Source organism: Lontra canadensis, unplaced genomic scaffold (genome assembly GCF_010015895.1).
Source record: "Lontra canadensis isolate GAN:19392208 unplaced genomic scaffold, GSC_riverotter_1.0 scaffold16, whole genome shotgun sequence".
Taxonomy (NCBI): Eukaryota; Metazoa; Chordata; class Mammalia; order Carnivora; family Mustelidae; genus Lontra; species Lontra canadensis.
The window spans coordinates 8661446-8805249 of record NW_022631010.1 but is presented as its reverse complement, the minus strand read 5'-3'; the positions used below and the strand labels follow the sequence as shown (position 1 = coordinate 8805249).

At 43.2% G+C, this 143804-nt stretch overlaps 1 protein-coding gene across 3 annotated transcripts; it reads right to left on the bottom strand.

The window, feature by feature from the left end:
* Positions 1-22341: 22341 nt before the first annotated feature.
* Positions 22342-97590, bottom strand: SHLD1 (shieldin complex subunit 1). Of its 3 annotated transcripts, XM_032859143.1 has the most exons (3): positions 97576-97590; positions 95925-96106; positions 22342-22830 (listed from the first exon to the last, which is right to left on the bottom strand). In XM_032859143.1, exons 2-3 carry the CDS (start codon positions 96100-96102, stop codon positions 22388-22390), a joined length of 621 nt encoding a protein of 206 aa, XP_032715034.1. In that variant the 5' UTR covers positions 96103-96106; positions 97576-97590; the 3' UTR covers positions 22342-22387. The 3 variants fall into 3 exon arrangements, with proteins under 3 accessions (XP_032715034.1, XP_032715036.1, XP_032715035.1); XM_032859145.1 differs by lacking the exons at positions 95925-96106; positions 97576-97590 and adding an exon at positions 56074-56213; XM_032859144.1 differs by lacking the exons at positions 95925-96106; positions 97576-97590 and adding an exon at positions 34469-34547.
* Positions 97591-143804: the final 46214 nt, after the last annotated feature.

The following is a 143804-nucleotide window of genomic DNA, read 5'->3' as shown; positions in this document are numbered from 1 at the left end:
CTCTTCTCTACAAAAATGTATTCTGTGGATGTAAACTCTGGGAAAACTCCATGTAGGCTAATTTCAGTTTTACACCTATGAATATTTTATTTCCCAATCATTCATAACGGTCCTTGAGGAGCCATTCCTATTAAGTAAATATATGCAGTCCCAAAACTCCCAAGATGTAATCGCCCATATTTTTGTTCTGGGTAACAAAGATATATATGTATGGTGGGCCACTTCTCATAAGTATTACTGAAGGATTGCTCTCCCTCTCTTTCCCACTCTCCCCTAGCTGCCTTTTCTCTCTTTTGTACTCACTCACAAGGCTGAGGTAAGAGCACCACATAATATACTGCCATATAAATATGGTACTCCCTGAAACTAGAAGTAACCAGTGAATGAGCCACTCTCAACTCAATCTTTTTGTCTTTCAGAAGGCATGTGACCCTATCAGGTAGGAAAATAAACATTGGCACACTTACTGGATTTGGTCCTTTCCCCCTAGAAGTATAGTGGAGGCAGACTTCATAGCTAACTTAGGAAGAAAGAACCTTTGCTGGAATATGACCAATAGGGAAAAGTGGTTCCCTAGATCCTGCAGACTAAAGGCAGAAGGCTTGGGGTTCATTGGAACCTCCTGAACCTCCTGGAACATGGGGCAGTTTCCAGCCCACAGATGGAAGAGGAAGCAAAAGGGCATCCAGAAGACCTCACTGAATTTATATAGCCCAAGGAAATGGGGAAGATACATCAGAGCAGCATAGGAATTGTCTCAAAGGAGATGGTTTAGTCACTGAAAAGTGAATCTGAATCCCTCAGTTCCTGAATTCACCCAAGGACTCTATGAAATGGATAGACAACAGTCTTCAAAATCAAGAGCAATGGCTTGTTTGCATAATAATTCACCATTTTATTATACTACTCAGGACACTGTTTTGACAGTGAGGATGTGGAGGGAGAAAAAAACCAGGAAGAGTGTATAAGAGGCAGAGTATCATACACATACATTCCTACTCTCTGCTCTCTAGGTCAGTCCGCAAGATGGTTTCTTGGATGCTGCTACTTCTTAATTTGGGAGAAAAGGGCACATGGGAGGTAATAACACAAGCCTCAGGACAGGCATCAAAGTGCCGAGTCAGTCAATGGCCCCCAGTCCCTTCCTTCCCATGTCCTTTTCCATTTCTCCTTGTCCCTCCAGATGAAAGAGAGAATCCAAAAGAACTTTGGGAGGTAAGACCCCATGATCTGCCTTCTTGTCATTCCACTCTAGAGTAAGCATCTAGATGGCCTAGTTTCTATCATCTGCCTGTGTTTCCAGGATGATTAACATCCCAGCATACCAGATCTAAAAGTGAAGAGTGTAATTTGTACAAAATATGCTATTATAAAGTGGTAATGAATGCTGGGAGACTCCAAACCAATATTACTCCTGGAACGATTTCAGAACAATTTGTCCCTGAAGATATCTGAGGAGAGGGAGTCCATGAGTGGAATTTCAGCACAGTGCAGAGATTTCCCCAGAAACCCTCTTCAGTTACTAATCTTCTTAGGGTCCCTCAGCTCATACATTATCTGTGAGCCAGGGCCCACTCAGTGGCCAACTATGCTCTTGGTGTACATAAAAACAGTAACTCCCATGATAACCTTCTTGGGATTGGGGGTTGCTGCTGAAGTGGACATTTATGTGAACACTGCAGAGTGGGTGGTGGTTTGGAAGACCTTCCAGGACTCCTGGAAAGGGAGTGCAGGTCTTTTTTTTTTAAATCTCTGTACCCTGACAGCATCTGGCCTAACCTCTAGTGGGGGTGAGGAGGTGTTGATCTTGAAGTATCTTTTGACTGCCACTGTTGTTCTCCTCTGTCTACAACTCACATGCTTTACCCTGTGTTCAACTTTGAGGATCACTCACATGCTTTACTCTGTGTCCATGGACTCAGCCTTACTGAGGCTTTGGATCTCCCTTAGCTTCTGTTAAGAGAGATACAGAGAGTTCAGCGTCAGGCCACATTTCTTCCTGGTTGGGCCCAATCTCCAATCTGACTTCTTGTGACTGTTCTTATTTCTGATTCATCTCTGACCTTCCTGAGCCACCTCTACTCTAGCCCAAGGTTGTATAATGTGTGGTAGGAGTTTGGGACCTCATACCAGTCAAGGATGTCTCCATACTCAGCCACAAACCTTAGAGTCACCCTTCACTCCTCTATTCTCTCATATCCAATAGTTGGTCTTTTGGCAAATCCTGAAGACTCAAAAATATATCCAAAATCTAACTGCTAATTTCCATCTCTAACTCCTACCGCCACTGCCGCAAGTCACCATCTTCCCTCAGCTAGGTAAATGAACAGCCTCCTCACTGGTCTCCCTCCTTCTCCCGTTGTCTCTTGATAGTACATCCTCCATACTGCAGCCAGACAGAGCACACTAAAATGTCTATTCAACTCATGCCACTGCTCAGTTCAAAATGCTCCAATGTCTCCCAACTCATACACAAAACCAGAATCATTACACTGATCACCAGCCCTTTATGATTTGGCTCCCTTTACTTCTCTCACTTCTCGTGCCATGCTCCCCTGTGCACAGTGCTTCAGCCATGCAAGTTCCTGTGCTGCTCCCAAACCATGCCAAGCATCCTTCTGCCTCAGGTCCTTTGCATTTACTATTTCCTCATGCAGAGCCAGAGACCCATATGTTCTCTCCCTCCTTGAGAGCTTTGCTTCAATGCCACCTTTTCAGTGAGGGCTTCCCAAACCTTCTCCCTCACCTGTTGCAGGCATTCCCTACCCTTCCTCCTGCTTTATTGTTCTCCAAAGCACTTATCACCACTAGTAAAACAACATACGTGTTTTTCCTTATTTGTATGCTGCCTACCTCTTCTACTAGAGTGCAAGCTCCATGAGGGCAGGGCTTCTCTGCCTGTTTCATTCTGTACTCTGTTCCTAGTGCCTACAACAGTGCCAGCACATAGTGACTGCTCACGGCATATTGTTGAATGAATGAGTGATACATAACCAGATGTGGGAACCATTGTTGGGGAAGATGTTTAACCAACAGGAAGGTAGGTGGTCTGCTTTGAGGGGTATTAAAACTACAACATTGTCTGATTCTAGGAAGGATATACTGAATGCTTGTTGTGAACATGGCACCAAGAAAGACAAGACAAGACAGAGGCTCTGACCCCTTTCCTCAGTTTGACAATAAAGTCCCTGCTGGGTCTGGCATTATGTGAGTTGTTGGGACTCAAGGACAGTTAGGACACATCATAACTGCCCTCAACGAGCCTATCAGGAGTTCAGAGGTACAAATAAATAATTATAATCCAAGGTACTGAGTGCTTCCTTAGAGGAAATATAAAGTAGGACCAGTACAAAGGTTGGCAGGGATGTCCCAAGGCTTCCATTGGAGCTGATTTTTGAGCTGGCTTTTAAGTAAACATATGCCAGAGAAGCTTATTATTTCCTAGGATGATGAATAACATTAAAGACAAAATAGCAGTTACAAGGCAGTGTGCCACTCATGCTGGAGCTGGCTTGTACTAGTTCATGAGAGTTGACTGTTACATTTTCAGGAATTTCAAGAGAGTTGGCTGACATCACATTGGCAGCTTGAACTCAGCCATCGTGGGAATATTACACACAGAAACCATATGTATATGTGATATATGATATATATAGATACATATATATGTGTGTGTGTGTGTGTGTGTGTGTGTGTGTGTATAGTCTCTCTCTCCCTCTCTTTATATATCAGGTCTTTCCCTCCCCAAAGAACTGGTTGCTAAAGACTCATGAACATACTACCAGCTACAGAACAGACATGATCCCATGGTTCACATGACTGGATGGTCAGAGTAGCTGTCGCAGTCAAGGACAATACACTTCAGTGATGGTAAAGAGCTAGGTCTTCCCAGTGGGTGAGATTTGGATGCGCCAAAGTGAATGTACTGGGTGAAATAATGTCCCCCCACCAATTCTTTTTCATGTGGAACCTCAGAATGTAATCTTATTTTGGAAATAGGGGTTTTGCAGATGCCATTAGTTAAGTGAGGTCATGCTAGATTAAGATGGGCCCTAAATCCAGTGACTGGTTTCTTTATAAGAGGAAGGAGATTTGGATACAGAGACAGAAGAGACCTGGGACAAGAGACTCAGAAATTGAAGTGGTGCAAAGAGAAGCCAAGGAATGTCAAGGATTGCTGTCAACCACCAGAAAGTAGCAAGAAGCAAAGAAAGAGTCTTTTCTGTAGGATTCAGAGGGAGTATGGCCCTACTGACCTCTTGATTTTGGACTTCTGGTTCCAGAACTGAAAGACAATGGATGTCTGCTGTTTTAGGCCATCCAAGTTATGGCAATTTGACACCATATTAGGAACCAGCTACCATATTGGGAAACTAATGCAGAACTTCATAAACAAAGAAAATGAGGGGGGATATGTATGAGACGACTGAAGGAAAGGAAAAATAAGAACTGTTGTCATTCATTTATTGAGGGCCTCCTTCATTCCTGTGATGTGCTGACTGTGTGGTCACTATCATTTCTGTCCTTCTCCCTCTGTTTCAGGCATTCCCTATCCTTCCTCAGGCTTTATTGTTCTCCAAAGCACTTATCTTTTGGTTCATCATCCTCATTTTGAAGCGAAGAACACCAAAGTTCAGAGAAGTTAAGTGACTTGCTCAAGGACACACAACTAGTAATGACTTAAAAAACAAGCTTGTCTGACTTTTAACACTCACCGTCCTTCCCCTGTGACACACACTCTCTCTCATGTTCTCTTCCAGATGGGCAAGAACCATCCCAGTGTCTCAGGACTCCTGGGTGGCTCAGTCAGTTAAGCGTCTGCTTTGGGCTTAGGCCATGATCCCAGGATCCTGGGATCAAGTCCCACACGGGGCTCCTTGCTCAGCAGGGAGCCTGCTTCTCCCCCTGCCTGCCCCTCCCCCTGCTTGTGCTCATTCTCTCTCTCTCTCTCTCTGACAAATAAATAAATAAAATCTTAAAAAAAAAAGAATCATCTCAACATCTCAAGTGAAAGAGACAGTAGTGATATTAAAATCCTTAATAGTTACATTAAGGAAGCAGGGCAAGGAGATTTTTAGGATACAAGTAGAGTTCAACACTTTTTTGCCCTGCAAAGATCACCTCAATCTGATAGAAAGATTCAGATGTCATTAAAAAATAAAATTTTAAATACCTACAGGATGAAAAATGCTATGAGAACTGAGATCTTTATATGGAAGGAAACCATCATCACAGTCAGAAGAGATCTAAGCAACTGACATTTATGTTGGTTGGAATTTCTTTTTTTCCCCCAAATCTAGTCTTTTATTTGGCATCCTGGTCTGAAGTTGAAAGAATAAAGATCTGGCTGTCAGAATAGCAAGCAGTAGTCACATACCATTCTACACGTTTGTATACTTTAGACAAGCTTTCACTTAAAAATGAAAATAATCCAAAAAAATTAAAAAATAAAATAAATGAAAATAAAAATAAATCCACCAGAGCTATAAGGGAAGATCACATTGAACAATTGTGGTTATATTGCCAATGAGTCCCCTTACCCCTACTTCCAGTAGATTCATGTAAAACTGTTCTGAGTTATATAATTTTAGGATTGTGTTTGAATTTGCTTATTGATAAGGATAATCAACCAATTATCTAATAAAAGGAAACATTCCTGACATAAGTGCAATAATTGAATGGTGGATAATAAGACGAGTCGTATATATGTTCCTTGCTTACAAAAGCACAGCACTCACATGAGATAGAATTTTCTTTCTCATATGATTACTCAATTTATAAAAGTCTAACATTAGAAATACTGTCATTTTGCCTACTTGGTTTTTATTTTTTAGAAAGAGAGACAGAGCACACGTGGAGGGGGTTGGGGAGGACAGAGGGAAAGAGAGAATCTTAAGCAGGCCCCACTCTCAGCACAGAGTTGGACGTGGGGCTCAGTCTCACAACCTTGAGATCACGACCTGAGCCGAAATCAAGAGTCAGACTCTTAACTGACTAAGCCACCCAAGGGCCCCTTGCCTACTTGGTTTTTAAAAATTATTATTATTTCTTCTGAACTGTGATTGGTTAGAATCTTTTAATCTGTGATTTTAACTGTTGGGGTCTGAAGTTGGCCTAGCAATTGGAATTGGTTTCTGTTGGGCCCATACCTAGTAAAAGGCTATGCCTGTATTTCACTCATTGTACTCCAGCCTTTGGGAAAACACTTTCCTCAATCTTCTTTTAAGGTTTGACTGCAAATGCAGGGTGCACCTACCCCAAGCCATCTAGATTGTCTAAACCACAGGCAGCATTCAATGCAGAGATCCCAACCTGGTAGAGCCTGGCCTTCAGTGGTTTGTATTGGTTTGTAGTGGTTTGTATTGGTTGATAGTTTTAAATACTTGAATTTGAATGCTTTTCATTGAGGCTTGCACTCTCCTGTCTGGCCACACTAATCTCCACCACTTTTGCGGTCTTAACATTTAGCTGAGTTCCCACAGTTTATCACTTATGTGGCCCTTGGAAGCATTTGCTTCTACGACCCAGGGAAGGAATGCCTTGGACTCTTTTCCACACTTGCAGACATGCTTTCATTGTCTTGATTATGCTTCTACTCCCCACGGGAGTCGCCGTAGTTCTTCTACTCAGTCACATTGCTTCCCTCCTGAAGCCTAAAGTCAATGCAGAGAGAACCAGAGTCTTGCTGGAGGGGAGTGTGTATCTTTGAAGCTTGAAAGGGCAGTTTTAGTGCGACCGAGTAGCAAGGGGCTTTGGGCAGAGAGCACGCGAGGTGGTACCAGATGAGGAGCTGCTGAGGAGTGTTTCCATGAGGGAATTCCTTCCCAGTGTTTCTTCGACAATTTATATACTTTGCAGATACCAAATTCTGAGACAAATTGAGAAATCGGGAAAACAGGAGAAGGTATTACAATTCTCCGGTGAGAATCAAAGCTGAACCATGAGCAGAGAGATACCACTGGTCTGAAGGGATCTGTTGAGGGGATCCACTGAAGGAGCAAGAAGCGCTAGCCCTGGAGTTGAAGGTTCAGGTAGACATTTCCCAAGCGTGTCGTGGAGATATGCCGGTATGATTTGCCTTCGTGCCTATAGTTATTACCATATTGTAAGTATGTGTTCCTGGTCCTATCTGCTGCTAAGGGAGAGACATTCTTTTTTTTTTTTTTTAAGATTTTATTTATTTATCAGAGAGAAAAAGAGAGAGCGCGTACAAGCAGGCAGAGTGGCAGGCAGAGGCGGAGGGAGAAGCAAGCTTCCTGTCGAGCAAGGAGCCCGATACGGGACTCGATCCCAGGACCCCCAGCTCATGACCAGAGCTGAAGGCAGCAGCTTAACCGACTGAGCCACCCAGGCATCCTAGGGAGAGACACTCTTGCAAACAAAATAAATATGAATACCTATATATTTTTATAATGTTTGGATATTTGCTATAGTCTACAATTTTTTTGTATACATAAGCTGCATATTTCTCATCTATTAAAAATATTTTAAGAAGTAAGAGTATCTGCCTGGCTTAGCCAGTAGAATGTATGACTCTTGATCTCAAGGTCATGAGTTCAAGCCTCATGTTGGGCATAGAACTTAACTTTAAAAAAATATTTTCTAAGAAATCCATAGGGGCACCTGGCTGGCTCAGTTGGTTAAATGTCCAGCTCTTGGTTTTGGCTCAGGTCATGACCTCAGGGTCCTGGGATGGAGCCACCCCCACCCTGCTCCCAGTCAGGCTCCATGCTCAGGATTCTCTGTCCCTCTCCCTCTGCCCCTCCCCCACTTGTGCAGCTGCACACACGCTCTCTTTCTCTCTCTAAAATAAATAAATAAATCTTTAAAAAAAGAAATCCACAATAATAAGTAAAGATTCTCTGATTTTTTTTACTTCCAAGTCCCAAAGATTAATATGTTTTTGAGAATTTAGAAACCGTACAATGAATGAGGATTTAAATGGGTGGTGAGAGACTGTTTTGAAATTTTGCCTAGGGCCAATCTTATTCCTGGAGGAAAACTACTGGTCTCCAGGAGGCACAGGCTTCTGCAGGGAAGCAAAGCTATTTGGCAAAGGTCACGGGGTATGGAAGACTCAGGGATTTGCTATTGTTTGTCTTATCTCCCAAGTTCTCAATTTCTTCTGGAAACATCATTTCACTTTTGTCTTGACTGACAAATCAGCTTATACGGCTAAGGAGGCTTACATGAATGTTGTAGCTGAGGTGCTGTTTTCGTCCAGAATCCAAGGTCTTTTAACTACTCCATGGCCCAAAGCACTTGGCCAAATAGTGGGATCTGTGGCTTCCCTTGTGCCAGACCAGTTCAGGTAGAACCAGATGTGATCAAACCATGCCACGGTCTCAGCAGTGATTGCTCTTTTGAGAAGAAATTATTCTCTATCACCCTATGAGAGACAATGCTGTCTGTATAGATTCCCTCTGGTTCTGGGAGATTGTCAAGCAAAGAGAGGGCATGAATGAAATCCAACAGGCCCATGCTTCACTTCTTATTTCAGTCCAGCTCAAAATGGAAGCCTCTTTGGCTTCCATTAGCAGGAACGAAAATTGCCCTTGGAGACCGGGACAAAGCCCGCAAAGAACTCTTTGCCTCTTATACTTTAAGGAGTGTGATCGACAATGGTTTACCTCTGTTCCACTCACATTTTTATATGTGGCCAGAGGAGGGGAGAATTAAAATTCTCATTCTGATATAACAACGAGGCTCTGAGCTGCTAATTAGGTATACAGGTAGATGCAGAAATAAAAGACGTACATCATAGAGATGTAGATGTTGTCTGTGGTAAAGTAGGTGACGTTGATGTAGATATTGTAAATGTTGTGATGGAGCTGTCCGTGACATTGAAGTAAGTGCAGATGTAGTGATACAGATATAAATATAGAGTAGCTGCCAACAGAGATGTAGATGAGACTGGCATAGCCATAAACGTGGATGTAGTTGATGTGGATGACAGATTAGAGTTTCTCAAATGTCAGCACTATTGACATTTTGGGCTGAATTATTCTTTATTTTCGGAGCTGTCCTGTGCATTGTAGGATAGTTAGTAGCATCTCTGGGCTCTACTCACTAGATTCCAGGGGCACACTTTTCCTGCGGGGAACTGTGACAATCAGAAACATTTCTGGATGTTGCCAGATGTCTCCTGGGTACGAAGTTGTCGTGGTTGAGAACCACTGCTTTAGACAATGTGGATGTAATGTCAGGTAGATGTTGATGAGGATGTGAGCATAGATGTAGACAATGCAGATGATGGACAAGAAAGTGTAGCTGTAGGTAATATAGATACATCGATGTTAGAAAAGAATATGAAAAGACAGACGAGAAGATGTAAGAGGAGATGTAAATGCTCTCACTTTGAACATGGATGTAGATGACATACATGACATGGCTAATGTTGATGGTATAAATGTAAGTTGTATGATCTGGGCAGAAAAATGCTGGTGTTGGTGATGCAAATGAGAGATTAGGTAAAACCAGACTTCAGGTATATGAGATAGATATCTGGATAGATCAATATAAAAAGAATTTTCCCAATGTGAACTTAAGTTTTTTGAAGATGAGGATCATATCCATATATACTGATACCTCCCAGAGCAATTTGGAGGTACTTATGAATGATCTATTGATTGTTTAATTAGTTCTACCTGTTAAGAGCCAATAAAGTTATCTCTTATATTCAAGTATATTTTCAATTAAGTAAACAGATTGTCTTCAGGAAAGTTTGTGGTTATTTAAAACTCCAAGTTATAAATAAAAGTATGTGGGTAGACATTTAAATACTCAAAACATATCCTGCATATATTTTTCCAACATTTTGTTATGAAAATTTTCAAACATACAGAAGACTTGATAAAAATCTACAAATAAGACCTATATACCCACCACTTAGATTTTACCATTAACATTTACTTTACTATATATATAATTTATTGTACATTACTATGCTATACTATACTATATACTTATAAAACTCATGTCTATCCATCTGTCCATCCATCTTATTTGTTGATGCATTTCAAAGCAAATCCTACATGTGTTTTTCACTGATTCCCTGGACAACTAAATTCCCCCAAATACTACTTTTGACTTCCTATAATTACATATTGTCACCTTGCCTAGGATGGTCATAGATCACCCAGGATGCTTTTCAGAATAAACCTTTGTAGGACTTAGGAGATCATCAAGACATTAGTTAAAAATTTGAAACTGAAATTCAAGCCAGGATAAACCCAGAGTTTATTAAGGAGAGACACTGAGAACAGGCAGGCTGTGGCATTTCTCCCACTTCTTTGGGAGAGTTTCCAGACCTCGGGTAAGCAGCATCCTGTCAGGAATGTTTTTTTAAGTGTGGTGTTGCCTGAAGCAGAGAAACTGTCCTGTGATCTATTAAGATCCTTTTCAATAGAGTCATCTGATTCTGAGGTCTCTCATTCTCCACTAAAGACTGATACTGACATTGAAAAAAGACAAAAAATGATGAAAACCAGAAAGACATTAGACTTCAAGAAATAGATAGCTTCATTAGTACAAGATCACCTGACAAGTCTCAGATGGTCTCTCAACTCATTCAGTAAACCCTTTTTTTATTTTAAGATATATGTATTTATTTATTTGAGAGGGAAAGAGAGAAAGAGCATAAGCAAGGGTAGGAGCAGAGGGAGAGGGAGAAAATCTCTCAAGCAGAACCCCAGGCTGACCCCACAGCTTGATGCGGGGCTCCACACTGGGCTCGATCCCATGACCCTGGGATCATGACATGAGCTGAAACCAAGAGGCAGATGCTTAACCGACTGAGCTACCCAGGCGCCCCTTCAGTGAACTTTGGTAGTATGCTCATACACCAGACAGCAACTGCGTCAATGGTTCTGCTTTTACAGAGGTCCTAGCCTTTCTCGCAGACATTGCCAAGTGGTCAGCTCGCAGCTGGCTGACCCACAGTTTAAGCAAATGCTATTCAGAGTCCTGACGAATCTGACTTCTTCCCCTAGAAATGACCAACATGAGACTCTTCAGAATCACAGTTCTCTATATCCCCCAAACTCATTATGCTTAACCAAATTTGGAAATCTCTCCAAAACATCAAAGCTGACAAGAACCTGCTGAAAGTCCATTGGCTGTGGACTATCGCATTTCCAAATATCCAGTAAGACATTTACTGAATGGAAGGAGTGTCCATCTGTCAAGTTTATTGAATTGTTACAGGGCTGTGGTCAGTCTGAGCTGCCAACATGTTACCAGGCTGGGCTAAAGAGGGCTAGATACGGGACCCTGTGACATGGGCGGAGAGCTACTGAATAGTGAATAGTAAAATAAACCATCTGCACCAATTAGAAGGAGGTGTACCTCCTACTTGATTCTGGGAAGGTTTTTCCCTGGGCTTTGAGGGTGGGGAACAGAAAGTTTGTCCACGAGTCTGGAGGATGGGAGAACACAGAGTAGCAGATGCTGTAGATGCCCAGCCTGTATCTCCTTGGGCCTTGACAATCCACAGATACCAACATGACTTCGAACAGCCAGCATCTGCCTCTTTATCTGGGGGCTCTGTGTGGTGGCCAGGGTCTGCTCTGCCCATGCACACAGCAAGCCAGACATGCTGGAGCATCAGTGCCATCCCAGGTGCAGCCTTTGACAAAAGAGTGATGGGAGCTGATGCTCACATGCCCTCACCTCTTGCTCCTCATGCAGGATAACTCTGAGGCTCACGTTCTGCCCTGGTGCCCCAAGTTGTGCAGTGGGATTGAGTTCTGGTTGTCCACAGCAGCAACTTGCTTGATGATGCACCTCCTATTGGCCTCCTTTTCTCCTATCTCAGATCCCCACTCCCCCACTCAAGTAAGCTACTTGCACTTGAATTTGTGCAGAGTCTGTTTCTGAGGGATCCTAAACTAAGCCACACAGGCAGCAAACAAAAGCTCTGAAGGTCCCTCTGGCTCCTTATTTTCCATCCTGTAATCTGTGAAGGCCATCAGAAAGCAGAGAAGACAGGGCCTGCCAAACTCTCTTACCTCAGCCCAGAAAACTCAAGGGCATCTTTTCCTAGTAACAGAGAAATTCTGTGCCTTTGGGAACAGCTGTCACAGTGTCAGCTCTGGCTTCATATTACTTAACCACGCACCACCACCTCCCAGGATGCAATCTGAGAGCCATCAGAAATACACTGAAGGAACAGCGGAACAATCCTGGCCATGGCAGCAAATCTCCCACGTCCCCGTTCATCTCTGCCCCAGCCTGATACATAGCAGCATGGAATACTTTCAAGTACAAGTCCCATCACTAATGGAACCCTTGGAGAAGAGGTTTTAATGGCCCTGGAAGCCACTGTGCTTACACTGAGCATCTGAGTGAAAGTCAAGGGGACAGATCGATCTTCGGTTTTCCCCTAGGGATTAGGCCAGAAGACAATCACTGAAACACCAAGACACAAAAGAAACTGTTACCTCTTCAATGAGGTTGAAGGCTTTGCAAACTCGGTGCTTAAAGAGGTGCTGAGCCTTGGTTAAGTGGCGAACCCTTGATTTCAGCTCAGGTCATGACCTCAGGTCATGATCACAGGGTCCTGAGACTGAGCCCTGGATGGGGCCCCACACTCAGTGAGGAGTCTGCTTGGGGATTCTCTCTCTCCCTCTCCCTCTGCCCTTCCCCCTTCTTGCACTTTGCAACCCCCCCCCCCAATAAATAAATCTTTACCAAAAAAGAGTGTTATTCTGTTGATATAATCCAATTTGCAGGTTGGGAAATACCTCCATATGTTGTTGAAATAAAATAATTACTGTTGCCTATGTCTATACACTAACAGAAGTTCAAATGGGGAGATGGGCAGGTCATTTATTGTTATGAGGAATGCTGAGCATCCTAATTCCCTTTTCTCTATGATGTGGGAAATGGTGAGAAGCAGGATTCCCCCCTGACTATAGAAGCCAAATCAGATGGCCCTTTCCCTGACCCCCAGCTACTAGAGGACAGCCACATGATCTAGTCTCAGCAAATCAGACGTTCCCATGCAGGACTTAATTTAGACTTGGGAACAATTTAGAATCTAGTGCAGCAGTGGCACCTAGGCTCCTGGCCATAGCTGCAGTGGTATTCAACAGCCAGAGTGCAGCAAGGCCAGAGTCAGGAACATTCCAACCAGACCATCCCTGCAGCATGACCTCAGCTGCATTCCCGCCACCCAGCCTCCTTCAGATCCTGCCTGTTTTCAAAACCTGATTATCCAGATTTCTGGATCAGTTCTGTTTGCTACCCATTTGGCTTCTACTAAAGTCAGCTGAAGTCCACTTCTGTTGTGTACAATGCAGAGCTTTGACTGGCACAGAAAGTGACATCCCCTAGTATACAGAGTCACCCTGGAGGTCGGAGATGTGGGTTCTTGTTCGGGTGGGGGTAGGCATCTAGATAACTAGACAAAGGGGTCTTTATCTCCTTTCTTGCAGAGTGCTTGACTGCATAATTGCTAAATTACCCTTACTCTTCAAACTCTATGATTCTACATGAAGTGTTGGCCAGTGAAGACCCAAAGATACTTGAGTTTCTCCCTCCTTAGTGATAGGGGAACAGTGTCTGGAAAAAGATGTCACTGTGTGAAGCCCACAGATAGATCTGGTCCAAATCAAATAATCAAAGAGTATCTCAAGCCACTCTATGTGTGCATAGGTCCCCCAAAGGGGTGAATGTACATGGTAAACACTGCTTTGGACATCTCAAGGCCAAGAATATCCATAGTTCATTTAATGGTGTCCATAAATATCTGCTATATGAATGGTACCATTGGAGACAAAGAAAGTCAGAGATCAGACCGCAAGACTGACTGGCACTTTTATGTATGCAGTAATCTAAATAATCTTGTGGCCATGAAAACAAGTGTGGAGAGTGGGAAATGTGGTCATTACATGCATAGATCATGGATTTTTAGGGGGAGAGTAAATGTTGCTTGCTTTGAAACACTTCTCATGGTCACACTATAACAGATGCAGGAAAACCCCATTGGAAACATGGTACATCAGGAAAACTTTTGCAGTTTAATGACATACGAATTTATTTGTAGAGTAGTTCCAGTTTTTATAGGAGAGCAGCTAGTGCAGATTGAAAGAGGATGCAATGGTAGACCCTTGCTTAAATCTTGATTCAAACAAAACAACTGTAAGAAGACATTTTTTCAGACAATTGGGAAAAACTGAACATGGACTGAGTATCAGATAACATTAAGGAATTATGGATGATTACCATCAGTTATTCAGATGGCCTTTTCAGATGGTGCTTTTTTTTGTTTTGTTCTGTCCAGTCCTTTTCCATTACCGACAGATGCTCTGTTCACAGGGGAAATAAAAGAATGCCTCAGATTTGCTTTAAAATACTCTAGCACTGGGACATCTGGGTGGCCCAGACAGTTAAGGGTCTATCTTTGGCTCTGGTCATGATCCCAGGGTATTGGGAACGAGTCCTGCATCGGACTCCTTGTTCATCAGGGAGCCTGCTTCTCCCTCTGCCTGCTGCGCCCCCTACTTGGGCTTGTGTGCTCTCTCTCTCTGACAAATCAATCAGTCAAATCTTTTAAAAAATAATAAAATAAAATACTCTAGCATCGTACTCCTCAGAATATGGCCTGTGGATCAATGCAAATTGCTTGCTGCTGGTGTAAGTGTTTAGAAACCGTTATGACACTTGGTGTTGTCGTAGCACCCAAGCAGGGGTTAGTGGCTCACTGGCCAGGGAAGAGCCTGGTCTGAGTGCTGTTGAACTTGGACGGTGAGCTGCATGTGCTCTGAGCATGAGCTGCGTGCTGGAGGGGGCCAGGACGGGACGGACACTAGACAAAAAGGCCCTTCACTGTTGATAGCTGAAGAAGCAACACTTTAGCACACACACAGAAAGGCTTGGGGGTGGGGTGGATCAATGAAAAAGAGCTGCAGAAAGCTGACGGCTGTTGAAGCTAGGTGATGGGCACGTAGCATGGAGCTCTCCACGTTTGTGAAAGCCTGAAAATCTCCATCATTTGGTTTACTAAAAAGTTAAAAAGAAATCTAGTCTGTCCAGGGCGATTTTTTAAATAAGTACATGTTCAATACATTTCACAGATTTATATCGACACATAGAGCGTATGTGTAATAGGTGTGTGTTTCACATAAACTACTGTAGAAATGACACGCAGGGTAATACATTGTTCACATAGGGATTATATGTCATGGTTCAGGTAAAACTTTATTTTACAGAAGTCGTGGGTAAACAAGCAAAGCAATTTTGCTGCATCATGAGCTTGGTGAGCTTTTATTATATAATAAATTGTGATTATATAATAAATTCCTTGAGGCCAAGTTTCCTGGAAGATACCCTCTGTGTCTCCATAGGACTCAACACAGGGGACCGCAGAGTAAATGGTGCTTAATAAACACTGGCTGATAGGCTAAACTCAGGAAATGAATTGCTCTGAACAGTAGTTTAATTCTCCATGCAGTAACGCCACACTGCTCAATCAATTTGAAAATCAGTTTCCCGAATCCACCCTCGTGGGGATTTGTCACAGAATGTTTGAGCCTGAGGGAAACTTGGAGCTTTGCTAATGTCCTCATTCTGCAGATGGAAATGAGGCCTGGAGGAGTTAGATGAGCCTCACTGGACATCCTGCTTGTTAATGGCGGCACTGTGGCCTCAGCTGCCTCCAGTCTGCCATGATGTTTTCCAGAAGGGACAAAGCCACCTCCTCCTTTCCCCCATCCCTTACTCCTGCTTTAAAATTACATGGTCTCATTTGCAGGAACGAGAAAGAGTTGTCAAGCTGGCTCTACCAGGAGGCTGAACAGAAGATGGGACCCCATCTTCTGGGGGATGAAACGGGACATAAGATGGGATGGGAAGAAGATGGGACATAGGAATGAGCTCATGTCATAATGGGTATTTACCCAGGACTGGTCTGTCCCTAGCCTGGCTATCCCTAGCCTTTAGGAAGTTTCCATCTCTTTGGGGAAAGAAGATATATACACGTTAATAGCTATAGGAAGGTCCTACTATGTAAGATTAGAGCATAAATGAGAGGTTGGGTAGACTCATGGGGGCTAGAGAAGGCATGGGATGTTTGGAGGCTGTGGAGCTTGGGCATAAGGTCTGAGGACTGAGAAGAGGGAAGAACACTTAGGTTAGAATAGCATGGCGCTAGGTTAGTGCTTCACCCTGCTGGTGTTAAGGAGCTTGGGAAGTTTCTGGGGAGTGAAGGGGGAGGTAGGATGGGATTCAGTACTGACTAGATTTAGAAAGACCCCACTGGTAGCAACAGTGTATGGGAATAGCTGGAAGCAGGAACCTTAAGGAGGGCCTCAAGGAGATAAAAGCTTGAAGCAGGTAATGGCAGTAGGAAGAGAAAGAAGAAGCAGATGGAAGAATTTCAATTTTTGAGCAACCTCTCCCCACTAAAAAACTCCAAAAAAAACAAACACTACTGCCAGGTGCTATTCTAAACACCATAAATCAGAACTCATTCGAGCACTCTGAACTAGGTATGATTGGGTATTTCTGTTTTATAGACGAGGAAACTGAGGCACAGTATTCTCAAGTAACAGGCCCAAGGACACATGCTAATAAATGATAGAGTCAAGATTCATACCCAGGCAGGGGCCTGCCAGGTCTCAGCTCTTAAAAACCACTGCGTGCTATAGTGGAATGTTTAAAAGCATCTCATCCCCCAGAATGTGAACCCAAATTTTTCAAGCCTGAGTGTTTAGCAAATGTGAATGCCATTGATGGATTACATATATCAAATGGGAGAAGCATTAGCCTGCAGGAAAGTGGAGGATATCCTTGACTTTTTATACATCTTGTTTAAGGTGACAAGGACACATCTGAGTAGAATGGGCCATGGGAAATTGGAACTACAGGACAAGCTTGGGAAAGACATGGTTGCAAGGTTGTTGTTGTTGTTTTTTCCCAACCTTTGGAAAATGTTGTGCCACTTTCTCCATGATTTCTAATGAGAAATCTCCCGTCATTCCAATTGGTTTTTACCTATAACTAAGACATTCATCATTTCTCTCTGGTTGCTCTTAAGATTTTTTTCTTTAGTTTTCAGAAGTTTAATTACGCTGCTTTTGATGAGGATTTCTTTATTTTTATCCTAGTTCAGGTTCACACTACCTCTTGAATTTGTAGGTTTTGTCTTTCACCAAATGGAAGTTTTCAGCCACTATTTCTTTGAATATTTGTTTAGCCCCACAATCTTTCTCGTCTCCTTCTGGGAATCTGATGATATCAGTGTCAGTATCTTTTGTTACTGTGCCACAGATTTCTTCCCCCAGTACCTTTCCTCTTGTCTATCAGATTGAGTAAATTTGATAGAACTGTTCCCAATTCAGCGATTCCATCTTTTATCCTCTCCACTCTACCAATGAACCCATCCAATGAGGGTTTTTTTTTTTTTCCTTTTTTAATTTTGGTGGCTGTGCTTTTCAGTTCTATAATTTCCACTTGGTTCTTTTTTGTAACTTCTGTTTCTTAGATGAGGTTTTATATTTCTTCATATGTTTCAAGGGATTTCATAATTACTTGCTGAAGCCATTTTATGGTAACTGCTTTAAAAATCTCTGCCAAATAGTTCCAACATCTGATTCATCTCACTACTGGTGTCAGCTGACTATCTTTTCTCACTCACATTGTGATTTTCTTGGTTCTTGGTATGACAAGAGATTTTTTTTTTCTTACTGTATAGTGGACATTTTGCAAATTATGTTAGGAGACTCTAAATCTTATATACATCTCCTATTTTAGTAGGTAGCCACCCTGTTTGGGCTTTGGATTTTTTTTTTTTTTAGGATTTACTTTTGTAGGCTATAGTTTCAGTGACAGTTTTCGGAGCCTTTGCAATGCTGCTTTGGTCTACTTTGTTCTGGCTTTGCTTAAGCTCCCACTGGATCCCTGCATGTGATGCTTACATGATATCACTGGGCAGATATAGGGGGATGCCCTAGATTACCATCTGCCGTTGCATGGAGGCCTGGGAGACCCTGGGCCTGCTGGAGCTACTAGCGCACATGAATGTATCTACATTGTCCATTTTTAAAAGATTTTTATTTATTTATTTGAAAGACAGAGATCACAAGTAGGCAGAGAGGCAGGCAGAGAGGGCGGAGGAAGCAGGCTCCCCGCTGAGCAGAGAGCCCGTTGCGGGGCTCAATCCCAGGACCCTGGGATCATGACCTGAGCCGAAGGCAGAGGCTTTAACCCACTGAGCCACCCAGGCGCCCCTACATCATCCATTTTTTATTCTAGCAGTCTTATGATTTTATCTTTTTACTTTTTATTTTTAATCCATCTAAAATTCATTTTGATATCAAGAGTGGGGTGAAGAATTTAACCTTTTTTTACTCTCCTCCCCCAGCTGGGGAACCAATTAAACCATCCGCTAAAAATTCCACCTTCTTACGAATTTGAAAGGCTACCTTCATCAAATTCTCAATTTACATATGCATTTATATCTGTGGGCTGAACTCTTTTTTTTTCTTTGATTTGTCTGCTTTTGTTGCTCCTTGAGTTACTGTAGAATTAAAAATGTTTTCATATTAGACAAGGCTAGTCCCCTCTCTTTAATTTGCTAGCTATTTATTTATGTTTTGCTTTTAAAGGGATTTGTGACAGGGTTGCAGGGTAAAGAGCAGTAAAGGAAGATGTGGCTTGACCTGATAGAAGTTTCTTGCAGTGTTCCAGGAGAGAGATGGTGGGATACTATAAGGACATATGGCTACCACGTCTAATTTTTGACATATCTATATATTGTCTATACATTTATTAACTTTATTGCTAATTCAATTCACTAAAAAAAAAAAAAAAGATTTATTTATTTATTTAGAGAGAGAAGGTGTGAGGGGCCAAGGAGGGGAAGAGGGAGAGGGAGGGAGAATCTCAAGCGGGCTCTGCTGAGAGCGGAGGGCCCAACACAGGGCTCAATCTCACAACCCTGAGATCAAGACCTGAGCCAAAATCAAGAGTCAGATGCTTAACTGACCGAGCTACCCAGATGTCCCTAATTCAATTCACTTTCAAATTGTAAATATTTATTTTATTTTTTTTTAATTTTTTATAAACATATAATGTATTATTAGCCCCAGGGGTACAGATCTGTGAATCGCCAGGTTTACACACTTCACAGCACTCACCACAGCACACATATACCCCCAATGCCCATAACCCCACCACCCTCTCCCGACCTCCCTCCCCCCAGCAACCCTCAGTTTGTTCTTCGAGATTAAGAGTCTCTCAGGGTTTGTCTCCATATTTATATTAGGCTTATCCTTTGTGCTATCTGCAAAAGCACAAATTAGATGCAATAGTTATATATTTTCTAACATATTAAACTGAATAGATAACAATGAAAATAAACATTGTTTGTTTACGTAGTGCCTACAGTATACTACCAGCAGTTTGAGAAACAAAGGGTCTGAGCAAACTATTCTCACATCTGTTCTCCAGATCAAAAGCTTCACTCAGAAGGGAGCCACCTGGGTTGGCTAGTGATCTCTGTCGCTTGAGCCAGATTCTGGGTGCACAGGTGGGTTTGGGTTGTGAAAATCATCAGGAGGTTCATTTCTAAACTCTTCTCTGTGTGATTAGCACAATTCAGTAAAAAGTTTTCAAAGTATCTCCGTATTGTTTTGTGCTAATGACTGGTACTAAGATCTGGCATGTACTCACACAGGTCTTGCAAAGCAATGACTAATGAAGTGAGTAGTCGCCATACAAACATAAAACGTAACAATTTCTCTTCCGAGTTCTGATGTTCCTGCAAGCAAATCTACCCTCTTGGAGACTGCTGGAAAGGGCCATAGAGGATATCACAGGCCAGTCAGAACGTTCACGGGATGGTAGGATCTTGGTGAAGTGATCTGTAGGACAGAAATAGATGATAATGCCAAAGGCTAGAGCCTTAATATCCTTATCTCTTGGTCTTTATTAAAGGTAAACAGAGATAAGTGGAAAATGCCATTTGAACCTCATGAAGATCAAATTAGAGAGCGAGATTGCAGGGAATCAAATATCTTGTACTGACCTGTCACAAGCACTTACTCAGATACAAGCAAACACACAGCATGCTCTTTTTTTTTCTTCTTCATCTTTTTTTTTTTTTTTAACCCTAAGGTGATTCTGGCTTTTACATTTCTAAATTCTCTGGTTTCAGAGCCTACCTCCTGCTGAGCTGCCCTTAGCACGCAGAATAAAAAAGGTTCTAAAATCACTGATACTAAAATCTCTCTGCCAAACAGAAGTAGCTTCCATTTTCTGTCCTTTAAGAACAGTAGAAAATAATCCAGTCTCCTGTTAGTGGGCATGGAAACTAATTTCCAATATTTTTTTCGGTGACTGAATAATACTAAAACCCACAGCATTCTTCGGAGGCCTCCATTAACAGGTCCCACACAAAAAAGCAATAAAGTTACGGACCTTAAAATTCAACCTGCACATGTTCAATGGTTAAGTCCCACTGGTTTCCCGATTATCTGTGGGTTAGTTGAATAGAAGCCTGGGTGGGAGAGATTCACATGATTGCTTGTCTTTTTCCCTCAAGTATCTCTCAAAGACCTACTCCTTTCCTATTTCCTCCCAGTTGGGTCTCCCTCCGGTGGTGTTTCTGCACTTCTCTGTGAAATGCTGTTTCTTACCTCTGATCATCTCAGAACTGGAAGCCTCAGTATGTAACTCCTGACCTTTAAAAGTCTCCTCTCCCCATCGGAACGTCCCCAAGAGACCTGCCTGAGAGGGCTCCCTCACTCTTCATGGACACTTGGAAGACGATCTATTTGCCAAATCCACTTTCTGGCAAGCTTCTAGAATCTTCGGCCAACCAAATTTCACCTCAGGTACCTCAAAATCTTAACTGCACAGGGTTGCCAGCTTCTCTTGTTCTCCCCCAAACGAACGACAGACCTCCTTGCGTCAATGTCATGTTTGGGAAGGGCTGTCAAGGCAGGGATTGGCATGAGGCCTCCAATGGCAGCTTCAGAGAGCTTGGTGCCAGGTGATGTCATTGTACCCCCCAAGTCTCGAATGGGGGGGTTCAGGACATGGCCACGGAGCAGAGCATCTGCCAGCACAAGCCGGCACTAGCTATTTAAAGCCTCTCCCTGGCACAGCAAGGAGAGGGCAGGGGTGAGGGGCCAACTGTTCTGAGGGTGACAGAGGGTGCCTGGAGTGGGCAGGCACAAGTCCACAATGACAGGGAGGAATCCACTTGGGCAAAGGATCCCTTTTCCTCTTCCTCCACGAACGGCCAAGGCCACATCTCACCTGCGTGGCACGGCCTGCTGGAGCTTCCACAGACGTCGGTACGTGGTGCCCATTTGTTTTCTTCACACCTTCCACATTGGCAATCTGGTAAAGACAAGAGCCTTTCTTTTTTTTTTTCTTTAAAGATTTTATTTATTTATTTGACAGAGACCACAAGTAGGCAGAGAGGCAGGCAGAGAGAGGCAGGGAAGCAGGCTCCCTGCTGAGCAGAGAGCCCGATGGGGGGCTCAATCCCAGGACCCTGAGATCATGACCTGAGCCGAAAGCAGAGGCTTAACCCACTGAGCCACCCAGGTGCCCCCGCCCCCGGCTTTTTCTTTTTTTTTCTTCAATTTGTAGGTATTAGCTCTTATTTTAGAGGGTCCAAATGTTCCTTCCACACCCTGTTCGTATTATAAAACTGGGAACTCTGGCTTTGGAGAGACAACATTATGATTAACATGTGATCCATCTTAAACTGTATTTAAATCTTTATATTATTTTGGGAAATACAATCTCAATCACATGGCCTCTGTTTTACAGCTTGGTCTGATTCCTGTATTTAATTCCATGCAAAGCTTTAAAGCCTTCAAAAAAACCCACATCTAATAAAAAACCCTGTTCTCTCGGGTTGGGTTCTCCCAGAAGTAGACTCTGAGTCAAGGATTCAGGTGCAAGAGCTTTATTAAGGAAAGGCTCCCAGGAGACACCAGTAGGTGAACAAGAGAAGGAGGACAGGGAGACAGAAGAGGCTGAGCAAGGCATGATTTTCCGGGAAGCCCAAGTCTTGGTTTGATCCAGAAGGGAGCTCTGGAGAGTATGTTATGCCGCAGATCATGTCCTTCCTTCCTTGAAGCAAGGAAGCTGTGCTTTTGGGCTCCCCAGCCAGCCAGTCTGGGCCTTAAGTCAAAGGGAATGGTAGGGTGGGGTGAGAGGTGGTGTGAACAGAGAGGCTCTCCAACCCACAAACACTGCTGGCTCTCCATGCGGGCTAAAGTGGCTCTGGTATCATCGACTCATGGGGGGGCGGGGGGCTGGAGCCACAGGATTGGCCAGATAGGCTGGAGGGGCTATGGGGGAGGCACTCATAGCGCAGGCCATGGGGCCATCCTGCACGCTGCCTGCCCTTACCACTGGGGGCGTCTTAGTGAGCTTTCATCACGTTCTGCCGCAAGAGGAAACGAATGACATCTTTTGAAAGTCCCGGGGTTGGCTTTTCATCATCCAGAGACATACTTCCTTCTCCCTGTGGGTAGAAGTGGGCATCCTTGGAATGCCTCCGTAAGACCGCGCAGCCATCCCGGTTGAAGATGACACGGGCCATCTGGAAACTGCGAAGGGCATACTTTTGGTTCTCCTGGCCCTTCAGTTCATTGATTTTCTGAGTCAGGCACTGGCAGACTGATGCGGAGAGTGGATTTCTAGCGGCTGGCTGGGGATGGCCAAACATTTCATAGAACCTATCCAGGGATTTCCGAAGCCCATCGTCCTCTGCCATGGTCTCCGTCTGACCCTTCACACAAGGGTCAAGCCAGAAGTTCTCAGAGGTCCAGGAATCATTTTGTTCAGTATTTAGGTTACCGGTGTCTGCAAGACAAAACACATTCCAATACTCGAACACATATCTAAAAAAGCCAAAAACAGACGATGTCTCTTCAATTCACCACACCTACTACTCTCTTGGGTGACTGGTAATGGGCACAATTAGCTGATTTCAGAATTGATTCCCACTATCCTGGGGTTATGCCACTTGTTTGCTCAGAACAAGAACATCTTATTTGTATGTTCCAGGAGTTCTTCATCTATGGTCTTTGCATAGAAGTTCAGGGTAGGTGTGAATTTGGATGGGGATCAAAATCATATCTTTATTTTCACTAACCTCACTAAGTTAAGCATGTCCTCCCATAATGTTGGCAACAAACCTATTAACAGCAGTACCTATGACTTTGTTACCAACAGCTCACAGCTATTTTCATATCACCTATAGTCTGCAGAAGATGTTTTTAAATATCATTTATGCCTGTCACTATGCTATGGCCTGAACTGTGGTTCTCCAAAATTCATATGTTAAGCTCTGCTGCCTAATGTGACTATATTTGGAGATGGGGCTTTTAGGAGGTTATTAGGGTTAAATGAAGTTGTAAGGGTGGAAGCCAAATCTGATAGCAGCAGTGGCTTTATAAAAAGAGGAAGAGATCTCGCTCTTTCTCTCTCTCTCTGTCCATATGCAGGAACTGGGGGAGGGCCAGGAGAGCCCACAAGGAGAAGGTGGCCTTCTTGAGGCCCGGAAGCCCTTCCCGGAACCCAGCCATACCAGCACTGTGGTCTCAGACTTCTGGTCTCTAGAACTCTGAGAAAATAAACTTCTGTTGTTTAGGCCACCCAGTCTATGGTATTTTGTTATGGCGATCCAAGGAGACTAAGATACGGTGCTTTGAAATTACAGCAGTTATTAGTCCTGATACTAGATCTTATTATTTAAGCATTCATTTACAAAGCATATATTAAAGACTCTTAACTATAGGGACCAAGTGGAGGGTTGCTGGAGGGGAGAGGGGGGGAGATGCAGTAATTGGGTGACGGGCATTAAGTGGGTGACGGATACGTGATGGAATGAGCACTGGGTGTTCAAGGCAAGTGATGAATCACTAGATTCTACCCCTGAAACTAGTAATACAACATATGTTAACTAACTGGAATTTAAATAAAATCTTAAACCAGATGCCAGCGGGATCCAGGGCACAAATGCAGTAAACGTAGTTTACTAATGTAGACAGTGCTGGGTATTTACACAGTTCAGACATTGTCTTTCTCTATTCCCTACAGTAATCCTATAGACTCTTTATCTCTCAATTAAAATCACCACCCTTGTGATTTGTAAAAGAGTCACAAACTAAGTGACTTAATAATAGACAATATGAAGGGGCGCCTGGGTGGCTCAGTGGGTTAAAGCCTCTGCCTTCGGCTCAGGTCATGATCCCAGGGTCCTGGGATTGAGCCCCACATCGGGCTTTCTGCTCAGCGGGGAGCCTGCTTCTCCCTCTCTCTCTCTGCCTGCCTCTCTGCCTACTTGTGATCTCTCTCTCTCTCTGTCAAATAAATAAATAAAATCTTTAAAAAAAAATAATAGACAATATGAAGCCAGAATTGGAGTCAAACCCTAGTCCCTGATCTCACTTTCTGTACTTCTCTGGGAACCATAATTTTTTTTAAGCTTTTACTTATTTATTTGAGAGAGAGAGAGAGAGAGCACAAGTAGGCAGAGAGGCAGGCAGAGAGAGAGGGGGAAGCAGGCTCTCCACCGAGCAGAGAGCCCAATGTGGGGCTCGATCCCAGGACCCTGAGACCACGACCTGAGACGAAGGCAGAGACTTAACCCACTGAGCCACCCAAGTGCCCCGGAAACCCTAATTCTTAACACAGGAATCTCTGAGCTCTTCTGAAACAAAGGACTTTCCTCTCAATGTGTTCTAGAAAAGATTCCACACAAATAATTTGCAGAATTCCTTATACGCCAACCAGTTTTATTCTTTAACATTTTATACTTTAAATCAAAATATTATATTTTCCTTTTCTGCTCTGATATAAGCTTTAATAAATTACTACCTTTAATTCCACACACACCCCTCTCACCCCCACCAACTCAATCAGTAGCTATCATAAAAATATTTGTACTTGCTAATGATGAAAAGTTGTGTGCTACAGCCGGTGGTTTTACTAAAGGAGAAGGGATTTGGGGTTTTGCCTCTAGTCTTGTTACCAGCTAGACAGCATACTACCTTGCTGAGCTTTTGCTTTCTCATCTACAATAGTGTCAGTAAATGGTCTCTCTTCGAGAACTTCTGTGGTTAGACAAGGAACAGAGAAGTAGATAATCCAAAGCATCCAAGGATATGGACACACGTGGTATGAGACACATGTAGGCCCACACATGGACAGACATTCACGGGCCCACCGTACAGGTAGCCCAACAACAATGCACTTAGCCACCTTGAAGAATGGCTGAGTCCAGGGTGGTTATAGGAAAGTACATGATGGGTACTTTGTTCTAGAATGCTCAAATACCAATGGGGGCTTGTCAAGGGGAGAGCAGAGGTCAGCTCGAAAGGGGTCAGCTGGCCGCATCTGGAACAACTCGAGCATCAAAATCAATAATGAGAATAACGGATGATAGACCATTCACTAAAACAGAAGACCATGAATCCATAAAATAATTGAAAGTTTGCTGAGGAACAGGGTATTCACAGTCTCAGAGTACTTCCCCCTAAAATACTTATCAGTTACAAATGGAAAAAGAATAACTTCATCGTGGAGAAACCTGGCACATATCACCTCAATCAAGTGACTTAAGTGATGCGACCAACCGAAATTCTGTTGCCACTTGACCAGACACAACATGAAGACCCCAGCCACTTCTCTGATAGTCACACCAACGCTGCGTCACCTGAACCCAATTATGAGGAAGTGGCAGACAAAACCAAATTGAGGGACATTCTGTAAAATGACTGGCCTGTACTCTTCAGGTGTGCCAAGGTCATGAGAACCAAGAGAAGAGTGAGCAAGGCTATGCCACACTGAAGGGCACCGAAGAGACATGACAGCTTAACACAACACATGATTTTCACCTGGATCTCTTTGCTATAGAGAACATTTCTGGGATCGCCTGAATGGGGGCTGAGGATTAGATGGTAAGAACGTACCCGGTTAAACGTCCCGATTTTGCAAGTTTCACTCGGTTATGGTTATCTCCTCATTCATAGGAAAATCAGGGTGGTGGGCATCATGCTGGCAACTTACTCTTAAACAATTCGTGGGGGGATAAAAGTTCTTTGTGTTGTACTTGCAAGTTTTCTGTAAGTTTGGGATTCTTGCAAGAAAAATAATGAAAACAAACCTCTGGAGGAATAATCATTAAGATTTCCTTTGGCGGCCTACTTTAATATTAATACAAACGAAAAAAGAGCCTTAGTCCAGGGCTTGGCAAACAGTCCTTGTCTAACAAATGGTAGTGGCTATTACAGAGCCAAGGGGAGAAGGGGCCGGGCCAGGGGTCCCATGATGGCAGGATGAGCTGTCCCTTCCCACCTTCTTCCCCAAAGATGATCTGGTCCTGGGGACATAAGGGAAGGGAAGAGAAGGGAAGGGACAGGACGACAGGGGCTGAGAAGTGTCAATGGGAAGAGTGGAAGGGAGAAAGAAGGTCCTCGGCAGTGACACTGAGAAAGCTGGGGAGCTCCTGAAACTGTCACCCAAGGCAACCACTGACACAGAGCCCTCCCAATAGCACAACAGTACCTGTTAAGGAACTGGTCAATAACTTTGATTTGAACCCAATGAGCCTAAAAAACAGGCTTGTCTCCTCGGTTTTTCATGTAAACATCAAGCAGATAGCAACTCATCTTCAAAGAAACCCTCCTTCCCTTTTCCAGAAGAAAAGAACAACATGGGTTGAGTTATTTACTACATCAGTTCTTTTGAACACTGTCCCCATCTCATTACAGTCTTTGATTTCCTTTTAAAACTTGCTTTACTACCAAGAACAAAGCTATCTCTCTAATCATGTGGCTGTTGCGGCCTTTATGACATCTGGGATTTCTTTGCCAGCAAATAGAGTTAATCGCTTCTCTTTTCCTGATGCACCTACATGCAGACCGACAGCATGGTGATCTTGGATAACTCAGTCAGTTCCTGAGTCCTCACAGCCAAGTTCAAACTGTACCTTATTTTTACATTAACATAGCCCTGACTTGTAGGGCTCTCAACTTGGGACAGTAATGTCTACTCTAGGGAGAGTCTGGGGATGTTTTTGTGTCAGTGATTGGAAAGTGCTGCTTGTATTTGGTGAGTGGGGTCAAGGAGGTAAATGGCCTAGAAGGCAAAGGACGATCCCATACAACAAAGAATCATCCTCCCCAAAATGCCCGTAATGCCTCTTACCCCTTGAGAGGAACAGTGGCTCAAAGGATGATTTCTGGGAAGAGCTGGAAGTGAATGCTGAATCCCGCTGCTTTGTTAATATATTGCTTTGTTTTGGGCTCCCAAGGCACCTTTTCCTAGCACCCCTTTGTACCATGCATTCCTCCCCTCTCAGACCTTGAGAACACTTTATTTTTCTCAGCAAGGGCCCCGGTCCCAATGATTGTGGCATTATCTAAATTGAGTAGAATTTCCCTTTTGATTGCAATTTGCTTTCATAACGAATAGAATTTCTTTAGGAATTGACAAGAAGAAAGGCAGGAGGATGGCGCTGGGTATGGCCATGCTTTTGCAGGCATTGTTTCAAGGTCACCTATCTACCAGAGCACCTGTTGGTTAAATTACCTTTCGACCGGAGAGAAAACAGCTCACATACAGATGTTTGGGATTCTTACAAACCTAGAAGTATTTTTATATCTTTAGGAGTTATGGATGGTAGTTTGTTCAGTAATCCCAGGCAATCAATGAGCACGGAGGATTTGAGATTAACGGTTGCATTCTGTGAGACGCCATTAGCCTTTAGAAACCCAGATGTTTAATGGGGGTTTCTTGTAGAGAATCTTCCATGGCTACGTCCGTGGTTGATAAACGCGCAGCAGGATTTTATCGCTGTGAAACATTTTAGCTTTCAACTTTAACAAGTTTTTCCTAAATGGATTTGATATTTAGCATTCTGTCTCCGCAACCTCAATGCCCGCCCACTCCGTCTTATTTGTTCAGACTTTCTTTTACTCGCGATTGCTAATTGGGAGGATCTGGGGTTTCAAGGCTGCACTGAGCGGAAAGAAATCAAAGATTTAATAAAAGAAGAGAACGATCAGGATTTAAGGAAAGAAGGAATTGTGGCTCATACAGTCTCCTTTTACGTTGCCTCAAAGTGAACGCTGTCCCTTTTCTCAGGGCGGTGCGCGGTACACGTCGACGTGTAGCCCCGCTGCCTTGGTTTGTCTGTTGGAGGCTCCTCCGGTTCTGTGTGGCTCTGAGAAAGTCATGCGTGTAGGAAGAACAAGGTGAGTGGGGGAGGTGGCATGTCCTGGTCATTAATGGTCACAGATTAGCACAGTCTCCTCTCCTTTATGACAGCAGTCAGGCTTCTGAGGCCCCACAGGCTTGCTCCGTGGGTGACAGCATCGTTCTTCATACAGTAAGGGCTCTTGCCTATGGATCTGGAGCCCTGCTCTGTAGGCTGCATCTCCCTGCCCAGATCTTTTTTTCCTTCCTACACTCTTCTGCTCCTCTTACTTCTGCCACTCCACTCCATATCCTGTGGAAGAAAAAAGGAGTGAACAGGCTCACGGGATGAACAAGATTCAGTCCTCTACCTCCGGCCCCACAGGCTGCACAGAAGTGGGGCTGCGGCAACACCTCTGCATCATGGCCTGGAGAACTTGCTTCTCTTCTGATCCTTGCAAGCCCCCTCTTCAGAACCTCAGCACCTGCTGTTCCTCTGCGTGGAACATGCTTTCTCCACTTTATCTGCATGACTGGTTGGTTCCCTCACCTCCTCAGGTCTCGGTTCAGATGTTATCTTCTCTGTGAGGGCTCCTGTATCCGTCAGGATTGGCTAGGTTATGCTACGTAACAAGCACGGGCCAAATCTCAGGGGCTTAAAATAATAAAGGATTGTTTCTCACTACTTACAGCTCTGTGTCATACTAGTAGATCTGTGTCATGCTTGCCCTTTACCCTGGAACCCAGGCCTGTGGGCCAGCCACCACCTCAACATTGCTTAGTGCCTGCGGCAGAGGGAAAAGAACCCGGGGGAGCAGGCAGTGACTGGGAAAGCCCCATCACGTCTGTTCACATATCACTGGCCAATGTTAATTCATATGGCCAAGCCTAATTTCAAAAAAATAAACATGGAGGCACCTGGGTGGCTCATTCGGTTAAGCGTCTGCCTTGGATTCAGGTCATGATCCCACGGTCCTGCGATCGAGTCCCTTGTCCGGCTCCCTGCTCAGAGGGGAGTCTGCTTCTCCCTCTGCCTGCTGCTCCCCCTGCTTGTGCGTACTCTCTCTGATAAACAAATAAAATATTTAAACAAAGAATGAGGATGAAAAATTCTCCTGCTGTGGGAGGAAGAAAGTATCATTCAGTTTTCCGATCGTTCAGTCTTCCATAGCTTCCCCGAGCACACAACTTAAAATTGCATTTCCCTCACTCATCTAGGCCCTGACTGTCCTTGTATCCCTTCTCTGCCTTACATTTCTAAGTAAACATAGCAGCATCTACTAATGCATGATTTGTTTGTTTATTGTCTATCTTCTCCTGCTTATGGCATTTGTTTGTCTGGATGCCAGCTCCCCCCCCCACCACCACCCAGGGCCTAAGGCAGTGCTGGCCTGAGATAGATACATTGAAAACTTTTTGATGTTTTATTTTACTTGATGAGTTTCATTTTCAAATAAAGATGTAAAGGTGCATGATTACTAGGGTTACCAGTGCTCCCTAAGGTGACTGGGAAGTTTGCCCAGGACAACCCAGGTTTATGGCTGTTGTCTCAATTAATGATTAATAGCACACTCTTTCACTCCCAAAAGGGCCCTGGATACCACGATTCGTTTTATATATACATGCATCATGCTATAGCCATCACATAGAAGTTCCTGCCATACATCCCTATGTCCCAAGGGCTGAGTTTTGATGCCAGAGATAATCCCAGTCTGTAGGTTAAATAAGATGTCCACACACTTTTGTTTTTTTCCTAAACTTTCTGTTCTGCTGTCCTCCGGGACAATTCTCCTTCCCTTCCCTTTGTTTTCACAGCAGTCCTGTCTCCTACCCCCTGACTGTCCAAGAACTGTTCGGTTTCTGCCCTGCAAGTAAAGGGGCTCAATTCACTATATCCCATCAGTAACTCACTGTGATTCTGCTTTCTGGTCTCGTATGACTTTCCACCACGGTGCAGTTAACACCAGCACTGGAGTTCCAAGATACCTTACTTTCTGTCTCTTTAATAGCATAAAATTAATGACCAAAAAAATCAGTAAGCTTACACTTCCTTTTGCCCCATAGCAACCCTGCCATCGGTGGCTTGTACAATTTGGAATTTGCAACTGTTCCTTTAAAGGACAAACCCCACAGACTCATAAAGGGGTGGGGGCAGGGCGCAGATATCAAGCTATTTAATCCAAATCAACACTTCAAAGGATGGGTGGGCTGGTCCGGTGCTTTTGAAACTGCAGTCTGAGTACTTGTTTACAACGGAGAGGTAAGCCTGATGAATCACCCAGAAGGGAGGTGGCATATGCTGTCACCCTTCCTCCTAATGGTGAACAGATGCACCGGGCAGAAGCTAGGGTCCTCTACAAGGCAACTGCTGAGAATGAAAATGAACGCTGGAAAAAAACCAAAAATATGTGCGATCGGTGAACAGCCCTAAAATTAAGTGCCCGTGGCAATTAATAAGGCTGATTGATCTCTGCCGTCTGATTGGTAAGCTATCTTACTCGTACCTGAGCATTTTATATTTTCTTAGGAAACTAAAATGTTCTGAATACAAAGAAATAGAATATCCAAGTTCACACCACTCTAAATGGACAGTTACCATATTGTCATATTTGCTTCAAGTCTTTTTTCTTATTAAAGAAGTAAACACTGGGGATTCTGGGTGGCTCAGTCAGTTAAGAGTCTGCCTTTGGCTCAGGTCATGATCTCAGGGTCGTGGGATCGAGTCCTGCATCCAGCTCCCTGCTCAGTGGGGAGCCTGCTTTTCCTTCTGCCTGCTGTCTCTCTCTCTCTCTCTGACAAATAAATAAATCTTTAAAAAAAAAAAAAAGTAAACATTTTAGGGATGAGTGAAACAGGTGATGGGGATTAAGCAATGTGCTGCTTGTGATGAGAACCAGATGTGTTGAATCACTCTATTGTTCACCTAAAACTAATATAACACTATGTTCACTACACTGGCATTAAAATAAAAACAAAACAACAAAAAAAGAAGTAAATATTTTAATTAAAATTGACCACTTCCACACAGAAATTCATTCATTCCAGGCCATTTATGTCTTTGTTTTTAAAGATTTTATTTTTGAATAATCTCTACACCCAATGTGGGCCTCGAAGTTACAACCCCAATATCAAGAGTCACGCACTCTCCCTACGGAGCTCGCCAGGCGCCCTTTCCAGCCCATTTTTATACCTGACATATCTTATGTATCCCTAAGCAACACCATGTTGCTTTGGGTGATGGTCATTTTCATTTTATTTTCCATATACAAAGTTTTGCTTTTTCTCACTCCACTTAATGATTTTTTCCTTCCTGCCATTGTTGATATAGGAGTCTGCTTTAGAGTATTATAAGAACATACCTCACTGTTTTTCATCCATTTCATTCTCTTGGGATGGCCATGTGGGTTGTGTCTAACTTTTCCCTGTCACAAATGAGGCTTCAGTGACCCCTCCCCCCATACCTACTTCCTGGTGTACTTGCTCTAGAATTATATCCAGTCGTGGAACTGCTGAGTCGAAAGGAATGTGCGTTTTCAGTTTCACTAGAACCTGCCAAATCACTTTCCAAAGTGGCTGGGGCACTCCCACCAGCAGGATCTGGGTTACCCTGTTTCTTCACAGCTTTTCCGAACTCTCTGACACTGTTGGGCGTATCCAATATGCCTCCTTACTTGGGGTCACATTTCCCTCCTCACTCAAAGTGGCCGAGCTGCTCTCCAGACACTTGGTGGAGACTTAGGCTTCCTATACTATGAAAAATTCATCTTCTTTACCCTTTCTCTACTGGACTTTGTCTTTTCTTCTAACTTCTTTTTAATGGCATACAAGATAAAGTACAGAGAAAACAGGGTCTTTGACTTTTCTGTACCTGAGGTCATGACCAGATTATCCCAGTCTAAGGCTGGATAAAAGACCTCGATCGAGGTTTGTTTTCGTTTTAATGGCAAACCTTCTCAAGTAAGACAACCTTCGCAGTATCAGTTTATCACCTCCAAAAAGTGATACTGTGTCTCTACTCCATTCAGTGAAAAAGTCACACGCCAAGGCGGACCCGGGGGCCAGGCCAACAGCCAGCTCACCGAGTCACATTTTGCAGACAAGAAAATTGAGACAAAGACCAAGTCTCCAGAATCACTTCATGAGGGGGCTGGTGATGAGACCACGGACAAGGCTAACCTGCTTATTAATTGTCTTCCACTCTTCATGTGGCTCACATTTGCCATAATGAGGACCACGTTGGCTGTGATGAGCCAGGCAGGGGTGTTCTCCCTAGATGATTCTGGTAAAAGCAGAGGAATCACAGGCCTGGATCCTAAAAATGTTTAACACCATTCTCCTCTTTAGAAGGAGATTAAGGTTTCGCTGAGGCTTGATTTAAAACAGCTTCGTTTTGCAGGTTGTTAAGTAGTAACCAAATTCAAGGATCAGAACCTGACCCCTTTACAGCTGGAAGAGCCATGGGGGATTTGCTGGTTTAGCTCTTGCACTTTCAGGACCAGAATCTGAGGGCTGGAGCTGGAGCTGGAACAAGAACTTGGATCCCCTGCACCAGTCCGGTTTTGGGGGCATAGTTCTTGGGCGGTTCTGCACCCAGAACCCCAACAGGGGACAAGAGGGGAGGCTCTCAGACCAGGGAACCTGTGACAGAATGTCCTTCAGGAGCAATTGGGAATCAGGAGCTTCCCTGCGACACTTAAAGCAATCATTTAAAAATGTTTTCCCCCTGCTAAATGCTTTTTAAAATCTCATTTTACATGGGGTATTTCAGCAGATTTATTTCATATCATGGCCTAGATAGTAAGGCACACTCAGGGGCAGGAAAGAAAATCAAACGATTCTGGTCTAGGTTGCTATGGCAACGTTGCTATTTTGAATACGATTGTTTACTTCAGCATAATTAAGTTCCATGTGAGCAGCTAATTAAGATGAGGCTTGAAACTTTAACCTTAACCTTCACTGTAAGAAAAAAAAATAAGCACTTTAAAAATGATGCTTGAGGTGTTGCTGGAGACATATTTAGCAGAACGCTCATCTCCCTTTGCTGGGGAAGCAGAAAACGGGTTCTTTTTTCTTTAAGAGGAACAGGGGCCTACTCACCATCTGTCCAAATCCACAAGTCAATATTTCCTAATTTTCAGAGATAAAGAGGAATAGAACAGAACCCTTATCAAAACAGAGCCAGTTCCCGTGTTGACATCAGCAGACTTGCTGAGACTGACAGGCAAGGAAAGTCGGATGCTTTCCTACACACAGCAGTGTTTTCGTTAGATGCATATTTGTGTAAACAGCCTTGACTCCACATCAGATCGACCTTAGGTCTACCTGTGAAGTAACAGGTTGAATTGTAAGGAGTGCACCAGAAGGCAAAGACATAGCTGGGCTCTCCCCCTTCAAAGTAACCACCCCAGGAGGCCCAGCTCTTAAGACTCAAAATGCTGACATCACTGAGAACATGCTGGAACGTCTCAGGAAGTGCTTCCACTCCCTCTGGAAGCTTCTCCTGGACGTCCTCATTGGTGGCAAATCTCCACCCTCCGAGGACAGAATTACCTTTTTGGAAACTGTCAAAAGGCATTAGGAGGAAAAGTTGATCAATAATGTCAGTGATCAAGCAGGGTAACATGGAATGAGGTAAAAAGCAAGGTTCATCTCCAAAAAGAGATTGCTTTTCTTACATTCCACACACTAGTTCTGAAAGCGGTTCTTACAAAGGAATTCTAAAACCAGTTCTGTGCAATGGCAGGCAGCGTGGTACTATATGCTTTCAGAAGTGTTACTTTATAGGGCAGAACTAATGTGGATTTAAGTTCTAGCTTCTGTAAAACAGCTCATAATCACAGATCAGAAATCTGAATATTTCTGTCCTGATAGATGACTTGCTTGCGAGCATTGCGAGCAAGGACTGGGTTTAGAAGGCTCAGGTTTGAGCGCCAGCGTGTCCGCTTCCAGGCTATGTGACCTGGGGCGAGTTACTTGACATGTCTGAATCTTCACATCCTCCTCCGTAAAATGAGGATGGTAATAATAATGATCCATACCTCGTGGATAGTTGTAAGAATTAAATGCTTTATTAGCATAAAGCCTAGCACACAGTTCACACTTAATAAATAATAGCTACTCTGTCATTATTATCATTGTGACAAGAGCAGCCCCAGCAGCAGTGATGTTACATATAAATATGAAGGCATTTGTCATTTACACCCGAGGATTTTAAGAGTGAAGTGTAAATGCTCTCATGTATCTACACGCAGTGATAGACACGTATCACAGGGAAAGTCCAGGTGAACCCACTTCGTACCCGACATCGCCTTGACCGACAGCTGCTGCCCCATCCTGGCATCAGAGCTGATGGGGCGAACCATGGTAAACATCACCCATCTCATGGTTAGGACTGACTCTGGAGAGGTCCCAAGTGCAAGCTCTGCAAAGCAAACATGATCCCAGCGTGGGTGGAAACAGCAGGTCCCTTGGTGTGTGGGAGTGTCAAACACAGAAGCCCAGGCTGGTGGGGCCCTCCAGCTGTCCCCTGACACATCCACCAGCCTGTGGGTGGGATTGAAATGACTCAACCTGTAGGACCTAATGGTGGTGGTGGTTTCCTATTTGATGGAACCTATTAATCAAAGGAAGAGCTTCAGGGAAAAGCTGAGGTTAGTAAATACCCTGCAGAAGGAGAAACAGACTGCATCAAACAAACAAACAAACAAACAAACAAAGAGACTGGGAAATTAGGCAGAAATTAGGCAGAAAAGATCTATGTTCACGGAATGACTGCTGACAGAGTCAGAGCTGTAGTGCTGAGTTAGATTTTAAAAGGCAAGATAAAGACTGAGAAATACACTAAGAAGAGTGCCATGGGAGTGAATACTTCCCTCTCTCCCTGCCCTCCCCCACTTATAGCTGACTCTGAAGAAGGGCAAAGCTATGAGCCTTCTTTTCTGGAGCAAACATCAAAAAATATAGAGAGCTCAGAAACTGGGGGAAAGCCATAAACATTTAAAAACAACAAATATGGGCATCTGCCTTCCACTCAGGTCATGATCCCGGTGTCCTGGGATGGAGTCCCGCATCTGGCTCCCTGCTCAGAGAGGAGCCTGCTTCTCCCTCTCCCTCTGCCTCTCCCTGTTTGTGCTTCTCTCTGTCAAATAAATAAATAAAATCTTTTAAAAAAATAAATAATAAGGGCGCTTGGGTGGCTCAGTGGGTTAAGCTTCTGCCTTCAGCTCGGGTCATGAGCTCAGGGTCCTGGGATCAAGGCCCGCATCGGGCTCTCTGCTCAGCGGAGAGCCTGCCTCTCCCTCTCTCTCTGCCTGCCTCTCTGCTTACTTGTGATCTCTCTCTGTCAAATAAATAAATAAAACCTTAAAAAAATCAATCAATTAATTAATTAATTAATAAAAATAACAAATATAATACAACCTATGCAGAGAAAGACCTTAGAGATGGCAAAGAAATAAAAGCTGGTGCTGATGGAGAGGCAGAAAATATGAGACATGAGGTGTTTAGGATGTATTTGTGTTGAAAATGTTTCCAACATGAATTATTAAGAGCTGGTAGTGGGGGCAAATATGGAATTGAATTTCCAGCTTTATAAGAACACCTCTAGTAGGATGGCAGAGATAGTTATATATTTTCAACAACAACAAAAAAATGTGATGGACAAGATATTATGAAAATCCTTGTTGCCAAACATCTAAAAATTCTGGGTAAATTTTTTTTTTAAGTCTTCTAAAATGCGCAACCGAGTAGGAATAAAGGAAGAGGAATCCTCAGAGACCAAAAGCAAAATCACAATGGATATTCCAAGAGGTAAATGAACCCTGAGCTGGTGTCAGAATCTGGCAAATCAACTTTATTGGCACTTAGGCTTCAGGAAACAGAGTCTAGCATCGGGCAAGATGGGGGGCTTGAAAGGAGGTCACTGAATAAAGCTGAGAGCCCTGAAGTTACACCCTTAAGATGAACTAGAGAAAAAAATGCCTTGCCAAGAGTCCCAGTAAGAAAACTTGTTTGTCTTGGCTTTGGCCCTGGGTAGAGAGAAGAAAAAAGAAGCATTCCTGGGGAGATTCAACTATGAGCCTGACCTTACCTGTGTTTGTGGCCTGAATTAAGACTATTTTTATGGTCTGAAAACCCCAGCCAGGAATTTATTTCAGGCTGGTTCCAGAATAATGTGCCCTTATTTGTTTAGAGAAAGAGAAGGTAAATTCTCTTTAGAGGAATGTACCTTCACTCAAATGTCAAAAGAAACCCTTTACATAAAATTCCAGTGAACAGGAGCTCACAAAAAAACAACAGTCACAAAATGCACACTGAAACGAGGCAATGGAGCCAGTCCCAGAATAAATCTCACAGAAACTTTAGATACTAGTCAATGGTCACAGAATATAAAACAAGTATGTTTAATATGTTACAGAAATAAGAAATAGAAAAGTCTGAGTTAGGAACAAGAGACTTCAAAAACTAAATCAGTGAATCAGAAAAAGAAACAAAAGTAACTTAGAAAAATGGAAAATTATGATACTAGGTATTTATACCACTGTAGATGGGTCAGATAGGTCAAACACCACTGGAAAGAGAATTAGAAAATAGAAATCAGATTTGAAGATACTATTCAGAATTTAGCACAGACAGACAAAGAGATGGAGAAAACAAAACAAAAAAATGAAGAGATACGTTTAAGTCAAAGTGAAATGGTCCCACGTGCATCTAATTGGAATTTCAGAAAGACATAAGAGAGGGAATGGGGAAAAGGCAATGCATAATGAGTTAATGGGTAGAAATTTCCTAGAACTGATGAAAGCATGAATCCTCACATTTAGCAATCACCATGTTCTGCAAGTGGGATAAATAAAAAGAACCCCAATTGCTAAGCATGAGATAAAACTGTAGATTATCAAAAGGAAAAATAAAAATTCCTCAACCACCCAGTAAAAAAAAGACAGATTCCCCATAAATGAATGACAATTCAGTTGACAGTTGATGTCTGGACAGTAACAATAGAAGCAAGAAGGTGGAGGAGTAGGGGAGCCTGGGTGGCTCAGCTGGTTAAGTGTCTGCCTTCAGTTCATATCATGATCTTAGGGTCCTGGGATTGAGCCCTGAATCAGGCTCCTTGCTCAGTGGGGAGTCTGCTTCTCCCTCTCCCTGCTGTTCCCCCTGCTTGTGCGCTCGCTTTCTGTCAAATCAATAAATAAAATCTTAAAAAAAAAAAAAAAAAGAAAAGAAAGAAAGAAAAGAAAAGAAGGCCGTGGAATAATATCTTCACGTTCTAACAGACATAAATGCCAACCTAGGACCACTCAGGAAATGGTGAGGAGATAATTCTCCTCCCTGGTCAGATCAACACAAAAATAATTGTCATAGCCAGATTGCTCCCCACCCCCAACCCCGGTCCAAAGTTCATTCTTTAAGAACACCCAAAATGAACAATACCTAGGTTAATTTATGGAGAGTTTGCCTGAAGGCAGAGAAATGAGCCACAGAGAATTTTCATGTTTTCTATTCCTTCGGTGATGTGAATCTGTTTAATTCCCTAATATGGAGCAGTTCTCCTTGAAACAGGGTCCCAGTGTTACACTTTGATTCCAAATCACATGTGACCAACTTAAAAGTGTAATTCATGTCCACCGTACATTTTGTGTCGAAAGTTTCATTCTGTAATGAGCCAATTATGCAAAGTAATTCAACATCAAAGTTGTTCTCATTGGTTTTATAAAAAATGTAGATGCTCTCAATGTTTTGTTTTGCAGATGACATTTTCTCTCTCTGCAATCAACTATTTCCATTTGCTTTTCAAATAATTACTAAGTTTATCTTCCTAACTCAGCTAATGCCTGTTGCTCTGGTGGCCTCAGCCTTGCAATACTAATTATGCAGTCATTGGTTCCAAACACTATTTTGAAAAAAGGGAAAATAATTAATTTTTCACTCATGATATTCACTCTCTTTGAAGAGATCACACAAAAGAAGCTGTATAGCTTAGTTTTAAGAAAGCAGTTGAACTTTCCTATAGTCAATAAACTATGCCAATCATAGGATAAATAGAGACAGAGGTTTTGACTCACAAAGTTACTACTGGTAACATTTAGTGCTTTATAGCTATTTTGCAATTTTCTGTTACCTAAGGTCCTCCTTAATTTCATTTCACATGTAAATGAAATCATTTTCTTCCATAAATCTAGAAGGAGACACAAATTTGTAGGGGAGTATGAAAAAGAAAAAAAGAAAAAGTAACCTGATTATACTGGTTATTCCAGAGGACTAAATTTTTTTTTGAGTTCTGAGTAGCAAAATCTCAAATGCATTTGAAACTTTAGCTTCTAAGGAAAGCACCCCCAAAATCCATGCACACAATAAATCTTTCATGCACATTTTCTGTTTCTCTGTATCTCGATCTGGATAGTGGTTTACTGGGTGCATACATATGTAAAAATCCACCAAGCCGGAACACATAAAGTTTGTGTACTTTATTGTATGAAAATAGTATCTCAATTAAGAAAATATCTACAGGGGTGCCTGGGTGGCTCAGTTGGTTGGGTGTTCAACTCTTGATTTCGGGATCATGGAATTGCTCCCATGTTGCGCTCTGTGCCCAGCATGGAGTCTCCTGGGAATTCTCTTTCCCTCTCTCTGCCCCTCCCCCATTCCCCAGGTGTGCAGGCACACACTCTCTCTGAAAAAAAGAAAGAAAGAAAGGAAGAGAGAGAGAAAGAAAGAAAATATCTACACACACACACTCCCTGTCTTCAGTAAGTCCGAGATGTTGCATAAAAATTGTTTTTTTTTTAAATTTTACTTATTTATTCATGAGAGAGAGAGAGAGAGAAAAAGGCAGAGGGAGAAGCAGGCTCCCCATTGAGCAGGAGCCCGATGCGGAACAGGAACCCAGGATCCTGGGACCATGATCTGAATTGAAAGCAGGCGCTTAACCATCTGAGCCACCCAGGTGCCCAGACATTAAGGTTTTAAAAAAACCTTCCCAGATGGTTCTAATGTTCACTTAGGTTGTAGCCATTACCCTAGGGCAGCAGGAACATCTCTTGATTAGAATAAACATTCAGCAAATATCTGTTTCAATGAATGTATGAATGAATGTATGAATGAACAAATGAATAAGTGAATGAACCAACAAACTAATAAATATGTGTTATTCATGGTTGTAGGTGTACAACTGACTAGGGTCAGAAAGAGCCTGAAGCATATTTTAAAAAAGAAAAAGCATGCCAGATGCTCTAAGCACTGGAAATGCTTTACCTCATTAACTCTATCAACAAATCTTACAAGCTAAGTGGACTGCTCTTGATATGTAGGTGAGGCCGACATAAATCACTTTGGCTACTTGAGGAAGAAAGAGAGATGGTTAGAAGTATACCACAGTACACACTGCTGTTGGGAGAGCCCTAGGCTCTCAAGAGACTCTAGGCTGAGCTTTGAGGGATTACTCCCCAAAATCAGCCAAAGGGGCTCAGGCTCTTCATTATTTGAAACCTAAACAATTAGGAAGCTGCTGCCGCAGATGCTGCTCCAAGTTAACACAGCTTCTGCTACAATCCGGAAACTTCCCAATCAGGAAGCTCCTGCTGAATCTGAAAGCCATCAGTTGCTGGTTCCAGACCATGCTGCCTTGGACATTATCCATTCCAGCTAAAAATGAATGTCCCATGCCCAAGTCTCTTCCCACATAACCTAGGAATCTAAATGAATATGGGAATGCATTTGATTAGCAGATCTAATTCACATCCAGAACTCTAGCTATGAGAGATTCCAAAAATGGGAACTTCCATTCTCTCTAAGAAGAGGAGGTTGGACTAGGCATAGAGTGAGCTCACTGATGGACTCACAGATAATGAAATTGAGGCACAGATTATGAAACTTGGTCGAAGACACACAGCTAGTAAGTGGCAAGGTCAGGACTGAAACTCAGGAAGCATGGTCTTAAACACTATGAAAGCATATAAGAGAATAATAGTACAGGGCACAGGCAAGCTCATGGGTGTGAGGTCTCCAGGTCTTGATGTACAAACTTCCATGTTCATATTAGCTATACTCATTAATCCTGACATCATCTCTAGAATTTTAAATCTGTTTCTCATCTTCATAATTCAGAAATATATGAATTTACTTGACCATTTAAATGTTGGCTTGGAAGGTGTTCTCAAGTATTGCCGGGAAGGGTTGTTGAAAATGTCCTATCACCAGTGACCGAAGACATCCACACCCAGGCCTCAACAACTACCTCCAACTCCAGCTCCTCACACTAGTTCCATGGTACAAATTAAAAGAACATTTACAAGTATCCTGAAGTTATTTTAGGACTTTCTAATGGAATATCTAACTAATTCCATTTTCCTCAAAAAGTCTGGGAAACTATGTTGGATGTAATAGAATGACGGTTATTTAGCTTCTGCTCAGAAAGCTATTACACAGCTCTTATGAACTGGAAACCATGTGACTAAAGTTTGTGATGTATCCTCTGTTATCTGAAACTATATATCCACACATCTTTAATACAGTTCGGTTTGTCCATCTATCTCCATCCATCCACCCACCCATCCATCCATCCACCCACCCACCCAACCATCCATCCATCCATCCACTCCCCCACCCACCCATCTCTCTCTGTGCAAATGACCTAGATAACTGTATAAAAACATTAAATTTTATCTAAAATAGATAGATCAATAAATACAGACTAAGGTTGATAGGAGTGAGAAGAGTCCGTTCCAAATCATAGGATGGAAATGTTGAAAAGTTCTTCAGAAAGGGGAATATGTCAGCTATTCTTAAAAGACTGTAATTTTGAAAAGAGATCCTTCTAGGAGCAGGGGAAAGAGAAATGCTTCATTTGACATGACAAGTTATAAACTGCAAATCTGCCAGTTTGGGAAGGGTAAATATTTGCTGAAGATTAAGTGCATGGCAGAGGGATGTCATTAAATCTATAGTAATTAAAAAGTCAATTTAGTATCACAGGCATCTACTCCATTTTTGATGAGCATACAGCCTCAACAACTCCAAGCCACAGCCCAATAGTCTCCATGGTGTAGAAGGAAATGATAAATGTCTTCAGCATGACTTCCGACAAAGTGAGTCTGAGTTAATTACTCTGTGTGCAAGTGAAAATGGATTTGCTTAAACAAATGGGCAAGCCAGCCAAGAACATGGGCCACATGTTGGACTAAATCTCCTATTAATCAAATGCACATCAAACACTACCAGACACGTGCACAGAGGAGAGCTTTATTCCTTTATTTCTTACTAGTCTTGGTCTCTCTGTGTTGATATGGAGGTTTCCTGCAACTATCTGGAGATTCTGGGCTGAGTGTTCATCATTTAAGGGTGTGGCATTAAAAATTGATTTTGGGGGCGCCTGGGTGGCTCAGTGGGTTAAGCCTCTGCCTTCGGCTCAGGTCATGATCTCAGGGTCCTGGGATCTAGTCCCGCATTGGGCTCTCTGCTCAGTGGGGGGCCTGCTTCCCCCCTCTCTCTCTCTGCTTGCCTCTCTGCCTACTTGTGATCTCTGTCTGTCAAATAAATAAATAAAATCTTTAAAAAAAATGATTTTGAAGCCCTTGCCATGGGTACAGCTATAGATTGGTGGCTTCATACAGGGGGACTGATTGATAATTCATTCAGGTTTTCCAAGGACGGATCCTCTCATCTCCAAACTGGCCAGAGTGATGAATGAAGATGCTCTTTTAGACGGGAAGGTCCAGAAAGCCCTCTTGGAGGAGGTGGCACTTAACCAGAGCCTTAAATGCCACGAGGGAGGGAGGAAGCAATGCAAGTATCTGAGTGGCACAGTCCAGACAGAGGACATGGTGCATGCTGAGTCCCTGAGATGGGAACAGGTTAACAAAGCTAAGAATCAGCCATGAGCCCAGTGAGAAGGAGGAGACAGAAAGGAATGATGTGCATTGATCATGTATGAAAACAATTTCCCATATAGGTAAGGGCATGTGATTCTTGACCTCGGGGTCGTGAGTTCAAGTTCCACATTGGGCACAGAGTTTACTTTGAATAAATAAATGAAAATATTTTAAAAAATTTTCCACCTAGACCTTGTCAGAGATGTTAAAAAGCATAACATTAAAATATTTAGTGATACTTATAAAAACAAACAAACAAAAATCGCTTTGACTTGCCTTTGGTTTAATCAGGCAGTCTAACAGTCATGTGAAAGTATTTAACACTGTTCAACCTTGTGAGGATGGTGCAAAATAAAAAATCCATACCTCATAAACACTTACACTAGAGACTCCCTGAATAAGATAGAAATCTGTACACACGTCGGAGCTAAATCAAAGGAAGCAGCTCGTGTTGTTGAGAAAAATCAAAAGCTTAGGAAAAAAAAAAAAAGAACCCAACCGGTTGCCAAGGCAACAAGAAAATCATTCAACAGAAAATATAGTTTCCATCTCAAACGCGTTCACATGGAGAAGACAAGTATCTTCCAGCCCTGAGTTGGGAGTTGTTTTTTTTTTTTTTTTTAGATTTTTTAAATTTATTTATTTGACAGACAGCGATCACAAGTAGGCAGAGAGGCAGGCAGGGAGAGAGGAGGAAGCAGGCTCCCCACCGAGCAGAGAGCCTGATGCGGGGCTCGATCCCAGGACCCTGAGATTATGACCTGAGCCGAAGGCAGAGGCTTAACCCACTGAGCCACCCAGGCGCCCCCCTGAGTTGGGAGTTTTATGTAACCTTTATCCAGTCATTTGTGGAGATGGGGCAAGAGTTGAGAACCCACAGCACCGGAGCCTGGGTCAAAGCCACCCAGCAGGGCAACTTGCTGGTAATCCGTCCTTCAGGAGAGTGAGAGTTACCCCAGTGGTTCACAGGCTTAGGCACAAGAACTCTTTCCTTCTCTTGAAATCATTCGGCCACTTTTTCTGGATGACCCACTTTTGCAGAGAACTCCCATTTCTGAGCTAGACGCCAAATGATTACTGAGGGACTAGAAGGTCACAGAGCTGGCTGGAGGCCTTCCAAATCCTTCTCCTTGAATTTCTGTAATTTCAAAGAGTGACTCAGAGCCGACTTTAAACACCATCTGCTCCTCACTGGGCACCTTGCTCAAAGCCCTGCCACTTGCATGCGGCCAAATATGGTCTTAACTCTCCTCTCACTGACCTGGGGCACCTGGGACTCCACTGCTCCTGGGGGCCTGGTGTCTGCGCCCCTCATCTGTGGAGTCTCCCCAGTTCCCCAGGTGCAGCTGGCTGGCCTGTTTCCCAGAACCCACAGTGCTCTGTATATGGTCTCTTCAGTGTCTCTTCCTTCCTACTACTGAAAGCTTGTGTGTGTCTGGTTTCTTATCTGATTGTGACTAGAGCTAGGGGTCCTTGTCCTATCTCTAGTGGGACACCAGGGCTGAGGAAACTGGTTTTAGCAAGTCAGAAAAAATGAATTAATATAATGCTCTCGGTTTTAACATGGAAGGAAGATCCCAAATCACCATCGACACAACTAGTCAGAAGAATCTGAAAGCCAGTGGTGATAGAGGGAGGCCCCTGTAAAGGGAGGCAGCTGCGTCTGGTCCCAGCCCTGGCCCTCGTTAGTGAGACTGCTGAACCTCTCTTTTCCCGAACGGTGTCCGCAGACCACCACCGGCGTCCTAACAGGTGGAGCAGGTGTTCCACGAGAAAGGGGACTTGGTTTTCCAACAAGTTCAAGATGGCAGGGTTAAAAACATTAACCAGCTTTTTTTTTTTTTTCTTTTTAAGGATTTTGTTTATTTATTTGCCAGAAAGAGAGAGAGAGAGAGAGAGAGAGAGAGAGAGCAAGCAGGGAGAACAGCAGGCAAAGGGAGAAGCAGGCTCCCCGCTGAGCATGGAGCCTGATGGGGGACTGGATCCCAGGATCCCTGGATCATGACCTGAGCCGAAGGCAGGCGCTTAACTGACTGAGCCACCCAGGCGCCCCCATTAACCAGCTTATAACAGAACCTCACCCACAGAACTGGAGGACGATGAAATGAAGCAGAACGGGGAAGCACGACTGAGTGCTCTGTAAATGCTGTTGTTCTTATTATTGTTACTCTTCTCAGCCATCTCTACTCAGATTTTTTTCATAATGACCATAGATTACTTTTAATTTAAAAACAAGAAAGCCAAAGAACAAACAAACAAACCAACAGAAAACCCAAGAAAGCTATTTTACTCTAAGAATTAATCCAATTAGGATGCAACTCAGCTGGATAAGTTTGTGTTTTTTTTCTGTATCACGACAGAAATGATCACATCCCCAGTTCTTCCTCTGCATTAAAGTTATACACATTACTGTCTCTGTCAAAAAAAATTTTTCTTTTTAACTTTGGAAAGTCATGTTGGAAGAAAAGGATTCCCAGGAAAGGAGAGCCAGAGAGAGAAAGTCTCCACCATACCTACACCTCCCTCCTGGTGGGCAGCTCTCAGGAGAAGCCTCAGACATAAGTGGGAGTTGCCCATTTGCTTTCCCAAACACTAAGCATAATAACAAAATCTTATCTACAAATTTCCCCTCAGCATGTACCTGCATTCCAAGGGTCACCAAGTGGAAGGGTATCTAATGTAAAGACGTGTGAAGTCTTGTCTCCTCACTGCCAAGGACAGCAGGTGCATCTTACATGAAGATTACAGGGCCACTTCAGGTAACTGAACATAGGCCAAGAGTTAGTCAAGAAGAAAACGATAAAGGTGCGAATCTAAACACTATCTATTTCTTTTCTCTTTTCTATAATTATTTTGGTAACTAGATTTTCTAAAACTATTCTGTCTCTGTTTGTTGTGCACACACACCATACAGCAGGGGTCTCCCTGTAGATGGCTTCTGTCCAGGACAATCATTTACAGGCTTAGAGATAATGCAGCTGTCACATGGGGCCCAACCTGAGCAGAGCTGAACAAACCTTACAATGTGCCCATTAAGGTATTTTAAAGGTCAAGAGAAATAGTCTGTTGGTGTTACGGGAGGGATTTTTCTTCTTACCAATGACTAATCTTATTTAAACGAGTATCATTTAAATACTTCAGGAGTCTAAAGAGAAAGGAGGGATGAAGCTTGAGGAGTCTAGAGGAGAAAAATGGAAGAAAGTCAAAGAGACAAGCACAGGAGTGTCTTTTGGGAGGAAAAAACAAGTGTGTAGACACGGCATGGCATGTGCCCATGGGCACCCCAGGTGACGGATGGGGAGCTCCGGGTCATGAAGAGGAAGACAGGTGCGTCAGCCACACAGCACTGGTGGAGGGAAGGGGATCACCCCGTGGTTCCAGAAACAGAAAGAACAGGACAGCCTAGGACAAAAGTCCAGAAATCTCTACCTAGAGAGGCAACTCTTCTGTTCTGATTCTCAGGCAGAGAATTAGGATTCATGCATTTCCACAGTCTGGAAGATGATGAAGTCTAAGAAGTTTAAAAGCTCTCATCCTGCTTTCAGGATGAGGTTGAGGGCTGTAACATGAGGAAACAGTCTAGTTCTATTCTGGAACAACTCTTAAGTTCTTCTCCGTAATTCGGAGTATGATATATGCACCCAAAAAGCTAATCTAAGAACTCAAAGCTGGGGCTCAGAGAAGCCTGAGTTACACCTTATGCTGTGCTATTCTGTAGCAAGGCACAAAAGCTCAGTTCTTAAGCTAAGCCACACCTTAGCATATGGAGAGTCAGGAAAACAGAGGCAGGACTAGAGTGCATGGTTTCTAGCCTGAGAACCCTTTAAAAATGTGGAGTGGTTAAAAATAAAATAAAATTTAAAAAATGCGAGCAGTTTCTTTGCTTGACTCATTCCTATTACTCTTCAGAAATGAAAGAAGGGCGCCTGGGTGGCTCAGTGGGTTAAGTCTCTGCCTTTGGCTCAGGTCATGATCTCAGGGTCCTGGGATCGAGCCCCGCATCAGGCTCTCTGCTTAGCGGAGAGTTTGCTTGACTCTCTCTCTCTCTGCCTGCCTCTCTGCCTACTTGTGATCTCTGTCTGTCAAATAAATAAAATCTTAAAAAAAAAAAAAAGAAATGAAAGAAAGGGAGGTGAGGGCAGGGAGCATGAAGCAATGGCATTATAGCAAAAAGTAAGAATACAGCAAAATAGTAAAAGAATTTTTTCCTCTGAATGGAAGGCTTATGGGTGTTTCTCCTTTACTTCTGCGTGCCTTTTCATAATTCCCAGTCTTCGACAACAAACACGTAAACAAGAAAATTTTAAAGAGAGAGAGAGAGAGATCAAAGGGATGGGAGAAATCAAATTGAAACAATTCGAAGCAATACAACCATGGCCACTTAAAAGCAAATGCTTGCCCTGCCTCGGGCAGAGCCTCTGCTCATGTCCCTGCATCTTCAAGAGCAACAGTCATTTGTCAAATATTTATCAAACAGCCACAGATGCCCGCCTGGATGGAGAAATGGAAGCTGGAGCTGTCGGCCTGGACAAACTCAGTCAAGAAGGAATCAGAAGACATAAACCACCTAGAGAACTCTTAACCGTAACCCGGTTCTTCTGATGATGGCTGTAATTGGAGCTCATAAGAGAACAGAGGTCAGAGGTGCCATAAAGATTTCACTGAACTGGGAAACTAGGGCTGGGCGCAAAAGGTAGGGGGGGATTTGGATAAGCTCCAGTGGTTCTCCACCAAAAAAAAAAAAAAAAAAAAAAAAAAAATCACAACTAGGCTGAAGTGTCCCAGTGGTTTCCTCTGGTAGATAATGTGGTTCTGCCTCAAGACAAAGCAGTACAGTACTCGTGTACCCTTGAACCTCTGTCAAAGTGTCACTGGCTTTGTAATGAATCAGCTCAAAAATTATAGCAATGTCCAGGGGTGCCTGGGTGGCTCAGTTGGTTAAGTGTCTGCTTTTGGCTCAGGAGGTGGTCCTGGGGTCCTGGGATCAAGCCCTGCATTCACAGCCAGCTCATCAGGGAGTCGCTTCTCCCCTGCCCTCTGACCCTCCCCGCTGACTCATGCTCTCTTTCTCAAATAAATAAAATCTTTTTTTTTTTAAGATTTTATTTATTCATTTGACAGACAGAGATCACAAGTAGGCAGAGAGGCAGGCAGAGAGAGACGGGAGGAAGCAGGCTCCCTGCTGAGCAGAGAGCCCGATGCAGGGCTCGATCCCAGGACCCTGGGATCATGACCTGAGCCGAAGGCAGAGGCTTTAACCCACTGAGCCACCCAGGCGCCCCATAAATAAAATCTTTAAAAAAATTATAGCTATGCCCAATGTGCAAATTGATATATTTGTAACTTTTTTTTTTTTTTAAGTAGGCTCCCGTGCTGTTGTTATACAGAGTAACAGTCCGTTCATTTTCCATTGTAGGAACTTACTTATCCATTCTACAGATGATGGGCATGTGCGTAGTTTCTAGTTATGGCTATTATAATTGGTGCTGCTATGACTATTCCCGTGCGTGTCTTTCCACAAACGTAAGAATGCATTTCTGCTGGGTATGTATCTGGGAGCAGAAATTCTGGGTTGCAGGGGATACAAATGTTCGGCTTTTGGAGATACTACAAATAGATGTAGTGGTTTATCTGAGAATTAAGGGCCCATCTGTGCTTTTGCCTGTTCCTGGCTCTAACTAGGATATCCTATTACCAGACTTGATCTGAATCTGACCTTCCGTCATCCAAGACTGAGAGCTCCCAAACCATTCTGTTTTCATCTACCTTAAAAATATATCTTCGTAGATACTGCTTATGCTTGTTTTGTTCTCCTAAAGAAAAATCTGATAACCAGAAGGGCAGAAGAAATTATATTGTAGTTAAAGGCAAATTATATTACAAGGACAAGCTGCCTAGTAAAACACAACTTAGCATTATAATTATCTTCAAAATGAATCAATTATTCATATAAACCCAACCATTCACTGGTAAATTAATGAAAAATATAACAGTGTTGAGCTTTTAATTGCTTCTATCGTAAAACCCCCAAACTTAAACCTCGGTTATCAGGCAGAAAAGAGGCAATTCATTTACAACAGATGCCTCAGTAAAAACCTCTTACAATATGGCCCCAGAGCTAATGTTCTCTAAGTTTGTGAAGTACATCCACCCAATTTTTCAGGCTTTTACTTTAGACAATCCTACGGAGTCCCTCTAAGCTAATCGCTTTTTGCTTTTTTGCTTTTTTTTGGGGGGGGGTGGTCAGGATCTTTTTCTTGTTCTTTTTTTTTTTTTTTAAAGATTTTATTTATTTATTTGACAGAGATCACAAGTAGGCAGAGAGGCAGGCAGAGAAAGAGAGGGGGAAGCAGGCTCCCTGCCGAGCAGGGAGCCCGACTTGGAGCTCGATCATGATCCCAGGATCCTGGGATCATGACCTGAGCCGAAGGCAGAGGCTTCAACCCACTGAGCCACCCAGGCACCCCCAGGACCTTTTTCGAACACCTCCAGTATGTAAGCTTTATAAGAGCCCTGTTATCTCAACCCTCAAGTTTAATTTCCTCTCCAGAACTTTTTTATTTTTTTTCCTAGAATATTAAACGTCAGGAAAACGGCAGATAAAAAGATTACTGAGCAGTGATAGGGCTTAAATAAATTAAGGCTTCCAGCCGGTGTTGCTACTTACCCTTTCTAAAAAGTAATCTTTTTTGAGGATATTAAACATCATTTGTGACCTTTAAAAAGAACTCCCTGAAGTCATTCATTCATAATAAAATCTGGTCGGACTATCACAGTAGGGAATAACATAAAATGACGCCAATTTTCAATGATAAGACCTGATAATGCCCCATGACACACTTTCAAGATGGCTGAATAGGTCTGAACTGGTCCAAATAACAATCCAATATATTTTGCTGGGCACCATCAGGTTAATAAACTACAAATAAACACAACTGGGAGAGAGAAATGAGAAACAGAATCATTTCAGAAGATAATTCCCCCACTATTATATTCTCTTTGAAGACTGAAAGAAGAGGGAATTTGTTCTTGGTACAAGACCTGCTCCCATCTCTGCTCCAAGCAGAGAGGGTGGCTGCTGTAATGGGGGGAAGGGAGGGTCAGAAGGAAATGACGCCTTGCAGCAGTAAGGAATGACCTGAAGTGCATTTAAAGGAACTTCCTGGGCCCCTCCGTGGCACCTAGAATCCTTATTCTGCTGGACTCCTGTGACAGATCACAGGCTACTGTGACCAGCATATTTATTCATTCAACAATAGATGTGAAGGATCTATTGGGTCCTGTATTCTGTTCTAAGGTTTGGAGATTCTGTGATGAACAACACAGATCCGGTCCCTGTCCTTATGGAGTTAAAGATCTAGAAGAGCAGGTGAAACAAGGAATAAATGACCACAGAGATAATTCTAAAAAGCGACCTCTAGGGTGCCCGCAGAGAATATGACAGCAACTAAATCTGGATGTGGGGACAACGGGACAGAAAGTGGTTTGCTTACGTATGGCATATGCTAGAGTTCACCACTGTTATATACGCTAAATCCATGATTCATATCAAATGTCATCTTCAGCCAGGAGAGTGGTATTTATTATCTTTCCACTAGTCATTTCCATGCCATTAATTTTTTTTAAATATTTTATTTATTTATTTGACAGAGAGAGATCACAAGCAGGCAGACAGGGAGGAAGCAGACTCCCCACTGAGCAGAGAGCCCAATGTGGGGCTTGATCCCAGGACCCTAAGATCACGACCTGAGCCGAAGGCAGAGGTTTAACCCAGGCGCCCAGGCGCCCCTGCCATTAATGTTTTTTAATGATTTATTTATTTGAGAGGCACAGAGACAGATGGGGGGCAGACAGATGGGGGGAGGGGCAGAGGAAGAGAATCCTCAAGCAAACTCCCACAGACAGATGGGGGGAGGGGCAGAGGAAGAGAATCATCAAGCAAACTCCCCACTGAGCATGGAGCTTGGTTATAATCCAAGCTATGTGGGTGCTGCAGACCAGAGGTCCTTGGGGCATGATGCAGATATTTTGCCCCTATCCTCCACCTGGCTCCACCCTGCCCTCTCTGGGAGGCTGACCCCATGGACTTATGGAAGGATGCCTTTGCTCTCTGCCTTGGAGTTGGGAACCAGGGGCAGGGGCAAGGTGTGTGTGTGTGTTGTGGGGGGGGGGGCTGCTCAGCAGGAGATGAAAAGAGAGAGAAAGCTAAGGTCAGAGCCCTTATTTCCCTGGCTCTCTTCTTGGGTGGTTGCCATGAGGGGGCTGCTTGGCTCCACCCAGCTCCCGGCTCCTGTCGGACACAGCCCTCTCAACACAGCTCCTGTGAGGTGGTCTCTCAGGATTCCTAGGCCTGGGTACTCAGCTTCCCCTTGTGCTTTCCTCACCTGCTCACACCTTTATACATAATCGCTTTATTAAGCTTTCCTCAAATTAGCTGGTTGGACAGTGTCATCTGTACCCCACCAGGATGTGAACTGAAACAGTTTTGCAGCAAGGATTTCAGGGAGGGGGTGCTGGTGAAGGCCTGAGAGGCAGATGCAGACAGGAAGATGCCTGTGGGAGAAGGGAGGGTGCTGGGCAATGGAGGGAAGGTCAAGGTGACGGTGAAGAGGGGGTGTGGGAGAGGCGGGATGACAGACCAGCCAGAGAATACAGCACTTATATGGAACCTACTATATGCCAGACACTATCCCACAAGCTTGAGCATAACCCACTAGCTTTCTCATGAAGTATCCCATTGATGGATCAGGAAGCAGAGGCACAGACAGGCTCAGGAAGTTGCTCAAGGTCCCAGGCTAGCAAGTGGTAAAGTTTGGATTCAGACTAGGGAGGTCTAGTACCAGAGTCTTGTTCTCAACCTCTGCGCTAGAATGACCACTCTGGCTTGGGCAAAGAGAATCCAAGCTCTTACAGGAGGCAAGGCATTGGTGATGACATTCTTTTTTTTTTTTTTTTAAGATTTTATTTATTTATTTGACAGACAGAGATCACAAGTAGGCAGAGAGGCAGGCAGAGAGAGAGGAGGAAGCAGGCTCCCTGCAGATCAGAAAGCCCGATGCGGGGCTCGATCCCAGGACCCTGGGACCATGACCTGAGCCGAAGGCAGAGGCTTTTACCCACTGAGCCACCCAGGCGCCGCTGGTGATGACATTCTTGGGACAGCCATCTGTGTAGATCGCTGAAGTAAAGTTACTTGAGGAAAGTCTTGCTACCTTCTACAAACCCTGCCTCAGTGACAACGCAGAATCCCGTACAGGTATCTGAATGGCAGAAATCCTGAAAGAAACTAAAAGACCATATCCAAATAAATTAAAGCCACTTGTGCTAGAGACCACAACTATGATCCTAAGAAACCTCACGTTACCAAAAAAAAATATATGAATAGTTATTTCAATATGGGAAAAGGAGGGTTATGGTTACAGAGAACAGATAAGGTTAAATAATTCTTCCTGTAGGATCTTTGATCACAGAGAGTTTAAATACATCTTGTTGCCATCTGAAAATCATGAATGGCTTGATCACAGACCAAAAAAATAGAACCTTGGACAGCACAAGAAAATAACCTGCGGCCAAGTTCACACCCACCGACGATAAAGAAAAGCCCAGGGCTCCCTCCCTCTGTGCTTAAATCACAACCCCTTGTGGTCCAGAAAATGCAAACCAATGTTTCCCATGTTGGCAGGTGCATAATAACCCATTCTTGAGATGACAGCTGACACCATAAGGGAAATATCAATCAGTGATATGTGTAAGGTCTCTTGCGGTAGATAAGACGGTGAGAACAGTGCTCGGGGAAAACAAGGAGCACCAGGGACGGGGAACAACAGCACGTCCCTCCCGTTACTTGTTCTAAATGGCATCTCACCATCTTAACTCAGCTGCCTGCCTTTGGCCAGCAGACCCCAGCCGTGCTGTTTCTATTAATACCAGAAATAGTTTCCACGGCAATTGCTTTTCCTTTCCTTCAGGAGAAAAGGAGGAAAGGAAATGCTCCCTGAGTCAGACTCATCTATTTTTCATTTGCACTGTGGGCTGTCCAAGCCTGCCAGCCCAGCCGAGGCTGTAATGAGGAATCCAATAACGAGCTGATACAAATGTCAGCTGGGGGCCTGTGGCCACGCGGTCGGGTTCAGTAATAGCTATGACTGTACTGACCGGCCTCTGCCTTATTCTGTTCTTGCTGAACATCCTCTTGCTGGGTCCTACGCACAGTAACGACAGGGCTGCACAAAACGGTTCATTTCTCTAGTCGTTCATTCAATATCCAGGGCAGGTTGCCATGATTACCCAGACCCTCAGCTTTTCTGTGCAAGTGGTTGAGGGGAAGAGGGGAGGTAGCAGGCAGATGACGCTCGTTCATCAGTTCCATACATTCATATAATGGAAGCCAAGAAAAGCTGACACTATTGAAAATATTTATCCTTTCAGGTTCAGACTGCTCACTTGTTTATTTTCATTTTTATTTTTTAAAGATTTTATTTATTTATTTGACACAGAGAGAGAGCACAAGCAGGGGGAGCAGCAGGCAGAGAGGGAGTCTGGAGAAGCAGGCTCCCTGCTGAGCAGGGAGCCTGACTCGGGGCTCAATCCCAGGACCCTGGGATCATGACCCGAGCTGAAGGCAGATGCTTAACTGCTGAGCCATCCAGGTGCCCCTGCTCTTTTGTTTTAAAGACATGCACCCTCTCTTTTGGGTAGAGCAGAGGAGAGATCTGATGAAGTACTTTGGAAGGGACGCAGCTTAGCTAAGTGTATTGCCAGTTTTTGAAACTTGCCATTTTTCTTGATGCCTCAACATCCCCACACACAGTCTGTGAGCATCTGTCCAGGCAGCCAGATGCATCACCCATGCGATCAGGCTGGTCCCTGCTGTGGTTCCTCTTGCTCTCCCCTGTGACACTGTGATTGAGTGACACTCAAACTCACCAGAAAAATCTTCTCCCAACTTTGGTTGACTACCCCACCCTGATCGCCAAAAAGGCACTTGCCCGTGGGGTGCACTCTCGGCTCCCCACCTGCTTGGTTCAGTCCGCTCCCTGGATGCTCTTTCCAGGTGGGCCTCCCTCCTCCAGGCCCAGTGAGTGTAACAGATCCTTTCATTTCCTATACCTCTCCAAAATCTCTGTGGCTGTGTTGGCACCATCCTTAAAGACCCCACAAGGGAGACTTATTCCCCTTTCACACTATGCTAAGCCACCCAGTGGTTCTTGGAAAGAAAGCTAACTCCTCTGATGACGGTGAAGATCAAGATACAGGCCACAGGAATGGATCCTCATACTCCGGTTTGAAAAATGTGATCTGAACATTAGGGTTTGGAAAAGACAATCTAAATTTTAGGATCTTCAAATAAAATTGGAAGGGCACAAGCTTCAATCCACATTGCAGAGTACTGGAGACTTCATCAGAAAATTGCTCCTGGACACATTTTCCCCTTAAACATGTAAGCTTCACGACAATCAAAGAACCAGGTGCACCGCTATCTTTGGCGCAAGTTGTACAGCAAAATAGCTGTGTGGTCTTCTTGGCAAACAAATGGATATTTGCAGCCCTTTCAAGTGACAGAATTCAAGCTGTTTATAAACAACAACAACAACAAAAAAGATACAGAAAATTGCCTTCTAGACAGAAATATAGAATTAGCAACATATATGGATATCACAATTAATCCAATTCTTTACATGAAAAACAAAAAGCAAGCCTCGCCTTCTAAGGTCAAGATTGGGAGGTCTCTTCTGGCATGTTTCTCAGTAACCAGAGCTCAGCCCTGCTCCTGTGGGTGGGTCCGCGCTGTAGAGAGACGCCTGGGGTTTTTTAAATTCTTCAGTTAAGCTTCACAGGGAGGAGAGTGTCTATTCACATCCCGCTCCATTCTATTGCAAGGAGTCCTGGGAAATAGTTCCCCCTTTCCCCTTCACCTTGCTCTACCTGTCCCCCCAATCTAACTTCTGAGCACACAGCTAGGCTGCGTTTGCCAGCCTTCTCAGAGGCCGAGTGTGGCCACAGGACCAATCCAGAAGCCCAGTGGTGGTGTATGTGGGGAGGGGGAGGCAGCAGTAACTGGAAGGAGAGGCACAGGCCTGGCTGGGGTGGACTGGAGAGCAACTGGGAAGGGAAAAATGGAGAGCTGAGTAGAAACAAATTAGACACGTCTTTCACAGCCAGACGTAGGGCAGGAGCCAGAGAGCAATATGGGGTCAGGAGAGGACTGCTCTTTCTTTAAGATGAGGGATATTACAGCATGTTTTAGGTGGCTAAAAATAAGCCAGTCAAGAGGGGAAAATCAGTAACGCTGGAGAGAGGAGATAAGTGGAAGTGTGAAGTCGGTGTCTGTGACTGGGAGAGAGGAGGCAGGGACAAGATACCTTAGGAGGGACCAGCTTTATATAGGAGCAGAGATAACATGGCCACTCTAACAGATGGGGGTCTCTGGGGACAAGGGCAGGTGGCAGGGCAGTGAGAAAGTCCTTTTTCTGTTGTTTGAGTTTCCCAGTAAAATAAGAAGCAAAAGCAAGGTTTGGGGCTCAGAGGGTGATCCTTAGAAGAGGTAGAAACAACCCGTTTCCTCTAGACCCTGAAACAAGCAGCCTCCGGCTGGACCAGTGGGGGTGCCAAAGCTCACTGGGCAGCCCAGCTCCCAGCCCAAGAACTGCTGAGCCATGTCTTTTTCTTCCCTTCTCCCTGTCTCTCTCTTTTTTCAAAAATTATTTATTTACATATTGTCACTGCAGGGTCCTATTTATGTTGTGAGTGTGACTTAGTTTCAGCAAAACAAAATAATGCATAACATTAAATTAACGTTGTTAATTTATTAGTTTTGTTGTTTATTGTCTTGGCTTTACAGCTGTGTAAGCACCATAAACCTAAGGTACTTTTCGACCTTAAGTCTTCTCACCATGCATACACACACCAGCAGTTAACTATGCGAGGTGATGGATGTTAATTCTTTTGATCATGGTAATTATTTTGCCATATATAATCAAATCATGTTGTACACTTTAAATACATACAATTTTATTTGTCAATTATTCTTCATTAAAGCTGTAAAAAAAAAAAAATACCAAGCCCAGTTTTTCTTCTTCTTCTTCTTCTTCTTTTTTTTTAGACTTTATTTATTGGTTGGAGACAGAAAGAGAGAGACAGGAGAGAGAAAACACAAACAGGGAGAGGGTCAGAGGAAGAAGCAGGCTCCCCACTGAGCAAAGAGGCCAATGAGATGCTGGAGTCCATCCCAGGACCCCACAACCATGACCTGAGGTGAAGGCAGACACTTAACGACTGAGCCACCCAGGGGCCTGTTAAATGATATTTTTTAAAAGGCTCACAGTATAATGTTTACAGAAAACTGAGACAGTTGGCAAAAATGGAATTGGTTCTGCGGCTTAGATAATAGTTCTGTATAAATGTTCATTTTCCTGGTTTTGATAATTGCACTGTACTTATATAAGAAAGCATCCCTGTTTTTTAGGAAATATACTGCACAAGCATTTATGGGTAATGGAGCATCATGTCTATACTTACTCTCAAACAACTAAGAGAAAATAATAATATACACAGAATGATGAAGCAAATGTGGCAAAATGTTTACTATGGGAGAATCTGGATAAAGGGTGTCATTCTTAGTTGATTTTAGCCAAAAGGCCAAGAAGCGATAGAGGGTGTCATTCTTTTTTTTTTTTTTTTTTAAGATTTTATTTACTTATTTGACAGAGATCACAAGTAGGCAGAGAGGCAGGCAGAGAGAGAAAAGGAAGCAGGCTCCCCGCTGAGCAGAGAGCCTGATGTGGGGCTCGATCCCAGGACCCTGGGATCATGACCTGAGCTGAAGGCAGAGGCTTTAACCCACTGAGCCAACCAGGCACCCCGAGGGTGTCATTCTTTAGAAAAGCAAGTAACTCAGTAAAAAAAGGTCCAATGATATGGAAAGGTCATTTACAGACAGAAGAATAAATAAAGATGTCTAATAAAATTCTATAGAGTGATGCTCAACCTTATTAGTAAGCAAGCAAAGTGCAAATGAGTTGTTGTTTTTCACCTGTGTTGCCCAGGATGTAGGAAAACATGCACTTTTGGGCACTTTTGGCACAGCCTGTGGAAATGTTTTCAGTAGTCATCTAACAAATTTGGAGATGTGCATGCCCTTGGATGCAGCAATTCTGCTTCCAGAGCCCTATTCTACAGAGGGGGTAAAGGCAGCATGCACAATTATACAGAGAGTGTGATCTTTCTTTGGTTAACAATAAAAAGCTATGCATAAATTGCAAAAATGGGAACAATTATTAATGATTACCTCCAGGTTTTAAAAAGGAGACTGTGGGGCACCTGGGTGGCTCAGCTGGTTAAGTGACTGCCTTCGGCTCAGGTCATGATCCTGGACCCCCGGGATCGAGTCCTGCATCAGGCTCCCTGCTTGGCAGGGAGTCTGCTTCTCCCTCTGACCCTCTCTCTTCTCATGCTCTCTCTCTTTCCCATTCTCTCTCTCAAATAAATAAAATCTTTAAAACATTTTCTTAAAAAAAGAAGACTGTGTTCTTCTCAGTGCTGCTTCTTAAAAATATATGAAATAGTCCACAAGAGCCAAACTCTGGAAAGAGCCCTGATGTCCACCGACAGATGAATTGGATAGAGAAGATGTGGTATATATATACAATGGAATATTGTGCAGCCATCAAAAAATGAAATCCTGCCACGTGCAACGATATGGATGGAACTAAAGGTATTATGCTAAGTGAAAAAAATCAATCAGAGAAAGATAATTATCATATGATCTCCCTGATATGTGGAATTTAAGAAACAAGGCAGAAGGTCATAGAGGAAGAGAGGAAAAAAATGAAACAAGATGAAACCAGAGAGGGAGACAAGCCATAAGAGACTCTTAATCTTAGGAAACAAACTGAGGGTTGCTGGAGGGGATACGGGTCGGGGGATGGGGTAACTGGGTGATGGACACTGGGGAGGGCACGTGATGCAGTGAGCACTGGGTTATATAAGACTGATGAATCACAGACCTGTACCTCTGAAGCCAATAATACATTATATGTTAATTAACTGAATTTAAATTTTAAAAATTATATAAAAAATATACAAAATATTCACTTAGGCAGGAAACATACAAAAGTGACTAGAGCAAGCCTCTATGTGCTCGCCAAGCAGAGTCACCTAATGGGAAGTTATAAGACAGTAAGTCATGAGATATATCCATAAGATATCCATCTTCTTTCCACCCTTTTCCTTCCAGAGGTTCTTCTTCCTAAGCTTGCTTCTTGAAGCTTTTCTATATTTACAATAAAAACCTACTATCCTTTGCATTGATGCAAAACAGGCAGATCGCTTGCGCATTGCTCAGTATGTCTGGGAGCCTCTGATAATTCCCTCCACTACTTGTTACTGGAGAAACTGCTATTGTCAGATCCCTCCACTTGCGTGCCACGGGACTGGCTCATTGGAGGGCTGCAATAAAATGCCATTTGGGAGCCAGTAGCTTTCACATCTGAATGCGCAGGTCATTCTTCAACGGCACAAAAACTGGAATAATGTCAGCCACAGCACGACTTAGCCGGGAGGCACTGTACTCATCACCTTTCCTTCTAGTCCAGCTGCTTTGTTACTGTTAAGGAACTTAACGTCCAGACCAAGCATGTGACTTAGTCAAGACCAGACCCCAGGTCTGCTATGGGGAACAAAAAGGGAGGGGCTCCATGAGCAAGACAGCCCTGGATCCCTTTGTGTCCCGTGCTGGAAAATGAGAACTAGAAGGAGTGCAGACCGTGGCTTAGAGCAGGTGCTCCCAGGATGTGCCACTGAAAAAAGGTTCTCTTTTTAGATTTCCCATAACTTAAGCCTGGTCAGTGCGCCCTTTGGTGAACAAAACAGACGGGGCTTTTCCTTTGTACTGGATCACTCGTCTTATTCGGGTTGAGATTTATTCATCTAAACTCAAAAGTCTTGGTGGCCAAACCCTGCCTCTCAGATTTCAGCTCTCTGGCCCTATAATATAACAAGGAATTACACAACTGGCCTCATTGCTGAGACTTAGGGACACACACACACACACACATAGCCCCACAGCTCTGGGTTTTCACTTTTATATCTCTCAAGAAGCTAAACAATGGAAGCTGTAAATATCAATGCCCCTGAGCCAACATATAGGCTTTTAAAGGAAATTTTGCCTGGCCAATAGCCCATGTGGTAGCCAGCCTCCCAGGGATCCCCCAGCCTCCCAGGGATCCCCCAGGGATCCCCTCCTCTGATGTTCACACTCCTGTGTAGTCTCCTTCCAGGCTGTAGCAGGGTTGGTCTGTGTGACCCAGAGAACAGGCAGAAGTGATGTCTGTCACTTCGAAGATTAGTTTATGAAAGGCACTGTGGCTTCTGCTTTGAACCCCCTCCCCCTCCAACTCTCTCTCTCCTGACTCGGGCAGAAGTCAACCGCCATGTGCTGGGGACACTCAGCAGCCCTGTGGAGAGGCCCATGGGGAGAACTAAAAACTCCGCCATGTGCTGGGGACACTCAGCAGCCCTGTGGAGAGGCCCATGGGGAGAACTAAAAACTCCAGCCGAGAGTCACACGAGTCAAACTTCTGGGAAGGAGATTCTCTGGCTCCAGGTGAGGCTTTAGCTTGACTGCAACCTCATGAGAGACCGTGAACCAAAACCATCCAGCTGAGCCACCCCCAGACCTCTGTCCCCAGAAACCGTGAGATAATAAATGTTTGCTGTTTTAAGCCACTGAATTTTGGGGTAATTTGTTACTACTCCCAATAGATAACTAAACTCCCTACCCCTCAATATCCAGTCTGTTATAAAATAACTGTAGTTTCACTAAACTATGTTTTAGAGGTTAAAAAATGTCAGTTACAGACTTTCTTTCTTTTTTTTTTTTTAAGATTTATTTACTTGACAGACAGAGATCACAAGTAGGCAGAGAGGCAGGCAGAGAGTGAGGTGGGGCGGGGGCGGGGAAGCAGGCTCCCCGCTGAGCAGAGAGCCAACCTGGGGCTCGACCCCAGGACCCCGGGATCATGACCCGAGCAGAAGGCAGAGGCCCACCCCATTGAGCCACCCAGGCGCCCCTCTTTCTTTCTTTTTTTTAAAGATTTTATTTCTTTCTTTATTTATTTGTCGGGGCAGGGACACAAGCAGGGGAGCAGCAGGCAGAGGGAGAAGCAGGCTCCCCACCGAATAAGGAGCCCGATGCAGGGCTCGATCCCAGGCCCCTGGGATCATGACCTGAGCCAAAGGCAGACGCTTAACCGACTGAGCCACCCAGGTGTCCTGGTCACAGACTTTTGCATAATTTTTAAAGCCCCTTATTTAATACATATAACTGATGGATCCAAATTTTTAAAAATTTTCTCAGTCGACTGAACTCAAATAGTAAAAGATTTTTCAAAGGACTAGAAATTGCCACCATAATATCCAATATCCCAGCAAATTGTGTATTTCAGAGACGGACTGGAAAGCTCTTTATTTTACGAGGCTTTGGGGGAGCTGCCTTCCCAGCAAGCCCTCCCTGAGCACCTGCTGAAAACCTCCATGTGGCTCTCAGCCCACTCCGGATCTAGGACAACACACGGGCTCTTAGGTACGCCTGGCTGCCTTTGTCATCCCCGGTCTCTTTCTCTAGAACACTGTAAATCAAAGGCTCCAGCTAAAGCTTATACATCAAACCTGGAGATGAAAAGAAGATGAGACCAAAAGAGACATAAATAAAACCCTTCCCCTGTGAGACAGTATGGCAGCTGGCTAAGCGATCACTGAATGTCAGCCTCAAGTGACATTTTCCCTTCTTGATTTTATGAACTTAGTCTGGTCTTTCACACTCCTCTTTTTTAAGCCTACCCATGACAAATAAGTCCAAGCCTGCCTAGTAAAAATACCACTCACTGTGGGAGAATGTCTTCTAATCTGAACATTTCAGAGGCTGATTTCTTGGATTTTCTATCGCTAGAAGGTAAGTTTCAAGATTAACGAGATGGTATCTAGCTCACACTTTATTCCTAGGAGCTAGCTCTGTGCCTGGCACACAGTAGGAACTCACTGAATATTTGAATTTTCTTTCCATCTCTGAAGGCCTATCAATCAATCAACCAACCAATCAATCAAAGGGTATCTGTAAGTGGCTATGGGTATAGCACAGAGCCAAGAGCTGTGAGGACCATGAAACTTAACACAGCAGATACACACCTGAAGCACTTAAAAAAGATTATTAAGCCCTCCTGGTGAATCCACTGGAATCCAGTTTTCTTTGTATAGAAACACAAAGGTATGACTTTCTTAGCAAGTTACGTGATGTTTTAAATATTCTATGTAGTTGTTCCTATGGCACCAGAAAGTGATAAGCCTTCATTGAGTACTTATTCTGCTGAGGGCAAAGCAGTTACACAGGTGAGCACTACAGTTCATAAACCAAGTCTGGGATTGGAAATAATGTAGAAGGGTAAGAGTGGAGGGGATTTTGTTTCCTTCTAATAGTCTGTATGTTCAGTATCTCCTCCAATCAGTATGTATTAGTTTAAATAAAGTCAGATGAAATAAATGTACTCTTAGAGGAGCGGAATCAGGTGGAAGGGGGAAAAAGATTGGGCAAGTTGACGATGGGTCAGGGAAAGGGGAACTCTGAGGAAGAGCACAAGCTTTGGAGTCTGCAGATCTGGGTTCGGATTTCAGCATCACTAGAGTTATCAGCTGTATCTCCGGGCAGGTAAGTTTGCCTTTCTGAGCCCACACTTCCTACTCTGCAAAACAGGGATAATAGTGCTTCTCTAGGTAGAAAACAAAGATTAAATGAGAGTATACATGGAAAGCTCTGAGGGCGGTGGTAACGGTGGACGGAGTCATGGTGGCTATTATCTCTACACCATCACAAGTGACAGGGAGTGATATCTGATGCAATCTCTTTTGATACACAGCTAAAGAGCTCTCCCCTCCCCCGTCTTCTACCACCGTCCTGTTTTACCCCTTCTTCTCTTCTTTTTTCCACTGCTTTTGTCTCCGCCCATAAGATCGGCTGGTGTGCTTGGGTCTGCAGCTGGGATCTAGTTTGGTGAAGCAAGGTCAGGTCACGTGACCCGGGATCCTGCTGTCCTAGCATCTCAGTAGGTGATTTCAAGCCTCTTACTCCCTCTTGACAACTCTGTGTCATCTAACCTATAAAATGGTGACAGTACCCCTGACTTCACTTACGACAGAAAAATATTAGGAGAAAAAAAAATCTTAAGTAAATAGCCTTCCAGCAAGAACAGAGTAACTGGTGCCAGACCTGCCCTTCTGCTGTGAACAACTAGAAAGCGGGACAAAACAACAACTTCCAGATACTGAACAGAGGAAGTTTAGGAAAGAGGGGGGAAACACGTAAGATGGGCCTAGGACTGCCCCCACTTTCTGCCTGGACGCACCCTCTAGACCACAGGGCAAGGAGGGAGAAGCCAAGCAGGGCACAGAGACTGGAATTTGAGGTGCCTGAAATTTACGAAGCCAAGTCCTGCAGAAGAGGGAGGAGTTGCATAGAGAGAAAACTCCAGAAATTAGCAGAGTTTATTCTTTTGAATCTTTCACCGAGTACTAACCTGTGCACATTTAAGGCGAAAGTCCATAAAGCCAGGCAAAGCCAGGAGAGCTTGGAGCTGGGTACCTCTCAGAAGTCACACAGGGTTGGGAGACACGCAGGTCCTGACAGCGGGAATGGAGAGTCCTTGTTGAACAGCTGGGGTATTCAGGAGAGACCCAGAAAGGTCACACCTTGGTAGGAACCTCAACTAGCTGCCCTAAAATCTCCCTAACAAGCTTAGAAGCAAGCCTTGAAAGGATCAAGTCCACCAACAAGTAATCTATCTACCAGTGACACCATTATTTTTACATAAAAACAAATTTCTAAGTACAGGAAGATAGGCCGCTCATGGATCCCTTCAAGTGGGCTAATACTAAGAAGGGATTTTCAGTGGTTACAGGGAGCTTTACAAAGGGTCCTTCCAGAGCGGGCACTGGCAAACTTTTTCTGTAAAGGGCCAGAAAACTGTACAGAATCAGGCCTTGGGTCAGATTTGGTCCATAGGCCTTAGTCTGCCAACCTCCACCAACCTCCACCAACCTCTGCGTTACGGAGGAATCACTGGTCTCTCCACATCATACTCTACGGAGTGAGAATCTGCACTTTCACCAGACCCCTCCGTGACTGATCTATACATTTCCTTTTGAAAAGCACTGCCCTAAGGCGTGGTTCTTAAAGCTTGGCTGCATATCAGGATCACCTAAGGAGCTTTGAAAAAATTCTGATCCCCTCCTTACCCATTAAATCAGAGCTTCTAGAGGTGGAACCCAGGCATCAATAGCATTAAAGCCCCTCCAGGGGATACCAATGTGCAGTTAAGGCTGAGCACCAAGAAGAGGCTCACTCGGTACAGTCACACCACTGTCAAATTCATATGCCAGCAGAGAAGGCAGCCTGACGCCCCACCAGGCCCACTTGCTCTCAGAAACGAATGGATTCCAGAATCATAGAAAACCCCAAGGAGAGTGAGTGGTGAAAAGAATGTTAGAGCTAATTCTTTTATTTTTTATTTTTTGAAGTATAGTTGACATACAATGTTACATGAGTTTCAGGTGTACAACGTAGTGATTCCAGAACTCTCCACCCTATGCTATGCTCACAAGTGTAGCTCCCATCTGTCACCATACAACTCATTAGAGCTAGTTCTTCTTCTTCTTTTTTTTTTTAAGATTTTATTTATTTATTTGTCAGAGAGAGAGAGAGCACAAGCAGGGGGAGAGGCAGAGGGAGAAGCAGGCTTCCTGCGGAGCAGAGAGTCCACCGTGGGACTTGATCCCAGGACCCTGAGATCATGACCCAGGCAGAAGGCTTAACCAACAGAGCCACGTAGGCTTCCCCCTAGAGCTAGTTCTTGATGTCTATTTCCAGCCCTCTAGTGGTATGTGCCATTAAGAAAAGGAATTTGGGAAGTGCAGAGGGTATTTAAAAAGATGTTATCAATTTCAGCCTCAAAAGTTAAACATTTAGTTACAAGTAGACAACTCATTAATCTTTTTTTAATGTTAAGGAATTCATTCCATAGGGCTGAGCTCAGAAGCATTTTAAATTTAGGAACATTTAACACAAAATATACAGATATTCCTTAATAAACCATTGAGTGCCCAGTACTATTCGTCAAGATTTTTGGGTCCCATACAATTTCACAGATGAGATTTACTTTTTCCAGTGTTTATAAATATTTAACACCTTTAAAGATGCTTTCTGGATCAATAGTCAGGATACCACGAAAGAGAGGCAGTAATAGGTGTTTTGAGAAAAGCTGGCTCATTTCTTGATATAAAGTCCAAAATAACCACTTAACTCATTTCTTTTTGTTTCTCTTTGCCTTTGCCATTTGAGGAAATAGTGCTTTAAATATATGATTCTTTCTTCCACTGCTCTTTTATAATATTTGCATTTTCTCCCACCCCTAGAAAAGTACAGAAGCTCTTTATCACATGATTAAGTTTAAAGCAAAAGAAAAATCTATTCATTTACTCCATTAATACTAAAATTTTTCCAGATCCTACGCACATGTCACCTCTGAGAGGCTTTTCCTGGCCGTGGTGTTTAAATCACACCCCCATATCTTATACTGCATTCCCTTTTCCCATTGCACCAGCTGATATATTATTTAATTTTTTTGTTTTGTTGTCTCTGTATCCCCTCAGCCATGACCGCAGACACTGGAATAAAAGCTTGAAGGCAAGATCTTCACCTATTTCATCCACTGTGTCTCCCCAGTATCAAGCACAGGCTTTGGCACGTAGTAGATGCTCAATAATCATTTCTTGAATGGATGAAAAAACAACATCCACTAATGTTAAAGAATCCAGTCATCAAGAGTTCAGGTAAACCACCCAACAGAGTATGGAGAAAACTGGAAAGAACCTGGTATGTTGTTGAGGTGTGATGCCCCGTGAGAGTGATGCACAGGGCAACCTTTCCTCCCAACGTTAATGATTTACTCTGAAAGGCAGAGAGACAGGCAATGTCACTGAGCTGGAAGCCTATAATCTACTAAAAATATCATCCACAAACTTTATAAAAATCTCTCCACCAAAGGAAATGTAATCCACAGAGAAGAATAGCCTTGCTGTCTTACGAGAGGCCACCCATTCCCTTGCTCAATGATACCAGAATTTTTAGAAATGGAAGGAAGGGCTCTGAAGTTTCAGGCAGCATAATCTCTAAACAGTAGTTACTAATCACCCTACTACCAGTTTCTTGTTGCCTCCTTAGCCCCAGGGCCGTGGAAGGCGTACTTTATGCCCTATGTCCATCAAAGTGTCCCAGGCACTCTAGACTCATGGTAGGCCATGATGAAGTTCTCACCAGTCCACGGCCAACCAAGAAAACCAGCAACCACAGAAGGTTGCTCTTTACTTTGGGATTAGGTCCTCCTTCCATTTTGCATATTAAAATAGCCTTTCTTTTACCGAATAAGAGTAGATCTGTGGAGTTCACAGTAGAGGGTTTTTTAGGTCTTCCCTTGGCAAAATAGGAAGTGGGGCCCATCTATGTTGTCCTCAAGAAAGAAGCAGGAGAGGAGGGCGAAGGGGAGAGTATAGGAGAGGGAGAAGGAGGAAGAGAAAGGGAATCGAAGCTGTATCCGAACATTGACAAATGCCCCCAGGGTGAGGGGGATAAAGTTACCCCGTTTGAGAAACACCAGAGCAGAGTAAATACTTGAGTTGTCTACACAAACAAGGTAGGATGGATGCAGTTGTCAGGAGACTGTGGTAGTTAGAAGAAAACCGGTCCAGGGCTGCAGCTGGAGATGCCGAGGGCCAGCCGCACTGAGTCACTTTTTTTTTTTTCTTCAAGATTTTATTTCTTTATTTGACAGACAGAGATCACAAGTAGGCGAGAGACAGGCAGAGAGAGAGGAGGAAACAGGCTCCCCACTGAGCAGAGAGCCTGATGTGGGGCTTGATGCAGGGCTCAATGCCAGGACCCTGGGATCGTGACCTGAGCCGAAGGCAGAGGCTTTAACCCACTGAGCCACCCAGGTGCTCCCACACTGAGTCACTCTTGGTAGAAGAATGGCACGCCACCCAGGAGCAGGCTGAGGTGTGAAACCAGGGACCCGCCTCATGCAAGACAAACAGCTTTTCCTACCTGACCGCTGCTAATCGGCACGTAAGGTGTCTATAAAGAGAAAGAGGGATTTAACTGCAAATTCCAAGCAAATTAATTTAAATCTAAGGATCTGCTTAAGGAGAGCCGTGTCTGTTCATGCCATGAAGATGAACTCTAAATAGCTCACATTCGTTCCACTGGATTAGTATTCATGAAGTCCACAGAAACGGTCGACTATTCTGTGCAGACACGAACACTCAAGACCCCTTCTATTAGGCATGCATCTGGTTCTTTAATGATTTTTTTAAAAGCTGTCATGGTGATCCCTTAGGAACACGGTTTTAGAAAGAAAAATCCACCCCCAACATTTCTCACCTCCTCATAGGAGAAATTATTCTGTTTTAGTTCCACCTCTGGAAGTACGTTCTCATGATACATGTGCCACAGCTCTCTATCGGCTGCTATGGTAACTAGTTAAAAAACGACACCCGCTCAATTCCCATGGTGCATTAATTTGGTGTTCTAAAACAAATATTTTATAATGAAATAATTCTTAGCAAATAATAAGATTAACCTCCCTAAACTGGCTTCTATAACACTTCCACTATCCGTAAATGTGTTTCTTGTACGTTTTTAAGAACTTTTGTGACTATTGAAGGCTTCATTATAAATATGTTCTGCCAGGGGCACTTGGGGGGCTCAGTCCATTAAAATATTAAAATAGCATTGACTGCTAGGCAGCAAACCCTTACAGAGGCAGCTCAAACCTGAGAAGTGAGAGCGGCTACGCCACGCTCCTTCCTGGGACCTCCACTCAGCAGCTCCGCATCAAGCCACCATATCTTTGAACTGTGTCTGTGAGCCTCTATGTTTTTGCTTTTTTTTTTTTAACCTCAATTTATTCTGTGCATCTGTTAACAAGGTGTGTCCTAAGGTGTCAGAAAAGCTTAAAAGAGATTATTTTTGGAGTCTGGGAATGCTCAAAAATTTTTCCATATAAATTAACGGTATTGCTTCTTCATTTTATGCCATTTTATGAAAGCTTTCATAGGAATGCTCTACTTACAGACAGCACAGGAAGCCTGTATTTAAAATGCAGCAACATAGTTCTTAAGATATGATTTGACTAATGAGACAAGGCATTCACCGAAGGCACTGGGTAAGACAGACATGAGAAAATCTACTGCAAGACTATTTGTGAGAGTAAAATAGTGGGAACAGCCTCAACATCCATCAAAGACATCACGTGAAATAAATTATGGTCCAACCACACAACAGAATACTACGTAGCCACTAAAAAATGAGCTCTGCAAGTGCTAACATGGCAAGATGCCCTGAAAAGAGTAATATACAAAATGGTATGTACGATAAAATCCCATTTGTATTTCTAAAGAATAGATATGTATGCTATGTCTGTAATATATATGTATATGTATGTACATGTATGTATGGCTACACAGATAATTATGTTATAATTGTATAGAACATATCTGGAAAGATACACAAAAGGTATTTACAATTACCTCTAGGGAGAAGCACTGAGGAGACAATGGACTTGTCCATTTCATTTTGTACCTTCTGTACTATTTATTTTCCTGACTTTTTCTTTTAAAAGGATGACTTTTGGGTGCCTGGGTGGCTCAGTTGGTTAAGCATCTGCCTTCAGCTCAGGTCATGATCCCAGGGGCCTGGGATCTAGCCCCTTGTCAGGCTCCTTGTTCAGCAAGAAGCCTGCTTCTCCCTCTCCCACTTCCCCTGCTTGTGTTCTCTCTCTGTGTCAAATAAATAAATAAAATCTAAAAAAAAAAATTAATAAGTAAAAGGATGACTATTGCCTTCATCACAAGTATCATAACTATCATACGTATACCAAAGTGGGGACCTCCCTCCAAAGACCAGCAGCAGAAAGTATTCAACAAGAAGAAAGATATGCCTTGGATTTATTCTCTTTATTCCCTAATGGCCCCTAGGGAGCATGAGTTCTGAAGCCTGACAAAGAAAGGCTGTATCTTCAAAAAGGAAGTCTAAGGGGTGTCTCTTTTCCAGCAATGTTAAAATACTTCTAGGGCATTTGACTTGCCAAATTGGGAACATTCCACAGAAATAGGACTCTAACTTATGAAACGGCTTTGAATAATGCAGTGCATATATATATATATATATATTTATGGATGATATTATTTTCAGAAATATTTTCGGAAGTTAGGAGTTTCTATTATATTTTGGGATTTTAATCTTTTTTTAAACCAATGATATCACTGTGCCAGTTTTGAATCACAAGCACAATAAAATGTGTCCAGGAGCTGCCCTCGGCCCCACAGAGGAGACGGACAGAAGGCAAAGGCTGGCTGACGAGAGGCATGGCTCTGTGGGCTCTAGCTGGAAGCGGGGGGCACGGCCCTGGCACATAGCTGCCAGCCCACTGATTCCTCAGCCAGTGTGCCCATGAACAAAATGAGAACTCAAGGCAGAAGATGACAGGTCATGGTTCCAAGACTGCTCACTTACTCTCAGACACCAAAAGCAAGTCTTGCGATAGAAAGAAGTAATGTGTGGCAACCATCACCGTCACCACTTCACACCCTCCCCCACGCCAGGTCCCTCAGTTCACACCCCCTGGACGCACCAAGTCACAAACGTGCGGTGTAATAAGGAATGCTGGGGCCTTGCCTGAGCAGCAGGTCAGGGGCAGGCCAGATGGCTAGGAAAATCGACTCTCCCATCTTTCTGCTGTGGCATGGAGATGTTGACTCTCCCTGCCTGTGGCCGGAAGCAGATGCCAGGAACCTCAGCTGTCCCTGGGACAATGTCACCGGCCTCTGTGCCCCTTCTGTCAGGATTTTTGGTTTCTTTTCAGCCTAAACCTAATTCCTTCAGCATTTGGGAAGCTGCTTTTCAAAACTGCATGCCCAACTGGGAAAAGTGGAAATGGACACTGGCGTTTATCCCAGAGACTCTGCTTCCTGATACTAATACAGGAATGATCAGCACTTCTTAACCATCACAAGGGATGGGACATAGGAATGGAAGATAAAGAGACAGGCAAGTGTTCTCATGTTCAATGGGGAGGAAGAAGATACAATCTGTAAGTGCGTTCATTATGGACCATTGAGCCTGATGCCTGAAGAGTTTAACGTGTGGGGTGGGACTCTCATCTGTGACACATTTGTGTGCCCAGTTCCATTGGGTAGGTATTCTTATCCCCATAAAACAGATGAAAAAACTGAGGGTCAGGGAAGTTCTTTAACACACCTAAGGACAAAAAGTATTAAAGCCCTTTAAACCCTAAAGGCTGCATTTTCTCCAAACTGGAACAGATAGAGAAACAGAGGTCACCAGGCCCGTCCATGAGTCCTACCAGGTTAGGCCCACCTCTGTCTGCTCACAGACTTAGCAGAGACTTCCAATACTTACATTCCTGTTTTGCTGTCCATCTCAAATAATCTACGTTTTACTCTTTTTAAAGGAACTGAATGGCTGTTAATTAGACTTCCTGTGGTGATCATTTTGTAAAATACACATATACTGAATTATGACATTGTACATCTGAGACTAATAAAGCATTATATGTCAATCATATCTCAATTTTTATTTTTTTAAAAGATTATTTATTTATTTATTTGACAGAGAGATCACTAGTAGGCAGAGAGGCAGGCAGAGAGAGAAGGGAAGCAGGCTCCCTGCCGAGCAGAGAGCCCGATGTAGGGCTTGATCCCAGGACCCTGGGATCGTGACCTGAGCTGAAGGCAGAGGCTTTAACCCACTGAGCCACCCAGGCGCCCCACATATCTCAATTTTTAAAAAGACATTACATAGGGGCGCGTGGGTGGCTCAGTCGGTTAAGCGTCTGGCTTCAGCTCAGCTCATGATCCTGGAGTCCTGGGATCCAGCCCCAGGTCAGGTTTCCTGCTCCACAGGGTGTCTGCTTCTCCCTCTTCCTCTGACCCTCCCCCTGCTTGTGCTCTCTCTCTTTCTCTCTGTCAAGTAAATAAATAGAATCTTTAAAAAAAAAAAAAAGAGAGATACTACATAAAAAAGAAAGTGATACAATGTACTGCTGTAGAAAAGCCTAATTTCTATTTACCCTAAAGATACAAACTTAGTGATCCGAAGGGACACGTGCACTCCAATGTTTATAGCAGCAATGTCCACAATAGCCAAACTATGGAAAGAACCTAGATGTCTAACAACAGATGAATGGATAAAGAAGATGTGGTATATATATACAATGGAATACTATGCAGCCATCAAAAGAAAGGAAATCTTGCCATTTGCGACAACATGGATGGAACTAGAGGGTATTATGTTTAGCGAAATAAGTCAGTCCAAGAAAGACAACTATCATATGATCTCCCTGATATGAGGAAGTGGAGATGCAATGTGGGGGACTTGGGGGATAGGAAAAGAATAAATGAAACAAGATGGGGTCGGGAGGGAGACAAACCATAAGAGACTCTTAATCTCACAAAACAAACTTGAGGGTTGCCGGGGGCAGGGGGGTAGGGAGAGGGTGGTGGGGTTATGGACATTGGGGAGGGTATGTGCTATGGTGAGTGCTGTGAAGTGTGTAAACCTGGCGATTCACAGACCTGTACCCCTGGGGCTAATAATACCTTATACATTTATTAAAAGATTTAAAAATTATTAAAAAAAAAAAAGAAAAGCCTAATTTATTTAAGAATCCCAAAATGGGGTTTGGGACACTGATTGATAAAGAAGAGTAAGGAGGGGGAAACAGCATCCTATCACTGCAGCTTCATGACCCTTAGACCAAAAGGCAGGCATTAAGGTGTAGCTTGCTACGATGGGACAACGCTATCTCCTTAGAGGGAAAAAGGGCATTAAGGGTTCATGCTGTTAAGATGTTGTCTTTCAGCTGACGGAGCCTCACCTGGGTCCTGCCACGTGGATTCACTCAGACACCTCGCCCAGGCTTTATCCCGCCCCCAGCACACAGCCCTCTTTTCCTTGCAAACAAACTGCCAAGGAGTCTTTGAGTATGTACAATCTCTTGGGTTGTTTGTTGTTCTCCCCCTGCCTCTGAACACCTCATTTTCCCAAAAGTCAACAGGAAACACCTCATGCAAAACTGAATAAAATCCTGCTTCTTCACACAAATTCCTGCTGGGTGCCCCAGCATGTGTCTCGAAGACAGGCACAGACTGTCAAGTGCACCAGGACACGTGACTGGGTGACAGGGATGGCTGATGGATGGACACCTTCACCGCAATAACTTCTGCCCTGAAATTCCTGGGGTACACATTATGTGACGCCCTGACTGACATGTTCTCCTTTTCTTTTTTTAATATTTTATTTATTTATTTTCCGATGTGGAGCTCAATCCCACGACCCCGAGATCATGATGTGAGCTGAACCCAAGAGTCAGGCACCCAACGGACAGAGTCACCCAGGCGCCTCAAGCCGTGCTTGCGATGTCCTTGTGCAGCCACAGATCAGCCCTAAGATAGAGAAAGATTACAGACCCTGATCAAACAAAATTAGCCTGCAGGAAGTGTTAAAGTCACATAGAAAACACAAAGGAAAGAGTATAAACTAGTTACTTTTTTCTTGTTCTATGCTAATGTTTCACATTAATTTTATTTTTTAAATTTATTTTTTTCAAAGATTCCTTTATTTATTTGAGAGGTGACAGGCAAAGGGAGACAAGAGAGAATCTCGGGCAGATTCCCCACTGAGTGCAGAGCCCGATGCAGGGCTCCACGTGGGGCTGAGCCTAGGACCTTCAGATCGTGACTGGAGCTGAAATCAAGAGTCACTTAACCAACTGAGCCACCCAGGGGCCACCTCATTAATTTTACTGATCCAGCGTAGGATCTTTCGACTGAGGAGGCAGGAGACAGGCCTCCCAGCACCCCAACAGCAAGGCTCTGCAAGAATTGTAAGCCTACTCTTACAATTCTTGCAGAGCCTCAAAAGGGTCTGCAATCAAATCAAGGCAAAGCACAAATGCCTTCAAGAATACTGTATTAAGGGGTGCCTGGGTGGCTCAGTGGGTTAAGCCTCTGCCTTCGGCTCAGGTCATGATCCCAGGATCCCCGGATCGAGCCCCGCATCGGGCTCTCTGCTCAGCGGGGAGCCTGCTTCCTCCCTGTCTCTCTGCCTGCCTCTCTGCCTACTTGTGATGTCTGTCTGTCAAATAAATAAATAAAATCTTAAAAAAAAAAAAAAAAGAATACTGTATTAAAATACAGCCCCTCTTGAGTTGCCAGTGTTTGGGGCCTACTGAGTATGTGCTGAGGGCAGGAATAAGCCAGGGACCGTGAGAAGGGACAGCCAGGGCTGGTCATCAGGTAAAATGTAACGCTCTTCACTGTCTTGGCCCTGGCCCTAGCCTGTAGCACATGTGACAGAGAATTTTATTGTATGACCATTGGAAGTCACCTCAGGAAGCAGTGCTGTGTTACAAGGCCATTGCTTGAAGGAACCACCTGGTTAGCTGGGGAACTATGTGGCATGTGGTGGTCACTGACCAAGCTCTGGAGACCAGCTGACTAGTTCCACCACAGCCTTGGTCAAATAACCTAGCCGCTCATCAGTTTTTCCTCAACTGTCAACGCGGATAAAAATAGTCTCTCTCCCCTTGCTTACTAGGAGAAGGCCAAGTAAACACTCCATAAATGTCAGGGATCATGATTATTATTTGGAGGAGACATCATGCTCCTTTTGTAATCATTTTCTTGTGTGACCTTTGCAGTGAACACTTCCTGATGGTGCGAGATTTATTATAATCTCTATGCTAATTTTTCCCTTTAAGAACTGGATGCCACATGTTTTAAAAGGCATATTCTTAGCTCTGCTGCCTATTTCAGAACTTTGAAGGGCCAAAGCAAATGTATCTCCTCCACATTCTTCTTATATTCTATTTTCTGTAAATATCCCATGAAGTCAAGTTGACAATGACTTGAATGTTCTAAGCTCGACCGACAAAAGGACAGAGTGGACTTTCCGATCTCCGCCACGGAGAACGCTTTCTGACTAAACATGTCTTGTGTGTGTCTGATGCTCTCACCCTCTTCCAGCACTTTCATAACTACTCCTTATTTTATTTATGTGCTTCTTTATTTATTTATACCCGTGCCTTTTCCCATCAAGGACTGAAGGTGGCTTTAAGGACACACAAAAGTTGACAGGTTGGCATGAAATAAAGGTAGAGCCAAAGAAGGAAAACAAGAAAGAAAACAAACTGAAACCCCTGGGAAAAGGGAAGAAAGAAAGCATTATTTCTATATCACAGAGAAGGAAACCAGGGCACAGAGCCACGTAATGCTTTTTGAAGCAATGTGGGTTAAAAGCCAGAAATAAGCAGACACTAAGCCAACCCTACAAATATCCTGGGACTCTGAGGCATTGGGGAATTGATGCAAAACAAAACACACCAATCCAAAAAAGACCACTGTCTGGCTCAGCAAAAGGGGGGCAGAGCAAAAGGGGGGGTAGTAGTCCTGGGAGCTTGGAGGAAAGTGGTGTTGACAGCAATGATGACAATCCATAGCATGGATTGGGTAAGAGAAAGGGCCCGGCACCATTCAAGAGCCATCCCAGCATCACCTCATTCACTACTCACCACAGTGCCTTAGGACGTACCACTAGTATTCAAATTTTGCAAAGGAGGCCCAGAAAGTTTAAGTGACTTGCTCAAAGTCATAGAGTGAGTGGGTGGCAGATTTGGACCCAGGTGATCTGACTCCAGAACACATTCCTACCCTGTCTCCAGAAACCTGATGCAGACAGAAGCTGTCGACGGGAAAGCTGGATGAACAGGGAAGGCCTCTCACAAAACTGAGAGGGTGAGAAAAGCATGTATGGTGGGTGGGTCCAGGAAGTTGCAAGGGAAAATGAGGACTCGTCTAGAAAATAAGGGAAGCCAGGATCTAAACCCCTGTGATGGATATGCCTTTGATGTTGAAGCTGCCAGCTTGCTGGGGGAATTCCTGAAAGTGACCTCCCAAGGAGTCAGGACACTGACTAGTTTCCAAAACCCACCTTAACCGTGAGATAGGACATCAGGGTGTTGTTGATGTGGGTGCTGATAATGATTTAGGATTATTTAGGATTATTATCATCACTATCATTATCAACAACAACAACAGTGTTTGCTTCTTTCCTATGGTAAGATTAGTGCTGCCATTCAATTCAATTAGTGATTTGCTGAGCTTATACTATGTACCAAGCACTGCACTACACATAACGATTTTGAACACAGGACTTTACAGACTTTATATAATTTCCATAGCACATTAGATATATTTTTTAAAGATTTTATTTATTTATTTGACAGGCAGAGATCACAAGTAGGCAGAGAGGCAGGCAGAGAGAGAGAGGGGGAAGCAGGCTCTCCGCTGAGCAGAGAGCCCGAGGCGGGGCTCGATCCCAGGACCCTGGGATCATGACCTGAACCAAAGGCAGAGGATTTAACCCACTGAGCCACCCAGGTGCCCCCACATTAGATATTTTTTAAACATTAAAATATTTCTAAATTTTAGGGGTGCCTGGGTGGCTCAGTCAGTTGAATGTCCGACTCTTGCTTTCGGCTCAAGTCCTGATCTCAGGGTCATAGGATTAAGCCCTGTGTCGGGTTCCACACTCAGCAGGGAGTCTGTTTCTAAGTCTAAGATCACTTAGATCTGAGGGCTGTCTGTTACCCTCTGCCCCTCCCCACCCTGCTCTCTCTCTCAATTAAATAAATCTTTTTAAAATTTTTCTAAATTTTAAAATAGAGCACTCCTGAGTCTCCTGTCTCTGGGATATGAATGGGCTCCAACCCCCAGGCTATTCCTATTATAGCTCTAATAAATTACTCTGTTGGTTGTGCTGGGTCCTCTCCTCCTTCCTCTATCTTCAGGAGCAACTACTTCCTTCAGCCTTTGAGTTAAGGCTCCTCCCTCCATCAGATCCCACCCCACCATGATGGGCTTTGGGGGGGGGGTCAGTAAAACTGTATGCCAAATATTTCTAATTTTCCTCTAGACACTGATGGGAATGTTCTTCCTGGTTCCTTTGTGGAAGGGGCCATGTCAATAGTTCTGGCAATGAGCTGTGAGTAGACGGGGTTCTGGGGGCTCATCACTTTAACTGCTCTGCAAGGTCCTCCAGAGTTCTCTTTCTCCCTCCATGCTGATGATGGCAACATTTGAGAGAAAGGCTGCCAGGTCTCTGGGTGACTGGTCACTCCGACCGCCCAAATGAACGTGCAGCATGAATGAGAAACAAACTGTATAGTTTCCAGTCACTTAGATCTGGGGGCTGTCTGTTACCACAGCATAACCTTACCTCTTCTGACTGATTCAGCCTTTTAACAGGCTCAATATTTCTGGTCCATAGTAATCACCCCTTCTTTTCCAGAAGACAGAGACAAAGAGGTAGAGACAGTGATGAAAATGGAAAGAGAGACAGAGATACAGACACTGACAGATACAGACACAGTTTTTTCTTGTCATTTCTTGAAGTCTAAGATGAAAGAAAGAAGGTGGGATGTATGGATTACCAGCTACCTTGGTCCAGTCTCTGTTTATAACTTATTTAAACACAGAAGTCAACGGAAGTTGCAGTGGGGCACCTGGCTGGCTTGGTAGGAGGAGCACAGGACTTCTGTTCTTGGGATCATGAGTTCAAGGCCTACATTGGGTACAGAGATTATTAAAAAAATAAATAAATAAACTAAGAAAAAAAAAAAAAGCTGTAGCCTTTGAGAACCGTTAGAGAAATCTCACAATTTGAATCTGGAGATGCACAGATAAAAATTTTCTTGGTAACATGAAAGGTGCAAATGATGGCTTAAGAGTATAAAAAGCACCGCACTCTGTATGAATGCACAAGGCAGTCCAGGAAGCCTCTCTGGTCCAATTCAAGGTTTCTCAGGCTCAGGACTCTTGACATTTGGGGCCAGGAAATTCTTTTTTGTGAGAGATGGCTGCCCTATGTAGAATGTCTGCTGTCATCTGGCTTCTAGTCACCAGATGCCAGTAGCACCGGTCCCCACCCCCGTTGTGACAACCAAAGATGCCTCTGGGGGAACACCCCTTGGGGAACAAATCACTTTCAGCTGAGAATCACTGCACTAGCTATAATCACAAACAGACCTAAACCCTCTCCCACAGAACTGGATGCAATGTTCTTTCATAGAAAATTAGTTAATGTCATGTTTATATACTGACACAAGTGTTGTGCCAGTACCACACAAATGGATCCAAGACTGGGTTCCAATGGTGGTTAGGCCCATGATATCTCACCACCTTTTCCGGAATTATTTCCAGTGCATGAAACTTGAGCCTGTGAGTGTCCTTTTAAAACACTTAGACTCAGTTAACACAAATTTAAAGGAATGTAGGATTTATCCTATAGTACGATGGCCACTCATTCACTTCTCTCCCTGTATATATGTGCCATTCCTGCATCAAGAGTGGAGTCAAAAATAAAATCTTAAAAAAAAAAAAAATCTTAAGAAAAAGAGTGGAGCCAATTCCTTCGCCCCCTTGAATCTGAGCTGGTCTGTGACTATTCTGACCTACAGAACACAACAGAAGTGAGGCAAGCCTTTAAGAAGACTAACAGTTTCTGCTTTTCTTCTCTTGGAGGCTCACTCTTGGAACTCTCCCTCTAGAACTCAGCTGCCATGTCGTTAGAAGCCCAAGTCACGTGGGCACAAACAGGCCCATGTAGGTGTTCCAGCAGACCGCCTCGCTAGGCTTCCCAGCTGATGTCTAGCATCAACTGTCAGGAATGTGAATAAGATCTTGAACTTCATGTCGGACAATTCAAGCTCCTGGGGACTGCAGCCCAGCCAACGTCACGTAGAGTATAAGCACCACCCAGCTGAATCAAGTGAACCCACAAAACTGTGAGAGATAATAAAATGATTGGTGTTTCAAACCACTATGTTCTGGAGGAGTTAGGCTGCAAAAGATAACCCAAACACAACCTCAGATAGAACCACTGTTGGGGACAAGGACCAGAAGGGTCAAATGTACATACGGGACATGCATGGAGTTCAAGAGGTAGGGCAGGAGAGAGTGAGCAGAGAGGTCTGGAACCATGGCCAAGTCTAGGATTGCATGGCCCGGAGGGTATAATTCCAGAAAGGTCAGGGAAATCAAGTCATTATATGTTCATGAGTAGCAAAGCCATTATGATCTGACTTCTTAAATAGTGTAGTTGTGTCTTCCATCAAATACTATTTCCTGGAATATACAATTTTACATGACCACCGTCGTGGTCCTATTACTAGCACACCTAGTGTGTGTGAACATGGTTCTGGGTACTTTACACACATTGTCCCTAGTCCTCGAAAGGCCTTGAAAAATAAGCACACACTTCCCTCTTTCCTGCTACCCTTTCTCCTTCCCTCTCTCCTTTCCTACTGCTTACCTGCATCAGAAAAGGTAGTTTAAAATTTTTGTAAATCACATCACTCTGTTCGATGCAGGAAAGCTTCCTGTCATTACTTTGAGCCAAAAAACAGAATCCAGAGCTGTTTTCTCCTTCCCAGTTCTTTATAAAATTCAAGCATCATTAATGTACAGCGTTGTATTAGTATCAGGTGTACGATATACCGTTCAGCAATTCTATCCGTTGCTCAGTGCTCATCGTGATATCCGTACTCTTAATTCCCTTCACCTATTTCACCCTCCGCCCCAGTCCCTTCCCTTCTGGTAACTATCAGTTTGTTCTCTATAATTAAGATTCTGTTCATTTCTCTTTTCTTTGTTCATTTATTTTGTTTCTTAAATTCCACACATGAGTGAAATCATGTGGGATTTGTCTTTCTCTAACCGACTATTTTGCTTAGAATTCTCTCTAGCTCCATCCCCTGTCATTGCAAATGGCAGGATTTCATTCTTTTTTACGTCTGTTTCTTAATATTCCATTCATAGTATCCTGAAAGACATTCAATATCCTTCTCAGTTTCCTGGCTAGTTGTGAACAACTTCAACTTATGCCTGTTGAAGGTTGAGTTGATATTTGAAAATTGATATGTGGGTTTTCAGCCCGCTAATGGCCGGGACCGAGTATCCTTCAGCTCACCTCCCGTGTCCTGACACCCTGCATGTGTTTACGGAGTGTCAGCCACATGGGTGAAGGCCATGGCACCTCCTCAGTAGATGAGAGGAAACAGATCACAAGTAGGAAGATTCTATCTAGAGGGACATAAAGGCTGCAGGTAGTGGAAAGGGTTGTGGCAACACTCCAGCAGCAAGAAAGGCATTTCCTTTCAACCACTCTGTAAGGTACCTGGATAGCCAACACCACACACAGCATTCAATATAGAGCATGCACTTATTTGGTACTTACTGGATGAATAAAAAGCATTAAATAGACAGCAATATGAATGTGGAAATAATGTTAGACAACTGTGTTCACTGTATAAGATAAGTAAAATAGGGTTATCTGATATTATTGGTTCATACTGACCCCATAAAATTCACCTGAATGCCTAAAACAAAATCTCATTTATGGGACACCTGGGTGGCTCAGGTGGTAAAGAGCCCAACTCTTGATTTCGGCTCAGGTCATGCTCTCAGGGTGGTGGGACTGAGCTGAGTCAGGCTCCGTGCTCAGCACAGTCTGCTTGTCTCTCTCCCTCTGCTCCTCCCCCCGCCATTTCCTTAAATAAATAAATAAATAAAATCCTTTAAAAAAATTCTCCTTAACAGCATTGTGTAGATAATTCCAAATTTGTTTTTCCAATTTCTGAATCTTGCTAATTCCTCTTTTTGCTCAGGCTGCTATTGTCTTAGGGCTGTAGGAAATTACCACGTAATCCATATTCATGAGGTCTAGATCTGAGAGACAACATATTTCAATCAACTTATTTTCTTTTTCTTTATTTTTTTGTAAGATTTTATTTATTTTTTTGACAGAGAGAGATCATAAGTAGGCAGAGAGGCAGGCAGAGAGAGAGAGAGGAGGAAGCAGGCTCCCTGCTGAGCAGAGAGCCCGATGCGGGGCTTGATCCCAAGACCCTGGGAACGTGACCTGAGCTGAAGGCAGAGGCTTTAACCCACTGAGCCACCGAGGCACCCCCAATCAACTTATTTTCTGAAGGAAGAAGGTACAATTAGCCATGGACTTGGCCACAAAGACTAATGATCTTCTCATCTTCACAAAGTAACTCAAATTCAAATTTAGGGAATTAGCTGAGAATTTATAGGCAGAGACAAAGCAGTGGGAAACTGTAGGGCACTTCTCAGATGTACCATAAAAGGAAGAATTCCACTGGTACCACCTTAAATCATAATTGAGCAATTGCCTATTTCTTATTATGACTATTTCTCTCTACTTCACTCATGATATGTTAATTGCATTCATAGTAACTACGGCCAACAGGGCAGTTAAAAAAAATAAAACTCTACAGGTAATTCTGAAAGTACTCACAATAAGAAAATTGAGGTCTAGTAATAGTAATAAATGATGATAAAATGTTTCCTCCAAGATCTGATTAAATCTTCTACTATTGCTCTTCTCTAGGGAATTAGTAAGTATAAAATAATGTGCTAATTTCTATTCTGTAAGCAATATTTTTCTAGCAGTACTCAGAACGTAACAGCTTCAACAGCTAGTCTTTTGATAGAGGATTATGACATGGGAAAATCAGATATCTGCTCTTTCTGAATAGACGGTTTTTTCCTTAAATGAGTTTGTTCACTTTTATTTGTTTTGTACAGCTATGACACCTACACTGCCTGCCTTTGTTCCTCTTATTTTAAATTTACGCATCTTATTTTCCCAACTAGACCTCCAGCTCCTTACAAACAGAAACCACGTGTTCCCACGGTCTGATGTCACCCTCAACCTAGAACATGGTGCTGGATGCAAAGAGGAAAAAAAAAAAAAAAATGTTTTATTTGACTGGTTAGGTGGACTGCTAAGAAACATGCCATGCAGGGGGGCCTGGCTGGCTCAGTCAAAGGAATATGCAACTCTTGATCTTGGGGTCATGAGTTCGAACCCCACATTAGGTGCAGAGATCACATAAAAATAAAATCTTAGGAGTGCCTGGGTGGCTCAGTTGGTTGATAGTCTGCCTTCAGCTCAGGTCATGATCCCAGGGTCCTGGGATTGAGCCCCATATCAGGCTCTCAGCTCAGTAGGGAGCCTGCTTCTCCCTCTCTCTCTGCCTGCTGCTCCCCCTGCTTATGCTCTCCGCTACCCACCCCGTCAAATAAATAAATAAAATCTTTTAAAAACATCCTAAAAAACAAAACAAAAACATGCCATAGAATACATTCTTACAAATGTGGCTTTGCTTAAAGCCACCTCAAGTTCACTGGGACCCTTCACCGCAAGATGATTTGTGGGGACTGCATGGAAGCATCTTCAAATACGAACCAGAGCACTTTGCAAACGAGAAGACATGTTGACATATACATTTGCAGTGAAGAGATTATATGAGAATAGGATTAGACTATTTGCCTAAAATTATACCCAAATTAGGAGAAAACATAAATATTAATAGCAAATGCTAGAAGGTAATTCTATGGACAGTTAAGGTCAGTATTTTTTTTTTAAAGATTTTATTTATTTATTTGACAGAGAGAGACACAGTGAGAGAGGGAACACAAGCAGGGGAAGTGTAAGAGGGAGAAGCAGGCTTCCCACTGAGCAGGGAGCCCGATGTGAGGCTCAATCTGGGACCCTGGGATCATGATCTGAGCTGAAGGCAGATGCTTAATGACTGAGCTACCCACACGTCCCCACTTTGGATCAGTATTTATCAGAGTACCCTCCCTGTAAAGGCTCTGCGCCAGTACAAATCAATTTTGCCCAGTACTGAGCAACATAAAGGATGAGAAGTTTGTCTCTTCCTGAAAGGAGTTCAACAGACAACTAGAAGTCTAGAAACTCCTGCAGGGGCACTATTAGCTGTAACAGCAGCCGTGGTAATGACTGCTTGCTTTTACTAAGTGTTCTAAGCTCTGGTGCCTCACTCGATCATCCTGACAACCTAGAAAGCAAGCAATGTCATCATGTTCATTCTACAGATGAGGAAATTGAACAAGGCAAAGTGTAGCAACTTGCCCAAGGTCAGAATCAAGGTCAAACCCAAACTAGTCTGGCTCTAAAGCCAAAAATAAGAATATAGATGTGACTCTTTTTTTTTTTTTTTTTTAAAGTGAGGGTGACACTTAAAACCAGAGGGAAATGATACAATTAATTAAGAGCATTAAAGGGCACCTGGATGGCTCAGTCAGTTGAGCCTTGGTTTTGGCTCAGGTCCCAATCTCATAGGTCCTGGAATCAAGCCTGGGCTTGACTGGGCTTGATTGGAAGCATGGGCTTCCCTGCTTGGTGGGCAGTCAGTTTGAGAGTCTCTCCCTCTGCCCCCCCCACAACTCTTTCTCAAATAAATAAATCTTTAAAATAAATAAATAAATAGGAGCACCCGGGTAACTCAGTTGGTTAAGCATCTGCCTGTGGCTCAGGTCATGATCCCAGGGTCCTGGGATCGAGCCCCATTTCTGGCTCCCTGCTAAATGGGGAGCCTGCTTCTCCCTCTGCCCCAGATTGTGCTCCTGCATTTGCTCTCTGTTAAATAAATAAAATCTTTATTAAAATAAATAAACAAATAAATACATAAATAGCATTAAGGCAGCTGGCTCCCACTGACAAAATTATAAAGCTATCACCCTGCCTCATACCTTACACCAAGATACACATTTCAAAGTAAAAAAAAGAAAAAAAATTAAACTGTAAAATTGCCAGGACATACCTATTCATATAATCTTGGGAGTTAGAATGAATTGCTTAATATTCCACCAAAACAGAAGCACTGATTGATAACATTAACTATATAAGAATCTAAAATCTCTGTACAACAAAAAAACACATTTACTTATAGTAAGCCCAAAATGGGAGAAAAACTAGTGATCACTAATAGGGGAAAAGTTAAAAAGAAGATAGTGTATTTGTACTTCAGAATCCCTCAAACTGGCTGAGATATTAACATCTAAAGGACAGTTGTGATAGAATGGGGAATTTTTAAAAAGTGAGTTGCAAAACAATATGGTTTTTGCTAGAGATGTCTGGCTTGCTAAAATGAAACACAGAGACCAGACTTGAAAATTTCCTTAGCAAACACAACCAGTTAATCATACAAGCAAAGCTTAATTGAATTTATCTTGCGAGATAGGAGAGGCTACCTTGACCTGGGTCACTCCTTGCCTCTGAAAATCCTAAGCAAAACTTACATTGTTCCTCCAAATTGATAGGCCGTAACCACTCACCAATTCCTTTACTTTTAAGAAAATTCTAACGTTGTAACCAATTACTGCAACAACTAGCCCCCACTACATCAGCTGCTTTGTAACAATATACCTTTGAGCCTCCTTCCATGTTTTGGTTTGAGCACTCCCAGCTTGCAAACTGGCTTTTTAGTGTGTGCACAATGAACTTTTACTAATTACTACTTCAGGGATTCATTGGTTTTATTTCCATTTTTTTTTTTCCTGAACTTCTGACAGGTTCAAAGCTACGTGTAATCAAATGTACTAAAATACATACATTTACATACACAGGTTACCACCACGGACATAGAGATATTTATAGTACACTACCCCTAAAAATAACACACAACGCTATTGGTTAACATTAGGAAGGAGAAAAGGAGGGTGAGAATAGAGAATGTTCTCTTTTTGCTTCCTTTTGATCTATATATTTTACTTTTTTTTTTTAAGTACACATTACTTTGGTCATTGTATTTATTTTTCTATTTTATTTATTTATTTTAGAGAGAGAGCACGAGAGGGGAGAGGGTCAGAGGGAGAAGCAGACTCCCTGCTAAGCAGGGAGCCTGAGGCAGGACTCCATCCCTGGACTCTGGGATCATAGCCTGAGCCGAAGGCCGTTGCTTAACCAACTGAGCCACCCAGGTGCCCTACTTTGGTCATTTTAGAGAAAATAAATTTCAATCAGAGTGTATAAAAATTAAAAGGGAAAATTATTGCAAAAAACACTGAAGATTTAGTATTCTTGATGTATTAAGTACTCATATGAATTGATAAATTACAATTCCAATAGAAAAAAAGCAATCCACAGAAAAGAAAATGTCCAAGAAAACACAGTATTTCTTTACATTGTAATCAGAAAAATGCAACTTAAAACAAGAAATCTTTTGGGGCACCTGGGTGGCTCAGTGGGTTAAAGCCTCTGCCTTCAGCTCAGGTCAAGATCCCAGGGTCCTGGGATCGAGCCCTGCATCGGGATCTCTGCTCAGCAGGGAGCCTGCTTCCTCCTCTCTCTCTGCCTCTCTGCCTAGTTGTGATTTCTCTCTATCAAATAAGTAAAATATTAAAAAAAAAAGAAATCTTTTTTCCCTATAATTATCAGAGTTTCAAGAAATTATACTATTAGTGTCGAGAAGTGATTTTCATCCCTTTTCTGGAGGACAAACTAGTAATATGTGTCAAAAAATGTGATAGAGCAATTTTTCTTATAGAAATTTAGCTTGAAAAATAATTTAGATAAATACAACAGCTTAATCAGAAGGATGCTGAGCACACACCCTTTTATAACAGCAAAACCTTAGAAACAATGAAAATAGTCAAAGATAGGGAACTATTTATTTGTATAATGATTTTTAAAGTTGTTTCAGAGAAAAAAAAATAAAATTATTTCAGAGAAGCACAGCAAGGAAAGGAAAACAAGGAAAAGGTGATCTCACAAGTACTTTAAAGAAAAAAGGCCTGGGATGCCTGGCTGGTTCATGGGAAGAGCATGTGACTCTTGATCTCAGGGTCATGAGGTTGAGCTCCATGCTGAGTGTAGAGATTACTAAAAAAATAAATGAACTTAAGAAAAATAAATAAAGAAAAGAAAAAGGGCCAGGATCTTTTTGATGACCAGCAGATTTTTTTCATTGTAAGTTTAACTGAGTTCATTAAGACTCGCACACAGTGCTAAGGACCAAAGCAGACAAATCCTGTGAACTTTTACCCACTTTTCCCAAGTGTACTTCAAACTTCAGGGGCGCCTGTGTGGCTCAGTGGGTTAAAGCCTCTGCCTTCAGCTCAGGTCAGGATCCCAGGGTCCTGGGATGGAGCCCCACATCGGGCTCTCTGCTCAACAGGGAGACTGCTTCCTCCTCTATCTCTGCCTGCCTCTCTGCCCACTGGGGGTCTTTGTCTGTCAAACAAAACAAAACAAAACAAAACTTCAAATACGGGCAAGGATAAATCCGGATTTCTCCAGTCTTCCTTGTACTCATTTATGTGTGTCGCTACAATCTTATCACATGTGTGGGTTCACCCATCCACAACCACAGTCAACACACAGACTGTTTCCATCATAAGGATCCCACATGCTGACCTTCTTCCCACCCCAAGCCCAAACCCTGACATCCACTAGTCTGTTCTCCCAATTTCTACAAATTTTGTCCCTTCAAAAACATTATGTAAATGAAACACAGTATGTAAACTTGAAATTCGCTGCCCCCGGCCCGCGTGCAGCTGAATTCCTTGGGAGAATTACCAGTGCTGTCCTGTGTCTGGATAGTTCACTACCCTTAACGGCTGAGCAGTACTGCCTGGTACGGACACACCACAGTTTGCTTAACCTCCTCCCGATAACGAGTATCTGAGCTGTCCAAGTTCTTTGCTGTTATAAATAAACCTGCTACGAACATTCCCGTACAGGTTTTTGCTCAAACGTAAGTTTTCGCTTCTCTCTGATAAATGTCCCAGAGGTGCAACTGCTGGGTCATATGGTAAATGCCGGTTTAGTTGTATAAGAAACTGACAAACTCTTTCCCAGAGCAGCTGTGCTGTTTTACGTTCCCACCAGAAATGTGAGAGTGGTCCAGTGTCCCTGCCCTTTGCCAGCATTTGGTGGTGGTGTTGATTTTTATCCTCGCCATTTCGATAGGTATCATTATTAATTTGTATTTTCCTGATGGCTAATGATGTGGAACATGTTTTCACATGCTTATCTGGATATCCTCTTTGGAGACCTGTCTCCCTGTGTCTTTTGCGACCATTTTCTATCTGAATGGTTTACTTTTCTACAGTTGAGTTTTGATAGTTCCTTACATACTGGAGGCACTAGTCCTTTGTCAGATAACAGATCAGCAAATATTTTCTCCTTGTTTTTGTACCTTGTTTTTTCATCCACCTTATGTGGGCTTTCAGAGAGCAAAAGTTTTTAATTTGGATGAGGTCCAATTTATCAATTTTTTGGTTATCGTACATTTCACTGCAGTCATTGCCACTTGTTTTTTTTGTTGTTTTTTTTTTTTTAGAACTTGGATTTCTTTGTTGAGCTTTTCTATTCTTTCATCTGTTTCAACAGAATTTGTAGCTGACTGTGGAAGTGCTTTTACGGTGATTGCTTTAAAAGCCTTAGCACTTTATTCCAATGTCTGCTTTGTCTCCGTGTTGGTGTCTGTGACTTGACTCACTCAAGTTGTGACTTTTGTTTCTTGGTAGGACAAGTGATCTTGGTCCTATTTAAATCCTTTAACTTAGCATACAAGCCATCCTGCTCAGGTTTAGCACACAGCTCATGGCCTCCTTTTATGGGCTGTGGTTCTAATGACAGTTTAATTTTCAGAGCCTCTGCTGTTTATCTTGGTCTCCCTGGTTTATCAGGTATGGCTGAGGCTCCCACAGGCCCCTGCCAGTACTGCCTAAGGGAGTAGCCCAGACTTGGTGGGCTAGTCGGTCTCTCGGTGGGGGGTGGATCTCAGACCCCTCTAAAAGCAGGCTTTCCAGGTGGGCTTTTTGTTGTAGTGGAATTTCCCTTTTCCAGTGCCCCCAGCTGCCCCAGTGAATGTAACAGGGTAGGGAGCAAGGGGGAGTCTCAAGCCCAGGGAAACAAAGGGGTTTCTTGGGTCAGGTCAATGATTATGTTAGCAGAATCCCCTTGCCTGTGCCCCCTGGCCACCTGGGTCTGGCTTAGCAGAGGAGTGGAGTTTCTGGCCCAGTGGAGGAGAGCGCTTTCTCTGGCCACTGGTTTTTATGTCTCAGTGGGTGTTGGGCTCTCCTGGTGATGTGGGACGATCAACTGGTCAGTCCTGGGGAAAAATGAGCCTGCCTGGGCCCCTTCTTTTTGCTAGGTGGCAGACTGAAAGGCAACAAGTTCTGGTCACCTTCTGTTGGGCAGAGGAGGACAGAAGACACCCTACTTCTGTGTTGTCCTTCAGTCTGGGGCCCAGAACCAATTCATCTTCTTAGCATTGCTCAGTATTCTTCAGCTGCCTCCCACTCTCCTGTGGTTTATAGTTGTGTTTAGCAGGAAGTAATGAGTATGCTATCTTGTGAGATTAGAAATCCCAAAAGATTTTTAAAATCTCATTACACTTTAATGCTACTATAATTTCATCAAATAAGCAAACTTAAACCCTTCGGTCTTATCTTTGTAGAAAAGCACAACTTTTCCTTGGCAAAGGCACAGAGAAAAATCAGATATCATTTTTTATGTTTGTATTCTAGCCTGCTGTCAATGAAGGAAGATAAATGAAAAGGGGTCCTCAAATCGCATAACGCATGTACAGTAACTAGACTTAACTTTGGTAGCCTGCAGACAAGTCAGCTTCTCATATTTCAACTGAGTAAAATACTCTCTAATAACCTGGAGGTTTTATTTCTAGTAGGCACAAAAACTCCGTAAAGAATGAATTATAAAGGCCTAACAACACATCAGGTACCTTTAAATTCTTGTTCTTGGTAAGGCTCAGGAATATGCAAAAAGTAGTCACTAGAGGGCAGCAGACTCAAACACTGCCCCATAGCACTCAATTGCCAGGCACCATCACCAGGTTCCAGAACCTGAGCAGCTGCTTAGGTTTTATTGGCTAAAAACATGGAATAGTATTTTAACCCATTCTCCCTCAAACTTGACTTCTAAAATGGCACTGGCCCATGGGTAACTGTCCCATCTTTTTAATTATACTGTGCCCAACATGCCCTAATATTTTCTAGGAGTTCTTTATAGAAGAAAACCCCCGCATTATTGACTGAGTATGTTGTGAAGAAATGGGGCTAAATCTCTTGGCTTGTTTGTTTGCTTTTAGAATTTACTTAAATTTCCCCCTCAACTGCCTTATTTTGTGAGCAGGAAAAAATTCACAATTCTATAAAATGTGATTACCGTTTTCATGGGATGCCTGGAAGAGCATGCGGATCTTGATCTTGGGGTCATGAGTTCAAGTCCCATGTTGGGTGTTGAGATTACTTAAATAAACTTTAAAAAAAAAAAAGTTTTAAAAAGCAGTCTTTAGAGCGTGCCTTGCAAGGGACCTTGGCATGCTGGAGTTGCCACTGTTCTGCCTGCAGCTTCCTGGTGTTCCCATGGCCAAAAAACAAAAACAATAACCCCAGCTCTAAGTCATCTCCAAGTTCAAAGGATTCAGCAAACAATGGCAAAGCAGAGCCACCAGAAACAGATGCCTGATTTCCATGACAAATATGGTAATGCTGTATCAGCCCAGGGAGCCGCTTTGTGTGTTGCTGGGTGGACATACAAAGCAACATTAACTGGAATAGAATGGAACAGAATGGAACCTGTCCCCTGTAGGCAGAGGCACCCAAAGGAAGGGCGAGATTGGTAATTATCCCAGCTGGTGTAATACTGAACTGTTTCAAAACCAACTCATAATTGAGGCCAAGTAAAAGCACTGTGTACCCATTAAAATATGGCACGACTGAAGAAATAAAGTACACGTAAAACCTTCAAAAAATTAAAATAAAATAAATAAAAAACAGTTGTTAGAGATATCCTTAAAGCCATAGTCTCATGCACTACAATTAGAGAAATATTTGCTGGAAAAATAGATTAAGGAAACAATTCTGCTTGGAACATATTTTCTTCGCCGTAGAGAAATGGAGTGATAATTTTTTTCTCTCAGGCGCAGTCTACCTCCTCACGGATGCTCATTTCTCTGCAGTATTCTCATCAAGAGAAAAAGCTGAGGGCTTTTGAGGGGTCAAGATGGGTTAGTCTGAAGACTTTACAAATTAGAGTTAAGCAAACCTGCGGGGATTAGATTAAGAGTATGTACTATTTAACCTAGAAGCTTTCTCATCCTAGAGTATACATGAGATTACTCACAACTTAAGTTTGATGACAAGGCTCTAAACTGGTGATCAAGGGACTGTAATACTTTATATCTATTTTCATACCTTATCAAATTCCACCTATATATGCTTTCCATTGACTCATTCAACCAGCCTTTACGGAGCACCTGCTATGTGCCAGGCACTATATACACTTATTCTCTGTTCACACGTCAGGGTCTAGGTTTAAAAGGCAACAACTGCAGGCACTGTGTGATGAGACAGGCAGAGAACAAAACGTGACTCCCGAAAGGCAAGCAGGGGTGACCCAGGACTGGATAAAGCATTTACCCCGAAAAAGTATGTTCCAATAAGCTGGGTTTTTGTCACTTCAAGCACGTTAGCAAAACCCAGCTCTACGAAAACCTCCAGGGAGCCTGGAGGTAAATAAAGGGCAGCCACTCAGCAAACAGCATGATTTGTAACTTCAAAGGGCAGAGAGCCAAGTTTAAGAATAGTTCCCAGGCCAGATGAGAAGATTTCTTCTGGACAGAAGAGTTATCAAGGGTTGTATTCATTCCAGCAAATGGAGTGAGAAGACTCAGTTTCTTCCCATGGTTTGTAAAGATTTTATTTATTTATTTGAGAGAGAGAGAAGGGAGTGTGTGTGAACTTGAGCAAGTGGAGCAGCAGAGGGAGAGGGAGAAGCAGGCTCCCCGCTGAGCAGGGAGCCCAATGTGGGGCTCGATCCCAGGACCGTGGGATCATGACCTGAGCCGAAGGCAGACACTTAACCCACTGAGCCACCCAGGCACCCCTCTTCCCTTGGTTTTAACATGAGAAGCTTGATCCTACCTGGCGTTGAGAAATTTAACTGAAAAGGCAACGCCTTCTCTCCAATTAGTCTGCGGGTGGTTAGAGCTTCTTCGACAATGGGAAGAAGAGAGGTTGAAAGGCGAGCTCGGGGAGCAGTGGACAGGACGCTAGTCAAAATGAGCTAGAGTCCTGGTCACCCCTGGGACGGGGCTGATACTAAAGATATATTCAGGGTTAGCAGGGTTAGCAGGAAAAAGCTAAAAGAGACTGAAGGAGAAACACTTAAGAGGAGAAATATTTCAGACTTACTAGTTAGCACTTACTCATACCCGAATGTTTGCATTTCCTTAAAGTTCTGCCTTTGAAGTCAGCCTGACCCAGGTTTGAGTCTCAGCTTTCCACTATTCTTTGGGTAACATATCAATATGTAACCTCTATAAGCCTATTTCCTCCTGGGTAACACGGAGATCACAATAATACTTGTGTCTCGGGGGTGGGTATAAGAATCAGAAGAAACGATGCAGGGAACATGAATAGCACGGCACCTGGAGTGTACGTGTACAATAAGTGATAAACTATTAATCTCTTCTCAGCTGCATATAGTCTCCTCTGTCCTACAAATATATACGAGCAAGTGGTACTTATGAAGGTGTACACATTTGATTATTTCAATCAAGTCATTTTCTCATCTTTTAAGAAGACACAAGGTACCTGGGTAGCTGAGCTGTTAAGTGTCTGCCTTCGACTCAGGTCAGGATCCCAGAGTCCTGGGATCAAGTCCCGAATCGGGCTCCCTGCTCATCAGGGAGTTTGCTTCTCCCTCTCCCTCTGCCCCATCCCCCTGCTCATGCTCTCTTGCTCTCTCTCTCTCAAATAAAAAAGTAAAATCCTTAAAAAAAAAAAAAAAAAAGAAAGAAGAAGAAGACGCAGCTGAGTGATAAGTCATGAGTGAATGCTTGCTTGCAGAAGCCTTGAGGAGAGAGAGCTATCTGGTCAGACCCTTTGTGCTTGAACTTCACAGATAAATGCCTGTAGGTGTGACTCTCAACCAGAACACAGCCCGTCTTTCAAATCAGTTGGGATTTCTTTTTAAAACTCTAAGTGCAGGCAAAGTACACAGAAGTAAACAAGTCTCTTCTCCCATAGCAGGTGTCTTTGAAACTCAAGAGAGGAGCAACGAGAGATGTCATAGTTGGCAGATAGCATTCTTGAGCCTTTGAAAATGAATCTCCTCTTCAACTAGTACTTCTAATGACTATTTAAGGTTATCTACAATTTAGCAGTCTAAGATAGAGAACTCTATTCTTCTACTTTAGAAAAGGGATGGAAAAGTCATAGTCAGATATGGTCTGTACAGAGGGTCACCAAGGAAATACAGGAGCTACCAGGTTGCTCTGTGACCTCAGGTGATCTGCCCATGATCCTGGGGCTCGACTGCCTCTTGCAGAAAATGACACAGCCAGGTGAGCTGGGGGCTTTTCAAACCCTTTTGGGCCCTGACATCCTTTCTTCCAACAACTGCTCATCCGGAAGCCAATAACGCATGTAAGTTGACATGGGGAGCAAGACTGGAGAAGCCAGGGCCCCCACAAGTTTAATCCTGACCTGACAGTTCCTGACGGGCTGCCGGGAGCACAGGCTGAAAACCGCTGGCGCAGAAGCTGTAAGAACATTCTCAGACTTTGTGGACCTTCGTCATCTGCACTTATGGTTTATCCTTCGCCACTTAGGCCACACAATCAGGACAGCTGCTGCCTTCCAACAGCAGCAAGCAAAGAGTCCAAAACCCTGTTCTGGATCTGAAAATGAAGTCTGGGGCGCCTGGGTGGCTCAGTGGGTTAAGCCGCTGCCTTCGGCTCAGGTCGTGATCTCAGGGTCCTGGGATCGAGTCCCGCATCGGGCTCTCTGCTCAGCAGGGAGCCTGCTTCCCTCTCTCTCTCTCTGCCTGCCTCTCTGCCTACTTGTGATCTCTCTCTGTCAAATAAACAAATAAAATCTTAAAAAAAAAAAAAAAAAAAAAGAAAATGAAGTCTGAGTGGCTGAACCTATAGATCTCAACCTATAGGGAATTCTGCTGTGCTAGACACTCAAACTTTCCAGGTAAAATTCATCAGCTGGGCAGGGGATACTGAACACCAGATTTTGTTCTATGATTTCTCAGAGAATTAGTTCGTCAGTTTCCTTCTTTCCCTTCCTCCCCATATCTTGGGTCCAGCATAGAGGGCACTGGGTCATGAACCGCTAGGTTGGGTATTATTGAAAGCACTATGAGGAAAATGTCTTGAACGTTACTTATGGGTCTAAAATACATCCTGACTCCTATATAAAATGACGACACTGCATTCAGAATTCTATAATGATTATATAAATTCTATTTCGAGATTTTAGACTTAAGAGCTTAAAATTTCTTACGGAAACAAAATTTTCCAGAATTACAAATAGGTATCATATGACTCATAGAAAGGAAAAAAGATATAGTTATCTGCTCTTTTTTTTTTTTTTTAAAGATTTTATTTATTTATTTGTCAGAGAGAAGGAGTGGAGAGCATAAGCAGGGGGAGCAGCAGACAGAGGGAGAGACAGGCTTCCTGCTGAACAAGAGGCCCCATGTGGGGCTTGATCCCAGGGCCCTGGGATCACGACCTGAGCTGAAGGCAGAGGCTTAACTGACTGAGCCACTAAGGCGTCCCTTATATTTATCTACTCCTAAATAGCAAATTCCTTGGACGAAATGCCTAAATATACAGGTTACAAAATGGCCTTTGAAGACTGTGATGTTGACAGATTCCAAAAGAAAAACAAAGGGACGGTAAACCGCTATTTAACTTTAGACATTGAGCTAGGGCTGTCAGCTAGGGCTTTTAATCATCAAAGACTTATTGTGTTTAACGTTCAATTTGCTGTATACATTCAGCTAATTTCTCAACAGATGCTCTCAGAAGTTAAAGTTTGAGGAAATGGCTCAAAAAGAAAGATTTCCGACTTCCATACTGCAATGTGGAAGCGAAACCTTCAGAGGAGCTCTTTGTCCTGATGAGAACGCATCTGGGGTGCTCTGGGGGACAAAGGTCGCAGAGGCCCCTGATGAGATCAATAACACGAACTCCGCAGACTTTCTCAAATGACAGAGTAGTATACACAGGCCTTCACAGACTCCAGGAAACCTTGATGACTTTGCTTTTGAGGGGTTTATCCAAGACCACTGACCACCTCCCTTGGCACTTCCATTCTCCTACTCTAGGCTCTACTCAAGCCCAGTAACAAAAGGGAAAGGGAACAAGCATCTAAGAGACAGGGCATCTAAGCACATCAATAAGTGTGTACTGCGGATAACTGATGGGCTCCATTCAGCGGTCTCTGGAGTGGCCTGGCGTTGACCGGGGTGGAAGGAGCACATGTCAAGGACCAGAACAACGTAGCAGAGGCATTCGGGCCTGACTCTGCACAAAAACCAGCCTGACAGGAGCGGCAGGTCCATGTTAATGAGTAGTTAGACACCCACCGGCAGGGGCCTGTATTATTCAGCTGGCATACGCACCTGTATGTTGCCTGGTGCTTTGCCAGTTTTTAAAATATTGCAACCCTGCTGAATTGGTCGTCGGATATTGTGAACAAACACCCCAGACATGAGATCACACAGAGCTGTGAGGATGAGGCACGGGAGCTTTGACTGGCATTGGAAGGAACGTGGAGGTGTACAATGACATCCCCAAGGGACTTAAACAGAGGAATGTGACAGAAAGGCGGTTTCAGGGAGACCTATTTGGCAAGTGGGGCCTTCCGCCAGATCTCACCAGAAGGGCAGAGGGAGGGAGTTTGGTACTGCTGCGCCTGGCTTAGGTGACAAGTTGTTTGTTCTACCTTCACTTTATAAGGAGTGGCCAGACAACCCTTGCTTAAGACACCAGTTCAAGACAAATGAGCTGTGTTTATGTGGACAGAAACAGCCCAGCCTCACCGGAGTGTGGGTACCCAGACTGAAATGACCAAGGCTTTCAGGTTTTTCTGACTAATACTCTCAGATGCTTATCAACCCATTAGTTTCCTAGAAAGTGCTCTTAAGTCTCCTGTCCCTTGCTACTCATATCCTCCCCCAGGGCATGAACGGTGATATGGCAGTTGGGCACACAAGATAAGGGCAGAGAAGGATCCATTAGGGGGGCGCCTGGGCGGCTCACTAGGATAAGCATCCGACTCTTGATTTTGGCTCAGGTCATGATCTCAGGGTTGTGAGACTGAGCCCTGTGTTGGGCTCCATGCTCAGCAGGGAGTCCGCTTAAGATTCTCTCTCTCTGCTCCTGCCCCCACTCACATGTGCCCACTTACATATACGTGCTCTCTCTCTCAAATAAGTCTTTAAAAACGTTTATCCATAAGGTTTAGCTCCTGGGGAAGATCATTGGCATCCAAGCCAGGGCAGGCCTCGTCTAGTGAGTGGTGGGGATAGAGGACATGCTTCCAGGAATGAGGAATGATTGTAAGAGGAAGCAGAGTGGCATACAGGCAACTTGTTCAGAAAGCTTCTCTGGGAAGAGCAAGCGAGTGACGGGCCGAAGGCAGAGGTGGCTGTGTGGTGAAATGGGGGACCCTTGACAAAAGTGAGGCTTTAGCCTGGGTCCATATCCTTACAAGCTGGCTTTTCCAGTTGCCCCTGCCATCTCTTTAAACTGAGGCCACTCGTCCCTTGCCTGATCTTCTTCCAGGGGTTACAAATGTGATGCTGACTCCAACCTTGAAGCAGGGACTTTGCCACTCATGGGTAAGCCATCTGCACACTGCCTGCCACCTGCCAGGAGTTGTGGGGACTCTCTGTATTACCCTGTGCAGGGCTGTGCTCGGCCACCAGTGGACTATTCGATGCCACCATTATGGACCCCAGCCCCCTTACCAACTGTGTGTCTGAATTTGGACCGTAGGTTTTAACAACTGAGCTACTTTGACTGAATCTTAATGGTCAGCTCCTGGCTCCTATCTCACCCGGCAGCCAGGGAAGCCAGGTCCGGGAGTCACCCTCAGACCTCCGTTCCACTGTAAGCAACCTACCATACTCTACCAGTTCTGGAGATGGTCAACCATACGGTAAGCCAAACACAAGCTACATGAGGGTAGCCAACAGTGAGCGAGTCCTAGGGTTGGTACAGCCCAGTGGTGACTGTCAGTCGGAAACCTTTGACTGTATTCTCCAATCTCTGGAAGATCAATTTCCTTACAACACACAACAGCAAACAAGAAAACCAGGAATGTAAGTTGGCTTGGGAGTGAGGTATGTTAAGAGTCTGAAATAGGACAGTAGCCATCAGAGTACCAATAGAGACCGATGTCAAGGTGGGCTGTCTCTCTGAGCAAACGACAGACCCAGAACTAGATGAAACTAGATGAAAAGGTGGGCAAAATCTTCTGGAGGGCTATGGGGGAGGGAACCTGTAATTACAACTACCCATGAACACAGTGAAGGAAACGGAAGTAGATCCTCCAGTGAAGGGAAGGGAAGTGGATCCTACTTACAGATAGAAAATCAAAACTCGGGGCACCTGGGTGGCTCAGTGGGTTAAGCCTCTGCCTTCAGCTCAGGTCATGATCTCAGGGTCCTGGGATCTAGTCCCACATAGGACTCTCTGTTCAGCAGGGAGCCTGCCCTCTCTCTGCTTGCCTCCCTGCCTACTTGTGATCTCTCTCTGTGTCAAATAAATAAAATAAAAATCTTAAAAAAAAAATAGAAAATCAAAACCCAAGACCCTGGACAGTTTTATGAAACTGGAGGCAGAAGATGGTGAGTGCAGAGCAAACAGTGAGGACAGCAACTTCCCCCAGAGTTCAGGACTGCATTTTAGAAACATCAGAAAGACAGAGCCTCCAGATCTCTCTTCTACCTGTCCCTGACTCCTGAAATTAAATCATTCCTTTTGGGCTAGGTCTTATTCAACAAAGACCTTCCTGAAAAAACTAACACTTGAAGCTACAGCTAGTCATTTGTCTTTTAGTCTAAGTTTCAGATTGTTTTTAGGGTGGTTTTGACAGGTGACGTGAAGGCCCCAGGCACCCAGGGATGGGGCAGAAGTCAAAGCAGGGAGGAAAGAAATGAGAGCTGGGACCCCGAAGGGGACAGGCCCACAGTGACTCATCTGGGTGCAAGGTGCACATTATAAGCCTCTTGGGCTCTATCTTGAGAGAAGTGTCCCAGGATTTACGCCACTGCACAAGAGTTGATAACTTACTTTGCATACACTGATGGCTGACAGTTTGGCTATGTCTCCATCAGTAACACAATCTGACTTTTCTTCTGGGAGCCAGAGGCAATCTCATAATCTCCTCCAACACTGACTGTGCTAGGGGGCTAAAGACAGGCTTCACCTAATTCAGTGCCGCCTATGACTCCCACTCCTGATCCATGGAATGTTCCAAATTCACTCATAACCCACTTTAAGCTACACATGTGGGGAGCAGAGAGGGGAACAGAGTTTTAGGTTAGAATCAAGTTCAGTCCTGAATCCATACAGGTATATCTCTTACACTTACTCATTACTTCCTCATACAAGCACTTACTGAGTACATGCTATCCTGGAGTTTATATCCCAGTGTGGGGAGACAAGGAAATTAACGGTCTTCCCTGGGATGCCCAGTGGCCCTTGTGCTGTGGAGAAGAATAAAGCCAGGGAAGGGGAGGACAGAAGAACCTCATCAGAATGGAGGGGGGGCTGGCTCTTAGATGCGGGAGTTAAGGGCATCCAAGAAGGGCGAACGTACCCTTAGTGTGGTGGAGGCCCTGCCCGGGGAGGACAAGGAGATAGGTAGGAGGTGAGGTTAGAGAGGCGGCAGGCCCAGGACCCAGAGGGCATGGGCACCAGCTAAGGACTTGGGCTTTTGCTCTGAGACAGATGAGAAGCCATGGGAGCTTTGCACCAAGGACTAACACAATCTGATTTGTGTTTGAAAAGGATCTTCTGGTGGCTGTGTTGAGAAGAAACTGTAGGAGGACAAGGGTGGGTATGGAAAGAGGTGGTTAGGAGATGTAACAATAAACCAGAAGACAGACGAGAGTGCTCAGACCAGGGTGGTGGCCGTGGAGATGGCAAAACTTTAGATTCCAGATTCATTTGGTGGAGCCAACAGTGAGGGACCGGATGTGAGAGAGGTTGAGAAGGATTCCTAGGTTTGGGCCTAAGTGAACAGAAAGATAAAAGTGCTTTTCCACGATGAGAAAGCCTCAGAGAACAGGTGTGTGTATATTAGGAAGAAGGAACAGGGGAGGGCGAGAGGAATCAGCAATCTGGTTTAGGATGTAGTGAATTTAAGAAGTCTAACAGGAGTCTAAATGATGACGTCAAGTACACAGACAAGTCCCATGTCAGTAAGTGACAGAGCTTTGAGTCCAGGTCCATGGACCTCCAGGTCAGGTCCAGGCAATGAATGGGGAAGACAAGGGCTCTGCAACCAGAGATGGTCACTAACGACGTCAAGGAATCATCATTAAGCTCAAATAATAGACTTTTTGGCAATTTGGCCAGGGAAGCTCATAGAAAAGTTGTTCCCCAAATGCGGAGTATAGTTCATACAAGGAATACAAAAGCCCCTGTTACTCTCACAGGCCCATCTATAACAGGCCCATATTACCACGTTCTGAAGTTTTAAAAGAACAAAACAAAAAGCAATTCCACCCCTATCCCTGTTGAGCCTCAGAATGCAGCTGGACGGAGATTAGAAAGGGACTCAGACAAAAAAGGCCTCCAGGAAACAGCTCCGTGTCCTGGTTACACCAGGGAGCTTTGTCTTTTGAAGTTTCTCCCCACAGTCCTGCTTAGATAAGATGTTTTCTACCCCAGACAATGGACCATTCCTCACAGAGATGCTACTGGAAGGGAGAGAAACAAACGAACACAAGCCCATATGTATTGTGTTTGTGTGTGTGTGTATGTGTGTGTGTGTGTGAGTGAGCTGGTTTTAAGCTCTGTGTCTTACCTGAATCCACATCAGAAGAGCAAGGAAGAGAGAGGGTTTCCACAGAGCTCAATGCCTCGCTGTCTGCCTCCTGGTGGGGTCTCTGCAGAGCATAATCTTTTATGTCGTTGACGGACGCCAAGTCCAAAGCGTCGCTCTCCTCTGACTGGCTTCCTGGAGTGGCTTCCTGGGTCGCCATAGTCCTGCCATGGAAAAAAACAACTCAATACAATAGGCACTGTGAAAGAGGAGCCTCCATTTCTGCCACAGCTCGAAAGGCGAAAGTCCCAGAATACCTTATGTTCCCGTTAGTAACGGTCTTCTTCCTTGTCCCTACTTTAGACTCACTATTTGTTGACCATGTTTCTTCCTCAGGAGAAACAGATACTCTCAGCCCAGAAAGAGCCCATTAATAACTTCAGCTGGAGGGGCACCCGGGTGGCTCAGTCGGGTAAGTGCTCAACTCTCAGGGTTCCAGCTCAGCGGGTGATTCAGAGTCATGAGGTCAAGCCCCACATCAGGCTCTGCGTTCAGTGTGGAGCCTGCTGGAGACTCTTTCTCCTTCACCACCTGCCCCTCTCACTCATGCTCTCTCTCTAAAATAAATAAGTACATCTTTAAAAAAATAATAATAATTTGAGCTGGAGAATAAGCTGCATGTCTGATACGGATGAAACACCATGTAGCAATATAATCCAAGGACTACAAGAATGTTTACTGAGACAAAAAACTGTTCATGAGGGCAACTGGATGGCTCCGTTGGTTAAGCGACTGCCTTTAGCTCAGGTCATGATCCTGGAGTCCCCGGATTGGGTCCCGCATCAGGTTCCCTGCTGAGTGCGGAGTCTGCTTCTCCCTCTGACCCTCCCCCTTCATGCTCTCTCTATCTCTCTCTCATTCTCTCTCTCAAATAAATAAACTCTGGAAAAAAAAAAAAAGGAAGAAACTGTTCATGATATATTACTTTGAAAAAAGATTTCTAAACAATAGGTAGGATTCAATCCAGATTTTATAAAATACAGTATCATGTGTGGGGTGTTGGCCTGTGTGTGTGTGTGTGTGTGTGTGTGTGTATGAGCGAGAAATTTATAGATCCATAGCTAACAAAAGCATCTGGGAGGGTATATTCCAAATTAACTTTAATGGTAATTAATTCAGTAGTTTAATTTCTGAACAATAAGATTACAGATAATTTGTATTTTTATCTGTGGCCTACTCAAACACACATTCGGTCACTTACTTTACATGCCAGGCCCTGGGTATACAAAGGTGACTGTAATAGACCCTTCCTTCAAGTTGCCCACAGCTTGGGATGATCCAAATACAGAGACCTACAGGTCAACACAAGGACAAGACAGAGAAGAACCCAGAAGAGGACATTAAGCTTTCTGGACAAGGTTATCCCCAAGCAAGGAGTAGGCCTGACCATGGTGGCAGACAGCATAAACACCAGTGGAACCATCTTGGGCAACCGCAGTGGCATGGGGTGTTGGGGCTTTAAAGTCAGAGTCAAAGAAGAGTTGTGCATGGGTAAGTGGGGCGGGACAAGCCCTGTGGTTTCAGCTGGATAACCGTGGGGCCCTCTCCTGTTCCTATGCCAGCTCTGGGAAGGACAGCAACATGGAAACACAAACTCTCCAGCAATGCTCTAGAGACCACAAAGGTGGCTTATTGGGCTCATCATTTGGACATTCCTTGTTAAAAATCAGGTGTTCCTAAAAAAAATAAAATAAGGGCATCTGGGTGGCTCAGTTGGTTAAGTGTCTGCCTTCAGCTTGGGTCATGATCCCAGGGTCCTGGGATCAAGTCCTGCATCAGGCTCCCTGCCCTTTGCCCCTCCCCTAATGCTTGTGCACTTGCTCGCTCTCTCTCTTGCAAATACACACAAAATCTCTAAAAAACAAACAAACAAAAACCTTAAAAAATAAAATAAAATAAAATAAAATAAAATAAAATAAAATAAGGGGTCCTCCTTTGCCAGTCTCTGCCTCATAAACTGTCGTCATTGATAAATCATATTATAGCCAACACCACACATCACGACTGCCATGGGCAGCCATGCGCCATGCAGAGGGCCTGCACGGTCAGATGTGCAGATCTGGCAGCTGGATAGGAGATGCATTTGCAAGGTTTCAGCCCAGTGGCTGGCCATCTCAGAAGCAAGAGGAATTCCTTCATCTGCCATGGTCCCAGTGAACAAGGAGGAACATGTGACCCAGGGCAGAGCAATCAGGAGCAGGGGACAGAGTAAATAACATATTTAGGAACTAAAATGAGAGCAGAACGTAATAACTGAATGGATAACGAGGTTAAAGTGAAACTGAGAGTCAACAAGGAGTGGCAGTTTCAACGACAGGGTGATTATATAGACGGAGTTGAGAAGACTACAGGAGGAATGGCTTCGGGAGGAGACAGTATTCCAAATTATGGAATACGGTGCAGCTCTTAAAATGACAGTTGGGACTGGAAAGAGGGGGTGCCTGGGTGGCTCAGTCAGTTAAGCGTCTGCCCTCAGCTCAGGTCATGGTCCCAGGGGCCTGGGATCAAGCCCTGTGTCGGGCTCCTTGCTCAGCAGAAAGCCTGCCTCTCCCTTTCCCATTCTCCCTGCTTCTCTCTCTGTCAAATAAATAAATAAATAATCTTAAAAAAAAAAAAAAAAAGGAAATGTCTCAAAGACATATGTTTGAATGAGACAAGCAATTTCAGAATAAGTACACTAGTAAGAGTAGGTAACATTTATCCAGTGTGTATTGGATACCCGGTCTTGTGCTAAGAGCTTTATCTAGAACAGCCCTACGAAGCAGGTAATTCTGTACTACCCTTATTTAGAGTTAGAGTCAGACACAGAGAGAAGTAGAGTAACTTGCCCAAAGAAATTCATCTAGAAAATATCAAGCCAGGATGAACCCAGCTCCAAGAACCCCCAGCCTCCTGCGTCTCTGCACAGCCCAAAGTACCACCTGATCAGGAAAAGACAGAGATATATAAAAACAAATCAGCAGAGAGGCCTGGCAAGATTCTTCTTGTTTGAGGACACCCGGTCACATGTTGTGGACATTCGCTCAGGCAGAGAGTGAGCCAAGATAGCAGCTGATTGCTTCTGAAAGAAGCAGAGGGATCAAGGTTCCCAAAGAAGCAAGAACATTGTGTCTTTTCACACATTATATTAGTCAACCACGCCTGAAGTTTCAGCAAACACCTCTGTGACAGGCATCTGTGTCTCCTCCTTCGCCCCTCATGTTACCAAACACTGTTCTGGAAGCTCCTGGAAGGGAAAAAAACAGGTCAGTGAAGGAGAGCAGTATAACCTGCCTGCCTGAAGAGGAGCCTTGAAATTGCCCAGCAAGCAAGAGTGCCATTACTGATACAAACAAAAGGAATCCTTCCTGTAAACAAACAGCACATTGATGGGACACCTATCTTTTCTTTTAGAATCACCTGTATTAAATGTCAAATACGTTCCAAACTGGGCATTCGAATGAAAAGAGAAAAAAGAAAAAAGCAAGCCTACTGAAAGACAGAATCCTGTTTCTTACAAAGTCAGAACTTGTGACTGTGAAACATCTGGAACTCTGAGTTTGCACAGAATGAAGCAAGTATGAGGGACAGATGAGACCCTCTCGGTTGCCTGCAACCACAAGTAGAATGCAATGATTATCTTTTTTTAAAATATCTTATTTATCTATTCGAGAGAAAGAAAGCACAAGCAAGGGGAGGGGCAGAGCGAGAAGCAGTCTCCCTACTGAGCAGGGAACCTAATGCAGGGCTTGATCCCAGGACCCTGGGATCATGACCTGAGAGGAAGGCAGACACTCAACCAACTCAACCAACTGAGCCACCCAGGCGCCCCACAATGATTATCTTTGCCCTAAAATTTTAATAGGTGGCTCCCCTTCTTCTCCAGAAGAGGTTATTTTCCTCTCTTAAAAGCACTTTAGTTACACAATGTGAGCATTCTTTCCCAATACCGGAGAGGCACAGACACAAGAAGTCTCTGTACATCAAAACCGGCTTGCTGAGCAAAGACAGCCATCGTCCATGACTACGGATTCTTCAGACCTATGAATCCAAGTCAGCCAGGGTTCCCATATAAAAAGCTGTTTAATTTCATTTCTTTTTTCTTTTTTTTTTAAGACTTTTTTTTTTTTTTTTGACAGACAGAAATCACAAGTAGGCAGAGAAGCAGGCAGAGAGAGAGAGAGGAGGAAGCAGGCTCTCCACTGAGCAGAGAGCCTGATGCGGGGCTCGATCCCAGGACCCTCGGATCATGACCTGAGCCGAAGGCAGAGGCTTAACCCACTGAGCCACCCAGATGCCCCTCATTTCTTTTTTCAATCAAGGCTCTTCCCTCCCAACATTTTACATGAGAATTTTCAAACGTGAAGTGGAATTATCCAACGAATATCCCTAAAACTGTCTAGAGTTCACAGTCAACATTGTGCTGTGATTTTCCTTATCACAGAACTATCCATCTACCCAACTCTCTACTCATCCGTTGGTTCATCTTTGTATAAATATTTCCATTTAAATGTAATGAAAGCTTCTGAGTTAGGGTATGATACGATCAATTTGCATTTCCACATGCTCATGCTGTTAGCAAAGTGAAGCATGAGTCAGAGGAGGGTCAAAGCGAAGCAGGGAACACAGCCGGGAAGCTCTGCAGAAAGGTGCAGAAATGCGCAAGGTGTCTGGAGTGACAGACGCGCGTTTGAACCCCCGCTGTCACTTTTTAGCTGTATCACCTTGAGCAGGTCATCTCACCTTCATCTCTAACAATGGCCTGGGGCGCCTGAGTGGCTCATTCGGTTAAATGTCTGACTCTTGACTTCAACTCAGATGATGATCTCAGGGTCGTGAGATCAAACTCTGTGTGGGGCTCTGTGCTGGCTGTGGAGCCTGCTTAAGATTCTCCCTCTCTTTCTCCTCTGTTCCCTTCACTCACACATACCCATGTGCACTCTCTCTCAAAAGAAAGAAAGAAAAAATATTTTTAAAAAATTACTTGGGGGTGCCTGGGTGGCTCATTTGTTAAGCCTCCACCTTCGGCTCAGGTCATGATCCCGGGGTCCTGGGACTGAGCCCACATCAGGCTCCCTGCTTGACAGGAAGCCTGCTTCTCCCTCTCCCACTCCCTCTGCTTGTGTTTCCTCTCTCGCTGTGTCTCTTTCTGTCAAATAAATGAATAAAATCTGTAAAAAATTTAAATTAAATTTAAAAAAATGACTTGATGACTAAGCTCATTACCTCATGTGGTTGTCTTAGTTACATGAAATGGATGCACATAAAATACCTCGTAAAGAATGCATGTTCAATAATGTCTAGCTCCAATAAGTGAAACTGTAAAAATTAAAAAACAAATTACAGGCTCCTATCTTCCCAGCCTACCTCCCATCCATTTACCCTTCTATTTCCCATTCAGTAGCCATCTTGCTTCTTTCATCCTTGTCTAGTATCTTCTATGGTCCATTATCTTCTTAGTACCCTAAACTTCCCTTCCCCTAACCATTCTGTCCTTTTATCACATTCCTTTGGCAAAACTCCAGCCTGTCTACCCCCTCAACTTATCTACCCACTCTCCAGTGCTAGGACAAGCTGGCTCACCCAAAATGAATGAGCATCAGCCTGAAATGGGCTGTGGGGCCACATGAATCTTGAGATCCTCATCCCATAACTCCCTCTTCCCCTCTCCTTGAGTCTCGTGTTTTCTCCAACCTTCTTCAACTCAGACCTTTCCCATCTGTCACACACCTCCCTGCTCGTTTCAGTAGATCTGCTCAATTCCTCATTGACAAAGGAAACAGAATCCAGCAGAGAGGAACTTCTTCCACTCCCCTATCAAACAGAACAAAGATCCCACATCTGCCTACTGCTTCACCTCTCTTCACAACAGAGAGCCGTCCCTCCCGTGGCAGTCCGACACCGCCACCTATACCTTAAATCCCACTCTCTGGACCCTTCAACAAGCCTTCAGTGATCACAACCCCTTCTCTCACTTCTCTTCCACTGGACCCTCCCTTGGAAATTTCAACATGCCCAAATCACTCCCGTTTCCAACAAAACCCAGTACGTAAGACAATGTCCTTGTTCTTTGGAAATGCCACCCAAATATTCATTGGTAGGGGGACCTAATGTGAGCAAAATACTCTCAAATAGTTCTGTGTGTGTGTGTGTGTGTGTGTGTGTGTGTATGATAGAGAATGATAAAGTAAATGGATGGGGCAAGTGTTAACAATAGGCGAATCAGGAAAATGTTATTTGGGAGTTCTTTGTACTAGTCTTGCAATTTTTTGAAGGTATAAAATCATATCAACATTATGACAAGCTGGTACAGCCACTCTGGAAAACAGTATGGAAGTTCCTCAAAAGGTTGAAAATAGAGCTACCCTACAACCTAGCAATTGCACTACTGGGTATTTACCCTAAAGATACAAGTGTAGTGATCCAAAGGGACACCTGTACCCCAATGTTCATAGAAGCAATGTCCACAATAGCCAAACAATGGGAAGAGCCCAGATGTCCATCAACAGATAAATGGACAAAGAAAATGTGGTGTGTGTGTGTGTATTATGCACACACACACACACACTGGAATACTACTAAGCCATCAAAAGGAATGAAATCTTAACCATTTGCAATGACACGGATGGAACTAGAGGGTAGGATGCTTTGTGAAATAAGTCAATCAGAGAGAGACAATTATCATATGATCTCACTCAAATGTGGAACTTAAGAAATGAACAGGATCATAGGGGAGGGGAAGGAAAAATAAAACAAGAAGAAATCAGTGAGGGAGACAAACCGTAATATTAATCATAGGACTCTTAATCATAGGAAACAAACTGAGGGTTGCTAGAGAGGAAGGGAGTAGGGCATAGGGTAACTGGGTGATGAACATTAAGGAGGGCATGTGATGTAATGAACACTGGGTATTATATAAGACTGACGAATCACTGAACTCTACCTCTGAAACTAATAATATACTATATATTAATTAACTGAATTTAAATAAAATCAATATACACACTATTTTTTAAAAAATCATAGCAACATTAAAAGTTGTCAAGAAAGAAAGAAAAGTGAAAAGGAAATCTTTGACACCTGCCCTCCCCTCCAGCATATGACTTCTAGAAACTCTGCTGTCCTTTGTTCACTTTTCAGGGAGCCATTCTCCTGACTGCCCTCCCATCTCTTTGCCTTTGTTCCTTCCTGCCAGCTGTGTGGCTCATCTTCCATCCCCAACTGGACTTCCTCCATGTTTAGCCCAAGGCTCTCTCTTCTTTCCTCCTTTAAGACATTAATCACCACCTAAAAATTTCTATCTAGCCAAATCCTCTAACCTTCACTGCTTTCCAGGCTTCAAGCATAATGGCTTTCCTTCAGGTTCTTCAATAGGCCCCACTTCCTCCCACTACACTTAACACTTCTCTCACCTAGATAACTCTTCTAAAAAATGGAAGAGGAGAAAACACATTCCAATTTACTCAAGTCCAGTATTAGCCTGACACCAAAACAAGACAAAGATATCACCAAAAACTATAGACCGATATTATGAATAGAGACACAAAAATCCTTGGCAGAAAAGAAGCAAATCAAACCCAGCAAAATATAAAAAGGATTATACTCCATGACAAGTGGAACTTATTCTAGGAATTCAAAGTTGTTTTAACACCTGAAAATCAATGTAATATACTAGTTAGAATAAAGGACAAAAACCACAACACACACAGACACAGAGAGCATTTAATAAAGTCAAATACTCTTTCATGATCAAAATACTCAAAAAAACTAGAAATAGTAAGGAACTTCTTCAATCTGATAAATGTTTTTCAAACAATGCATAGCTAACATCAAACTTCGTGGTAAAAGACTAAATGTTTTCACCCTAGGGAACTGATATAGGAACAAGGTAATTATGCCTGCTCTGATCACTTCTATTCAACATTACATTGGAGGTTATTGCTAGCACAATGAGGCAAGAGAAGGAAATAAAGATGTTCATAAAAGAGAGAAGTAAAATTACTTCTATTAGCAGAATATGTGATCTTGCGGACAGAAAATCCCAAGGAATCCTCTTTAAAAACTAGTAGAGCCATTAAAGAAGGTAAACAAGATTGCTGGATACAAGATCAATATAGTAAAAGTATATGCAAATGATTTTACACTAGGAATAAAAATGTGTCAAAATATTGTGTAAATATTTACATACACTAGCAATAAACAATCCTAAAATTAAGAACATAATTCCATTTATAATAGCATCAACAAGAATAAAATACTTAGGAATATAATTAATAAAAATGTGCAAGGCCTGTACAATGAAAACAAAACAAAACAAAAAAATGTTGAAAGAGGGATGCCTGCCTGGTTCAGCTGGTGGAGCATATGACACTTGATCTGGGGGTTATAAATTCAAGTCCCACCTTTTTTAAAAAGTTGAAAGAAACTAAAAATCTAAACGAATGGATGTCTTTCCATGGATTAGAAGACAATCTTTTAAGATAGCAATATGGCTCAAATCGATCTACAGATCAATGTAATTCTTCTTAGCTGCATCTCAGTTGACTTTTTTTTTTTTTTTTTTGGCAGACACTGACAAAAGTATTTAAAAATTCATGCAGAAATGCAAGGGACCCAGAATAGTTAAAACAATCTTGAAAAAGAACAAAGTTGTTGGATTCATACTTTTTATTTCAAAACTTACTAAAGAGCCACAATAATCAAGACTGTGTAGTACTGGCATAAGAACGGACATATAGATCAATGAAATCGAACTCTGAGTCCAGAAGTAAAACCTTACAGTTATGGTCCATTGATTTTCCACAGGGTGCCAAAACAATTTCACAGGAAAAGGAAATGACAGTCTTTTCAACACTGAGACAACTGGATATCCACATACAAAGTCACTGGCTCTTTGGAAAACAGCTCAGTAGTGCTTCAAAAGATTAAACAGGGTCACACTCTAACCTGACATTTCCACTCCTAGGCATATGCTCAAGAGAAATAAAAATACATGTTCACATAAACTTTACACCGATGTTCACAGCAGCTTTATCCATAATAAACCATAAGTGGAAACAATCCAAATGTCCATCAGCTGATGAATGAATGAGTAAAATGTGTTCTAGGCACACATGGAGTATTTTTCAGCTTTATAAAAAAAATTAAGTTCTAATACATGCCGCAAGGACACACTTTGACAATACTATACTTAGTGATGAGAAGCTAGTGTTAAAAAACAAGACAACAGATTCAAAATGGTGTCACTTGTGCTAAACTCCACAACCAATCAGGAGCCGCCTAGTTAGGTAATCTGCCAGAAAGGTCCTTGCCATTTCCTACAGAGATGTAACCTTGCAATAACCTGCTTTTTTGGCCGAGTATTACTTCCTTCTTCCTGCTCGCTTCTGCCTCTAAGTCTTTCATTTTGTTCAGCTCCTCAGAACTCCTTTCTACCTGCTGGATTGGATACTGCCCAATTCCAATCGCTTCTTGCACAAATTAACTTAGAATTTTAAACATGCCTCAATTTATCTTTTAACCACATGTTGAATGATTCTATTTATATCAAATTCCAAACTGACAAATCTACAGACAGTAGGCTAGTACTAAGACTGAAAGGTCACGGTGAATGGAGACCGCTAATGGGTAGAGGTATTTCTTTAGGGTGATAAAAATGTTCTAGAATTAGATTGTGTTGATGGCTGTACAATCCTGGAATATATGAAAAGCCACGGAATCTGACATTTTAAACAGGTGAATTTTATGGAATGTGAATTATATCTTTAAAAAGATGTTTTCCTAAATAAATAATTATATAAAAATAAAAAGCTGGTTTTTAAAAAAGAAGAAGAGGAACGGAAGGGCATCCGGTCACACTGCCTGCAAAATTTGGGGGATTTCCCCAAAGATGTGGCGACGGAGGCCATGTGCTGTTGGGGAAAAGGAAGGGGGGGGGGTGGACAGGGAAATTGGAAGCGTGCCAGGAGAAGCCTCCGTAACTTCCCAATTATGAGAGAACGATCTGATGCGTTGCTCAGACCCCCTGCCTACTCCCAATTCCAGGTCACGCCACAGTCCACAGAGACAACTGATTGAGAAAAATTGCAAAGTCCCCATTACACTCACCAACCCGCCAGAGCAGCACACCAAAATCCGGAAGCGGAGGCGCCATATTTGTTGTGGGAAAAGCTGGTTTGAAAGGAAGTCGCTGTAGCCACGTTTGCTGAGGGCAAGCAAGGGCAATGTAACGTACCGCAGCCATCTTGACTGAGGGCACTCGCACAGCCAGGGAAGTTTTGCGCGTTTGACAGTCTGGGCAATTTCTAAAAGCTTACAGATAAATGCTTTGGTGGACACGAAAGGGAACAGGAAAAAAACATTTAAATTTAAATTTAAAAAAATTTAAATGTTTACATTTAAATTTAAATTTAAAAAAATTTAAATGTTTACGTTTTAAAAAAACAGAAAGTGTCGGGGCGCCTGGGTGGCTCAGTGGGTTAAGCCTTTGCCTTCAGCTCAGGTCATGATCTCAGAGTCCTGGAATGGAGCCACGCTTTGGGCTCTCTACTTGGCGGGGAGCCTGCTTCCCCCTCTCTCGCCTGCCTCTCTGCCTACTTACGATCTCTCTCTGTCAAATAAATAAATAAAATCTTAAAAACAAACAAACAAACCATAAAGTGTAGAGAGAAACTAATCAAAGACAATGAAAATATTTTAGTATGTTGCATGCAGCTTAGCCCTCCTCAACTGCCAGAATTGCAGAACCACAGAAAGGAGACTGAGGTTATTGTTCCGTTTCACCATCTTCTTGAACCAGTCCTTTACATTCACATCCTCCTACAGATGCCTATCTTAGGATAGGACCCCATAAATTAGGGAGTACTTCACTTGAGATGAATATTTTAAATAATGCTACCTGAGGTTTGGTCAAGCATAGGCCAAATTTTAAGGAAAATGTAAAGATAAAATCAGAAGTAAAAACATATTCAGACAAACCTAACACAACATCTGTAAATTTCATTTTCTCTTCCAGCATTGGTAATCAAAGTGTATAAATTCACTTTTCACTTTTTTGGTGTAATGAATCTCACAAAAACATCCTTCTAAAATAACATAGAGGGGTGCATGAGTGGCTCAGATGTTTAACTGTCTGCCTTCAGCTGGTGCTGTGATCCCAGGGTCCTGGGATCCAGCCCCAAGTTGGGCTCCCTGCTCAGCAGGGAGTCTGCTCTCTCTCTCTCTCTCTCTCTCCCCCCGCTCTATTGCTCCTCCTGCTTGTGTGCTCTCTCTCTCTCCCTCTGTCAAATAAATTTTGAAAATATTAAAAAAAAAATAAAGTAACATAGATTGTAGACCAGAGAAACATAGACCAGAGAAAGTCTGGAATAATACTAAATTACTTTCCTGTTTGTTTCATAAAATGACTAACTCAAATATAATGGAATGAACTTAATTATCTGGATTATTATATAACCATTAAAAATGATAGAAGATACAGCAAAAGGAAATCTCAAATCATGCATTGCATTCTCAGTTTTCATGGTTTTTTTGGTCTCCTTTAAACTCCATTTCTCAATCGTTCTTTTTATATCTTGGTGTTGACATTTTATTTATTTATTTATTTATTTATTTAAAAGATTTTATTTATTTATTTGAGAAAGAGACAGTGAGAGAGAACATGAGCGAGGAGAAGGTCAGAGGGAGAAGCAGACTCCCCATGGAGCTGGGAGCCCGATGTGGGACTCGATCCCGGGACCCCGGGATCATGACCTGAGCCAAAGGCAGTCGTCTAACCAACTGAGCCACCCAGGCGTCCCTGGTGTTGACATTTTAAAATGTCAATTATTTTGTAGAATGTCCCTCAGTTGGAATCTGATATTTCTGCCTGGTTTTCAATGGCGTTGAACACTTGATCAATCCCTCTGGAAAACTCTTGTCTCTGGGTTTCCTTGATACTACCTCCTTCTGGTTTTTCTCTTCCCTCTCAAAAAAATCTGTCTAAATCTCTTTTACAAGCTCTTCTTTCTCTTCATTTTGGGCCTTTCTCAAGATACTGTCTTGAATCTTCTCTTCTCCCATTAATGCTGCTTATTCCCAAACCGCTAAGCCTAGTCTCCTGGGGGTCAAATCAACGTATCCTCCAGCCACCTTTAACTCAATGTTCCCCCATCTTTCAATCAAGCTACTCCTATCCCAGTGTCTCCTGTCTTAGTTGAGTTGGACTCTTCAGTCAGAAACTTTTTCTCCTCCTCTGTCAGCTTGTCCTGTATCCATTCATAATCAAATCCTCCCCTGCTGAGTCTTTCTCTTAAAGATCTATTGACTATCTCTTCATTCTCTCCATCCTTACAGCAACTTTCTGAATACAGCTCACCATTATCTGCCACCCCGATGACAACAGCTTTCCAACTCTCTGGCAGCCAGTTGTTATTTTGTTTTGTTCTGTTTTTAAGGTTCTATTTATTTATATTAGAGAGAGAGAGAATGAGAGAGAGCAAGCATGAGAGGGGGAAGGTCAGAGGGAGAAGCAGACCCTCCACTGAGCCAGGAGCCCAGTGTGGTGTGGGGCTCCATCCTGGGACTCGAGGATCATGACCTGAGCTGAAGGTAGTTGGTCAACCAACCAACCAGGGTGCCATCCAGGCACCCCTTGTTTTTTTTTTTTTTTTTTTTTTTTTTTTTTTATGAAGATTGAGTACACCCCTCCTTGACCCTCAGGCTAAATCTCAAATTTCTTAAGTAGACTTAGAGGACCCCTATGCCTTATTTCTCATCACTGTCCCCCAACCTTCCACCTCTACATTATTTTCATTTCCTTAAATATGCCATACTTGCTCTCTTTTGCCTCTGAGCTTTTTACTTACACAATTCCCTTCCTTAGGGACATTCTTCTTTGGTCTTTCTCACACTTCAGATCTCAGCTTTAAGGAATTCTTCCGGAAAACCTCTGACTTTCCAAATGTGAATTCGTAGTCCCTTCCAGGAATCCCCGTGTTCCTCCATTTAATAAATTCCTTTGCCCTTTCGGTTTTTCCCACTAACTGTAACCACTTTGAGGACAAGGACCACCTGGGTGGCTCAGTGGGTTAAAGCCTCTGCCTTCAGCTCAGGTCATGATTCCAGGGTCCTGGGATCGAGACCCACATCGGGCTCTCTGCTCAACGGGGAGCCTGCTTCCTCCTCTCTCTGCCTGCCTCTCTGCCTACTTGTGGTCTCTCTCTCTCTGTCAAATAAATAAATTAAATCTTTAAAAAGAAGTTGTATTTAATTAAGCAACCTCTAACCTCAATGTGGGGGCTTGTATTCACAACCCCCAGATCAGGAGTTGTGTACTTTTCTGACTGACTAGCAATTTTATATGCATGAATGGATAAGTCTCTTCCCAGGTGTCCCCCATTCCCCACTATCACCCAACTCAATCCATCCAAGATGTCTCAAAAACAGAACTTCTTGAGGCCCCTGTGTGGTTCAGTCTGTTAAGCAGCTGGCTCTTGGTTTTGGCTCAGGCCATGATCTCAGGGTCATGGGATCAAGCCGGGTATAGGCCTCTGTGCCCCGGGAGTGGGGGGAAGGGGATGGAGGGAGGTCTGCTTGAGATTCTCTCTCCCTCTCCCTCTGCCTCCTTCCTGCTTAAGCTCACACACATTCTCTCTCTCAAATAAATATATAAATAAAATTTTTTAAAAAAGTAACTTCTTCCTGATCTGTTAATCAGTGAAATAAACACTGAAAACTTTAGCCACTGTCACTCTTTCTTTGAAAAACAAGTTTGTTTGCTTATAAACTAATTCTTATCTACTCTCCTGTGGCCTTTCCATGAGAGGTTTTATCTTCCTGGTGGACTTCCTGGAGCAAATTTCTGAAGTCTCGAGTGACTTTTCTTTGCCACATAGCATGCCTCTGACCATCTTTTCTTACCACTTTCAGTTGGTTAGTGCATAAGAGATGAAAACTAATTGAAGTCATCATCAAAACAAATAGGGACTGTAAATCTAGAGACAGCAAAGTAGAGATTTTATTGCATTCCAAAAGTAAGGTATAAATTACTTTTGTTCCCCTGCTGTTTTGCCATTGATTATATAATGGCTGTGAAAATGGGGTCATGTCACAATCTTATAAAACCTTTATATTTCATGGTTGATTTTTCTGCCATCAGCTGAGCTAGCTGCTGCTAAATCTCTTTCAGCAGAAAGAAGTCACTTTAGGTGAAAGACCAAAAATAGCTCTTTCAAAGGAGGTTGATGTTGTTTGCAGTTACATTATCTGTCTTTGTCATTCTGAACCTTGATCCAATTACTCAGCCATCTGGGGCTGTAGCTTTAAGAAAAAAGAAAGAAAACCTTACCAAAAAAAAAAAAAAAGAAGAAGAAAGAAAGAAAGAAAGAAAGAAAGAAAGAAAAAAACCTTAACAAAAGTTCAAGGGCTGAGTACCTGATGAGTCTCAAAACATCTTACTGTTTTTCATTCATATAATACTATAAAACCATAATTAAACAATAAGTAGATAACCAAGGGGAAAAAACATCCCACAGACTGTAAGCTTCCAAACTAGACTGGAAGATCCATGAAATGAAGGTGCGGGTTTTATTTGCCAATGGATACCCCAGCGCTTGGACAGGGTATATTTATAATGAACTTAAGCTTGGACCTTAATTTCTAAGGTCAGTACTAGCGCAATGGTAAGACTTTAGAGATATTGTCTGATGAACATTCCATGACCCTAGGGCAAAACATCCATTTCCTGGCACACCACACCAGTGAGGGCTTAACAAATGACGTGCCATTTCATGATAGGGACAGGCACATCTGATCTATAATCCAGAGGCACTCTGGACTGTCTACATTTAGAGGTGAAGAAACAAGAGCCCTTCACTTGGAGTCAGGAGGCTGGGCTTCACTCTTAGCTCTCTCATTAGCCAGTTATGTGGTTGTGGTCCTTTACACTCTGTGAGCCATAATTTTCTTATCTATGCAAAGGGAACGTAACTACCTTCCAGGACTACTTAAAAAACAAAACAAAACAAAAAAAAAAAAAAACTGCTTGATGAAGTCATTGACAGACTGATGGCCAGAAATTCTAAATTAACTTTCCTCCCAAGTTAATGATTTGAAGACTGCCAGGAATGATGAAAGAATTGTCAGCAGAAAACAAATGCAGCTTGTAGAGGCTGTACATTTAAAAATTGATGACGCTATGAATACTGAAGAAATAATTTGTTTCATTTTTTAAAAAGATTTATTTATTTATTTGAGAGAGAGAGCCATGGTGGGAGGGAGGAGGACAGAGGAAGAGGAAGAGAGAGAATCCTCAAGCAGACTCCCCACTGAGGGCAGAGCCTGATGTGGGGCTTGATCCCACAACCTAGAGATCACGACCTGAGCTGAAATGAAGAGTCAGACACTCAGTCAACTGAGCCACCCAGGTGCCCCCAAATAATTTGATTCTTATACATTTATTGGGATGCGATGTCTGAGGTCTTAGTAGTTAGCTGCAAAGCTTAGAAATCATCAGCTACAATACGGTGGTGAAGATTTTTATGTGTTTATGTTCTGCCCACCTCCAAGAATTATTAATTATTAAAATCTTAGCTCATAGGCATACAAAACAATCTGCATGCCAGGTTTTTCCCCTTAGCCTGAATTCCAGTCCTTCCCCGAGAGTAAGCAATCCATGAGACCAAGATGCAAGCCGCCATACCTTTAAAGATCTAGCCTGCCACGTCACATGCTATCCCCTCCATTGTATTGTTTGGAGCATTTAGGGCTTGATTCATTTCAGGAGAGGACTACACAAGGGTTTAAAGACTGTGCCAGAGGCAAGGCCATCCTGGTGGCTGACAGCTACCCAATGCCTTTAAAAATAATATATCTGAAGAGTATAGCGATTGATTAACATGATAGACCACGCAGAGAATTGTCTTTACCATAAAATATAAGGTATTCTGCTCCAATTCCTTGGTGTTCTTCTAAGTTATTCCCTGAAAGGTCTAGAAAATATTAAAGAACATAACTAGATTGTGAGTAGAGACTATCTTTTTTATCTCCAAAAATCTCACAACTCTTAACAAAATTATTTTGACATAGTGGGCATTAAATAAATGATGTTTGTTGAATTTTATATTATATATATATATATATATATATATATATATATATAGTATCATAAGACCTCAAAATAGGCTTTCTTTTCTTAATTGATCCATTTATTTGGCACTCCCTAAGTCAAAAATAAAAGATTATTTAATTATCTATTTTTCAGCCACTTGTGCTCACTTTGTATAAACATAGTATGCATTTACTGAGGAAAAAAGAAGAGTAGGAAAAAGCATGAGTAGTCAGATGTTTATAGAAATACCTCATTGTCCTCTGGAACACAGTATGGAGGTTCCTCAAAAAGTTGAAAACAGAGCTACTCTATGACCTAACAATTGTACTACTGGGTAATTACCCCAAAGATATGAATGTAGTGATCCGAAGGGGCATGTGCACCCCAACGTGTATAGCAGCAATGTCCACAATAGCAGAACTATGGAAAGAACCTAGATGTCCATCAACAGATGAATGGATGAAGAAGATGTGGTATATATCTACAATGGAATACTATGCAGCCATCCAAAGAAAGGAAATCTTGCCTTTTGCAATGACGTGGTTGGAACTAGAGGGTATTATGCTAAGCAAAATAAGTTAATCAAAGAAAGACAATTATCATATGATTTCACTGACGTGGGATTTGAGAAACAAGGCTGAGGATCATAGGGGAAGAGAGGAAAAAATGAAACAAGATGAAACCAGAGAGGGAGACAAGCCATAGGAGACTCTTAATGTCAGGAAACAAACTGAGGGTTGTTGGGGGGTGAGGGCAGAGGGATGGAGTGGCTGGGTGATGGACACTGGGAGTGTATGTGCTATGGTGAGCACTGTGAATTGTATAAGACCGATGAATCACAGACCTGTACCCTTGAAACAAATAATATATTATATGTTATTAAAAATAAATAAATTTTTTAAAAAAGAAATACTTCATTGTCAAAGATATAACACTCACCAAATTTTTTCTTTTTAATTATCCACTTGTCTTTTTGGCAAATACTTTTGAGTGATGTTCTCAAAGATAGTCTCAACGCCCAGATGTCAGAAAGTATGCAGAGAGGACTTGATGGAACATGCCAAGAACTACTGGCTTCAGCTGGCTTTGCTGATAACTTTGAGTCTCCCCATGATTTTGCTGTCATGATCTTTGACAATGAGTTTCTGAAATGAGCTATCTTCTTACACTTCATGCTGGTTAAACTGCAGGTTCAACTTCATCGAACACTGAATTATTGATTTCTACTCCCCACTCATTCCACATCATGACCCATAAAAAGCCTGTGGGTGCCCCTTGTGGGGTGTCTTCAGTCCTGCATTTCTTGTCTTTATCTGAAGGTAGCGTTCCCCTAGACACCTAAAAGCATTTCAGTCTTTGAACTTCTCCAGTAAAAAGTAAAATACACTCACACTAATGAATCACAAAGTTTAATGTATGTTCGGAAAGTTCTCTTGTATTGTGCAAGTCTTTGTTTTCCAGTCCTGGGAAGTGTATTTCTAAGTGCTGGCCCCTGAGATGGACTTCCTATGCCTTATACATAACCCAGGAGGCATAAGGAAAAGAGCAAGGATTTGGCCGTACTGAAACGTGAAAAGCTACCCTAAACAATACTGGAGCCACAGACATATCAGACAAGGAGCTAATGCCCATCTTCTGTAAAGAGAGGGCTCCAGGGGACCTGCTCAGGGAGGATGTCTGTGATAAGTTGTTAGATGGGGTCAGCAAAGTTCTAAGGGCTTGCATGAATGTGCATATTATTTTGGTAATTCAAAACAGCTATAATATGCTAACGATAGCTAAGTCTGATAGAGCGTTCTAGATTGTCTAAGGGCATTAATGACACGGATGTCTTCACGTGCTATTTTTGTGTCTGTTTCACAGATGAGGAAACGGAGACACAGAGAATGCAGGTAACCTGTGCCAGAGCTTGTAAACGGCTGGCTAAGATGAAATATTATTCAAATATATAAACTGCAAAGAATATGATTATCCTTAAAGGAATCAGTGGTACTATTCCTAGCTTCCGAAAATAACTGAAAAATAATTTATAATTTAGAAAATGACTTAAATTTTAATTTAAAAAAATGAACTGGAGCCCATTGAACTCATAAATTATTTTTTAAAAGCAGTATTAAAATAGAGCAGACACAGCCTTATGCTGGATATCCGTGACCTAAATCCTTTGCGTGCTTTAGAAATATCCCTGGTCTGTGCTATAGAAAATCCCACGTCAGGGTGCCTTGTTGCTAAACTGCCTCGTTTAAAGGCCAAGAGAGGGAAAAATCACTAGCAAATGAGCATAAACAAGGAGAATGTGTAATTAACAAAGCTCAGATGCTGCAAACCGATTGATGTAGAAAATAAAAATGTGAAGACATTCCCCCTTCTTTGGGCTTATTATCTTAAATTGGCTACCTCCTTTGTTGTGGATAGCCAGACAGACTCGTGAGAGAGGCAGAGAGCTCACTTTATGTCTGGTGACACTCCTAGAGTCAGCAGTTTCAACTTCTGGGGTGCTTCATGTTCTATAAAGAGGAGGTAATAAAATCCACCCCTCAGCACCTGAAGGCAATGTGTGAAACATACTCTCCCTTGGCTATCAAAGTGATGAGAAAAGCACTTACGTACTGTTTTTACTGATAATATCAAGTTATAAATACTCACTGTCAGTATATACTTGGAGTGGACTGAAATCCACTCCCCTTTGAGAAAGACAACAAGTTGGATGTTTCTGAAGTTGCAAAGAGCAGAGCCAGCCTCTCAAGAGGGCAAAGAGGAGGCTACCTAGTCAATCATTTGAACAGAACAGTGTAGAACATCCTGTCCCAAATCATCTTTGGTCACACTAGGGACTTGCAGTTCCACCATTAGAAATTCATTCCTTTGAATTGTTAGCATCCTCCTTCGGAATGAAAATAACTTTACATAGTTTTCCACCTGGGCAGTTAGTTGAAAGTTGGGTCATTGGAAGTAATGTCTAGAAGGTCCATCAGTCCTCAAGTCAGGAGGTGGGAGGGGCCTGCCCAGGAGAGGGACACAAAGAGATGTTAAAATAAATAAACTGCCAAGAATTTGATTATTCTAAAAGGAATCAGAGTTACTATTCCCAGCTTTGAACCAGCTCTTAGAACCCCAAGAGCTCTAGCCTTTCCCAAGTCAGTATGTCCCACATAAATAAGGCCAGCCTGGTCATCTACTTTCCAGCTGCACAAATACCTCAAACTTTGGCTGGGTTTCCTGGAAAGCCACCTCCCTCCCTACCTGGCAACAGCAGTTTTCCAACAAACAGCCAGACTTGGTGACTCACAGGCGTTATTTCTCTCTTCTGCTTTGAGGCCCCATAGACACAGAGCTGGACTCCGGCAGGGCCTAGATGCAGACGTATTATTCCAGGTTGGATCCCTGAACCCCAGAAGATTGGCCTTTTTTGTTTTTGCTTTTAAATGATATTGTCATCACAGATTTTCTAATCCTTTCCACGGAGAATGCATCCATTCTCAGCAGAATATGAGTCCGTATTCTGCTCTGATTAAGGCTCTCCAGGTCCTAGACAGAAAAACCTTGCCCTCTCTGCAAAAGGAACTCACTCCCTTCATGTTCTTTCTCTTAGCCTAGAACCGACCATCCCCTGAGCACCAGCAAGCCTAAACTTGGTGGTCATTCCCACCAGCCCTGGCTGCGAAGAGGTTTTCAGAACAGAAAACTGTTATTGTATATTTAATCTGAAGCCTGAATGGAACTGGGGGGAGGGGGAAGTAGCAGGCAAGGAAGAAGGAACTAACAAATTGCAAATGTTGACATGTCTGCTGCCCCTACAGTCCAGAGACAGACACGCCTCCTGTACCAACCCTTTCAGAGAACCATCTCAAAGATTAACCCCATTAGGAAGCGTTAGGACATTGAGTTCTGAGCAAGGGCAAATTCACTCAACCAAAAGGCAGGGAGAGCAAGCTCTGAATGAAGGTGATTAAGATAAACTTAACCACCAGTGCTTTCCTAGCAGCTGTCCCTAATGGTTCTCTCAGAACACTCGAAAATTTCTCTGCCTCTCTCCATGTCTGACATTGCTCGCCTGTGTTACCTGACAAACTGAATGAGTTGGTTCATGATATTTTTCATATAAAGTCAACAGCTTCTTGCTGACCATGTCTTCACTTCCTCCCTGCTCCTGGATCTGTAGGAAAGAAGTTCCCAGGATGATAGAGTCGAATTAGGAAGAACTCTTTTCCCCGTGAAGAGAATGGTCTAAGAGTCTCCCAGGCACTGCCAGAGAAAAGTCCCTTCTGGGGCGCAAGGGCTCCTTTGTAAGTTCACCTGCACCAGCTTCACTTCTTAAGCAGGCTTTGGTCTTTCTGGACATTTCTCTGGTCAGTGTAGTTTCCTTCCCTCCACCATGATTATTTCAAATTACTTTCCTTTCCCTCTCAGCTGCTAACTTGCTTCCTAATGTTATGAAACATCCAGCCCCATCCAGACCCTCTTTCTGTCCATTTAACACAGAAGTTGCTAGTGGTCCCTTTTTGTCTTTCCGTGCCCTTATCCTCTGTCCTGGCCTGTTCCCACAATACTCACACTAGGGATCTTCTTTGCTCTTTCCCTTCCCTCCCTCTCCCCCTTCCTCTTCTTCCCTCCCCCATCCCTTCTCTAGCCAATTGCTCCCTCTCTACTGGTTCTTTATATCTATATATAACCATTCCTTTACCTGTGACACACATAATATATACAATGAATGCTGCAAATATTTCCTCCAAGCTTGTCGTTTGTGTTTTAACTTTGTTTCTGATGTTTTTTGGTTGCTTCCTTATTATGTTTTTTTGGCATGCAAAATTTCTAAATATTAACATTTATCAGTCTTCTCTTTTATTGCATCTGGATTGTGAGTTAAAAATACTTTTCCTTAATAACTACATACATACATACATACATACATAAAAGGGGCACCTGGCTGGCTCAGTGAAGAGCATGGGATTCTTGATCTCAGGGTTGTGGGTTCGAGCCCTGCATTGGGTGTAGAGATTTCAAAAAAAGCCACCAAAAACAAAAGCTTGCCCCACCCTCAAGATATCAAGGAATTAATGCATGTTTTCTTCTAGAATTGGATATAGTTTCATTTTTTATATTTCTATCCAATCCATTTGGAATTTACCCTTGTATATAATGTGAGGTATGGATCCAATTTTAGAATTACCAAATGGCTGTTTAGGCTTCCCAACACCATTTACTAAAGTCTTAGCCCCACTGATTTGAGATAACCACCTTATTATGTTCTAAATTTCTGTACTTAAGTCAACTTATGGATTTTCTATTTGCTGTATTAATGAATCTATCATAAAGAGAAAAAAAATCCCTCATTCCTACATCTTTCTCTAGCTTTTGCCTTAGTTCTCTCCTCCCCTTCACAAACTTTTTCCAAAAGGGTTGTTTATACTCTGCCTCCATTTCCTTACCTCCATTCACTCCTCAATTCCCTTCAGTCTGGTTTTTACCCTTGTCATCCCATCAAAACATTTTGAGCTTGACTCATCACCATGGCCCTGGATTCCATTGGCAGATTTCAGGTCTCATCAGCTTTTGACATTGTCAAACACTCTTTGAAATGCTCTTAGGTCTCAGGAAACTAACTGAGGGTTGCTGGAGTGGAGGGGGGTGGGAGGGATGGGGTGGCAGGATGATGGATATTGAGGAGGTTATGTGCTATGGTGAGCGCTGTGAATTGTGTAAGACTGATGATTCACAGACCTGTACCCCTGAAACGAATAATATGTTATATATTAATTAAAAAGTAAAGAAAAGAAATGCTCTCCTGATTGGCCTGCAAGTCTCCACCATCTCCTGCTTTTCCTCCTTCTTCTTTAGCCAGTCTAGCCCCCTCATACTGCCCTACTTGGTCACCCAGCCCTGGTGGTTCTCCCGCTCACTCCCTCACCCCCACCTGCCAGGTGGTCTCATCCCTGCCTGCGGCTTCAGTTTGAACCAACCCGCAGGTAGCTCACCTTTCTCTCCCACCCAGTTCCTGCTTCTAAGTGAATCTAAATGACATCTACATTTGGGTATTTCAAAGGCTTCGTAAAATCAGCATGTTCAAAACCAGACTCAAGAAAGACCCATTTCATGTTACTCTCATCCCCAAGTCTGGTTTGTCTTCTTCCCATATCACTGAATAATATCATCAACCATAAGGTGACGAAGCCTGAAAACCCAACAGTCCTCCTTGCCATCTCTTCCCTCCCATCTGAGCCCCAAACCATTGTTAAGTCCTCCTGAAGACTTCTCCTATCAGTCTATTTCTCCCCACAACACACCCTCATCCAAGCTATTCTCAACTCATAGCTGCATTCCTGCTGTGGCCACCAAACTGGTCTCCCCGCTTCCTACTCTTTCCTCACCCTAGTATTTCACTCTTCACTTGGCAGCCAGATGGATCTATTGGAAATCAAACCACTTCACTCACCTCCTATTGCTCTTAAAATAAGCCAAAGTTGTAATGTGGTCTACAAGAGCCTCTGTCTTCTAGCGTCTGCTTACCTCTCCCATCTCCTCTTACACCACCTTGCCTTTGCTAGGCCCCACCTTCACCTCCTCTCCCCTCCCCACCCCAGCCCCTGCCATGCTTTTCCCAACAAGGGCCAATGTTCCCACTATTTCCTCTCTGGGTACCATGTAACCCCCTTGGAAGTGTTTTCATCACAGTTAACATTTGATGTTTTCATGGGAGATTAATTTTTAATATCTATGAGGACAAGACCCCATCAGTCATTTGTTTCAATATTATCCCAACAACTACCTCTCGGCCTGACAATGGCCAGCAAATGAATAAACTTAAATCAACTCCTCCTTCTTTCACAGTCCTTGTTTTCTTTTTTTTTAAGAAAGAAACTTTTAGATAAGTGAGATTTTGTTTTTCAAGATGTTTTTAGGAAATATGGAATGATGGCTTAGGGTGGAATCTGATATTATGACCAGAATATGGAGGATCAGGAAACTCTAATTCTAGTGCCAGTCTTATCAACTGCAGTGGTGAATTCAGGAAAAGAGTTTAAATATTGCATACTTCCCCAAAACATGCTTAATATGGCTGCTTCATTATGTTAGTTGCTTTCATATTCTTCTCTTCCACTGGATTGTCACATTCTTGATGGAATACCCCATGTCTTACTGATTTTGGGGTCTCCATGGTGTCTATCATTTCAAAGCACATAGAAAGTGATCAATCAAAATTGAAGAAATAAATTAATAAATGTATAACATATGATGACATGATTTTTTCTTTTTTTCTTGTTTCATTTTTTCTTATTTCATTCTTATTTCATTCATTAATTAACATATAGTGCATCATTAGTTTCAGATGTAGAGTTCCATTATTCATCAGTTGCATATGACACCCAGTGCTCATTACGTCACGTGTCCTCCTTAATTGATGGCATGGCTTTTAATAGCATGGTGAAAATAATGCAATGCTAAAAATAGTTGAGGAACAATTGAGGGTGTTTCCCACTTAATCAGAAGTAAAATATAAACTGAAATGCCCCAAATATGGTAAGTCTTTGGCCAGAGATTTGAATAAGAAGGGCTCTTGTCAGCTCAAACCAAGAGGTAGGCATTCAGAAAGACCTTAATGGAAGCTTAAACCTGGAGTTGAGAAATACACAGGCATTTGGAATTGACAGACTATCAGTGCAGACTATCAGGTGAGGGTCTCCAAGAGAGCAGTGAGTATGGATATTTAGAATTAGCTTCACTTATGACCTTTAGAATTAGAATTTCACTTATGACTTTCTGCTCAGGTCATGATCCTGGAGTCCCGGGATCGAGTCCTGATTCAGGCTCCCTGCTCAATGAGGAGTCTGCTTCTCATCTGACCCTCCTCTCTCTCATACTCTATGTCTCTCTCTCAAATAAATAAGTAAATAAATAAATCCTTTAAAATAAAAAAAAACTTATAAAAAGGAATTGGTTTCACTTATATAAAACAGAAAGTTAACTTAAACATAGTAAACTATTTTTCTTCATGGAAATGACATTCAGCAGTAGCTGGTGCAGCACTGATATATGGGCTCCATGATCTTTTGGGACCAAGATGCCTTCTGTCTTGTTGCTTTGCCATTTAAATATGTGGCTTCTCCCTCGTAATCCAAAATGGTTTCTTGGGTTCAAGGACTGTATCTACACTCCAGTCAGTGAGAAACAGGAAGAGAGAAAGACGCCCATGCCTGGTCCTTTTAAGACACTTATTGACACTTTTATCCCATTGGTCACTATTTAGTCACCTGACCATATCAGCTGCAAGGGCAGCTTGGAAATACCATCCTTCCTTTTTTTCCTTTTTTTAAAAGATTTTATTTTTAAGGGCCACCTGGGTGGCTCAGCTCTTAAGCACCTGCCTTCATCTTGGGTCATGATTCCAGGGTCCTGGGATTGAGCCCAGCTCGGGAAGCCTGCTTCTCCCTCTCCTACTCCCCCTGCTTGTGTCCCCTCTCTCTGTGTCTCTCTCTCTGTCAAATAAATAAATAAAATCTTAAAAAAAAAAGATTTTATTTTTAAATAATCTCCACACCCAACATGGAGCTCAAACTCACAGCCCCAAGATCAAGAGTTGCACTCCTGACTGAGCCAGCCTGGTGCTCCAGAAATGTAATCTCTGATCAAGAAAGCCATGTGCCCAGTAAAACTTAATAATCAGAAGAACGAAAAGAGTTTGTGTTGCAGGGAACAAAGTTAGGAGGAAACCCATGGGTTGAGCCAGTATTCACATTTCTAGTTCCTACACACAGACTGCCCACGGAGTCGCCAGACAAGTGATCATCAAGCCTCAGGTGGATCTCAGCATCCTAGTGAATCTCCCTCCTCCACACCCATAGAGGTTTCTCCAAAGCTTCTCTACTCTTCCATGGCTACTGTCTTCTTGGCTCTTGGATCTCTGGCCACCCAGAGGAAATGTATGCTATCAAGCCTGGGTAACTCAGTTTCCCATCCCCAAATCTACAACCTTATCTCTCTCATTCACCTCCACAAAGCATGCCTTCTAGTTTGGTATTTGTTTTCTTCCATTCTTTGTTTTGTGGCACGCTTTCTCCTGATTAAGATAAAACTTGCCTCTCAGGATACAAGTCCCACTGGATATTACAGCTTTTCTTAGTATCTTCCCTGTCCCAATCCTTTCTAAACATTTCCAAGCCTCCCCTATCTTGAGAGACAAAAGGAAGTTAGTTTCAGGCTTCCCTTGCCTGTGTCTTTTCATCAAGCTATCTCCCCTTTCTCTATTTGCCTACACAGCCCAAACTCCCAGGGAAAACAGTCCCACCTGCCATTTACTCTTCAATCCATTGTAATCCTCTTACAACCTAACCCCTGTCCCCTACAGTCTCCTGAAACTGCTCTGGTCAAAATCTCTGATGACCTACTCAATGCCAAATCCAATGTTCTCCATTCAGTTTTCATCTTTCCCAATGCTTCCTTGGCACATGGCACTGTGGATACTTTTCTTCTCCTGGAAATTCCTCTCATGGCCTCTTGTGAGCTCTATGCCAGTGTCCTTTCCATTTTACTTTCCACCTCTCACTGGTGCTCCTGAGATTGTCCCTAGGCGACCTCATCCCTTTTCACCACTTCAAGTGCGTGCTCCCTGTGGGCTTGGTAATGCCCACATCTCTATCTCCAGATTCAGGTCAAAATGTTCAGTTAGCGGGGCACCTGGGTGGCTCAGTCGGTTAAGCCTCTGACTTCAGCTCAGGTCATGATCTTGGGGCCCTGGGATCAAGCCCCATGTTGGGCTCTGTGCTCAGAGGGAGTCTACTTCTCCCTATAATAAATAAATAAATAAATAAATAAATAAATCTTAAAAAAAAAATAGTTCAGTTAGCTCCTGGGATATTTCCACCAGAATACTGATTTGCTTACATTTCTGTGAAGAGCATTTTTGGGCTGGACTCAGCTGGGCAGTTCTACTGATCTCACCAGAGTTCACTCGTGCAGCTGCAGTTATCTGGTAATTTATCTTGGCCTCAGTGGTCTAAAATGGGCTCACTCACGTATCTGGTGGTTGGTGCTGGTTCCTGGCTAAGGCACTTCAGATCTCCTGTATGGAGCTCACCAGGCTTACGCAACCACATCATTGTCTCAGCGCTCCAGTTCTACCTGAAAGAGAGCAGACCTCCATGTGCAAGCGCTTTTATGGGCTCTGCTTGTGTTACCCTGGCTAATGCCCCATTCGCCAAAGCAAGTCACATAGCCAAGCCCCAGTCCAAATTCCAAATTCTACTTCTTGATGATAGAAGCAGCAGTCTCAGAGCAAAAGGTTATATATACAACAGTGGATGAAATTATTACAGTAGACAGTCTACCATAATGTTCTTCCCACTTCTTTTTTTTTTTTAAGATTTTATTTATTTATTTGACAGAGAGAGAGAGAGACAGTAAGAGAGGGAACACAAGCAGGGGGAGTGGGAGAGGGAGAAGCAGTCTTCCCTCTGAGCAGGGAGCCCAATGCAAGTTTCAATCCCAGGATCCTGGGATCATGCCCTGAGCCGAAGGCAGACACTTAATTATGGTGCCACCCAGAGGCCCCATGTTCTTCCCATTCCAAACTTGTTTTTTCCCATGTCTTTCCTATTCTAGGGAATAGTGCCAGTGTCCCCTTATTCACTCAAGCTGGAGTAAGTCTAGTTTATTCCTTTCTTCCTTGCAGATGCTGTAGATTGTAAGGCTTAACACCAATTCCCAACCTCTTTTTCTACCATAGAGATACCAATGCTAAACACTTTCTCACACTACTTCGTAGCAGTAGGTGGTCAAGTGATGCAGTTCTGGCCAATAAGTAGAAATCTGGGAGTGATTTTTACAAAAACGTTTGCTTTTTTTATTGAAAGGAACAGACCTCATGGCACACGGGTGGTCCAGTGGGTTATATTTCCAACACTTGATCTCAGCTCAGGTCTTGATCTCAGGGTTGTGAGTTCAAGCCCCGTGTTGGGCTCTATGCTGAGCATGAAGCCTACTTTAAAAAATAACAAATAAGGATGCCTGGGTGGCTCAGGTCATGATCCCAGGGTCCTGGGATCAAGTCTCCCATTGGGCTCCCTGCTCAGTGGGGAACATGATTCTCCCCTTCCTGCAGCTCCCCCTGCTTGTTTTCTCTCTCTCTCTTTCTCTCTCTGACAAATAAATAAATAAAATCTTAAAAAATAAAATAATAAACAAACAAATAAATAAATAAAAAGAAAGGAATAGACCCTGTCTTCCTTATTTGCACCTTCCATCCCTGAACACAAACAAGACATCTGGAGCTGCAGCAGCTACTGTGTGACCAGAGGTGACAAGAATTAAGAAAAGGCCAAGAGAAAATAAATAAAATCTTAAAAAAAAAAAGAAAGAAAAGAAAAGACCAAGAGAATCAGAGACACCAGCCTGGATATTATTGAATTATGAAACAAAGGCATCAGTTGCTTCTATCTAAGACTTCTCGAAATGGGGAAAAATAAACTCCTCTTTCTTCAAGCCACTCTAAATTGGGATTTTTTTTTAAAAGATATTATTTATTTATTTATTTATCAGAGAGAGAGAGAGAGAGAGAGAGCGAGCGCACAAGCAGTGGGAACAGCAGGTGGAGGGAGAGGGAAAAGCAGACCTCCTGCTGAGCAAGGAGCCTGATGCAGGACTTGATTCCAAAATCCTGGGATCATGACCTGAGCTGAAAGGAGACGCTCAACTGCCTGAGCCACCCAGGCACCCCTGGAATTTTTTGTTACTTCCAATCAGAAGAATTCCTGGCACACCTTCATCTGCTAATCCAATCAGTCATCACAGCCTGTACACTCTTCCTTCTGAAGCTTTCCCACATGTACTTCCTTTATTCTATCTCTGTTGGCTCTTAGTTCACACTCTGTGGAACTACTTCAACAGCCTTCCATCTGGTTTCCCTCTAATCGTTTCTCCAACCTAAGCCTGCTTATTGCCAGAACTTGACTCATCCAGAGTCAAGAGATTTCCAACTTCCTGATATGTAAAGTCTTCATTACTTAGAACGGCCCCCGTGGTTTTCTCAATCTAGCCTCTACACATCTCTCCATGATTCAGCAGGTCTGGGGTGGGACCTGGAAATTTGTATTCCCTAACCAGCTCTCCTATAATGATGATACCAATAGTGGATAAACCACTTTTTGAGTAGTATTGGTACAGAAATCTTTCCTTCAAAGTATTTGCCTTCACTTTTTAAAAATTTTATTTTTTTTTAATTTTATTAACATATAATATATTATTTGCCCCAGGGGTACAGGTCTGTGAATCATCAGGCTTACACATTTCACAGCACTCACCATAGCACATACTCATCTCCCAGCCACCCTGTCTCTCCCCCACCCCACCTCCCAGCGATCCTCCGTTTGTTTCCCGAGATTAAGAGTCTCTTATGGTTTGTCTCCCTCCCTCGTCCCATCTTGTTTCATTTTTTCCCTCCCTAACCCCCACGACTCCCCACCCTGCCTCTCAAATTCCTCATATCAGAGAGATCATATGATAATTGTCTTTCTCTGATTGACTTATTTCATTCAGCATAATACCCTCTAGTTCCATCCACGTCATCGCAAATGGCAAAATTGGGGGTTTTTTGGATTGCTTTCATTTGTAATGATAGATTCCTTTATTCCTTTATTTGGTGGTTCTCAAACATTAGTGTGCATCAGAGTCCCCTGAAGGGCTTGTTAAAACAGAACACTGGCTTCTACCACCAGAATTTCTGATTCATCAGGATTAGGGTAGGGCCCAAGAATTTGCATCTCTGATGAGTTCCCAGATGCTACTGATGCTGCCTTTCAGGGACCAAACGTTGAGAATCACCGTCTTAGTACAGACTTTACCAACCAAAGCTCCACTGACATCCTGGGCCAGATGATTCTTTCCTGTGGAGAAGTTGTTCTGTCCCTTATGTTTAGCCAAGTCCCTGGTCTCCACTCAATGGATACCTAGAGCAACTCCTCCAGTTGTAATTTTTAAAAAATAATAAAATAAATAAGTCTCCAGAGAGTCTCAGATGGCCCCTAGTTGAGAACCACTACCTTGGAGTGATTATTTGATCTCCATCCATATTTCTCCTTAATCTGTATATTTCATAAAAGCAGAAGTCTGCCTTTTTTAAAAAAAGATTTTATTTATTTATTTGACAGACAGAGATCACAAGTAGGAGTAGAGGTAGGCAGAGGGAGAGGGAGAAGCAGGCTCCCTGCTGAGCAGAGAGCCCAATGCAGGGCTCCATCCCAGGACCCTGGGATCATGACCTGAGCCAAAGGCAGAGGCTTTAACCCACTAAGCCACCCAGGAACCCCAGAAGTCTGCCTTTTATATTCCCAAAGCCTAGCATAGCCACTCAATAAGATATTTGTTCAACAAATGAATCTAATTCCAACAGAGTTGAAGGTCCTTTAATGCTTCCTTCTCCAATCCTTTTCTGGTATCTCTCTCTGATCACCAATAAGCATTAAAAAAAATCTTTCCACTGCCACCCTACCCTGAACAGCAAGGTAATGATGAGGTTTCCAGTCTTTTCTCTGTACTTTCATAGTACATCTGGGCCTTAGCAGTGATATTCTGGAAATAGTACCTTTTTTTTAAAGATTTTATTTATTTATTTGAAAGAGAGAGAATGAGAGTGAGCGAGCATGAGAGGGGGATGGCCAGAGGGAGAAGCAGACCCCCTGCCCAGCAGGGAACCTAATGTGGGACACGATCCCAGGACTCCAGGATCGTGACCTGAGCTGAAAGCAGTTGCTCAACCAACTGAGCCACCCAGACGCCCTGGAAATAGTATCTTAGCCAAAAGAATAACTCAATAATGAGAATTTGTGAATTTTGGCCAGCTGGTAGAACAAGGATACTTTTGGTCGGGGTAGTGCTTCTCCCTGGTAATAGCATCCTATGGGCGGCGGCCCATGATACACACAAATCTGAGTGGGCCAGTGGTCAACACAGGAGGCCGAGGATTCAGAACCCTAGCAGGCAGCAAGTAGGAGCTGGGGAGCTTGCAAAACTCGTGTCACGGTCTGTTCCTGCCCCAGCATATTTGTCTTTCTCTGATTTCCTCCTACTGCCACCTATCTCTAAATCTGGGCGGCTGGGTGATCTTGCACTGGTCCAGTTAGGTAATTAGGGAATAAATTGTTCCATTCTGGGTTGTTGCGGACCACAAAGGCTCTGCTGTACATGCCAACCAGGTCTTTAGGCCAGCTTTCGTGAATGCCGGAGGGTAGTTGAAGACCTGTTCATTCACCTGTGGGGAGATTAACAATCATTGTGCTCTCAGGCCTTCAAGAAGGAAATCTCACAGGGAAAGTAGTAGAGCAGAACCTTCTGACTCACTGGGAGTGTGAGTGTAATTTTCAGATGACTTGCTGGGTTAATTGATTCTTTGGTGGTATGTTATAGAAGTTACTTGAGCTCCTTTGAGAGACGATGGAAAATTTATGCCTATATTGTATCTCTATTGGCATACTTCACAAAGCAGGAGCTGGGTGTAGGAGGACATTAGGAAAGGAGGGAACTTGGAATAAGGAGCTATGTCTCGTCTCTGATTCTGTGAGCCATTCTCCTCTTTTTTTTCTCTCTCTCTCTTTCTGTCTCCCCTGCCTCCTTGCACAGCCCCCCTTCCCTGTCCTGTAGACTGGCTTTCTCTTGCTTCTCTTACACTTTGGTACACTTGCAAAGCTCCTGAGTTTACATGTGAGAGCCCCAGTCTCCTGCAGACGCTGACCGAGATCATCTCTGTTCTAGTACAAGATTCCAGGGAAAGAGAATCTGATGGGTGCAGCTTGGGTCCAGCCAGCTATGGGTAGTATAAGCAAGATTGCACGGATCCAGCCTAAAGAAGGGGATAATCCCTAGATATCATGCTGTCTTAGATTAGATCCCCCGGAAGCAGATTCTGAAGGACTTGAGTACTAGTTTATTTAGGAAATGTTGGAAGAACATAACTCCCACCTCCCCCTTCTTACTCCCTTTGGTCACCTGCTGGAAATCTCTGCCAAAGTCTGAAGCCAGAAGGCAAGGAAGCCCAGGGGCCCTATTGAATTGGCCCATGTTAAGCCAGCCTTCTAGGGCACAGAGCAGGGAGGAGAAGGGAACCAAGTAAATCTGGAGGGACAAATGGAGACACGATTCAGACAATTCTCAAGAGAATAGTGTTATTTATATACCCTAACACAAATATGGAAAAATAACTGATCCTATTCTTTAGTCATAGGTGATTGTAGCATTTAGCCATGTCTAATTTCATAGTATTACTTGTGAGATTTGAATAGTGTGTTGACACTTGACATTTGTCACTGTTTCACATAACCTGGAGTCAGAAGTGTCAATAATTTTCTGGACAAATTTTAAGCATATTTTCATTTACATAAATATGATCTAGGCCAGTTGTAACAAACTGAACCAGTTCAAGTATCAAATACAATTTTTTTAAAAAGATTTTATTTATTTATTTGACAGGGAGAGACACAGCGAGAGAGGGAACACAAGTAGGGGGAGTGGGAGAGGCTTCCCACCGTGCAAGGAGCCTGATGCAGGGCTCAATCCCAGGACCCTGGGACAATGACCTGAGCTGAAGGCAGACACTTAACGACTAAGCCACCCAGGCGTCCTACAATATGTTTATGCTATGCTCCGTGTGAGTAGTTGTATCCTAAGCAAGAGGAAAGTTAGTGGTTTTTAAAACAGTGTTACCAGATTTTGTTCTTCTCTACATCATCATGTGTAGCTTCTAGAAGTCACTGGGCAAAGATTTATTTAAATTCCTTTCATACTGATTCAAAGACAATCCATACAGATTTGAAGAAACATTTCTTTTCCCAAGCAGCTTTCACCAAATGCCTCAAGTTGTTTCTAAAACAAATGGCCCCAAGAAAAGTAAATTGTTTATATTTGTTTCCCACTGCTACTGTAACAAATTACCAAAAACTTAGGGGTTTAAAACAAACATATTTATTATCTTAAAGTTTTGGATGTCAGAAGCCCAACATGGGTCAACAGGATTGGATTCCTTCTGGAGGCTCTGGGAAGAGTATGTTTTCTTGCCTTTTTTAGGTTCAAGAGTCAGCCTGCTTTCCATGGTTTGTGGCCCCTTCCCACATCTTCAAAGCTAGAAGTTTAGCATCTTCAACTTTCTCTCTCTCTCTGTCTCTGTCTCTCTCTCCTCTATGTCTCTTTCTCTGACCTCTTCATCTATCATCAGATCTCCTCAGATTTTGACCTTCCTGCCTCACTCTCATAAAGGATCCTTCTGATGACATCAGTCCCACACAGATAATTCAGGATAATCTCTCCATCTCTAGACCTTTCACTTAATCACCTCTGCAAAGTGTCGTTTGCCACGTAAGGTAACATACTCAAAGGTCTCAGGGATATGGACATAGATATCTTTGAGGGGCCATAATTCTGCCTAGTACCACAAGTTATAAATACTCCAGCCAGATCAAGAAGGAGGACCTCTATCACTCTACACATTTTCAAGTGGTGATAAGAACTTCATGGTGCTCAAGAGAGAATCTTAAGTCTACCCACAGAAGTTTATAATATAGAACTGCAATGAACCGGAAGTACGTGGTCTCCCAGCAATTCACCAGAAGTATGGGCCTTTTTGGAGCTGAGACTGAACTTGGGATAGAGTTGGGTGCCAGAGAAAGCAGGAGAAGAAAAAGATAGAGAGGAGAAGTGGGGCAGAGAAACAAATGTTTTTGGGCTAGCTGCAAAGAATGTTTGTTTTGAGTCTTCTGAACACAAAGTTTTGCTCTGGGAGGGAAGAAAGGATGTTAGGCATAAGCACTACAATAAACCCAAGGATTCGTTTGTGAGTTTGGGGCTGAGTCTCCAGAGAGATTTCTTGGTTCATTGATACTTGACTTCTACCAAGTTTGTTTTTTTCCCCCAGCTTCTCCCAGAGGCTGCTTTGATCTGATCAAGCATCTTCTCCCACTCATTCTAAGCCTCCTTGTTTAGTTTTAGTATATTCTCAGGTTTCAAGGAGGGCTCATTATTATCAAAGTATGTATACTTACCAATTATTCCCACTTTCTCTATCTTTGTGTAATTCTTGCCACTCATCCGTCTACAGAGAAAAGGATACTAATTAATTTTGTTCAAGCTAAGCAAACAGTTTCAAGGGCTAGAGATGTTTTTTTCCTCCACACTATCATATAAGAAAAATTTAAATATATTTTATGCCCAGTGTGGCACCTTGTATTCTCCAAAGATGGCCACCATATCTCTCTTCCCTCTCTTCTTAACTGATACTCAGTGTAACTGACGTAGAAAGATGTAGCTTATATTCCCTCCCCTTAAATCTGGGGGGGTGTTTATGACTATGATGAAATTGACACTATGTTTAATTTCCAAGGCTTGATCATAAAAGATAGCACAGCTTCATTCATGTTGTCTTGGGATGCTCACTCTTAGAACCCATCCACTTTGCCATGAGGAAACTCAAGCAGAGACAGGGAGGCCAAGTGTTGGCAGCATTCCAGCCAACAGCCCAGCTGAGTTCCCAGCCAACAGCCAGCAAGTACTGCCAGGCATGTGAGTGAACAGACCTTCAGATGATGTCAGCCTCAAGCTCTCAAGTCACTCCCTGCAGTTTGAGTTTTCCCAAGTGAGGTCCCAGATGTCGAGGAGCAGAGACAAGATGTCTTCACTGTGCCCTTTCTGACACATGGGATTCGTAATCATAACAACATAGTGGTTGTTTTATGCTAAGCTTGGCCCAGCCTCTGTCACAGTGGGAGTAACTAGAATATTTGGGTTGATATAAATGTCAAAGGACACAGGCATTTTTGTCAGCAAACACTATAAACTTAACAAGATGCTTGAATCTACCATTTTCCCCCAGCTTGTTCCTTAAGAATAACAAATGTGTCAACCCCATTAATCTAATCCAGAGTTGGCCTTTTCTTCTTCCTCCAATGCAATTCATCTTTTCCAAACTATTCATGTGGTCAGAGCTCAGTGCTCTAGAGATTTCATGAAACCTCACAGAAGCCGGAAACAAATCCCATTTAAAAGGATAGACTGCATCTTTTTCTTAAAATTATTTTTTATAAAATGTGGTTAATGGGGCAACAAAGCCGAAAGGAAACACCTTTTTTTTGAGGGGTGGGAGTGACATGGACTTAAGGGGAGAGGAGCAGACCAGATGACAAAGGTTGAGTGTGAAGTTGCAAACAATGATAACCAATCAAGAAAAAAAAAAATCCTGGGATGCCTGGGTGGCTTGTTCGGTTCAGCTTCCTGGGATGGAGCCCCACATCAGGCTCTCTGCACAGGGAGGAGTCTGCTTCTCCCTTTCCCCATCCTCCCACTCACGCTTTCTTTCTCTCTTTCTCTCTCTGAAATAAATTAAAAGAAAAAAAGAAAAAAAATCCAATTTTTCAGCTCTTTGTGGGTTCCCCATTCTTAGAATATTAGCAATCCTAGAACTATTCATAGGGAGCTTTTCTCAGATGTATTTTGCTAGGTTAAATCCCCCTCAAATACCTGCCCGCTCTTCAAAAATATCTGTCTACTCAGAGTTCAGAGAGTAATTGTTTCCTGATAGTGTTTTATGAGATCAGCTATAAGGAGGAAGCTATTCATTATTTCATTCAGCAAATATTTGTGTTGGCTCTGTGGACAGGAGGGATGGTAAGATGAAATGACGGTTGAGATGGGCATTTGGGGCAGGGTATACACATGTTTTAATCAACCGAAAAATAAAGTTGATGTTATTTAATTAAGTACTCCAACGCTGACAACAAACAAGTTGCTCATTGCCCTGTTTAGTCATTTAAACTTATCTGTGTTCTTTGAAATTCTTTTAAAGAATGGGAAGCAGAGAATTGGCTTATGTAATGCCTCTTGAATAGTTACCTCAGGTGTTTATTCTTTTTTAACATCAGCTATTCTTCTGAATGTCACTGCTTTTTTGATGGATAGCTCAAGAATGCCAAGACCGGCTTGCATGTGCGGATTGATGGATGAAGACTGTGATTTTTGTAGCAGTTTGTTAACGCTTGACTTCACTTAAGAACACAACTTATGGAAAGAGGTGGCTAAGAAAGATGGATGATTGAAATCCCCTGACATTCTCTCAACCTCAGTATTGACATTGACCTACTCCTTCCCTGAGCTTTATACTGCAAATGTAATTTGCAAATAGTCTCAGTACTCTTTGACAGCCCTCATCTCCCTGAGATGCTGCTGTTATCCAGCAAGAAAAAGGTGACGGATGGCCTTTTTGATGATGACCAGGGACATGAATAAGCATCCTCACAACCCAGTGACATCTCTAAGAATGTATCAGATTGTGACTCATTGGTTCTACCCCAAGCAGGGATCAGAACTTTGGAATTATCCACCCATTTAGTCCTTGGAACAATTATTAGGGGCAGATCCTAGTATTATACCCCATTTTAAAGACAAGGAAACTGAGGCATACATAGGCTGAGTAACTTGCCCAAGGTCATAGTGAGTGGGAAAGTCAGGATTTGAACTCTGAATTTTGGCTCCAGAGTCCACGCTCTTAGCCATCACACAACGATGCTGTTGAGAGTTTGTATCCCTCTTTATAAAAGAAAAAATAAAACAAGGGGCTCTTGGAAGGCTCAGTTGATTAAGTGTCTATCTTTGGCTCAGGTCACGACCCTGGGGTCCTGGGATCGAGCCCCGTGTCAGGCACCCTGCTCCGCAGTGAGTCTGTTTCTCCCTCTCCCTCTGCCCCTCCACCTGCTTGTGCTTGCTCTCTCAAATAAATAAATAAAATCATTTTATATAAAACAACAACAACAGCAAAAATCCCCTACACAATAAAAATTCTAAGAGGCTGAATTGCCGATGCATTCATTTTTGTTCTAGATTCACCTCATCTGGTAATCAACAGTCAGAAGCCAGAATTCTAATCTTTGGTAGTTAATTTTGACCCACAGAGCATTAGGACATACTGTTTTGGAGAGTCTGTTCTTGGAAAGGGCATGTTTATGACTAGCAGACAGCAGGATCTGGTTTGCACAACATTTTCCAGTGACACAGTCTGTTTTCAGAAGCTGCCAAGGCTTCTGAAACAAAACCTGGGACAATGTTCATACCAGAAATATGCAGAGGGCAGGAAATGGCTAACTTCTCACGAACATCTGAGGCAAACCGGGAGGGCTTAATTGATCGCATATGTCATTCTATTATATCTCCATTCATAAGTTTACATGTCACCAACTTCGTGGTTGTGCATTTATTACTAAGGCCAAGTGGGAGGTTCAAGATAATTATAGGTAAATTCAGTTGATGTATATTTTCAACATTAATTGCCTTGTCTATAGCACTCCACCAAAAATCTTCACCTTCACCTCACTCTCGCCGCCCTCCTCCCCCTACACACACCCCCCCCCACACACACACAATGTCATAGACTTGGGGAAAAAAAGGTCTCAATATATTGCAATTTCTCCCATCAAGGGATAGAGAGGGTTTGGGGGGTTTGGGGGGGCGCCAGCCTAGATCAGTCAATAGGGCATGCAACTCTTGATCTCAGAGATATGAGTTGGGTGTAGAGACTACTTAAAAATAAAATCTTTAAAAAGAGAGAGAGAGATGGAGGTTTTTAGGTGACTTGAATCTGGGTTTGGTTATGTAACATGCTTTGTCCATTAAGACGTTCGCAAATGGGATGCAAACAAGGGTTTGAAAAATACATTGCATTGGGGCTTAACTTGTCCCTGGGCGCTCTTACGCCATCACGTGAAAAAGCCCAGGTTAGCTTGTTAGATGATGAATGACATGTGGCCAGTTCATCCCGTCACCCTAGCTGATCTCAAACCAAGTGCCAGACATTGCTCATACCACCATCCCCAAATCGAATAGCTTCACCAACCACCCGACAATTGAGTGAGGCCATTCTAGTCCATCCATCCCTAGCTCAGCCGACCCAGGCAAACAGAATGCCGATATGACCAGCAAAATTGTGAGCAACTAAAATGATTGCTGTTTGGAGGTGGTTTATAGTATAACAAAAGTTAACTGACACCCATCCTTACCAACCTACACGGCTATGTGGGAACCTGCTCTTTCTTACATGGTTCTCCCTTCCTCCTTCCCTTTCTTCTCTCAGCCACAGTTGATTGGCTCAGAAATGGTGACTGACCCGTCTGGCCAATCGGATTTCATCCCTGCAATTTTTCAAAGAGCACATGTGAAAAAAGTAGTAGCATTTGTAAGATGTGAAACTGGGGATTTGTTCATAGCTGTGTTTCCCACTAGGAAGGCAATGCTAGACCACAGTGGATAGGAATAAAGCCAGCATAAAGAAGTAGAAATGAGAGATGGCTAGAAAATTCCCTGGTGGCATTTAAGTACTTAAACATCATTCCTGGGTCGCCTGGGTGGCTCAGGTTAAGCATCTGCCTTTGGCTTAGGTCAAGATCCCAGGGTCTTGGGATTGAGTTCCTCATCGGGCTCCTTGCTCAGCGGGGAGCCTTCTTCTCCCTCTGTCTGCCGTTTCCCCTACTTGTGCCCTCTCTCTCTCTAACAAACAAATAAGTAAAATCTATAAAAAAATAATTCCTGATACTCCTGAAGTTGGATGAGTTAAATCTTCCTTGAGTTTCATGAGCCAAAACTTTCCAACTTCTCCCTAAGCTGTTAGAGTTGGGTTTCTATTACTAAGTCCCAAAAGAATCCTAACTGATACACCTTCTATGTTTGCATACGCAACTGTTATTTATGCGATAAACAGTTGAATAATTATTTCTACTATTTTAATAGGCTCTATGTCCTACCTGAGTCTCGAACCCACAACCCCTACATCAAGAGTTGCATATTCTACCAACTGAGCCAGCCAGATACCCCTGATGATTATTTCCATCCATATGTTCAGTAACACTTTAAGGATTGTCTAGGCTATCTACTGCTTATATAACAAACCGTCCCCAAATTAGCAGCTGAAAACAATGCTTTTATCATCTCTCATGGATCTGTTCATTAACTGGGATCAGGTGGGTGGTTCTTCTGCTGGTTTCATTTGAGGACTCCCATGTGGCGATAGTCAGGTGGTGGTTCAGGCGGCACCACTTGAAGGCTAAAGGCTCCGTTAGTTGGAACATCCAAAATGGCTTCTCACTTACACAACTGGCATCCCAGGCATCTCTACCTGGCTTTAGTCTCCACACTATCCACAGCTTGGACACAGTTTCTTCCTTTCCAACGGGATAGCTGGGCCACTTACATGGTGGCCAGGGTTCTCCAAGCATGTTCTCAGAGAGTAAATTCCCTTGTGACAGGCTCGGAAGCCACACAGCATCATTTCCACTGTGTTCTATTGGTCAAGTCAGGCACAAAGGCGTTCCAGTTTCCAGGAGAGGAAAGTAGCTTCTTACTTCTTCGTGATAAGAGTGACAAAGAGGAGCAACTCTTGATCAGTAGAGCACGTGACTCTTGATCTTGGGGTTGTAAGTTTTGAGTCCCACATTGGGTGTAGCAGTTGCTTAAAAATAAAATCTTAAAAAAGAAAAAAGAGTGGCAAACAAATTGCAGCCATTTTCACCTGCCACAATCACTTTGGGATTTTAACAGATGTTATTTAAATTTCAGCATCAAGGTGAAATTTGGAGATTCAAGGTGTAAGAAAAACTAAACTTAAAAAAAAGTTAAGGGTCAATAAAAATAATTCCCCCTACAGCCTGGTATTTCCATGTCTATGGGTTTTATTCTAGAACTGGCACCTGCCTGAAAAGGTCATACAGGTTTTCTATTAAATGTAACTTTCCCCCAGAAGTGAGTTATTTGTGTAACTATGCATTTAATGTTGGCCTCCCTCACTAGACTATGAAGTTTGAGAAAGCAAGGACCACATCCCACTGGCACACGGTGCCTCCCCTGCCCCAGGAAGAGAAGCAGATGTTTGCACATGATCAATATCTCCTTCAATATTTCTTGAATGGACAAATGCAGTGATTCTTACCCAAAAGTACTTCTGCCTCTAGAGGGCAATTGGAAAGTTCTGGAGATACTTCTGGTTGTCACAGCTGGATAGAGTGTTGCTACTAGCATCTTGAAGGTGGAGACCAGAGAAGCTGCTAAATATCCTGCCATGCACATGATAGCCCTCTACAAATAATTATCTGACCCCAAATATCAATAGTGCTGAGTTTAAGAGACCCTGCATGAATGGTTAGGCTACTGGACTTCGATGTCCCAATCTTGTTTGCATGGTCCCAGTTGATTAACCCTGATTTCCATCTGATAAAGTGGTTCCTGGGTGGGGGAAGGGAGGTGGGGAGGGGGCCTCAGAGCCAGGACTGGAAGCCCATGCTCAGCCCTTACCAGCCACCTCTCCTCCGGGGATCCTCACTGTCTCTGTTCTAGCCCAGGAGCGTTACCCTGAATTGGATGTACAGACCACATCATGTACTGGGTTTCTTACATTTTGCCCCTTTGAGTCCAATCTATACCTTTGTCCTTTCTATCCTGTGCCCTAGAAGGGCTTCGAGAAGTCCCTGTGGACTACTTCAGTGGGCCCATTCCTCTGGTTTCCCTTTGGATTCAGCCAAGCCGGGTAATGGCAGAGGGAGAGTAAGGCTGGAGAGCTTACTGTCCTGGAGTCCTCCATGCTCATTGCTCTGGATTGGCTGCCTTCCTCTGCTGAAAACCAGAGCTTCTGCCAAGAGGCTGCCACTCTCTTTCACTATAACTGACTGCCTGTTGACCCTTTAGGCCTCGGGGGGCTCCCCACCCTGGCTAGTCTCACTGCACTGTAGCACCCACTTTGGTTTCCCTGAACCATCCACATCTTGGTAAATAGCCTATGAAACTCTCCTCGATTACCCCCATTTGCATGTAACATCAGTTTCCTTCTGGGAAATACACTGGGAGTTGCAAGACAGCCCTATGCTTTATTTCAGGGCAGACTCACCATCTATAAAGACATGTGCTGGTCTCACCCCTTGGTTTTGATCATCTTGAATACCAGCACCCACCCCAAGCAAGCCACGTGTGCCATGCTCCTTCGGATAAGGAATAGTCCATGGTATTACTTCATCTTGAGTTGAATCTTACAGTCCATCCTCCTCCCTTCTTTTATGACCCACCCTTGCATCTCAACACTCCATGTCCCAGGATTAGCCAAAACGAAGTCTTTCCCTTTACCCAAGTGTGTCACTCTATGGAAGCTGGTAAGTACCAGGGACCAGTTCCCTGCTGACTTGTGACATGTTGACCCACACTTTCCTGGGTCAGCTTTGCCCAGATCTGAACTCTGGGCACGTGCCTGCTGACATGAAATGTGTTGCAGCTTTGCCAGGAATGACTCTCTGTCTAGACCGTGAGCCTCTGCCTCTGTCTGCGGCATATATATGATGTAATATCTGTTTTAGTTACTTTTCAATTTGTTGTCCTTATAGATGCCCAACATTATTGGATGCTTTCTTGGCATCTTAATAAGTTATCTGAGAAAGGAAAGAAGAAAAGAATGAATTTCTTTAGGTATGTGTCATATATTGCTTCAGCAATAAATGTTGCTACATAAAAAAAGTATCTCCAGTTCCAGCAGTTGAAAACAACCATTTTATTCTGTTTGCAAGTAACCTGGGTCAGGATTTCAGGTAGAATGGGAAGGATTTGTCTCTGTTCTCTGGTGTCTGGAGTCTCAGCTGGAAAGACTGAAGGCTGGCGTTACTGGACAGTTGGGTCTGGAATCATCTGGAGTTCTATTCACTCACCTATCTGACTTCTGGGCTAGGTTGACTCAAAGACTGGGATTGTCAACCAGAGGGCTTACTTGTGGTCTTGCTATGTGCTGGCAGTTGTGGCATTGTCAGCATTCTTACGTGGCAGCCTAAGGCTCCAAGAGTGGTTTTTCCAATGAACAAGGTAGAAACTGCATAGCCTTTTATGAACCAGCCTCAGAAGCCACTCTTGTGTGCCATTGGTTGAAGCTGCTGCAACCCCCATCCTACACCCCATTCACAGGGAGGGTAACTGGACTGTACCTCTTGATGAGGGAGTGGTGAGGTCCCACTATAGAGAAATAAGTAAGACAGGAGTATTGTTCAGCCATCTTTGTAAAGTGTCATCTGCCCAAAGAACCTTAAGTGTAATTGCTTCTTTTAATCTAGTAACTCTGAAAGACATGTGGTGGTTCTCCCACTCTACAGATGAGAAAACAAAGGCAAAGAGGGTGAGGAACCTGCCCAAAGAGAAAGTAGCAGAGGCGCCTGGGTGGCTCAGTGGGTTAAAGCCTCTGCCTTCAGCTCAGGTCATGATCCTGGGGTGCTGGGATTGAGCCCCACATTGGGCTCTCTGCTCAGTGGGGAGCCTGCTTCCTCCTCTCTCTCTGCCTACTTGTGATCTCTGTCTGTCAAATAAATAAATAAAATCTTTAAAAAAAAAGAGAGAGAAAGTAGCAAACAGGAATCAAGGCTGATCATTGAATTCTAAAGCCCACCTTGAAAAATAAACCATAATTATGTATGTATATATTGTACATTTATTTCTTTTTATTTTTTTAAAGATTTTATTTATTTATTTGACAGACAGAGATCACAGGTAAGCAGAGAGGCAGGCAGAGAGAGAGGAAGGGAAGCAGGCTCCCTGCCAAGCAAAGAGCCCAATGTGGGTCTCGATCCCAGGACCCTGGGATCAGGACCCGAGCCGAAGGCAGAGGCTTTAACCCACTGAGCCACCCAGGCACCCCTGTATATATTATACATTTATAAATGATATATACATGTATATAAATATATAAAATATTATAAAATTTACAAGTGTATGTTTAAATTAGGATGTCTCCTGTAAAGCCAAAGCCCTTATATAATATGGAAATCATGAGTAGGCCTTTCCCCAGCTTAAATGTAGTCTTAAAGATCTAGATTTCCATGTTTCCCTTGGTTTCCTTTTCATGTACCTATTCGCAATCTGTCTGTTTTCTTTGGAGAAATGTCTGTTCAGATCCTCTGTCGACTCATTAATCGGATTGTTTGTTTTTTTGTTATTGAGCTGTGTAAGTTCTTTACATATTTTGATTTGCAAATATTCTCTCCCATTCTGTAGGCTGCCTTTTCGTTTTGCTGATGGTTTCTTTGGCTGTATAGAAAGTTTTTAATTTCTGTGAGGCTTCTTTATGACCAAAGGACAGAAACGTCTAAATGGCAAGGTTGATTGACAGCGTAGAAACCTGTAGCAGATTTAACCAATAAGTAATACTGAATGGCCTCTTATCCCAAGGGCCACACACGTGCACACCATGAGAATTTTTCAAAGATGATAGTATAATTATAGACAGTTACCCATGATTATAAGAGGTGAGAAAATCCTGAGAAATTGAAACTTGGAGGCAACATATAAAGCAACACATTTTTTAAAAAGTCTTTGTGGAGTTACCAGCCCAGGAATTCTCTCTCCCCCTGAGCGAGAGATCAGATCAGCTAGTGAGGGATTTGGGGATCCATGACTGTACTTATTTCCTATACAAATATGAATCTCTGATAATGTTAAAAAAAAAAAAAGGGCACCTGAGTGGCTCAGATGGTTGAGCATCTGCCTTCGGCTCGGGTCATGATCTCCAGGTCCTGGGATGAAGCCCCGTGTCCAGTTCCCAGCTCAGCAGGGAGTCTGCTTTTCCTTCTCCTTGGGCCTCTCCCTCTGCTTGTGTGCTCCCTTTCTCTCTCTCTCAAATGAATAAATAAAATCCTTAAAAAATAATAATAATAAAATGATGTGGAAGGTAATAATATTTCCTTATATGGTATATGCTATTTGGATTACTTATATTTCTTTCCCTTGATATGAGAGATGAAGGGAATAAAATTTTCATGGTTTCCCTTTGTAATCAATTTTGGATTGCTTTTAGTAGGCTTCTTAACATATGGTCAATATACAATCAACAAGGCGGTTGAGTCTTACAAGTGCCGTACTGAGCAAAAGAGGCAACACGCAAGATGGTGACAAGCCAAGTTATTTCATTTGTATAAAATTGAGGAATAGGCACAATTAATCAATGATGATAAAAAATCATGGGGAGTCTGGGTGGTTCAGTCAATTAAGCATCTGACGCTTGCTCTCAGCTCATGTCTTGATCTCAGGGTTGTGAGTTCAGGTCATGAGTTGTTGGCCTCACACCCGGTGTGGAGCCCACTTAAAAAACAAAACAAAACAAACACAAAAAACAAAAAATGATGATAAAAATTAGGACACCCTTGGTTGCAATGCTCTAACACCAGCTTTCCAACAATAGTTTGCTAGGGTGAACATAATTTGAAATTCCAAACCCTGCCTGGCTTTAGAGGCTTCTTAGTAATTGTGTTCAACTGGTCTTTGGGAAAGCTCCCTGTTCCTGGGAGGTTGGAGTCCCACCTGTTGTCTTTGATATGCTCAGTGGATACGGTATTTCCCCTTCCAAAATGCGCCCCTGGTTGCTGCAGATCGGACTGTCCTCCTCATCCCTGCCTCCCTTCCTTTCCAGGGGGGCTTAATTCCAGAGTCTCTCCACTCCAATCTGCAGGATGAACACAACCAGGAACCAAAATAACAGCTCTCGGCACAGTACTGGGAATGAAGGACGATCCGCAGCCTTGAGTGCCTCCGGCATAACTTTGGGTTCAAACCACTGGTTGTATGGAACATTGTCTGAGTTTGAGTTCTCCCAGAAGCGGACCCTGAGACTAACAGCACCCCAACCCAAGCTAAGGTTAGCTTGCCTCAAGAGTACGCTCTCCTTGCTCAATGACCTGAGTTGTTTGATCTGTAGCAGAACTAACTTACTTTGAGATTTGCAGACCATTGGCCTTGAGGAGTGCAGGGCCAGACTTTCCCAGAAGATAAGGCCCGCCCGCATTCGAAAACAGCTGCCCAGGAGGCCAGCAAGTCTGCTCAGGGTCATGTCAACATAGGACTAACAGCCCAGACACCTGCTTCTCCTGCATGTAGCTCCCCTCCCTTTCCCCATGCTTTCCCCTTTAAAACCCTCCTGCTCCCCCTGGATGAGGAAGATGGTCTTTGAGACATTAGTCCACCAGTTTCCTAGGTTGCTGTCTTCGGGAATAAAGCAACCTTTCCTTTCCCACCATCCCTTGTTTCTCAAGAATTGATTTTGAGCAGCAAGCGGCTCAGCCTGTTTTAGGAACCGGTTCTCTGTCTGGTAACCAGACAAAGTCTTGAATGTGGGTCATTTATTCAGGAGGTGACTCCAGGAAGCTCAGTGAAAGGGGAGAGAGAAAAGCCATGAAAGAGTAAATGAGTAAGTAAGTCATAACTTCAGGCAAAACTGGGCTCAATTCCACTAGGGATGTGCTAAGAAACCATGTAGAACATGCCTCAAAAAACAGCACTCAGAGGGAGCTGGGGGGTTTTATGCACTGTTATGGACCAAATGTCCGTATCTCCCATATCCCCCCCCACACAAAATTCACAAGTTGAAGTCCTAACCCTGAGCGTGCCTGTATCTGGATATGGGGCCCTTATGGAAGTACTTAGGTTAAATGAAGTCATAAGGGTGGGGCCCTGCTCTGATGGGATTAGTGTCCTTTTTTTCTTTTTTTTAAGATATTATTTATTTGATAGAGAGCACAAGCAGGGGGAGCAGCAGGCAGAGGGAGAGACAGAAACACGCTTCTCATTGAGCAGGGAACCTGATGGAGTGCTCAATCCCAGGACCTGGGATCATGACCTGCGTTGAAGACAGCAGCTTAACCAACTAAGCCACCCAAGCATCTAGGATTAGTGTCCTTCTAAGAGGGCAGCCTGCTCTGTCTCTTTCTCTCTCTCACTCCTTCTCCCTCTCCATCTCTGTGTACTTGCTGAGGAAAGGCCATGTGAGGACATAGGGACAAGGCGGCCACCTACAAGTCAGAAACAGAGCCCTCACCAGAAGCTAAATTGATCTTGAACTTGATCTTGAACTTCCAGTGCCCGGAACAGTGAGAAAATTAATTTGGTTTTGTGTTGGTGGTGGGGGTGGGGGAGGTTGAATTTTTTTTGTTGTTTGTTTTTAGATAGACTTGCCTGTCTCTAAAATGTCTGTTTTTGTAAGCCACACAGTCTGTGGTATTTTGTCAGGAGAGTGCAAGCAAATGGAGACATGCACTATCTTTCATTCTCTGTGATTAAAAGTTGCTCCCGAGGGCATTGCAGGTGGCTCAAGGTGGGAAGTTTTGTTAGTGTAAGCAGAACTTTCCACCCTGGCTGCCAGTGAACGCGAAGGTTAGCCAAAGGAATATGGGAAGGCCCTGTAGTATGGGCTCTACCATTGTTTCCGGTCCTTGACTGAGAAACACTGCTGCATTGACTATCCTTGGGCAGACGTCATTTTTGCAAGTATTAAAGAATAAACTGGGGATAAATTTGCACAATCAAATGGCATGGGCATTGTAAATTGTGATTGCTATGACCAAATTACTCTCCCAAAAGATGATCAGTTTTTATTCCACATGCAATGTCTGTTTCTGTACCACCTTTCTAACATTTTTAAAAAAGATTTTATTTATTTATTTATTTGTTAGAGAGAGAGAGAGAGCGCGCACACGAACAGGCAGAGTGACAGGCAGAGGCAGAGGGAGAAGCAGGCTCCCCGCCAAGCAAGGAGCCCGATGTGGGACTCGATCCCAGGATCTTGGGATCATGACTGGAGCTGAAGGCAGTGGCTTAACCAACTGAACCAGCCAGGCATCCCCCTTTCTGACATTTTTATCAGACATTTCGATCTTGCCAGCCTTGTAGGGTGAGCACAGTGTCTCACTGTGATTTTCATTTCTAAACTTCTCTGGAATCCGTGTTGCAGAGTGAGACAAAGACAGGGGAAGGAAGTTTTCCTGCTTCTTGGGCAACTTTGGCTCCTATATCAATTCTTCACCAAGGGCATGGACGGGCCACAAAGGATGTGGTTGGTGTCTTTGGCCAGGTTGGAACAGGGAAGGAAATCGCCTTGAGGATAATCCGGTCCCGGTATCACTTGAGCTTGGCTGTAACCATGGTAACAGTGGCACCAGCAGCAAAGGTAGCAGAAGTAGTTTAAAAACATCAGAGGCCTTGGTGCACATTCAAGCACAGGAAACCACAGTGCATTGAGGGTGGGGCTGCAGAGTAATAGTACACACTGCCTGGGAGCTATGTTTGTGCTCTAGCCTAAGTTACTCCTGCCCACTGCCGGAAGAGATGAGATCGAAGAGATGAGATCAGAGACAGAGAAAAGCCATATGTGCCGTTACCACGCCTGTATTTTTATCTCTGTGCTGAGTCTATGCTTCTTTTGCCAGTCTTCACCCAAGAGCTTATATTCTTCTAGAAGAAAGAAGGACCATAACCTTCAAGCAGTTGGAAACCATTATTTGTTGTCACCTCCGCTATTCCTATAGACAAATCAGAAATGGTTGTGCTGTGGAATGCTGCAGAGATCATGAGGAAGGTGGCAGGGGATTTAGTGGTCGGAAAATTTGGGAGACACAGGACCTATAAACAGAGAATTGTATATATAGAGAGCTGCACAGTGGGAATCCCCTTACAAACATTTAATTTCCAAAAATCTCACATTGGTAAAGATCTGTGCTAAAAAAATTTTTGACTTTGTTTCTGCTAAGAGTGGCCAGGTCATTCAAGCTAACTGTTGTACTACATACAATTTAAAAGCAGGTTGATATATAAATATAGATTGAAATCATTAGCGAGTGGATAGTAAAGAATTACTGAGCCAAAATCGAAGGTAAGACAATAATCTAGAAACAGGAGCATGGTGCTCAGAACTGTTTTTGCCCCTAGAGCAGTTGTGGATCTGAAAGTAACAGCTAGAGGATTGAGCTGTGATTTTGACGGTGTTGAAGGGTAAGAACAAATGTCAAAGCCTAGGGAAGGAGGAGCCATGTAAGCCTAAATAAACATTCCATGTGCAAAACAAAAATAATAATGTCATGGAAGGTCTTAAAAATATAGAATTAGGTGGACACCTGGGTGGCTCAGGCAGTTAAGCATCTGCCTCCAGCTCAGGTCATGATCCCAGGGACCTGGGATCGAGCTCTACATCACGTCAGCTTCCCTGCTCAGCTGGGAACCTGCTTCTCCCTCTTCCTCTGCCTCTCCCCTCTGCTCATGCTCTCTCCCTCTCTTTCTCTCAAATAAATAAATAAAATCCTTAAAAAAAATAAATTCAAGTTGGGTTTTATTTATTTTCTATTTTTTTAAAGATCCTCTTAATTTTTAAAAAAGTACTCTCTTTGTGGGAGGCACCTGGGTGGCTCAGTTGGTTAAGGTTCTGCCTTCAGCTCAGGTCATGATCCCAGGGTTCTGGGTTCGAGTCCTGCCTGGGGCTTCTCCTGCTTCTGCCTCTCCCTCTGCCCTTCCCTCCTGCTTGTATGCACGTTCTCTCTCTTTCTCTCTGTCAAATAAATAAATAAAATCTTTAAAAAGAAAAGAAAAGAAAAATGTTCTTAAGAAGTGTTCTGAAAAAGAAAGAAAGAAAGTATCTCTATTCTCGGTGTGGAACTCGAATTCATCACCCCAAGATCAAGAGCTGTGTTCTTTACCAATTGAGCCAGCCAGGTTCCCCAAGTTTTTTTTTTTTTTTTCAAAGTAAACGTGTTTTTATAGCTATTAGAGTATAATACCTAAATATTAACAAGCCAATCCAGTTTGCTTTGATTAAACATTTTTTCCAAAAATGACAACAACTTGTTATATATACTCTTGCCAACTTCAACATCCATTATTAGGACTCTAGGGGACGAAAGAAACATAGCAGGTTTTAAGAAAAACAAAACAGAAGATCAGAATAAAGGCTAGACCGCCCATGCCCAATCTCCAATGATAAACAAAAGAATAAAATACCATCTAAGCAG

Excerpts from the sequence above, each read along its gene's own strand:
- SHLD1 (XM_032859143.1), bottom strand. The coding sequence starts at position 96,102 with ATGGCGACCCAGGAAGCCACTCCAGGAAGCCAGTCAGAGGAGAGCGAC. Across the intron at positions 22,831-95,924 it reads CTCTTCTGATGTGGATTCAG|ACACCGGTAACCTAAATACT; the intron begins GTAAGACACAGA and ends TTTGTCTTGCAG.